The sequence below is a fragment of the Ictalurus punctatus genome, chromosome 14 (genome assembly GCF_001660625.3).
Source record: "Ictalurus punctatus breed USDA103 chromosome 14, Coco_2.0, whole genome shotgun sequence".
Taxonomy (NCBI): Eukaryota; Metazoa; Chordata; class Actinopteri; order Siluriformes; family Ictaluridae; genus Ictalurus; species Ictalurus punctatus.
In genome coordinates, this window is record NC_030429.2 from 19,829,290 (window position 1) to 19,973,468 (window position 144,179).

Consider the following 144,179-nt stretch of genomic DNA (forward strand, 5'->3'; position numbering starts at 1 on the left):
TATAGATATTTATTTTTAAAATTACAGACTCGACACAGTGTTTGTACCAATGCCAAGGGATGAATGACATTTTCTGCATTAAAGAAAACAGATAATATGCAATTACATGAACATTCCAGAGTAAATTCTAGACTGGGATACAGAAGTAGTTTAAGTAGCGAATTACTCTTTATCAGTCAAACGTTCGAGAGAACACGGCCTACTGCATGAAGGATTAAAAGCAAACACTCATTTGGAAGCATCTGTGCAACTTGTACATGAGAAGCACTGCTTCATGAGACTAGACTTCACAATTAAACTCAATTCACAGAAGAGCCTGGCAGAGTAAGTAATTAGTAAGCGTAGAGGTGTTCTTAATGAACAAAGCCACTCCACCCTTTCAAAAAGAGATGCCTCGTAGAAACACACTCTCTGATTAGCTTCAATTAAATGCAACAATACAAGATGCTCTTTTTTCATGCAAATGATTTCCTTTCCCTCGCAAACACAAATTCTATTTAGATGTGACACGGTTTTTGTGTCAGTCAAGAAGGTGTGTGAAGATCTAATAAGCTCGGGATGTTTACTTCATTTTCCCTCATCACTGTAGGGAAATGAAATCCTCTCATCTTGATCTGTCATGGGTATCCCATTGTTACAAAAAAGCATCATCAGTGAAATCAAATATTATCTTTTGAAAGCTGTGGTGGAATAAAAGTCTGACTGTTCTCAAGATTAACATATCTTACCCATCCTGGCCAAATTCCATTTTCCCATAACCACGTCTTTGCCCTTTTAAAATTTATTCTAGCACATAAATAGAGAGGTTGACAGCTTTGGTTTCTCGCTTTAGTAAATTTTGAATACATAAGCCTGCTAAAGTGCTGAAAGTGCTGGGTCGCTATGGTGTATGGGCTTAGCCAGCAAAATAATGCACAGCAATAGGCATATATAAAATTGAATTTGATTTAATGTGAGAGTAAAGCTTTTGGAAGAACCTGTTTTTTCCCATTTGAGTTTCTCAGGATTGGCACAAACCTGTGCAATGAATAAAGAGGAGCTGAGAAGAAGAGATTGCTTTGGGAGGGGAAAAGATGCGGAATGGGGGTTATCTCAAGTCACAATGCTTTCAGCATGGATGTGCACCAACACTGATCACAGACACAAGGCAATCAAGAACACCTCATCAAACATGGAGGGAAGCTAATCAGCAGGTACAGTGAGTGAGACACTTGCACAATTAGTATACTGAGTTGTACATTTAAACACTTAGAAAAAAAAAAGCATTTCACCATATTCATTTGGAAAATGTTAGTTAGGTTTTATTCAAGCCAGCAGCAACACAATACTAAAAGACAACCAACTCTGTCTTCTTGTAGACATTCGTGAGGTAGGGGACATGAATGACATAGACGGCTTTTCAACCATAGCAACCAAAGGCAAAGAAAGCGTATCCAATTCCCTTCATCCGCCCACCCACCCATTCTGGTTATAACTTTCTGTTGGTCTGGAGTTTCCACCATGGCAACTAAAAGTAATTAAATTCATAGCTTCTGACCTTACCAGCCAGATATCCTCCCACTCCCTGGCTTTAACACCCCCTTAATCCCAATATTGGAGCTTATCTCACAAATATGGTGATCGCTATGGCACGTGATAAAATCCTTTTCATATGAAGCTCTATGCAAAATTGTGGTTATTATGTTATTGAAAATAGGATGCTATCACACCAGAAGTCATGCTGCTAGCTGCAGGTTTCAGATACGTAAATCGCTGTCTTTTGAGTGCATATGGAGTTAACAAGAGCCTGCCTTTAATCTACAGCAAGGATCTGTTATTAAAACTAAGTGAGTCAATGCTAGGTGACCCTTAAAGCTCATCCAGTCATGACCCAGATGGAGTCACTTATATGATAGGTTAAAGGGCAAGGATTTGGGGGGGATTTGAACAAGGACCTTATAGATTCACACAGAATAATCGAAAATACGCTGTAGTTAACATTATTTTACAGCAAGGTCATGCAAAGAGGTTCGAAGCAGTCATAAAGTAAGACAGTGGGAATATGCAAAAAAGAAGAATATAATATATATATTTTTTATTTGTTAATAAAATCAGTGTACTCTATTGTATGGAGTAAAGAAATCATAGTCATGGCACGTGGCAAGGGGCAAGGTACAAGCAAGGTACATGCAGACAGGGTTATCACAGATATATTCAAATACATAGCTCAAATAAATCAGATGAACTAGAAACAATGAAGATAACTGTAACCCAAGAAACTATGATTTGGTACTGTACTAAACATTCAGAAAGATTTCGTAATGAAACACAGACACTGCAGGTTATAAATAGACTAAATTAATTAAGGGCTCAACACAGAACAGGTGCACACATTTGGGGAACAAACCAGTGACATGACAGGGGTGGAGACAGGACCAAAACCAAAACAAAGGCAAATGGCAAACCGAAACAAAAAATACATGGGGAAATAAACTCACACAATACTCAGCTCACTGGGAACGATGCCATGTGCTGAGAGGAAGAATTCATGACAGAAAGAACTTAAAACACTAAATGACTCCATTTTGTCTGGAGTGTATGCAAAATTGTACACCCTGTTGTATCATATCTAATGAAATTCAAATCGCCTCTGTGGCAATAAATATTTAGGTCTGTGTTTTATATCAGTGTTAATGTACTATGAGAATTCAAGAAATTATTTTGTTGGCAAACTAAGCACATACTTTGTGTTTAAAAATCCGGTCCTATAATCTCTTGGAGGACTAAGACTAGGCATTGATACATAGATCAGTGGGCTACACCTATTTGCAGTTTGAAACCAAAAGTGAACATTATTATGTTCTATTATTATCACTGCAACTCCAACTGAATACAAAATGTTCTTGCTCGACTATAGAAAACAGACACAGGCCAGAGAGATGTTTTCTTGACTATCTCTTAAAATAAATAACAATAGTGAAAGTTGGAGATAAATGTCTGGCAATTATGTTATATCTTACGTCAATCGTACACATTTCCAAAAAAAAAAAATTTTTTTAACAATGCTTAATGTTTGTACACTGTTATGCAGGATTTTAATGTCATGAATAATTTTAACTATGTACTAAAAAAATCTAAATTATGGTTGTGCCAGCCCATTTAGTGCCAACACATCTGTCCCAGTTGCTACCAAATGCCTCAATTAACTGGATCAGGATCCAGTTCAGAATTAGATTTGGACAGGAGATGTACGCTGTAGGAGATGAACTCTGTAGCTTTCCTGAAGCAGGATTGGGAGGCTCTGAGGTTACAACATGGGGGGAAAAGAAATGCATTATCAGTCCCAGCATAAACCAATGCATCATTCCATTACACAGTACATTTCCATATCCAAGCCCACACCTCCACTATTAGCAGTGTAGAGAAGGAAAAACACTATCATTGCAGCAAAAGCCAAATGAAATACAAATATGAACATATAATGTAACCTTCAGCCAGAGGAAGCCTATTAGAGTATCTCTTTCCTTCTCTCTCTGCATTCATTAACTCCTACCATTTACCGGCAAGACAGTGCAAGTCATTAAAAATGAATCCATCTCAATTAGGTGATGCATTAACAATATCCCCAATGAGGTATTTCGGAAGCTCCCTCTCTCTATCTGAGCCTCTGACACACAGAAAAACCTGGCATAGCAACCTAATGATGTGCTCATGCCACAGATGGCGAATGTGTAGGCTCTTAGCACTGATGGAATAATTAAAGAATAAAAACACAATGCCGTTCTCCCTCCCTGGCACTTTTAATTTCTTTTGTGTGTGTAAAATGCAGCAGTAAAGCCTCATCTATAAATAACTTCTGCAACACCACTGATGTCCAGGCTTTCTCAAAAGTATTTACGGGTGGCTTTCTAATTGCGAGGAAAATCGGAAGGGGGTATGTCCTGAGGCGAGAGTTGGGCCATACAGTCATGTTGGCAGGATCGTTGGTTGTTGCTGTAAAGCTCATTACTGCCCAGACTGTGCAGGGTCACCAGCCTGAGAGCGAGGCAAGCCATCTAATAGGGCAAAAACAGGCATACTGTCAGCATTGACTTCCCTTCTTCATAAGTGGGAATTTGTAATGGGTGTCAGAGAAAGAATGTGGCAGCTCATAGTAAACTAAAAAGTGGCCAGTACTTTGGTGAAACACCCTGTCTGCGATGCTGTAGGCATTGATTTTGATCTTGATTTGCCCCTGCATGTTTTCTGGTAGCCCTGTAAAAGCACTGTCTCTCTCTCCTGCTCAGTGTCTTCATGTCTGGCAGACCCATCAGTCACTGCTCACTATCATGTCTAAAAGGCTGACACTTCTCCTTTAGAGTTCTGGATTGATGTATGATGAGTATAACTGCCCGCCCCCCCCTTTTTTTTTTTTTTTTTAAAGTAATAGTGGAAACGCACCCACAGTGTTCTTTTAGCAATCAGGTCATGATCCCTGTTGATTCACTGCAACCGCATTGATGCCTTGACACTAATAAGAAATGGTACCAGGATATGATACTGTACTACGTATGAAAAATGAGGGCTTGGTAAAAGGGAAGGTTTCTCTTTTATGGGCTTTGTGATTGATTTGATTGCTTTGTTAACCTTGAAAAAGACAGATCCGTGGGCCCCTTGTGCTATGCTGAAATGCTATGGTTGCTCCAACTACTGAATGAGAATACACATCGACTTCAAAGAGAAAAAAGTCACTTTTTATTAGAGAACAGTGCATACTCAAAACACTGTTGAAAACTACATGGCCAGCTTTATGGTTTTTATGATTATATTAGTGATCTCTAAACAGGGATGGTGCATTTTTGCTGATGAGCTGTTGTAATCTGTATACAAATCCCTCTTGTGGAGATCACAGCACTGGTACATAGATCAGTGGGTTACACCCATTTGCAGTTCTGAAACCAAAACTGTACCACTGTGTATGAGCAATAACATTATGATGATCTATTATCACTGCATTTATATTTATCCAACAAAATACTGTTGTTTCTCTACTAAAGAGAATAGACATAGGCCAGAGAGAGGCATTTGTATTTTTCTAGGCTATCTATTAAAGAAAAGAAAAATACACTAGAGAAAGGAGTAAACAAAGGCCTTCTTGCTGTTGGGACATGAGCAGACACAAATGTCTGACTAAAGGCTGACTAAATCACTGATCTAATGATCTAATCTTAATCACCTCACTAAAACACATTTCCAAAATTTCCAGATCTCTGATCATCACTGCAATAATATTCATCCAAAAACACTGGAGGCATTACAACCACACTTTCTATTACCTGTTTTTTTTTTTGCTGACGTACTCAATATGTACCATACTTGAAAGGAAAATCCACCCTTGATGACATTAATTGTTTAATGTAACGTTATCTTTAATGGTGGGGACCCAGTGGTTTAGTGGTTAGCACGTTTGCCTCGGTTTCATCTCTACCTAAAGAGGGACGATGCAGCAATGCTTTAGTCCTTCAGTGTGTCCAGCTCTCTCACCACCTCGTCTGTACACTCTGGTTAAACAGACCAGTATCCAAAGCTTCAACTTTCATGCTAATACCTCCATCAACACCATCATGCTCGTTACCTCATGGATCACTAACTAGCCAAGCCAAAAAACATTTTGTCGTAACTCAGTGTAACCTCACTGTATAGCTGCATTGCACTGTGTAACTTTGAGTTCAATGGATGCCGTCTCCACTACATCTACACTGGAATTCTCATTAATATAACATTGAGCATTTCTGAAAAACGCTAATAAACGCTATTTCCTAATAAATGCTATTGTAACTGCATTAGCAATGTTTTCCCTATGATTTCAGCACAGTGACAACAGCTACCTTCTCACAAGAATAACGAAGAACAAATTAGTCCCAGAATCACTAGGAACGTCATAAAGATTTCACTGTAAACATAATCAATGTGTTTGTAGGTAGACTTTTCCTTTGTAATTGCTATACACTTTTTAAAAATCTGCTTAACTTATGCACAGGACCATGGATTTGTTGCACTGTTTTATTTTTCTTACCAGGTGTTACAATAATGTATAATGAAGACTTTTTAATAAAAATCCTGTGTGAGATTACAGATGGAGCACCATGGAAGCACAGAAACATCAACCCACAAGCTAAGAAATTAGTATGCACAAATAGAAGGATATATTTGACATTATATGGAAAAACTTGTCTTAGAGGCTATGTGAAAAGGGAATTATTTTCCTAACCAATCTTCTGAATTTCCATTATTAAAGGTTTTCATATGATGTTGTACTGAGTTGTACTGTGGAGGTAAATCTGATGTGTGATTTCTCTCTTCTTCTTTTTTTTTCTTTTTGGACAGGGTAGTGGTGAGACGATGGTGTTTGTGCATGTCATTTCCTCCCATATGCTAATGTAGTATGCTAATCAGTGCCTACAGAGCCTATAATTGGTGATGAGCCTCACTGCTGTGCCTCACTGTTAAGATGTGCATCAGCTTAACTGCATCTTCCTCTACCTATTTGAAGTCAAGAAAAAAAAGCCCAAGACATTTCTTCACAAATTAAGCCTTGTTGGTTTGACTGGATATCACATTATTTTGACAGCATTTCCTGCAGTTAGCCAGAACAAGTAGCCTCTCAGTGGCGATGTGCTCCATAATTAAAACTTAAAACCATCCTTCATAAAATGCATGGCCTCAACTGTTTAATCTTCAGCGCATCACTAAATGTCAGTGGAGAAAAAACTGGCCAGGGATCTATCAAACACAAGTGTAAAATGCTCAATAAAGTGTTATTCTGCCCATGAAATCTCTTAATTGCCCACAACATAGGTTTGACAATGTGTGGTTTATTCCCTACCTCAATATAATGATCGTGTCTTAAATAAAACAAGGCAACATTTAATAAAACAGACTGAGGATCTAACAGTAAAATACACCGAGCCATGAAGAAGCATAATAAATCCTTTTTTTTTCCTTCCACAAGATGGGTCTGTAGCATACATTATCATTTATTATTGCCTAAAACCTACTCACTATAACACCTACTGTTACATTAAGGCTTAAAGTGCACTTGATGCATTGCTAATTTAATTCTCGACCTTCGCTAAAACAATAAACATAAGGAACACTAATAAAATGCAAATACCTCTACTAAACTGGCTATAAGCTTGCATATTCATATTTCAATCTGCATCGCTTTGCATGTTTCCTATAGATGATCAGTACATGCCCATTCCCTTTATCTTACAGTACATTCTGCTCAGAGCAGAGGCTAATACAGAGCCCCACGAGCGCTGTGGTCTTTAAACGACTGTTAACCCGCATCTCACAGTGCAGACATAAGGCATAAAAATCCAGACATGTGCAGGCAAGAGAGTAAATCATAAGAGCCATCAATAAATAATTACATTCAAATGTCTCTTAATGACCAAACTTTGCTGACAGAGCTGGAGTTTATGGGCTCTGATTAGGGCTCGCACTGGACGCTTTTACAACATGCCGGTCATAAAGAGAGGCTTCTGGCTCACTAATGACACAATGGCTTAAAGATAAAAGCCCCCTCCGATGTGAAAAAGCACAATAACAGCACAACAGCTACTGCAGTGCAGTGTAATATTACAGCTGGTCCTCCATTAGATGGCTCTTATATGAACTAACACGTGCTGCTTATATCACAACAGAAGGGTGATGTGAGTGCTAAATTTTAGTAGTGTGAATAACGAAACAAACGTACAAACAGAAACCTATTAACATCCCAAACCTCCGCTTACCATCCAAAATGTATTGTAATTTTATTTATATAGTGCTTAGAACAATACACATGGTCGCAAAGTAGCTTTACAGACATCCGGATATGGATTTAGAGCCCTAATGAGAAAGCAAGAGGTGACTGTGTTGAAGAAAAAACTCCAGACTTATCCTCTTCTGGATGACACCAGACACTGAGATTATAAATCATTACACGTTTACAACAGTATACTATAAAGTCAATCAGTATTAAGTGTGATGAAAGGATGTTCAGTAAGACCATCGTCGTCATTAGTTATTAAAAATTCATGCTGTATATATTAGTCCCTATTTGAATGTTTTTTAGCTCATTTGTCTTTTCCAGAAAGGCAAGAAGGATGCAGGTGTTACAATGTGGTTTCAGCACTGTTTAATTATTCAGTATGGGCTTAACCTCAAAGTTATGGTGCTGTCGTAAGAGTTCTACAGACTGAGTGGTGGGTGTGTACTCAAAGCCACTGATCTTTATTTCAGACCCTTGAAACAGATTATGGCGATATACTGATTATGTACAGTACAGTACAGTCCAGTACATCATCTTATAGTGTGACACTATAAACAAAGTACCATGCAAACATACACAGATCAAATGTTTTTGATTAGGATGTGCTATAATACAGCATAAGTGACATCACATAGTGGTGGGACATACTGCAAGGAGCGGCATGAAATATGAAAAATTAAAGCACCAAATATCGTTCCTTTACATGTAGAGGATTGGGATGACAGCATGCAGAAGACAGAACTGTATCTGTTTCAGATATGCAGACATACAGACACAGAGACGCACATGCACGCACTCACACACTCCAGCATTCATCTGCCAGATGGCTACCTGTGGAGCGTCGTACTGTTCCTCCTGTCACCTGTCTCATAGTAGTCCCAGAGGTATTTCCCTCCCCCAAAAAACACATTTAAGCTCGCTCGCTCTCTCTCTCTCTCTGTCTCTCCCTCACACACACACACACACTTGCCAGTTTTGCACAGCCCACCCTTACTACTTTTTCTGTCACCCACAGAACATAAAGGACAACACTCTACCATGCAACACCTCCTCCTACCAGACCTCCTGTGCCTCAAATATGAATTATTTAAAGCCTCTGCTGAAAATAAGAACAAATGTACATTCACCTATTTGGGCCCAACTTCAAAAAAAACAGCAGGTTGTCATAAAGTGTTGTGACTGTTTCTGCAACCAGTAGAAACCCAGAAATGCTTAAAGCAACAGGAGAAGATAGAGGGGAAGCCAGCTGATTGACATTGAGGCTAGGAATAATACAGGAAAAGAGGGAAGATATAAAAAAAAATAATTGAAAAACAAAAGAAGAAAGCGTAGATCTTGCTTTGTATTTTCTCACCCACTCACTCCTCCATTGTTTAGCTTAAGGCCACTGATGAGAGCCGTTCTCTACTGGTACAGATCAGAAACATTCAGCACATGAACACTAAAAGATTAATGTTCTGATATTAAACTCAGAACACTGAGTTTAATATGTGTTTTAAAGACAGATAATTGCAGCTTGGTGCTACTAAATGGGTCAGTGTATATCTCAGGGAAAAGATATGCAATCATATGGTTCAAGATCCAATACGGACAATACTGTATACAGTCCTCTCCGAAACTATTGGAACGGCAAGTCCAATTCATTTATTTATGTTATACAACAAAGACATTTGGGTTTGAAATAAAAAGATGGATATGAGATGAGAGTTCTACTTTTGTTTCCTGGTATTTATATCTAGATGTGTTAAACAACATAAAGCATAGAACCTTTTGTATCGGACCACCTAGTTTATAGGCGAGAAAATGTATAGGAACAGATCAGTCTTCATGTAAATTAAAGTAAATAACACTTAATATTTGGTTGCATATCCTTTGCTTGCAATAACTGCATCAAACCTGCGATTCATTTACATCACCAAAATTGTTTTGTGATGCTTTTCCAGGGTTTCACCATAGCCTCTTTTAGTTGTTGTTTGTTTTGGGGGTTTCTCCCTTCAGTCTCCTCTTCAATAGGTGAAATGCTGCTCAACTGGGTTAAAGTCTGGTGATTCACTTGGCCAGTATAAAACCTTCCACTTTTCCCCCCGATAAAGTCCTTTGTTGAGTCGGCAGTGTGTTTTGGATCATTGTCTTGCTGCGTGATGAAGTTCCTCCTGATTATTTTCTATGCATTTCTCTTTAAATTGTCAGACAAAATGTTCCTCTAAACTTCTGAATTCATTCTGCTGCTACCATCATGAGTTGCATCATAAAGATTAGTGAGTCTGTTCCAGAAGCAGCAATGCAAGCCCAAGCCATGACACTACCTCCACCATGTTTCACAGATGAACTTATATGTTTTGGTTCATGAGCAGATCCTTTCTTTCGCCACACTTTGGCCTTTCCATCACTTTGGTAGAGGTTAATCTTGGTTCCAGAAATTTTGTGGCTCGTCTAATGTATTTCTTTGCGAATTCCAACTTGGCTTTCCGATTCTTACTGCGGATGAGTGGTTTGTCTGGGAACCCAAGATTTGCCTACTTACTGTTAGCCTACTTGCCTGGACTATCATCCTGCAAAGATCTCATTAGGAAAGGAGTCAAGTTAACATACAGTAATGTGCAGTAGAAACAGTAAGTCTTCCTAAAGATATCAAAAAACTTGCCAGCTAATGTAAGTGTGATTTCTGCCACAATGAATGTCAGGCTTTGATCAAGTTGTCAGATAGAGACATGTCAAAGTAAAAGATAATGTGAAAGCATTGCTTCAACACTTGGGAATGTAGTGTAAATAGCCATAAATTGGGCATTAAGTGCACACTCCATTGTGCTCCAGCTAAGCCTCTGACATGTTGGCATGAGCTACTCTAGCTCTGTTGAATGCAACATGAGGCATGAGACACATCATAGAGAAATCATGGAGAATTGTAATCAGATCATCAGCCTCTCGTCTGTGATGTGACTGAATCTTTAAATGTAGTTGTTTTCACTTTGAGATATGTGCAAAGGTTTTTTTCTACTAAACGTACATAGTAGAACATGTCAAATTTCATTATATGCAGGGGTTTTCCCAGGCCACCACACATACATATAATAGCAGTAAATATTAGTAAATATTAAATAGTAAATATTCCCGTGCACTGCTAAACACCGAAATGTACACATTAAATTACGGGTGTAATGATCCAAAAATTTGCAATGATGAATCTATTTAAAAAGGTAAGAAATTAAGTGAATCGATGCAACCATCATAAATCCATGATTATCAAGATAAAAGGACAAACAACTGGTGTGTATAAAATAATTCATATTTCTGAACTGATGGGTAAATAATTTCAAAGGCTAGAAAAATTACCAATACCCCAGATTAGAACCAAAGCTAGTCACATATCAGTCGAATGCTACATCGAATATGTATCATATCATGGCAGATTTAAGGTCAAATATCGACTCATTGCCTTATGAATCAAATTCGTATTGTAACGTATCATACAGTATATATATTATAGGACATTCAGTAGATTCATCGAATATCAATTTGTTGCCTTATGAATCAAAATTGTATTGTATTGTGTGAAAGCCTGGGGTTTACAACCCTAATGACGTATAGAATGTCGTGAGTACAAAACTAAAGTGGGATTTCATTTTTTCTCCCAGAGTTTCCTAAGTGCCAACAAATCCCCTCTGCATATGAATATAAATGTCTAAGGTGGGCAGAAATTGTCTGAGACAGCACCCATCCATCAAAAGAGCAACAGACTGGCCAGCTCACTCCTATTCCCTTCAGTCTCAGAGTCTGAACAGGTGGAGGACACTAACATAGCAGCAAATCATTTACCCCACACCACAGTCTTCTCACCAAACAAACCAGAGCGCTTCATAATGGAACCTGAAAAAAAAATCTGCTTGATGAAAAAGATTAATGTGTCCAGCTGTTCATACAATACTAAATATTAAAGAGACTCCCACAATTTGTGATAGTTTAATCTAGATAAGAACAAAAAAACTACCCAGAGAAAACAGACACCATACCAAATATACCAAAACAACATAGAAATTAAGATTCTCAAGGAAGTAACCCTGAGGACCAAATATTTATTCTCATTAAGAGAAGATTAATGTGCTAACTCTGTGGCTTGTAATTGTCAAAGCATTGCAGTGGAATAATAGCCATTCACCAACCTGTTAAAGATGGCAAACACTGTCACTGGACAAAGTGAAAGCATCGCTTCAACACTTGGCATAAATTGGGCATGAAGTGCACCCTTCATTTTGCTCCAGCTAAGACTCTGACATGTTGGCATGAGCTGCTCTAGCTCTGGGAAGGCATCCCTTCATAACTACAATCTTTCTGTAGCATTATACAATTCATCAGGTCTATTGTTAGCAGACAGGAAAGAAGCAGGCGTGTGTGTGTGTGTGTGTGTGTGTGTGTGTGTGTGTGTGTGTGTGTGTGTGTGTGTGTGTGTGTGTGTGTGTGTGTGTGTGTGTGTGTGTGCGCGCATGCATGTGTGTGACCAAGTATGAGAAGAAATAGGGAATTTAAATGAATCTTTTTGTATTATGATACCTAGGCTGTACTGTATGTGTTATTGGCAAACTCACCTTCCAATTGTTAACACCATCCTAATGTACAGTACATCATATATAGTACAGTAATCATATAAAGTGCAATCATTACTTGAATTTCTCAGCTTGGAGACTTTATGATCACTACAATAGTTATGTTTCTATCCACATTGTGAATTTAACAAACAAAAAAAATGGAATATTACATAAACATTTGCGAATAAAGCACAGTTTGCATCCCATGTGTTCAAGACGACAAAATCATCAGGGAAACTGGTGCAAAGTATCAATACTTTTCTGAGCCAATTGTCCAGGTCACATGAGTTTTTTTGATGCACATTGAGGAATTTATTGTGTTTCCATCATAGTTTATGTCCAAGTCTTCTTGTCACATAAAAACATTATCCGCCTCAATTGAGCGCAGAAGATTTTCATGTGTATTTTCTAGATTTTATTCTCACCTGGTGTTTCTAACTAGCGTTGCTTTATGCAATATCCCAAAATTCGCTTAAAAAACACCGATGGAAACATAACTACTGTCTACAGAAGGGGTGTCAAACTCCAATTCTGACCAGGCCACATCATTATTTTTAGGCAATAATATAAGACTATTCATTTTTAACATATTATCTATTCTATTGATTTGCATCATACCCTAAGGCTCTGAAAGTTGAATAGGGCAATTCTAGGACAAAAGACCTAACAGAAACTATTCAACATAACGCACTATTAGGTGAAAACATTTATTAAACTGATTAAATGATTACTTTTTAAACTATACATCTGTTTTCCAATTATTGAAATATAGAACTTTATGAAAAATGTTTAAGAAGAACTCGATTGTCACTGTTATGATCCACTGTCTCTCTCTTCTTTGCACCCCATAAGTCTTCTTTTTCATCACATTTGTAGGTCTCGACACTGGGTGATACTAGGATTGGAGTCAATTATTGAATCACATTAAAGGCCAACACCTGCCAAGTTTTTTTTAGACACTGGTCTGAATTGCATGAAGAGCAATCGATTCGCAGCGATTTTAACCAGCATTTCAGGCCTGTGAGATTTGAGCTGCAAGTTGGTGCAGGCGATCACTACACTATGGCTCTTGTGTGAATTCTAGATAGTGTAAAAAATGGCTGTTTCAGTATTATTTTTTGGCAAGCCTGGGCAGGTCAAATGAAACAAGGCAGCGGGGCAGGTTTGGTCAGCAGGCCTTTTTTGACACCTACTGTATGGTCTAGTGGAAATAACCCTGATGCTATTTGTGTGATTCTCTTTAATCTGTTTGAACAATTATAATTTGACTGGTTAAAGAGTCACTTTTTAAAGTGTATGCCTGTTGATGAATACCAATAACAAGTGGACCCCCTAATAGAATATACTCTTGAGCATGAGTTACAGTTTCACATTATACTTCTTTATACAGTACCACAGCACTGTTGAATTCTCCATTCTGATTACTCAGAAGGTGTTGATTAATTTCCTATAACAGTAGTTCTGACAGTAGTTCCAACTGCAAGGCAAATCATGCTTTTATAGTATTCATGTGCTCGTTCTCATACATTAATTGTTCCTATTGTCAGTCCTTCCAGGATGTTGCAATTTTGTGATTGCAGAAATTAATGCGAAATCAAGCAAAGTCCATAATATTCATTGGAGCTTGCAGTTTTTCAAAATTACCACAGATTTTTAGACAGATTTGGTCTTGTGGCATCATCATAACACACATTTAGCCAAAGCCCTCTTCAGTTCACATGTGTTGAACATGAATACAGCTAAACGGTCTCATTTACCAACAAACATCACTGCGAAAGACCATGCCAAACAATTTCATGCAATTGAAATTTTGCCAATTCGAGGAGTTTTCCGCAAAAAAAGCACAAATTTAGAAAAAAGCTGCAGCAAAATCAAGCATTTTTGGCCATAACAATCACAAAAACCTCTGCAAAATCCTGTACGGACTGTTTAGTAATAACTAACACAGGGACTTGCATGGTGGACTTGCATGGTGGATGCTCCACATAACCATAAATCAAAAAATAAATAAATAAATAAATAAATAAACAAATAAATAAAATTTTTAAATGATGATGTTATTTAACAAAAAAACCAAGTGAAGCATTTTGTAAGAAGTTTAAACATTTATGGAAGGAGTCTCCATTGTTAATGCTTTGAAAGTAAGTTTTCCACCAAGTGAGTTTTCAGAACAGAAGAGAAGTAGCTTTCTGGCTTCTCATTAAGCTCAAGCTGCATTTTTGTTTCCATATTAGCTATCAAGAGAGACTGTTTATAGCTGTTATAACATAAGTGATAACTGGAACTAAACTGTTTCACAGACGTTACACAGCATTAACTGTAATAATTAACAACAACAAAAAAAAAGAATGGTGTCACACCACCCTGTCATTGATCATGCCCTGTCTTGTTTTATTCCTTATATTTACAATCAAGATGCATGAGCTTACAGAGGATGGTACCACTTAAAAACCATGAAAATGGCTTTGGACTGCAATTGCTATGACAGCTTTAGGACTGCAATTGTCACGAAAAAATTTTGCACTCAAGTCCATGAGTGAACAAAACTTGAACATAACTTGAACAAAATAGACTTCATGTGGCAACTATAATGAATTTCCTGCTTTTTGTTTGTTTGTTTGTTTTACCACATAGTACACAGTGATTTATATTCTCACTATTTTGTGTCACCCAGAAGAGGATAGGTTCCCTTTTGAGTCTGGTTTCTCTCAAGGTTTGTTCCTCATGACTTCTCGGGGAGTTTTTACTTGCCATTGTCACCTCTGGCTTGCTCATTAGGGATAAATTTATTAATTAAAATTGTATATCCTGAATTTATATATTTATGTAAAGCTGCTTTGTGACACTCTTTATTAACAATATTAAAAGCGCTATACGAATAAAATTAAATTGAATTGAACATGAGGCTATCACACATATAGAAGCATGCTCTCACATTCACTGTTGCACAGTACAGAAATAACACAGTACAGGCACTACACCTTTGAGGATGTGCTTGGAGGAATATGCACGCTGTGATGTAGTGTGAAGAAAAACAACCACCTGCTACAGTGCCTCAGGATCTGTCAACATCCAATTAACACTTTTTTTCCCTTTTGTCTGGTATGCAAACCTGTTCCTGTATTTACTTAATGTTGAATATGTCTTCAGCTTCAAAATCACTGAGAAATTAAAAATTGCATTAATACTTTTAGGTTATTCCAGTGGGTTAACACGGAAGAAAAGACAATACGAGAAAGCTTGGTTGTGTACCTCCGAGTTTACAGTGTAGCTAAATACCTCCATCTGCTGTTACAGATCTAACAGCACACACTCCCACTATCCTCATTAACGAAAAAATACACTGATTTCTTAGCCTCCTTGTTATAATTATAAAGGGATATAATGCACCTTTATATAACACACACCCACACAAACCTATCAAAAGCATTACCACTCGGCAGAGAAAAGTATTTCATTTGCACATGGATATCAATGATTGACACATTATTTCCTTAAAAACACCATCACATTCAGACTACAGTGTGAAAACAGCACACTTGGAATTCAACGCTCGAGCAGAAATATTCATATGAAAAGGAGCTTGGGTTTTTTTTTCCTATGCAAAGTGCATACTCGCATTATAAATGTCTACATTTTTCAGTAATGCTTATGAGTTACAGTGCTCCTTTCCACACTGACTCATAATTCTTTCCAGTGCTGAAAAACCATATTGACTTAATACACTTTTGCTGACAGTGAAATTGAGAGAGTGTTGACCGTGAAGTTGGGATTTCCGTCTCCACCGGGTTGTTCGCCATCTCAATAAATCTTCACCGGAGTTAGGTATTAGCTATGCGCCATGTGCGTAAAATGATTAATGATGAAACTGAGACCAGCATTGCTAATGGTGTGTAAGTGCAGATGTAATGCATGTGTGGCTGCAAGAAGGTTTGTGTGTGATAACAAGCAGATTGCAATCAGCATACTCACTGTTAATTAGCTGCAGTTAATTAGCAAAACTAAAATATTCAGACCATTATGCATACCTCCTAAAATCGACAAGTTCTTCCTTCAGCAAACAGGCTTTTTCATAAGTAAGACCACTATCCTCAGTGTCAATTGGAACATCTGACTATAAAATGTTTTGACTCACATCTGTATGTAATTCACATAGGTCAAGTTGCAGGTCACACACATACTGTATGATCACACATTCTGTGAAATGATTAGTCCTATTGCACCTGCAAATAACCACACACACTTGGGACCTGTATAACTGGCTCTGTTTCTACACATTAACATTGTAGAAGTGTGAACCAGGCATGCACATCTGGAAGGATGTCAAGGTGCTCTTTTTTTTGTCTGAAACATTTTTGCTCTGCTAAGTGCATTTTAATGACACTATTCAATATGCAATCAGCAGAATGGAAGATAATCCTCTGGTTTAGTTCTGTTTGATCTGCAGAACATGGCTAAGCTGCAGGAGGAGACCACAATTTCCCCTAATATCCTTAAGCAGCTGCCATATCTAAACTGCTTATCCTAATCTTTAACATTTAAATTTGAACAAGGGATCTCTGTATGAGCTTGGGCAGGCTACAAAAGTAAGATGCACTTACCAAAACCATTAAAAATACTGGTCTGAAACACTGGACTGGTACCAAATCGGATTTGGTATGTTTTCAAATCTGATCCAGTGATGTTTCTGATGTTCCATACAACTTGGCAGAAGCTGAAGGCCTGCAACACCACTTTTAGATCTACAGAGTGTCCCAAAAGTCTCCATGCACAGGGGAAATGAACACATTTTAGCAAAATATCTTCCAAAATTCTTCATACTTAGTGTACGTTATATATATATTTTTCATATAGTTATATGTTCATTTAAGAATGCCTTTGACGAAAGAAGAACGTATTGAAATCATTCTCATGGCTGGATCAGGAAGCTGTTGCAAGGTTGCGATCACATCACACATGACACTGTGTCAAACTTATTAGCAGATTCAAAAACACTGGAAGTGTTGCGGACATAACGAGAAGTGGACATCCACGAACAGCCAGTGAAAAAAGCATAATCGACCCTAAGTCCCCTTTGAATGGAGGCTTTTGGAACACCCTTTAGTGATGCACAGGATTACAGATCATCTGGTCCGATGACCGCCAGTGACATATTGAGAAGACCCACACAAATCTGCTGGGCCCAATGGCAACTCAGCTGTATGCTCTGGGTTTGTGCTGAGAAGCTGGTTGAGCTCTTTACTGACAGTTTCAGCCCGTCACTGGTCCAGGCATTCAAGTCTATGTGCCTTATAACAATTTGTGCAGGTACAGAAACACAACCTCGATGATTTCAGTCCTGTTGCAGGCAGCCCAGTGGACCCCATTCTGTCTGCTTACCAAACAATGACAAACTGGCCCTCAGTATCAATCAGGACACTGAGAGAAGTCCATCTGCCCTATCATATTCTGCAACTGCTGGTGAAATCTGCCCAGTGTATCATCTGGACCCCAGATATTGAGTCTATAGAAAATGTGGTGCATTTATGCAATAAACTTCCCAACACACAGGACAAGTTTCCTGTTCTTTCACTGCAAAGACATATGAAGTGGCCCAAGTAACATTTTTCTCTCTATAAATTTGAAGAGAAATTAAGAGCATTATGAGAAACATCGCTCTGCATTTTTGGACTTTCCCTGAGGTCTTTTTTTTTTTTTTTTTTTTAACTAAAAGGGGCTCCTAAAACTAAAAGAACATATTTGCCCCACTTGAGCTTCATACCTGGATTTATAAGAATACAAGTAATTTTTATATCAGATTAGCACACAGCAACATCAGACTCATTGTCAAACAATATATTTTTGTTGATTTTCTAAGAGAAATAAAGTCTGCTCAGAACAACAGTAGACAATATGTTTCTGCAAATTGCTTTAGGAATTCAAGCCAACTGACAAAACTTAAGCCATACTGAATGAGTCAAATTTATACACTGAGTGATTAAGGTAAATGGGAAGCAGGTGTGTAATTAGAAGGCGGCTGTGTGGAGGGACTTGTGGAAGTGGGTGTGGCTGTTGGCAAGTGATTGTGTCTGTTCATGGCACACATTCATCCTTCCATACCACTTATCCTACACAGGGTCACGGAGGAGCTTGGAGCCGGGGCATAAGATCGCATGCACATTCAAACACTTCAGACACTGGAAATGCCAGTCAGCCTACAACTCTTTAAAGTCTGTAGACTGGGAGAGGAAACTGTAGTACCTGGAGGAAACCTGAAGCAGGGGGAGAACATGCAAACACACAGGGCGGAGTCCCAAACTCCATGGGTGCAAAGCAAGTGTGCTAACCACTAAGCTACTGTGCCCAGCTCATGACACAGAATCACATTCAAATGTACACTATATCTGATCCCCCTGTTCAATCATAAGATACCCCTTATCCCACATAGACTCGTAGGGAGCGTGGACACTATCCCAGGGAACTTGGGGCACAAGGTGGGGGACTTCCTAGTTGGGATGCCAACCCATCACATGGCACAATTACACACACACTCACACACCCATTCACACATTATAGACAATTTAGAGATGCTAATCAGCCTCCAATGCATGATTTTGGACTCTGGAGAAAAACCAGAGTACCCAGAGGAAACCCTGAAACATGGGGGAACATGCAAACTCTGCTCACACCGGGCAGAGGTGGAAATTTTGTGTTGTGTAACAACTTCAATTGTGCTGGTTAAGCTGTTTTATTACTTCACAAGTTAAACCTACACCTAGGGTTAGAGTTATGGTTAGATTCCCAATCTTGAAGTGTTGTGTAACAATTTAGCTTGTGCTGGCAACAAAACAAGTTCAAATCTCATATCACTGTTTGTATGCTCTTGAAGAGTTGTTTCAATCTTCTCTGATCAAAGAACTTAACTTACAACTAGTAAGTTGTTGTTTTTTAAAGCAGAATTAGAATTATTGCTTTGATAAATTGATAAGATATGAGATATGCACGTCAATCATTTGTGTTTGTCAGAGCAGAAAATCTGTTTGCAACCTGATGGAAAAAGAATGTTACACCCATCATTTGACAAAAATGTGGCTGCAGAAATATGCAGCCTGGTTTATCAGCAATCACTTTTTTCATCCATGCTTCAGAAACCAAATGATCCTGCCCGAGATCAAGGGTCATACATCTTATTTTATTTCTGTCAATGCACACTCTTCTCCTGTCATGTATTGTGTTAGGAGCTGAAAACAAGGTGTCTGTGCTCTTTCTAGAGATTAAGACTGTACTGTGTGATCCTGCAGCTCTTAGAAACCTTTTCCATGCTGAAGGCCAGAACACAAGGCAAGACCGAGCAATGCTACAAATGGCATCTGCACTGGGAAATAAAGTTTGTGTGATCTGTATCGTTTTTAAAGGATTTGTTTGTGTACACCCTTAGAGAAGTGGAATATACTGGAAAATACTAGGCTATGCAATATATTTGTGTAACTCTAGTAAAGTGGTGATTGAATGTTTGTGAACCCTTTAGAATTTTCTATATATTTGCATAAATATATTTATATATACTGGGGTGAGTGAGTGAGCGCTGTGTTTCACTTAAACAGGCTGATGTTAATGTTCATGAGTCCACCATCAGGAGAACATGGAACAGCAATGGGGTGCATGGCAGGCTTGCAAGGAGAAAACCACTGCTCTCCAAAAAGATCACTGCTGCCCATCTGCAGTTTTCTAAATATCACGTGGACAAGCCAGAAGTCTGGTGAAAAAATGTTTTGTGGACAGATGAGACCAAAATAGAACTTTTTGGTTTACATGAGACGCACTATGTTTGGAGAAAGGAAACCCTGCATTCTAGTATAAGAACCTTATCCCGTCTGTGAAATATGGTGGTGGTAGTATCATGGTCTCGGCCTGTTTTGCTGAATCTGGCCCAGACGAATTGTAATCACTGATGGGACAATGAATTCTGAATTATACCAGCAAAATCTACAGGAAAATGTCAAGACATCTGTCTGTGTGCTGAATCTCAAGAGAAAGTGGGTCATGCAATAAGACAATGATCCTAAGCACACAAGTCATTCTACCCAAAATGGTTAAAGAAAATTACAGTTAAAGTTTTTTAATGACCAAGTCAAAGTCCTGACCTTAATCCAAGAGAAATGTTGTGGAAGGACCTGAAGCAATCGGTTCATGTGAGGAAACCCCTCAACATCCCAGAGTTGAAGCTGTTCTGTACTGAGGAGCGGGATAAAATTCCTCCAAGACGATGTGCAGGACTGATCAACAGTTACCGGAAACGTTTAGTTGCAGTTATTGCTGCACAAGGGGTCACACCAGATACTGAAAGCAAGGGTTCTCATACTTTTACCACTCACACATATGTAATATTCATTTCATCAATAAATAAATGACCAAGTATAATATTTTTTTCATTAGTCTCATTGTAAGCTCTTTATCTACTTTTAGGACTCCTTTTAGGAAAATTGTTTTAGGTCAATGAAAAACTCATACCAATCTCTAGTTAAAAATAGTGGGCCTAGGTTTCTTGTGACAGTTATCTTACATTAGCCAATTTCTTCAGATGAGTATATAGGCATTTATTTTATTTTGGATTATTTCTGGTCATTGATTCCTGTGAGGCACTCTATAGACAGGTTTTGTCAATATTACAGCGACAGTAGAACATGAAGAAGTGGAAAAAAAAAACCCACCAACATTAGCCATCACAACAATATTACAAAATGGATAAACTTATTAAAATATATATATTTAATAACACTTATTATTAAATCTTAAAACTTTTACTGTCGAGAGTTCAATGAGACACTATGTTCAATGAGAATCATGTCCGGTTTGTCTTTATAAACTTTAATTGAGAAGAATGGCTTCAATGAAGCAGATAATGACTCACGAGTTACATTTCATCTACACAACCTGTCATTCAGCCTGAACACACGTTTTATTGACTGACAGAGGCAGATCAGAAGAAGCTGAGTTACATGAGTCACCTTCATCGCAAATGAGTATGGCGTTCTAATGCAACTGGAATAAACTATTCATTTCCAGACCATGCATCTGAGAGTGTACCATAGCACTCCAAATAATTGTTGATTGCAATAATTAAGTTAAAGGCTTTCATGCATTTGGCTTCTTTTTTTTTCTTTTTCTTTTTTACATTGATGATGCTGTTGCCTGAAGTAAACAGGGAAAGAGAAAGCACTTTGTGGTGGTCTCTGAATATTACAAAAATGATGAAGCAAAGGCTAAAATGCACACAGACAGTCCATCTGAGAGGTCAACATCCAATATACGTTCCACATAAAAGAAAAAACAAGAAATTACATTAAATTAGCTTGGGACATTAAAAAAAAAAAACTGAAGATATTCTGTTCTCATAGAAGTACAAAGGGTCTATTTATCATAATGTGATGATTTTCTTCTCAGAAAATATTGTCAGATGGAATTACTTTGAATGTGTCAAAATGGAAATGTATTTTTTTAGTTAAAGGTAACAAATTTTAAACACATTAATAACTGGACAGGTCGGTGTATCTCTAATGGGTTATATGTGAAAAGACAATAGGTTACAAAAGCATTTAGCAATAAATTTTTTGCTCGTCCAATACGATCACCATCTACAGAGTCAATGGGTGATTTGACTCATATGACACAAACAAAACAGTTGAAATGATTCAGCAACAACCCTCATCAGAAATTGTTCATTTCAGAGTGGAATGCTTTTTCTTTTCTTTTCTTTTTTAAAAATGTTTCAGGGCTCGAATTTTAATAGCATTAACATTAGCATTTCTAGCCAGTTTCTCCTTGTTCCAGGCCCTACAACTGTTACTTGGAACATGACACAATGTTAAAAGAAACCTGTGTTAAAAAAAAAAAAAAAAGTTTTTATTTAATTAATTCATTTGTTTTTGTTTTTGATGAACCGTTTCAAAATGACCGAGAATTCCAAGATACAGTCAAAACAAAAAGTTGTCCTAATGCTGCAGAGCCGTTTAGCACTAATGGAGTGACAGAGTTTCATAAATTATGAGTGACGATTAGAGATAATTTTTCCGAATCAACACCCTTATCCAGAGGTGCTGTAAGATTTTGGCCCATGACGTGCCACAGTGGATTTTCATGCCACAGTTCACTCACAAGCACATGTACACACACTCAAACATAATCATCTGGTTTAGGTTTAAAACCATGGTTTGGACATTTATCCTACACATACAGTTCACATACAAGCACAATTACTCCTCAGTACAGGATTTCAGCAATATTTACATTTTTTTTTTAAACCCTCGATGATCCTCGTTCAGTCCACAGAGGCTATAAGCGCACATCTCTCTTACTTCTCGATGTTCCTTTTCTTTTATTTAAGGGCTTCGAAACCATATATTTAAAGTAAAATAATCTTTCTATTAATGATATGTTAATATGACCAAAGAAATCTTGAAATATATTAAGAAATCGATAGCTTATAAATTATTGCATATACATATACTAGCTTGAAATAAAATTGCTATATTTTCTATTCTGCGTAACTTTCTTTAGTTTGTATTGAGTCGGAGTAGCAGAGGAGTTTGCTTTGACTGTATCCATCAAGGAAAGCATTAGCTCAGAAATGGAAAAAAAAAAGAGAGCTCCACTGATTTGCAAACTAATCTAACTATCGGACACTCGTACGCCGATCACTCATCAAATGTCAGTTGCGGGTACAGAGCACACTGCAGAAACCAAATTATGAATTCAGTTGAGAGGATTGTTGGTGCTACAGAATGAGCAACCGATTCAATTCAAATTAAAGCTGAAACAGCCTTTTGATGTTTGTGCTGTAAATTGTGAAATACAGATGTCACTCTACCCACAAGCAGCCACGAGCAGGGTAAGAGATATTATTATAAGGCATACTGAGAGAACAAGAGAGAACTCCTTTGACGCTGCTTCATGGTTAAGTCGATACTGAATAAGACAATCCGTTACATCCTCGTCCTTTCTATATTTCTGTATTGTCTTTTCTTCCAAAATAGCTCAGTCCAGGTTGGGAATATTCATTGTTGAGCATAGGAATTTGTAGAATAAGAGTCCTGTAAGGCGTCATCCAGTGAGAGTCCTCTTCACTGTGGGGAGTGAAGGCAGAGGAGTGACAGCGCTACATTCAGAGAGTCAGGCTGAGCAATGCCACCAGCAGCAGGACACAGAGACTCAGGGATGGAACTGACAAGGCCCCTCCAGCTACACACACACACACACACACACACACACACACACACAAGTTATAAGACAGAAATGGAAATATAGCACCATTAAAACCAGATTATAGGATATACACTATATGGCCAAAAGTATACTATTGTTGACACCTTACTGTTGCAACAAGGCTGGAAGCACACAATACCTTAGGATGTCTTTGTATGATGTAGCATTACAATTTCCCTTCACTAGAACTAAGAGGCTCAAACATGTTCCAGCATGACAATGCCCCTATGCACAAAGCGAACTCCATGAAGACATGGTTTGTCAAGGTTAGTGTGGAAAAACTCGAGTGTCCTGCACAGAGCTGTGACCTCAACCCCACTGAACACCTTTGGGATGAACTGGAACTCTGACTGCACCCCAGGCCTCCTCACCCGACATCACTCAAACTCTTGTGGCTGAATGAGCACAAATCCCCACAGCTATACTTCAAAATCTAGTGGAAAGCCTTCCAAGAAGAGTGCAACAGCAGAGGGGGGACTAAATCTAGAATGGGATCATCAAGCACATAGGGGCATAATGGTCAGGTGTCCACAAACTTTCGGCCATACAGCGTATGCTGCATTTATGACTAAGTGGAAACTGGGAAGTTTTCAACCTCAGAGTAGCAAAGATAAATTTGAATGGCCCTCAGAAAGCAGGAAATTTCCATAAGTTGTCACAATGTTATGTTATTTCAACATTGCAGCTCCTATGAAGTTTTTTTTTTCATGTTATAATCAATATATACGTGTTGACAGTTAAATAATTTAAATGTCAATCCAGTTTGTGCAGGATTTTTAATCACTTTGTACACTTTTATATCATATTGTGCTATTTACTGTGAAAAGTCATAGCCTACATCCTAAATCCACTCCTAAAATAAAGTATTAACCAAAAAATCCTCTTGAACATTATACTTTTTTTAAACCTATTTGCCAAACAGGTGCAATTGTATTGTTAGTTCATTTTTTCCAACCTCAAAGAGGTAAGGCTCCATACACACTATAAAGGAGGCAGTCCGGAGTTCAAAGTCAGAAAGGTTCCCATTTGTTATGCATAAAAACACAGCATAATGACCTGTAGTCAATCAAGGCTTATCTTCTTTAAAGAACACAGTGTTATTATACAAACTGCAGCACTTGACAGTACAGTTTAACTTAGCTTTGTGAGAATACATCTACTGTACATTCAGCAATTAGGGTTCTGTGTGCAATATTGTAAGGGGAGAAAACTGCCTTCAAGGTGAGGGACATCCATCATTACAGGGTACTGCCCCCCACACCCCTCAGCTTAGTAGCAGCTGTTCATACCCACCAGGTGCCTGACACTGATAAATTTCTTCACTCAAACTGCAGGAAGGATACGATCCAACTTGAAATGATCACATGAGAGAAAGCATGAGAAAAGGCCTGTAAATATTGACTTACCCGGTCTAACGCTGAGCTGGTCTACAACCCCAATTCCGAAGTATGGAAAATGCAAAAAAACAAACAAAAAGAGTCATTTGAAAATTCTATTCACCCTGTACTGTATTGAAAACACATTATTTGATGTTTTACTTTGTGAATTTAATTTATTTTTGAAAATATACACTCATTTCAAATCTTATGACTGCAACACACTCCAAAAAAGTTGGGACAGTCGAACGTTTTCCACTGTGTAACGTCACCTTTTCTTTTAATAACACTTATTAAGCGTTTGGACACTGAGTGAAGACACCAGTTGGTTAAGTTTAGCAAGTGGAATTTTCCCCCATTCATCCATTATGCATTTCTTCAGCTGCACAACTGTACGGGGCTTTCATTGCTTCATAATGTGCCACACATTCTCAATGGGAGACAGGTCAGGACTGTAGATAGGCCATGCTAGCATCCGCACTCTCTGATTACGCAACCATGCGCTTGTAATCCGGGCAGAATGTGGCTTGGTGTTGTCCTGCTTTGGATGGCAGCATGTGTTACTCTAAAATGTGTACATATCTTTCTGCATTAATGATGCTCTCACAGATGTGCAAGTTACCCATGCCATGAGCACTGACACACTCCCATACCATGAGAGATGCTGGCTTTTGGACCTGACACTGAGAATAGCTTGGATGGTTCTTTTCCTCTTTGGCCCGGAGAACATGACAGCTGTTTTGTCCAAAAACTATTTGAAATGTCGACTCGTCGGACCACAAAACACAAGTCCACTGTGCTACTGTCCATCTCAGAGGAGACTGAGCCCAGAGAAGTGGGCGGTGCTTCTGGACAGTGTTGATGTATGGCTTCTGTCTTGCATAGTAAAGCCTTAACTTGCATCTGTGGATGCAGCGGTGAATGGTGTTGACTAAGTAATGTTTATCAAAGTATTCCCGAGCCCATGTCAGGATCTCCATTACAGAATCATGAAGGTTTTTAAGACAGTGACGTCTGAAGGATCGGAGATCGCGTGATTTCAGCCTTGCCCTTTACGCACCAAGATTTGGCCGGATTCCTTGAATCTTTTAATTATATTGTGCACTGTAGAAGGTGAAATTTCCAAATCATACCGAATTGTCTTTGGGGAATGTCGTTCTCAAAGTGTTGGATTATTCACTGGCATATCTGTTGGCAGATTGGCGAGCCTCGACCCATTCTTACTCTTGAAGGACTAGTTCTTTTTTGGAGGCTCCTTATATACTATGATTAGACGATTGCCTCACCTGTTTCACATCACCTTCTTATTTCAACTTGTCACATCACTGTTAGTCTTAAATTGCCCCTGTCCCACCTTTTTTAAAACGTGTTGCATGCATCAATTTCAAAATAAACATTTACCTTCAAAATAACTATGCAGTTGATTAAGTAAAACATCAAATACCTTGTCGTTATACTTTTATTGTTTAAATACAAGTCAAAGTACATTTACAAATCACTCCTCTTTGTTTTTATTAGCATTTTCCATACTGACCCAACTTTTTCAGTATTGAGGTTGTAATATAGGGTATTTTGTAAATCATGCAATTTGACGTTGACTTTGATTTTCGTTACCACTATCAACAAAACTTGCACTGCATAAACAAATGTGAGTGAACATGTTCTAGGACTGAATAATATTAAGATAAGACCAGGCAGGCGAAGACCTTGCACACAGAGTACATGTGACACATTACTGCAGGTATATTCAGACCGAAAGCTTACCTGAGATGCGCACTCGAGCCAAAGCGCCATCACCTCCCTTGCTTTGTGCCCTCACCTCCACCAGGTAATCTCCATCTTTGTGAATGGGCAGGTCTATGGACTGCTTACTTGTAGTGTACAGTGTCCCAGTGCTGTGACCCTCCTGTCTATACAGAACCTTCGAGCAACAACAGATAATATATTCATTCAGGTACAACATTAGACCATGTGACATTCAGACACATTTTGCTTTCAAGACAATGTCAGTTATGGGACACATTTATGAAACACATCTGGGACAGAAACTAGAGTTCTAAACAAAAATACCCACATTTATTTATAGAAACATGAAATCATTAGACTAGACCCAGCCAAATGGTCTATACCTTATAGCTCTCCACAGCAGACTCATTGGCTAAAGCCTCCACATGCTGCCAGGCGATATTGACTACGGTTCCACTGGAATTCACCCTTGTGCCGATTATTTTTGGTGGCCGACTTGGAGCTGAAAAGGAGAGCCAAAGTCAAATGTACCACATGCCACATGATTGGCTGATTAGATAACTGCATGAATGATTAGGTGTACAATTGTTCCTAATAAAGTGCCCAGTGAGGGTATATTTGTGTCTGTTTAGAACACATTACATGTTCAGTTCAAATTGTGCATTTCCCTATTGTTATCTGAGACTAACAAGTGTGCTAAACGTGTTTTCTTAATTAAGCTATAGATCTGTATGATTTGCACCATCAGAGATCTTATTCAAAGAGAAGAATTTGTACTTTTGTGTTATGAAGGTAGCATGAAGTTTTACAGAGTATCCTTGTACCCTCAAATGATTGCCTATGGTAATTTGCCCATGTGAAGCAAGTATGGTGGACAGAGACTAGCTAAAAACATGGGAGTATTTCTATAATGTATCAGTCTGAGCACTGTAACAAAGATTTGGTTGCGCTTAAATATAAGCATGATCCTTACGTGCTTTCTTTGTGTGGATCTCATATCTCTGGCTCGCCGGTCCATAACCTGCACCATTGAACGCACGCACTTCTATAACATAATGGGAGTTAGGCTTCATGTTGTCCAGGCGTGTCTGGTTCTCTCTGCTGGAGATGCGATGTGCTGACGCCTCGTTCTCCACAGACTTCCTCCAGTACCTCACCTGTCACAGAGCAAACTGGCCACATTATTCCACCACCCATTAAACAAAGGGTTATTATTTAACAAGTACACAACTGAAGCTGCATGAAGGGCAAATCATCACTCACTGTACATTTACTGTGCCTGCAGCATTATCAGACTAACCTGATAGCCCTCAACTGTCTGCTGCGTGAGTGTTTGCCACCACACAATGGCCTCCGTCGCTGACAGGGTTCTGGCCTCTACAATGATGGGAGCCTCTGAGGGTGCTGAGAATATACAGCATGTTAGACAGACACATTAATCAAAATAAGAACATCCACACACTGGAGTCTGGAGGATAAACTGAAAACTTTTGGCCCACTCATCCAGAAAGCACAGCTGAGCTGCTGTAGAAATAAGTGAATTATTTGCAACTATTGCAACTGCAAGCCTTGTGTTTCTGCATTCCATGTACATGTGGTCCAAAAGTCTAGTGGAAATGTTCAATTTTGCATTATTTTCAAATTTAGTGCATTTTTTTCATTACAAATTATATTATCAGGAACAATTTTGGTGAAAAGTAAATATAAATAGAATATATCTTATACTAAATTAGATAAAAATATATGTTAGAAATATTTACATGAACTTCAGAATTTCTTAGTATTTCTGCTTTTTGCTTTAGCGTGCAGTCAAGTATGTTAGACGCCACATGTATGTGTAAAACCTCCTGACCCGTGCTAGATCAATCCCATCAATGAGTCATCTCAATGCAGGCTTTAATGGATAAAAAGGATCAAATCTGACATTTTGTGCAAAGGAACAGACCTAGAAGTAGTGCAAAATTCTGACTACTGGAAAAGATATTGAACATTTTCTTTCTTGGTTTTCATTTATTCAACCTTCTAAAAAAAAAAATTCTGTTTATTTTATTGCGGTTTATTAAATGAAAAATGAAAATCCCAGATTTACAGTGTGGTCTCAGATTTTGAACCCCGCTGTATATATTTGATGTGTCCACTTCTCCTCCAAAATATAGGAAAGAATTCTGGATATGTTTTAATTGGTGATCAAATATTTAAGGTTTTTGTGTTACAGTGTCTAGAATTTTAACTAATGCAATGAGCAGTTTATGTCTGTACATAGGAAGACACTTTAGGAAGTAAAATGAGATGAGATCTGCATGCCTTTATATAAAAACATTCAAGCCTTGTATTTCTATATTGGCTTCACTGCAACTTCTTGTCCAGGCTTACAACTATGAAAGTTTGAAAACTACACCCATAGTACAACCCCTTAGTACATAGTACTAATAATGGGACAGTATGGAAAATGCTAATAAAAACAAAGAGAAGTGATTTTGTAAGTGTACTTTGGCTTGTATTTAAACAAAAAAAACGTATAAAGACAAGGTATTTGATGTTTTACCTAATCAACTGCATAGTTTTTTGAAGATAAACGTTTTTGTTGAAATTGATGCATGCAACACGTTCCAAATAAGTTGGGACAGGGGCGATTTAAGACTAATAGTGATGTGACAAGTTGAAATAAGAAGGTGATGTGAAATAGGTGAGGCAACCGTCTAATCACAGTATATAAGGAGCCTCCAAAAAAGGACTAGTCCTTCAAGAGCAAGCATGGATCATGGCTCTGCAGTCTGCCAACAGATGCGTCAGCGAATAATCCAACACTTTGAGAACGACATTCCCCAAATACAATTCGGTATGATTTGGGGCATTTCACCTTCTACAGTGCACAATATAATTAAAAGATTCAAGGAATCCGGCCAAATCTTGGTGCATAAACGGCAAGGCTGGAAACCACTTCTGAATGCGAGTGATCTCCGATCCCTCGAACGTCACTGTCTTAAAAACCTCATGAGTATGTAATGGAGGTCCTGATATGGGCTCAGGAATACTTTGGTAAACATTTGTCAATAAACACCATTCGCCGTTGCATCCACAGATGCAAGTTTACTTGAATATGTTGATATATGGCAGAAGCCATATATCAACACTGTCCAGAAGCGCCGCCGACTTCTCTGGACTCGGTCTCCTCTGAGATGGACAGTAGCACAGTGGAATCGTGTTTTGTGGTCCGACAAGTCAACATTTCAAATAGTTTTTGGACAAAACAGTCGTCGTGTTCTCCGGGCAAAAGAGGAAAAGGACCATCCAAGCTGTTCTCAGTGTCCGGTCTAAAAGCCAGCGTTCAATACAACACAGCAAAAATAAACATTGCCTGAATATGTGCCTCAAGTTTTTATTTCCAATTTATTAAAACATTCAACATTATAAAGGGACAATAATTGAAATTATATAATGACACAATGTAGTTTTCCTGACCATTCAGGGAAATGCTGCCTGAATGCAGCAGAGATGTTGCTACATGTGTTGCTTTGTGTTGTCAAAGCAGATGTATGCACTTATTTGGCACACTGTAACGTTTTGGTCCATCACTTGTTGGCTGTTAATATCGTACCGTGTTGGCGTGTTGGTGTATCAGGAAGTCAAAGTGCTCCCATACACAAGACCTTCCAATTACATCAGGAATCTTCCAGTTCTGTCATGTTGCTGACTGTAGCCATTGCTGTTTTTCCTGAGTTAACATGATAGTACACTAGCCAATTATCTAACAGCAAGCTCAGGAGAAGTGCTTTTGTGAAACCCATGTAGCCTGTCCTGATAAAAAGGAAGCTACTCTTTCAGAGGTCGGAGTGTGGGCTTGATTACATCAAAATTTTTTATATATATATATATATATATATATATATAATATACACTCATCACACTAAATGTCCATCAGTGGTGGAATGAACTTCCAACCTCAATCCCTACTGCAGAATCTGTCACTATCTTCAAAAAACAGCTAAAGACCCACGTCTTCTGTGAACACGTAACAAACCCCTAAAATGCCAACCCCGCATTATCTAAAGGAAAAAAAAAAAGGAAAAAAAACCTGACTCTGACTTACTCTGTACGCTTACATCTCTACTCTGCGCACTTTGCTGCTCTAGAACTCAAATAAAGATCTTGTATAGTAGCGCTCCTTGTATTGTTTTCCACTTGATCTATCGCTTTGCTTGTATTTCCTCATTTGTAAGTTGCTTTGGATAAAAGCGTACGCTAAATGAATAAATGTAAGTGGTATTTTATGGCAAATACCCTACTTAATTATGCAGTCTGTTGAATATATTGTTCAGTACCCAGATGTATCAAATCGAGAGCGTCCTTTCAAACAAAGCAATATGATACACTGTATTGTTACATCCTTAATACATATGGAGCGCTGAGAATTATCAAACAAGATCATTTGATTTTGTCCTTTGTTGTAAGAGCGATTGTCTAACACTATTGGGGGCTTCTGATTTCACACAGCAGTATATACAGACATACATACATACAAACATACATACATACATACATACATTTTCTGTACCGCTTATCCTACACATGTTCACAGGGAGCGTTGAGCCTATCCCAGGGGACTGTGGGCACAAGGCAGGGGACACCTTGGACGGAGTTCCAACCCATCGTAGGGCACAATCTCACACACACACACACACACATTCACACACTACGGACAATTTAGAGATGCCAATCAGCCTACACTGCATGTCTTTGGATTGGGGGAGGAAACCAGAGTACCCGAAGGAAACCTGAAGGAAACCCCCGAAGCACGGGAAGAACATGCAAACATGCACACAGGCGGAGGTGCGAGGCAAAGGTTCTAACCACTAAGCCACCATGCCCCCCGCAGCGTATATATATATTGAGAGGTAAATAAAAACTGCCTCTGATACTCACCATCTTGAGCAGAGTATACAACTGCAGTGAGACTGTAGGGTCCCTCTCCTGCACTGTTGAAGGCCTTTACTTTCACATCAAACTTTGTGGCAGGGGGAGTAGAGGGGTCTTTGTGGATGTAGTGATTGGCACGAGGGTCAGCTATGGTCACTCTATGCCACTGAGTGTCATTATGAGGCTTAAATGCGATAATGTAGCCAAAGTTCTTGCCATAGTAGTATTGTGGCTGAACAGGCTGAGGACAGAACAAAAATCACACACTCAGGACTTCTTTTGCATAAAAATGTCATACATGACTACAGAAGTAATTAAAAACTTATTTCAAATTTCCACTAGTGAAACATATGCGATGATAGACATTCACAGAACAAAAAAAATACAAACCAAAAAAAAATACAAAACAAAATCAAAACAAAAAAACAATCAATACCGTCCATGTGATGGTGAGCTCTCTACTTGTTCCCCCACCTCCTCCTACATCTGAGGGTGCCACCACAGGAGCTAAAATAAGAGAGGAATGTGAGATCTTGCACTCTACAATCACACATAAACAGTGACAAACCACATGGTCAAGTTTGTATTTCAGCCAATGTTGAATTAATAATATCTTCTACAGCAATGTTATCAAGGACAGCACTTTACATCTAATACAAGTTTATATAAAATAAAATGAGACTCAATAATATCCCCAGAATTCCTCTAAACTAAAGTCACTGGCTGAGGTAAATTCAGAGTTGACAAATTCAAATTTGTCTCACCAATAATTTAGCCTATTTAAATAACTTAAGTAAGTAAACAATGATGAAATCCACAGACATACCTGCTTCCTTTGTGATGGTTTTGCTTGAAGGCTCACTCGGTTCTCCTGTACCCAGAGTGTTCGTAGCGATGACCCGAAACTCATATTCAGTCCAAGGATGCAGATCAACTACCATGGCCATCTCTGCATTTCCTTCTACATTGCGAGGAGCTGGAAAAAAAAAAAAACACAAATGCATCACAGTCACTGGTCACTTCATGCTATTTACACATTATACACTATATACAATTAATAATCAAAACTATTAACCAGAAGTTAATTAAAATCATTTTTAATGAACACGACCTTTGCATTTAGGTTTAGCCATGTCCTCTCTCCAAGTCTAAAGAATTTCAAACACTGCTGTCTACTTGCACTAAGCCAAACATAAGAAGGGGAACGGTATGAAAAATTGATTGGAGAAAAATATCACTGTTCTTAGTCTATCACTGTACTGTAATGTAAAGGATATGGCACTAAAATACACTATATGGCCAAAGGTTTGTGGACACTTGACCAATCACATCCATATGTGAACATCCCATTTAACAAGTTATAATCACTGTTATAATAACTTACATTCTTCTGGGAAGGGTTTCCACTAGATTTTGGAGCATGGCTGTGGGGATTTGTGCTCATTCAACCACAAGAGCATTAGTGAGGTCAGACACTGATGTTGGGTGAGGAAGTCTGGGATGCAAGCATGCGTTCCAATTCATCCCAAAGGTTTTCAGTGGGTTTGAGGTCAGGGCTCTGTGCAGGACACTCAAGTTCTTCCACTGCAACCTTGGCAAACCATGTCTTTATGGAGCTTGCTTTGTGTACAGGTGGATTGTAACGCTGGAACAGGTTTGGGTCTCTTAGTTCCAATGAAGGGAAATTGTAATGCTACAGCATACAGTGACATCTTATACAAATGTCGCAAAACTTTTGGCTATATACTATAGTGTATGTAAGGAATAGAGTGCCTTGCAAAAGTATTCACCCCCCTTGGCATTTTTACTATTTTGTTGCATTACAATCTGCTATTTAAATGGATTTTTATTTGGATTTCTTGTAATGGACACACACACGAAATAGATCAAATTGGTGAAGTGAAATGAAAAAAAATTCCATGAGCTGTAAGCCGTAATCAAGATTAAAACAAAAAAAGGCTTGAACTATGTCACTTTATGTGTAATGAATCAAGAAGATATGAAAGTTCCACTTTTTGAATTCAGTTACAGGAAAAAAATAACTTTTCCATGATATTCAAATTTTTTGAGATGCACTTGTATATTTAACAAAGATTTATCATTTTTTTGGCTAAACCTGTGTTGCATTTACAATTGTTTTATATCCATGAGAGTACAGTATTTTTGTGAATTTTTAACAAAATATCAAAAGGTTAAACAATAAAGACAACTTTTCACAGCCTTCTTTGCTCATATTTACCAAGGCTGCCAATATTAGTGGAGCACAGTATATTATTATTGTATACCACACTATACCACTAATATTTAAGTTTTCTTCTCATGGTTTAATATCATACTTATATATTGTCACAGCTATAATTAAATATGGATCACAAAAGCAGGAATTAAGAGGAATTGAACCGGCTGCTCACTAACATTTTTTTTAAAGGATTTGTAAATGTCAGTACATGTGTTGGAGTACTCACAGGTTACAGCATCTTTCCATTCCTCCTCAGTTCTGGTCTCTCTGTATTGGATGGTGTATTTGGATATGGGGCTGAGATTATCTGTGCCATGACTCCAGAAAAGCTTCACAGACTTTGCCAAAACCTCCTCCACACGCACTCCTCCTGGAGCTCCCGGAGGCCCTGACAATGAAGTAACAGAAACTGCTCAGCACAATAAAGTTACAACTTTATTTCCGTATATCAAAAGCTTTTGGTGTAAGTATATCCTATTACATGGGATACCTCACCTTAAAGTTAATATAGTCAAAACTGTGGAGGGAGTGGAAATATCTAACTCTCAATGGTGCCTCTAACTTTTAAGTGCAAAATGTTAAAAAATGAGAGGCTGGAAACCTAAAATACATTATTCATTACATATGTACAGTACATCAGCTTTTCCGACTCAACGGCAGTTAAAATTCTGTAAATAAAATGGAACATTTTTGTCAACCATTTTTCAATTTCTTTGACACAATTTCACCCAAGTCAAAAAACTGAATAAATCCATCCATCCATCCATCCATCCATCCATCTTCTACTGCTTACTCCTTCTTCAGGTTCACGGGGAACCTGGAGCCTATTCCAGGAAGCATCGGGCACAAGGCAGGGTACACCCTGGACAGGGTGCCAGTCCATCGCAGGGCACAATCACATACACACTCACACACCCAAACTGAATAAATCATACAGTGGAAAAGTCTGTTAATGCTAGCTCTGGAACTCTCAGGGCAGAATGTGATATAGTTACTCATGAAAAACATACAGGATTTCAGCATTGAAAGAACAACAAAAGCAGCACTTAAGATCATTAAACGTTCTAAGGCCTAATTAATAGAGTCAACATTTAACGTACAATTTATCCTTTATTCTTGCCTGTGAAAAAGCACAGAAGTGCATTTATTCCTCTCAGTTAGAAATCAAATGAAATGTATAAGTAATAAACAAGTATATTAATACCGTAAAAGCAATATCTTTTATCCATGTGCGCTGCTTCATGATTATTAGCTGTATATTATAGCATTTTTTTTCATGCATCAAAGAATATTTAGCATACTGCTAAGAAATCTCACAAAACAACAGTATGAGTCATAGGTTTATAAATGCAAATGAAAAGCTGGGATGCGTTCGTTAATCCCCGTTGAACTGTTGACCCAGTAAAAACAAATCGTGCAGTTTCATCCATCATCCTAATCGATAAAAGATTTCAACAGAGCATTGTCTAAACCACACACCAAATGAGCACACACTGTACTAAGGTAAGCATCCGACCTGAGTATTATCACATTGTAAAAGAGATTAAACCTGAGAGAGGAAGTGGATGACCAAACAAACTCAAAAAACCGACTCGTCTTTCCAAAAGCTGCCACTGCCTTTAGTGGAGCTAATCTTGCAAATAGCTCTAACCTCAAGACATTATGGTCACTGGCACACTAGTTTGTCTTATTAGCAATCGTTAATGTCTGAGGAAAGTTACTGCCTGGCAAGATCAAACGTCTGCATAACTGCTTTATAACCACGAGAGAATACAGAGAAGAGAAGAACTGCCTCAGACTCCATCATTCGTCGCTTGTTCAGTGCCAAAAACAATGTAGACACCCTTAATAATTTGCCATGGCGTGTTTTTTTTTGTGTGATTTTGTTGCAGCCAAAAATGCTTGGTTTTGCTGCGTTTTTTTCAAAATTTGCTTTGCAACTTTTTTTTTTTTTTTGCAGAGAACCACTTGAATTGGTGAAATTCCAATTGCAAAACTGTTTTTGAGCTCTACTCATATTCGACACACGTGAATCGAAGAGGACTTTGGCTGAATGTGCGTTGTGTCTTGGCCCAAATCTGCGGAAACTTGCAAGCACCTCCGAATATTGCAGGGTTTGCTTGATTTTGCGTTCATTTCCGTGAGCGCAAAATCTGGAAATCCTGCAGGGACTGCCATGTCACACAACAGAAGCCAAACACACCTTTGCAAACTGTTGCTCATGCTGTGTCACACTCTGAGGAAAGTGCTATCTGCAGCCTTCCACATACATGAGCTCACAGATGCCCACGTTTGACTAATGTCATTGTGAGTGACAGTGAAGAGAGAGTAACGCCATTCCTCCCAAAGAGACAACATAGCCAAATTTGCTGGCTTGGCTCTTTGGATTCAAACTTGTGATTTCTTAAATGCACCTGATACAGCGACTGGCTGTAATTCTGACTCATTGCACCTGGCCAGAGTCAAAACAAGAGACGTGTGTGTGTGTGTGTGTGTGTGTGTGTGTGTGTTTACAGCTGTAGTATTGGGTTTCCAGGCTTACAGATCTGTCCAAGTCAAACTAGCACACCCTGCTTATACTGCTTTTATTTACACCTCATTATTCACCTCGTCTTACAGCACTGCAGCCTGCCCCTGAACCCAGACAGGAACATTCCTCTGGCTTCACTGCATCCCACGGCAGACACATTGTCAGCAGAGTAGTTTAAAATTGAACACTACTTTCTGCTGTAACTTTTCTTTTAATTCCAGGGTATAAAGCAAATTAGTCTATTAACACCAGTGTACTGCTGCTAGACCTTTACACTTCTGTCTACAAGGAAGGCATGCATCATGTCTCTTCTCTTTCCTGGCACCTAGGTGGTGGAACAGACTTCCTCTAGCTGTCCAAACAGCTAAGTCACTGGCTGTCTTCAAACAGAGATTAAAGATCTTTTTTTTCATACTATACTAACCTCCCGAACAAGGTTTTTACATTGAGGGTACGTTTAGTCCCTGACCTAGTGAACTAGCATGAGGATGTGTTTTTTTATAGAGAGGACAAAGCAGTTCTGTAAATCACTCTGGATAAGGGCATCTTCTAAATGCCGTAAATGTTAATGTCTAATCTCTAAATGCAAAGCATAATATTGTATTCACGCTGCAGTATAGCAGCTTGCCTTTATGCCGTATCTAAAATCATGCAAGAGACTTGGTACTTGAATATATTTAAGCAAGTCATGGCTTTCGTCTCATTCTGCCTCCAAGTTCTGAAGTTTTCTGTTGCAGCCAAAACTGCACAGGATAATAAAGCCCTTGTTACTTTCCCACTCAAGGCAGAGAGTGTATGTAAGTGTGTGTGTTTGTGTGTGTGAGTGTGTGTGAGAGAGAGAGAGAAATGTTTGTAGTACCTCTCACTACCAGGTCAGCAGAGACGGTGACGTTGTCCACAGGTGTCTGGGCCATGCAGGTGTACAGGCCTGCATGCTTCAGCTGAGTTTTCTTAATTAACAGCTCACAGCTAGACATACCTGCCTGACTATCCTACACACACACACACACACACACACACACACACACACACACACACACACACACACACACACACATACATAAAATATTTCACCACATTACATCAGATATATGTACAACCCCAATTCCGAAAAAGTTGGGACAGTATGGAGAATGCAAAAAAAACAAACAAGAAAGAGTCATTTGAAAATTCTATTCACCCTGTATTATATTGAAAACACATTATTCACAAATTATTTGATGTTTTACTTTGTGAATTTGAATTATTTTTGAAAATATACACTCTTTTCAAATCTGATGACTGCAACACACTCCAAAAAAAGTTGGAACAGTCGACTGTTTTCTACTGTGCAACGTCACCTTTTCACCAAAAGACGCTGGCTTTTGGACCTGATGCTGATAACAGCTTGGTTGGTCCTTTTCCTCTTTGGCCCGGAGAAGACGACGGCTGTTTTGTCCAAAAACTATTTGAAACGTCGACTCTTCGGACCACAAAACATGATTCCACTGTGCTACTGTCCATCTCAGAGGAGACCGAGTCCAGAGAAGTGGGCGGTGCTTCTGGACAGTGTTGATGTATGGCTTCTGCTTTGCATAGTAAAGTAAACTTGCATCTGTGGATGCAGCGGCGATTGGTGTTTATTGACAAAGGTTTACCAAAGTATTCCCGAGCCCATGTCAGGATATCCATTACAGACTCCTGACTGTTTTTAAGACAGTGATGTCTGAAGGATCGGAGATTACTCGCATTCAGAAGTGGTTTTTGGCCTTGCCCTTTACGCACCGAGATTTGACCGGATTCCTTGAATCTTTTAATTATATTGTGCTCTGTAGAAGGTGAAATGCCCAAATCTTACCAATTTGTCTTTGGGGAATGTTGTTCTCAAAGTGTTGGATTATTTTGCTGGCGTATCTGTTGGCAGATTGGCGAGCCTCGACCCATCCTTGCTCTTGAAGGACTAGGCCTTTTTTGGAGGCTCCTTATATACTATGATTAGACGATTGTCTAACCTGTTTCATATCACCTTCTTATTTCAACTCATCACATCACTATTAGTCTTAAATTGCCCCTGTCCCAACTGTTTTGGAACAAGTTGCATGCATCAATTTCAGAATAAACGTTAACCATCAAAAAAAAATTATGCAGTTGATTAGGTAAGACATCAAATACCTTGTCTTTATACATTTATTGTTTAAATACAAGTCAAAGTACATTTACAAATCACTCCTCTTTGTTTTTATTAGCATTTTCCATACTGTCCCAACTTTTTCCGAACTGGGGTTGTAATATGTATGTGACAAATAAAGAACCTTGAACCTTGAACACTCACATTTATCTTACTATCCTTCTGAGCACCTTCCACTGGGATAATTATTAATGCAGCTTATTAATACTATACCTACACATCATTCTAACTCTAACCATAACCTCAATAACCAAAAAGACAAAAAAGCCAAATGCCTCCATATCACCCCCACACAGAGATACACACCAATGTGTACCAATTTATATGTGGCAAGAAACTGGTTTGTTGTCAGCAGTGGAATGCTAGTTGCACCACCCACTGATCAATGTTACTATGGCAACCAGTAGTAGGAACGCTTACTGGTGACTTCATAGTACAGCAACTGGCAACTGGCAGCGATAAAATCGCTGTACGTGTGAACAGACCTTAAGAGTCCAGTCTAAGGTTAGAAATCACTACTCAAACACAGTAATGCCTCTCAGAAGCCTGGGGTACCTATTTATAAACTGAACTACCATTTTCATTAATAACAGTCCAAGTCAGTGTGATTTTATGACCTTGAGAACACACAATACAGAACTGAACCATCCGTTGTGAAAAATAATAAGCAATGTGCCCCTGCTGGACAATTTACAAAAAAAATGAGACTAAGAAAAGGACAAAAAGACACTCAGATGATTTAAAGCTTGGTGCAGCTCAAACATAAATACCTAAAACACATCAAACACTGCTGATCCTGGGATTAATCTGTTGGGTGTGTGCTCTTACAATGGTGTACTGGTAGTACTCTTCCTCCTTGTCAATGGCATGGCCGTTAAGTGACCAGATGAAGGTGATGTCAAGGCTCGAGTCATGTGACGCCGCACACTGCATCCTAGCGTTTTCGCCCACGCTCACATCAGCGTTAGAGGGAGCCAGCGTGATCTTAGTGGCATCTAAAAAAGCACAACAAGAGGAATTGATTTACATTTCCGGCAACTTAGTAGAGAAAGCATATAATTACAGGAAAAAAGGAATTCATGTTTACAATCCTCATATAATATAATTCTCATGTTATTCTAAAATTTAAATATAACCAAAGAAGCAACAAGGCCAATCAACAGCTGATATTTCTGCTTTCTGTATTAAGTCATTTCGACCGGCAGAGGGCAGAGCAGAGTTACAGATCAAGCATCGTCTTGGGTGTTAACCAAGCAGCGTGGTTCTCTACACTTCATTTCAAATCCCCTCCAACACCCTCGGACTACTGTGTTCATCACTGCATTAATGATTTTGATATCTCTAATGTACCAGCTCCAGTAAGCAACGCATTATGCAACACTACATTTCCATGACTAATACGGCTTTGAATTTCAACCTCTTACCTGTGACTGAGAGAGATCCAGTGCTGTTGGCTTTGCCTCGGTCGTTCTCAGCAAAGCATGTGTACTTCCCTTCATCTGACTTGGTAACGTTTCGGATCTCCAGACTCCCGTCCTCCCAAATGAAAATCCTGCCAACATTAACATCGATTTTCAGGTCCTCTTCATTCACTTTACAGTGGGTTAAATACGCTAGCAAATACACAACTCAAGAATTATTGGAAATTTTGAGCTGAATGTATGGGGATGTTTAATAGTTTTATTTCAAGTGATGCAAAACACTGGTTTCAATTTGTATACCTACAAATAATAATAGAAATAACATTTGGTGAAGCCTCTACTGGAGAAAAACCAGCACTTCCTGTAATGACTAACAAGGTTAGAGACTCCTCTATGCCAAACATTTAAAGTTGCTTGTCTGGACTGTCTTCTTCGATTTAGCTTAAAGGTTTTTAATGGGGCTCAAATCCGCAGTCTGACATGGCAATTATTTTTCGTGTCAATATGGATGCATGTTTAGAGTTATTATCTTGTTGGCAGATCCATCTACGGAAGTCCTAACATCCTGGTAGAGACTAGCAGGTTCTGAACTAAAATATCCTGTTCCCAATCTAAATATTTAGCAATTTTTGTGTAATATTATTTAGTGGTGCCAATAATTTTATTTTTGAGAGAACCCTAACCACCATGATTTTATTTCTGAAATCTTCCCCCGTCTGTGATTGGTCTAAATATCACATGGTTGTTTCTGTCAATGCACAGAGCATCAGTTTGAGTTTTAGGTCTGATGTTTGCCCAGTTGTTTGTGGTCATGGAAGAAGCACCACAAATGTTTGAGGGAAAAATGCAAATCTGTCACCTCATTCTCTGTCTCTTATCAGAGTTTTGCAGGATTCTCTCTTCTGTGTTTGTGCTCCATTCGGCACTGGCACTAGGGATGACATTTTGCGATGCAAAAATGTGACGATGTGCATCGTGGAAATGTGCGATTCACATTGTGGAGCTCGCCATAAATTATGCATACAATGCAATTGCACTGTTTGAACACCAGAGGTCCCAGTCTGTGCATCCCACAGAGCTAAAATATATAGAGCTCACGCTGGTCACATGATCGAATTCTTTTGTGGAGAGCTTGCACAATGACCGATTATCATCTGCACTTGTGAAGTGACCAATAGCTCAGGATCACAATGAACAGCATGCAATAAACACTATATGGTTACACAACAGTATAATCATTACAAAAAGAACTCTCCATTAGCTTTCAAATGACACCAGCTGCAATCTAAAGTGCCCGAGAAAGACATACTTATTCCTCAATAAAAATTTTGTTCAAAATATTCTGAGAACCACATCATGAAGCCAGTACTATGGATGGAATCAAATCGTGACTGGAGTGTATCGTTAAACCCGTAAATGACATTGCTGTTTTCTTGTTTATTTGTTCATTTTGACAGGGTTGCTACGCCTGCTTTAAAAAGAAGCCCCAAACAATGCTAATATTTCAAATATGCACCTTCCAAACATCATATGCTGTTTTAAAAAATGTCAATGTTTAAAAGAGATGTCATGCAGTACATTTTAACAAGGCAGAACTAACAATAGTTTCCTGCAGCAGCAGTTCAAAAGTAATCCGCCCAAGTAACACTGCGATGTTGTGAAGTCTGTTCAGTTGAGCAATCTCAAAGCCATTCTGTGCTCCCTAAAGAGTTCTTTTCAGCATAATTACTGGAAGTTTTCTTTTTCATTTAGTTCTTTCATTGTTTGAAATATACCACCAGCTTCAGTTTTGAAAATGATCCGCTCACAAGACGGTGTTCAACTGAACTTTTCCACAATCTCCATAATTGTCTGATCGAATCTTCTAGGGAGACGAATAGCTCGGTTTCACTAATCCTATGTGAAGGGGCTTATCTCCTACCTGCTGGAATTGGACAGCAGCTCTGTGCCTTTGCTCCAGGAAAACGTGGGTCTGGGTGCTGCTTTTGGTTTGCACTCAATCACAATACGGCCATTCTTTGCTGCAAGCAGTCTCTGCTTAACCGGGTTGAACTCAAATGAAGGAGCGCCCTCTGACAACACAAAACATCAACACTGGGTCACAGAGTTTACAGTACACATGGAGACAAGCTTCTTCAAGGACAAACTTATTATATCTAACTATATGCCAGATGCTAATCCTCTTTTACTGAACATGTGCAAGCTATCAGCAAAGATGAACAACTTACATCACATTAATAAGGAAGGAAGTACTGTGACTTGCATAAGTATTCACCCCTTTTGAATTTTCCCACATTTTGTAGTGTTACAACCTTGGTTGCTTCTCTGACTAAATCCCTCTTTACCTGCTCACTGACTATTGGTGGATGCCTTTCTATTGGCAGAGTCGAAGTTGTGCCATAATCTTTTCATTTTTAATAATGGATTTAATGGTGCTCTGATGGATGTTCAATTTTGGGGATTTTTTTTTAAATAATCAAACCCTGACTGATACTTTTCCAGAACTTTTTTCCTGGATTTGTTTTGATAGCTCCTTGGTCTTCATGGTGCTGTTTGCTTAGGTATGCTCTCTAAAAACCTCAGGGTACTTCCAGGAACAGCTGTATTTATATTGAGATCATGTGACTCCATTAAATGTCAAATGGCACCTGTTTGCACCAGAAGTGATTTAGGGGTTTCACACCACTTGGGGGTGACTATTTATGTTATCTTACCAAAGACTCGCAATTCAGCGTTGGCGTGGATCACTCCATGGCGGTTCTCAGCAATGCACTGATACATCCCTGAGTCATCAGATGTCAGGTCTGTGAAGCGCAACTCATGCATGTCATGCTGTTGAAGTAAATGCACAATAATTATTTACTTAATAATTATTTACTTAAGTGAACCCTTGTGAATGAGGGCATTATTTGTAAGTCGTCACTGAAAGTTTTATTGATAGTGAAGCTGATTTGCATGCAGAGTGTGTTCGGAGGGTAGCTCCTGCTGTCTTATGCCCCCTGCATACACTCTCAGGCTTCTGGAGCAGAACTGACTGTTGCCATGGCTATTTGTGCAACAGTGTCAGCACCCATTTAGCATTGAGATAGGGCCTAGAGTTGCCTCATTGACTCTGTGCCCTAATTTACAGAGCTGGGTATGCTTAAAACCTGAACTGCACTAAAACATTTCCCTGGCAGACATCAATTAACAGAGAGCTTATGATGTGTTTGTGCACATTCGTCATGGTTAGCAAGTTCTACGGCTTCCAAACACACTCAGCGAATGAATGTTGTGGAAAGTTGGAGTGTATTAGGTCTAGGTGTTGGACTTGATGGACAACCAAGGAAAATCCACTCAAAGCCTTTACACTAATGATCTGAGGATGAAGAGAGGTTTAAGGGCCATACCATTTGGCCATCTTTCAAGAAGTACACATGAGGTTTGGGTTTTCCACTGGCTATGCAGGACATGGTATAGTCACTGCCGATGTTCCTCTCACTGCTGCTGATTTGCTCCACCCATTCCGGAGCAGCTGAAGGAGAAAAATCGGATCAGCATATATCAGCAGATATAGCCAGGGTGATTGGAATAAAATACCAAATATGGCATTTATGACATTAAGCGGTGTGACACTTCTGAGGTTTAGACTATTATATTGTAGTAAAACATACACCAATCAGCCATAACATTAAAAACTGATAGGTGATGTGAATAACATTGATTATTATCATTACAATGGCACCAGTCAAGGGGTGGGACATATTAGGCAGCAAGTGAACAGTCAGTTCTTAAATTTGATGTGTTGGAAGAAGGAAAAATGGGCAAGCTACAGGATCTCAGTGGCTGGGCCAAATTGTGATGGCTAGCAGACTGGGTCAGAGAATCTACAAAATGGCAGGTAGGTCAGAACCTGTTAAATGTCTGTCTTTAAAGCAAAAAGGGGGCATACATAATCCATTCTGAAATTCATGTTCTAAGATATTTCTTTTCTCTCAAGCTATTGCTGATAATATCATTTGCAATGAAAACCTTTAGTGAAAAACAGTGCCGAACAGAAGCATTTTCACTAGTGGTCTCAGACTTTTGGACCCAACTGTATGCAATATTTGTTTTAAAATACTAGGTTTTTAAAAGAGACAGGCTGATATTTAACTGGGACAGGGAGATATTTAAATGGCTCATATAAATGGCTCAAATATATATCCTTAGCACTGATGTGTCTTCACCTCCTGTGTTTAAAATGCCTCCCATAGAAGTAAGCAGACGTCCACCCGAATTTAGTCCCTACACCGTTTAGAGAATGCCCCTGAAGGGAAGTGTAACTTCCAGGTTAAGTTTTTTTTACTTTAGATGAAGTTTTGAGAGTAAGAGTTGCTGAACACAGAAGTGCAATAACAAATCATGATTACAGGAATGCAGTAGCAGTATGTTTTACAGAAGCACACGATAATGTAGCGTATTTGAGTTCTTTATATTGAATAATTACCCTCAAATAGTACAGGGGGCGATATCGAGAGAAATTTTTTCTAAAGAAGAATAAACACTTTTAGCAGTGGTTTAAATGAAGAATTTGATTATTTAGCTCTTGATAGGATAGAAGTAGATGTCTATTAAAGCTATTTGAGTATTTTCAAGCATCTCATTATGCTTGATGTTTTGAGTGATTAACATTCTATAGGTTATATGTATAGGTGATTGAACTCCTTGATGTAAGACATAAAGAAGATCCATAGTTATCTGTGACACTAAAACTCAGTGTTTCAGCATAAATGAGATTATTGTTCTTATGATTTTTCTTATTCAAGTTTTTTATTTTTATTTTTTATACTGTTGCCCAGCACCTGTTTACTTAGATGCATATGCAATTACTGCTCTTTTTTTCATATGGGTAGAATTACCATAAACCCATCTCTACTTTAAATACGAGCCAAGTCTATCTTTTTCTTCCTAGCGTTATTCCCATGCTATGGCAGGTTCCGTTTCAGCGGATCATTGGTCCGCACATATTTGATTTGGCACAGGTTTTACGCCGGATGCCCTTCCTGATGCAACCCTCCCACTTTAGACCTAAGTCTATAATTTTCACAAATAATTATGTGCTGAAATGTTGCAATCTCTAATGCGAGTCCGGAGAGCCTTCCCTTCACAACAGTCCTACCTTCCACATAGAGGTTTGCTTTGTGCCAGTCTTTGCCTTTAGAGTTGAGTGCCTCACACTCGTATACTCCCTCATCCTCATACTGCACGTTAAAGAGGCGCAGAAGTCCACCTGCCATGCTGATCTCATGATGGACAGGCAGCGCTCCGTCCACCTTCCTCCATTTGATCTGAGGAATGGGACTGGGCCAAACAGTTACACACATTGCTTTCAACAAGAGAAATACGGAGAAAAAAAAAAGAGAACATCTCATCCAAGATTGATGTTGGAAAAGAAAAAGCAGTATCAACTCCACTTAAACGTGAATAACTTGACTTTCCTACATGTCATGCTCCGAAACTCACGTAGCATCATAAAGTAAACGCACTCACTTTCCTAATGCGAAACACTCCAGGGTGATGTTCTGGCCGACAAGAGCATACGTGTCTGGAAACTGCACTTTTATATCGGCTGCGTATTTCCGAATAGAACCTGTTGGAAGACAGTAACAGTATTTTTAGAGGCCATTTCCTGCATCAGCTTCTGGCACCAAATGCATTTTACTCATTATACTGAAATGCATGGCACACTCTGTGGTTTTGTACCAGTCTAAATAGCAATTTTGGTTCAGGGCATATCAACTCAAAATATTTGCCTGTGAGATGGCAGCTGAGGCATGCTGTGCAAACACGCATGAATACGCGTGTTCAAAAATGGCTGTAAATGTGGGGCAAGATGGAGCCTAAGGCTTATGTCGTTCTACTGTAATGGAGTCACAGGTGAGGTAATGCACAAAGGAATAGGAGACTGTGTGTAGAGAAATTAAAGATTAACTGCTCTGAACTGGGTCCTATAGCAATTTTATCTGTCCAACATCCAACTTCTAGACTATAATAAACACTATAATTTGCACAAGCACAATAATAGTATATATAATGAAACAGGAAGGTATATATGATGGTTGCTTTTTTTCCTCCTGAGTGTATGGTGCTAAACTAATCTGAAATGACGTCAGGCTACGCCAACAAAAACCTCGCAGACTGTTTTTAGGCTAAATGTTTCTGCTTACTCATGCAAGCCCTGTGTCAGAACACAAATAGGGAATAATTGATGGACCCACAAAAAAAAAGACCTCCAGGGAACAGAAACAACTGCCTCCAAATGTCTTGCCTTGATTCTTCTCCTTCCAGCTTTATACAAACAGACACACAAAAGACTCTTGACTGCTTAAGCTGTTGTTCCTGCCTCAGTGGCAAAAGCATAATCAATCACCATTTCCATCCAGTCTGTGCTGCCTTGACAAAGTAGCACTGCAATGACAGCTTAGTGATTTAAATAGGCCATAGCCACACTGTCACACTCTTTTAAATAATGCAACTAAATCATATGCCACGTCGTTTTAAAACCGGGTGCTTCTGAAATGAAAGTTTTAGACAGACAGAACTGGTCATAGTGATGATGAATATGAATTTGCGTTGTCATATTTGTTGTTTGTTTTTTTGTTTTTGTTTTTTTTTTGCTGTTGACATTCTTGACAATAAGAAACATTTGAATATTTATCTCAATGAGTTAGATCAGTGACTATGTAAGCCCAGGATTTACATACAGTGATACATATTTCCTGACTATGTATCACTGCCTTGCTTAAAGTCCCCATGAAATCAAAAGTTTATGGCTTTTAGTATGAATATCTTAGCCATAAGGTTCTCTTTAAGCTAGTGTGCTCCAAAACACTGACAAAATTGGCATTTAGAAGATATAGGTATTCAAAATGTACAAGCTCTCTCTACCACCCATATGGATCAACAATTTTGATGACATCATTCTGCACTTCAGATTTTCTGTCCAATCAAATGCTCTCTAGAATCTGAAGAGTCCCACCCCCAAATGTTGTACGTTTCCTGCATGTAACGTAAGTAAAACGGTATTGGCTATTTTAAAAGGGGGAGGAGACACATGACATGAACCACCATGACTTCCTGTTGCAGTGGAAATTAACATCAACACGTCGAATAATGCTACACGTTTCAAGGCACTTCACAGGGACTCTAAGTCGTGAAACTTTTGTTTCAACCTGGCACTGAAATTGACCTAATTGGGATTTTTTAGCATTTGATATACAAAACATTTAGAGGTGCAAAATATTTCTATTGTGGCACAAAGCAGAAATAAGTATTCACCCCCCTGGGTCGAATTTGTTGAACTGCCTTTGGCTGTAATTACAGCTGCATGTTTTCTACTATACAGTATGTCGCTCTCAGCTTTCTTTCCTGATATTTTTGCACACTCATCTTGGCAAAATTACTTAAACTCAGATTGGATGGAGACTTTAGGTGAACTGCAATTTCCTAGTCTTGACACAGATTCTCAGTCAGATTGATGTCTGAGCTTCGACTGATAAATTCAGGTTCTTGGTTTTGACCCAATCAAGTCTAGCTTTGGCAGTATGATTAGGGTTGTTTTCCTGATAGAATGCAAACCTCCTTTTCCGTTTCATGTTTTCCAGAACTTTGTTCCGGACTTGTTTTGATAGCTGCTTGGGTTTCATGATGCTTTATGCTTAGGTATGTTCTCTAACAAATGTTATTACCTTCGAGGAACAGGTGTATTCATACTGAGATCATGTGACACTAAAGTGCACACAGGACAATTACATTCTATTATGTGACTTCATTTGGCAGCTGGTTGCCCTAGAACTAATTAAAAGGTTTCACAGCAATAATGGTGAATATTTATGCAATCAATCGAGCAGCTGAATTACCTCTTAAGAATAATTAATATTATTAGGCTTATTAGTAAGCCCAGCATTCATCTGATCACCCCCAATGTCTGTGTACACCTTTAAGCGAGCCCACATTCTATCACACAAATATGTCGCTCACAAATACCAATAATTTAACTAACCCACAAGCAGCACAGAAAGGAATGCAAATACAACTCTCAGGCCTTGCTTTATCAGCTCTCTCAAATGCATATTATAATGGACTCTCTAAGGTATAATGTCTAAATTATCTACATTCTCTCAAACACTAACCTCATTCTTAAAGTGTCATTCACAAGAAAAGCATATGCAAGAGAAACTAACATACAAAACGTCACACACATGTCAAAACAAAGTCAGTGCTCTTCTGAACACACATCGCACTGTCTAATTACAGGCCAGTTCTTTTCTATAAACACAGTGCTCACAGTAAATAGGAATTTGCAGCCCATCATTTACGCAATCTGTGTTAAAGTCAATGTGTGCACTCTGATATGACCACAATGTCATAGACCCCGCTTCCATAATGATAGCTGAGCTTAAGGACTTGCAAAATGTTTTAGCAATTGCATTTTTAAACAAAACTGTGATTAATTAAATAGTGCAGATGCTATAGTTATAGCAATGTGTAATATCCAGTAAGCACAAAAAGACTATTTCATTGTACTTGGCCAATCAAACACAATTATGAACTGTGATTCTGAACGTTGTGAGGCTTTAACTCACTGTGTAGAAAATTGTCAGCTATTGAGAATAAATTTAATTGTGTATTTAGTTACTTTATTATTATTATTAGTAGTAGTAGTGTTATCAGAATCATTTTATTTGCCATATACGTTGACATGTATTAGGAACTGTTTTTGATGTTTGGTCATCACATAATATTATGAGTTCCAGATTTTACCACTGCTTAAAGTCAAAGTTCAAGGAGGGTGAACACTTATGTGAGACATTGTAACATTTGAAATTCAAAGTAAAAATGTAATAAAGGCATACGCTCAGTCTGTGGGACTAAAGGGATAAACTTGCTGAAGACACTCTTAGCGATAGATAAGCTGGAGACGAAGCAGGAGTAGTTCCCGCTGTCAGAAGCCTCTACTTTAGCAATATACAGATTTCCTGTGGTCTGAGAGACGAAGCGTCTCTTATCCAGCGGGATGAAGATGGGAAATTCATTGAGCATCCAGCGGAAGGTAAGATCATCTAAACGGACAAGAAAACACTGTTAAAGATGCCAGGAATCATTAACATTATGAATTATGTATATTTGTGAGTAGAATATAAGGAAGATATTATAAATAAGGTATTGAATTAACCTGGGGAATGCGGAGGAGGAGCACATAACAGCACCACTCCCTGACCTTCCTTCACACGCACGGCTTCTCTTTCCTCTGTGGAAAACATATCTAAATCTAGGAGTAAGCAGAATGAAATTCGTTTAGGCCGCTTCACAAACATTGTCATTATGGCTCTTCTCAACTGGCACGGTGACCTTTATTTAAAAAAAAACTCACTTTCAATAAACAAAAGGACTAAAAAAGCAATTTCACATAATATGCATCATCACTGGAACCTTTGAGTCAGCACAACCCACAGAAGCATTAAAAAAATGTTGACACCAAAAATGAATTCCCAGCTCTCCTCAGCTGAGGTCGTCTAGGTGTAAAAGGCATAAGCTTGGGTTTTTGGAAATGCTACCGAAGTGTTTATGTAAAGCTGAATAAAAGACAAAAAGTCCAAGGTGGATTTAGCAGAACAAAAGCAGCATTACATAATGGCGTGTCTTGGCGCCATCACTATCACTCACATCCAAACTGGAGAGATGCCTCTTGACTGATGACGGTGCCGAACTCGTTTGTGGCCAGGCAGGAGTAATTCCCAGCATGACTGGTCTTATCAGGTCTGCTGATGACCAGATTTCCCCCCATCAGGCTGTAGTCTGTGTTACCCTCCTCCAGGTTCTCAATGTCCAAGCCATTCAGCCTCCACCTGCAAACAGGAAGAAGAAGATGGTAAAAAGGGTATGCATGCTGTCATTCCACATGGAGCTGATAAATAAATAAGACATTATATTGAAATCAAACACAATACATTGGCAATTTCTACTAGATTTGTATTAGTCTATCCATAGATGTGCTATGCTGAGGCTTTTTGTACAAATATTTATTTATATCTATCCATCTGTTTTGGCTGCCAACCCTGTGGGTGCTCTTGAAGTGATGCCAGCTCAACAGGAAATGAGCTAAAGATGCTCAATCTCCTTCAGCAAATGGCCTCTGAATTTTAGGGCAGGTCAAGATGGAATGAATGTAACTGAGAGGAGATGAAGGGGAAAATTGAATTAGGGAGGATGGGTGCTGAGAGGGACAGGGGTACAGCAGTGGTTTAATATGAGGTGCAGTAAGGGTCAAGCCCCTGATGGAAATTAAGTGTGTAAGAAGATAGTCTACATTGGTGGGTCAAAGGCTAGGTGGTGAAGAGCCATGAGACCAGCTGAGTGAAATGGATGAGGAAGATCACACAGGCATGATTAATGATCTCACACCTAGGTAATGATGTGCCATGTGAAAACTGTAGTAGTACTTTGTGAATCCTACTGCAACCGAGCAGAAATTTAAATGAGCACTAAGTGATGCATGCTCTGCTACGAATAAGAGTGAAACTCAGCATGAATGGTTAGAAGCATATGTTACTCGTATGTGGCAGGTGGGCTGGCTCGTGCTCGGCAACTCATGATTATCTTGTCCTCTTGAGACTCCTCAGGGTAGATGGTGTCAAAGGGCTGCTCCTCAAACACAGGTCCATAGCCTGAGGAATCGTCTGAGGGAAACACACATACGCACGCAGACACACAATCAAATAATGATCAATTTGTGTAAAAAGTGGGAAAACTTTAAAACCTTGTCTCAAACCTGTTGGAGACATTAAGACTTCCTCTAAAACGAGGCTTATCCGGTATTCAGAGTACCACAGTTGCACACAGAACTAGCATTTACATAAGTAGACAAACATGTAGTCAGGTAACAAACTAAAAACAATTCAATTCTGATCATCTCACACCACAAATTTCTTTTCTAGTAATCCCAAAAAGTTTTACATTAGTATTCAGTGAATGTCTATAGATTGTGTATTGTGTTACATATAATAACACTGAATTCACAGTAAACAATGGCACATCTTCAATATGCATTTATTAATTATGGGAAATATTTGAAACCGTTACAGCTTGTCTTGTCTCAGTGTCTAATTGCTAACCTAAACTGATATATACATTTACATGCTTTGGGCCGTTCAATGAAGAGTACTGAACTGCTAGAGGTAGCACACATGACACAGCTTGTTAAATAGTATAAAATTTATCCAAAACACACTGATATGTAGGCCTGTCACGATAACTACTTTTGTTGGAGGATGTGTTGTCCCAGAAATACTTGCAATAAACAATATTATTGTCATTTTAAGACCATTTCATGCCACTGATATAATGATAATACAATAGCATAATATTGCAAGTACATCCTTTCAAAGAGCAATGAACGTTTACTGCTTAAGAATATTCAGTTATTAGAATTGGAATGTTAAAAAATAGTTTTTGTCTTCTGTAACACAGAGTAAAGCTTTCAATGTTTCGTGCCATCATTCATGTTCGCTACTGTACTACAAAGTTCATTAGTAATCTAGACAGCTAGCGTCGTTTCAAAAAACTACTGTTTGAAACACTCACTTCAATCAACCTGCTGATTGTACTAGCACCATGCCAGGCTAATTAGCCTCAGCAAGTCATTAGGGAGGCAAACATCAAACGCTAGTCTACACCCAGTCAGACACAAATAAGATGAATAACTAATGAGCCAAAAGGGGCTCCTGCAAATCCTTATATCCAGACAGTGTGTGGATCTGTCTTAAGGTGTGTGTGCACACTCAGAATGCTTTCACTGTCATTAACCTTTAGTGTTTTACACACACACAAAAAGAGCAGACATATAGTACGTCTGTGCATCACAAAAAGGTGTCAACTCTAAATCTCTGTTCTATGTGAAATCATTTATCATTTATATATAATGAAATAATGTTAAGATGAGGAGAAATTATCCTCAAATGGGCATTCAGAACTGACAGGTGGCACAATAGCAAAAAATCAGTCTAATCCTTCAACTGAGAGCAAGTCTGCAAAATGGTGCGTCAGTTGAAGCAGCAGAACTGAAATGAAGTGCAGTGAGGAGATCTTGTTTCATAGAGAGAAATAATAATGATTTGAGAGAGAAAAAAAGAGACAGATGGCAGGGAGTTGTGTTCAACAGGGCACAGAGAGCAGAGAGTATGAATAGCAGGCAATTTCTGTTCTCCTCCGTCTCTCTCTTATTTTTATATTACTGTGATTCGGATTGATATACTGTATGCAATGTTCTCGGCTTGTATTTAAAATGTTTATTTAAAAAAAGAAACCAAAACAACCCATTTCAGTAAGTTTTAAATGCAGATCTGGCCTTCACTGGTGCACTGCCAAGCAAAGGCCCCTCTCTGTTATCTAAAAGTGTGTCATCTGTTTTTGACTGACTCAATCGAGAGGCACGCAGCCAACTCAACACACAAAAACATAACACACAAAAAGCGCAGGCATTAAGAGTGCTGTTGAAATGTAAATCAACAACATCATATTCCTTAAGTCGACTTCAACTTAAGGTTTCACGGCTTTTGGTCTGCATAATGAAACATACTGTATATTTGGGTTATTTATAGAGTGTTGAATTTGGTGGGATTTTCGTATAAAGGCACTTACCGTACATCTGCAGTGTGTGATTCTGACTGAAGTAAGATCTAATTATCTAAAAAGAAACAGCTAAAGGTGATTAAAGTAATCATTGATATGCTCACTTTTCACTTTCAGAATGATGATGTACAGTGATGCTTGATTGACAGCACCTGACTCTAATCTCACCTTCAAATTAAACTGCTAATCCTAGAGGTTCACATACTTTTGCCACTCACAGATATGTAATATTGGATCCTTTTCCTCAATAAATAAGTGACCAAGTATAATATTTTTGTCTCATTTGTTTAATTGGGTTTGCTTTATCATCTTTTAGGAGATTTGTGTAAAAATCTAATGATGTTTATGATGAATATATATATATATATATATATATATATATATATATATATATATATATATATATATATATATATTCTAGGCTTTCCTGGTTTTAATCTTCTATTAGCAATATTGCTACTTTTTGCCCACTAAGTGTTGTGTACACAGAAAATTCTGTAGTTGTGCTCAGAGGTGGGTGACATGACCAAAATATCATATCACCATACTTGAGGGCATCTCTACAATACACGATGTGCATCACAATATAAATTTAGCTAACAAACCGTCAGCAAAACAGTAGTAAAATAAACAAAAAGAAATTTTAACTGACTTTGACGATACTTTTCTCTTATAAAGATTATTCTTTTTTTAATTAATGGCATTCAGTACCTTCATTTGTAATTATTAAAAACATTTTAAACAATACATCACCATACCAGTGATATCTCAGAAAAGTGTATCGCGTAATCAATTAAGATATTGATATGATATTGATATATCACACAGCCCTAGTTTTTTTTAAGTATTGGTTATCACATTCAGACCAATTGTTATTTTTATAGTAATTGATTATAGAGCCTGTGACAGTCACAGAGACCATTTTCGCCTTCAGAACAGCTACTTTATTAATGTCTGGCAAAGTGTAAAGAAGTAGGAGTGGGGCATAATAAATATTTCCTCACCATCAGAGGTCATAATCACCTGACCTAATAAGCCATTCACTGGTTATTTCTTGGTTTTACAGGATGTAAGCAGCTCGTGTTGGCTTAACCAGTCTGAACAGTGGTTCAGTGGGTAGCTTTGCTGCCTCACAAATCCTGGGACCCAGGTTTGAGCCTAAGCTTGGATTACTATATGTTTGGAGTCTCTGTGTCTCTGTTCTCCCCATGTCCATCTGCGTTTCTTTCAGGTTCCTTGGCTTCTTCCCACCTCCCAAAAACATGGACGGATTTATGGCTGTTTTCTTAGTCGTTGTTTATTTTAGATTACTCTTTTGGAGTAATCTTTGGCTATGTTTACTGATTCAGATTGTGTTTTGACCTTTTTAGAATGAAACCTCACTCCTCTGAATCCTCACTCCTCTTCTAAGTCACCATACCAACTCATCTTCTTAGTCCAGTATGTTACTCATAACATCAAAGCTTCTTCTTCTTCTTCTACTACTACTACTGCTACTACTACTACTGTATATTCACACATCACACAAGGTACTGTATATTCCACCACTGGATGGCTCAGTAAAGGTAAAGGTTTTATAAGCTCTGATCTGCCAGTATATGCTTAGATCAACCAGCCTGTATTGTGTTTTCCATTTGATAAAGCAGATACATGACAGCATTACCGTTTACTGAAAGATCGTTAATGTGAAAAATGTGAAATGTCATGTGAAAAAATAAGTACACCCCATGGAAATAGTTTTTTTGTTGCAGTTGTTTTTTGTTTTTTTTTAAACATATTTGGACAAGCAAACATGGATGCTTATGAATCTGGCAAGGGATTTAAAAAGTTCTCCAAATTTGAAAAACATCATTCCGCTGTAAGGTAAATCATCTACAAATGGCTCAGATTTCAAACGACTGCCAATTTGTCCAGGACTGGCATTCCCAGTAAATTCAACCTAAGAGCAGACCATCTGATGCAAAAACAAGTCTCCAAGAACACCAAAATTTCCCAAAGATTGCACTAATTTGACCTGCATGGGAGGCATGCCAGAAAAAAAGCCTTTGCTGTCTAAAAAGTACATTAGAGCAAGACTCCAGTTTGCCAATGAATATACTGTATAGGCAAAGACCAGGCCTTTTGGAATAATGTGCTCTGGACAGACAAATCAAAGATAGAGCTGTTTGGTCACATTAACAGCAGACATGTTTGGTGTTGACTAAAGACAGCTTTTCAGGAGAAGCACGGTGGTGGAAATGTTATGGTTTGGGGTTGCTTTGCTGCCTCAGGGACTGGACAGTTTGCATTCATTGATTCAATTATGAATTCTGCATCTTATCAAAGAGTGCTTGAAAATAATATGGGGCCATCTGGCTGAAAGTAGAAGTTGAACCGAAAGTGGACCTTTCAACAGGATAATGATCCTAATCACATTAGCAAATCCACCAAGGAATGACTCAAAAAGAAGAAATGGAGGGTTATGGAATGGCCTAGTCAAAGCCTGGATTTGAATCCTATTGAAATGTTGTGGGGGGATTTGAAACGGGCAGTACATGCAAGAAAACCCTCAAACATCTTGCAACTGAAAGAATATTGCATGGAAGAGTGGTCTAAAATTCCAGCAAGCCGATGTCAGAGACTGGTGGACAATTATGTAAAACACCTACAAGAAGTTATTTCTGCTAAAGGGGGCAATACTAACTTCTGAGGCTAAGGGTGTACTTACTTTTTCCACAGAAGAATATCACATCTATTGGTATTTCTGTTGAATAAATGATTGAAAAATTATTTTTCCTTGTGCTTTTGTTCAAGTGTATCAACTTTATTAATAGACACTGTTTCAAAGTCCATCAAATGTTTGCTTGTCCAAATATGTAAAAAAAAAAAAATTTAAAGCCAACAATTTCCATGGGGTATACTTATTTTTTCACATGACTGTATGTGCCACAGTTGAACTACATTATGTGTTACATCATTACAGTGTATATAGCAAAATGATTCCTCTGTGTGTAAAACATATTTGCTGTTAATATGGGCAGGACATTAGGCAGCCTGTCCAGGATTTTGATTGCAGAAATTAATGCAAAATCAAGGAAATGCCACAATATTCGGAGGAGCTTGCAATTGTTCAAAATTACTGCAGATTTGAGCCAAGGCTTGTCATGTGATGTCAGTACATTCTGACATTCTGCCAAATTCACAGGCGTCGAACATGAGTACAGCTAAAAGGTCTCATTTACCAAAAAACAATCACTGTGAAAGACCGCAAAACAATTTTGTGCAATTGCGGTTATGCCAATTCATGTAGTTTTCCGTAATAAAAGCATAAAGTGGCACCAAAATCAAGCATTTTTTGATGCAACAATCACAAAAAAAAAAAAATCTCAGCGAAATATCCTGTACAAACTGATTAGGATATGCAAACAAGACCCTTTAACATGCTTTACAGTTAAAGTCTTATCATTATTACTAGCATTTTATTTTTGAGAAATTTCAGACTCAGTTTGAACTCGTGGTGATTGCAGCAATAAAACATGGTTCTGCATATGAATAGTCCATGTTGAATGAGGCAATTCACTAAGTAACTCAGTTCTCTATTAAATAACAGGCAAATAATGGGCCTGTGTGAATATGAGCATAGTACAGCCTTCAACAATCATCCAGTGACTGACAGTCCCTGGTTGTCAGCCGTGAAAAAGGATTCACTTATCAAGTTGTAATTGCCAGGAACACCAGTAACCACTTGGGATTAGGCAATGAGAATCCAGTAAATGGATATATAAACAAACCTATTGTTTTTGCACAGCTAGTGAAAGCCAGCAAGATCTAATAAATGTCCCACAATCTGGTTTAAATCCTGTGAGCCAATCCAATGCGAACTCCTTTTCTGGAACCATTAGGTTAAGACTTATTTATGGCAGGCTCTCTCAGAGCCAAGCCACACATGACTAAATCACAATGACAAAAGGCATGATTGTAACAAGAAGAGCACAATATACAGTATATCACAATATAATATAGTATAATACAAATCACTGTAATATGAAAAAAAATTTACAAAACGGTGTACAAAACTCCTGTGTAACTGGCTATTAAATAAATTATACACTTATTTTAATTAGATAGAAATTATACAGTTTGTACAGTTTGTTCTATTGCAGATAGGTATATATATGAGGGGGGGACCCCAAAAATTCCATTAATCCCCTTCACTTGTCCCAGCGTTTCTCCCATTTCCTGTAGTCACGTTTTGTCATCATGTCTAGAACCTCCTGAGTATGTTTTCTGGATTTCTTCCATGGTGGCAAGACTCTTCAGTCTCATTTTTAAGTTCGGGAATGAAAAGAAGTTGCCACATTCGCCACATTTGAAGACCGGGATTTTTTGGGCCCACCCTCTTATACACAAATGGTTTTTTATTTCCCTTTACTCTGATTGGACTATTTAAATCTTACACTGCATGTAAATGTAGTTATTAATACTTAAAACAGATAATGAACCATATTAATAAAGAAAAAAATATATATTTACTAAAATATCTATTTACATACTATCATTTTGCACATTCAAAATGAAACCCCACTGTAATTAATGCAACTGTAATTCGCTTAGATTTGCTAAAGCCATAATATGAAAACAACTCTCAGACAAACTCTTCCAAACTTTATCATGCTGACCCTAGATCTAGATCTATAAGTCTTTCTTCACCTAATTTCCCATTCTTAATACACTATGACACTTTTACACAAAATAATCAAGGCGCAGTTGTGTGGCAAATATCTCACAGAATCAATCCTGTTACTTGACATAGAGCAAACATGAAAAAAATGCAAGTAATACCAAGACCGTAAGAAGGCAGCTATCACACTTGTTCCTCAGGCTTGAAGAGTGTATATATAGCACAAAAGGGATCAAAAGCGAAATGTCTGGCTGTCAAAGAACATGCGACCCTGTCAAGGCTTAGATGGAAAAATAGAGGGGTGTGCGTTTGCATGTGTGTTGGTATGATTGGCGGACAATCCAAGGAAAATGGGAAGTAGGGCTGCAACAAATATTCAATGCATCTTAAATAATACAATGCTGAAAAAAATGTCACATTTCAGACTTCAGACTAATTTAATGTGACAGTAACAATTAATGCCAGGTACAATTTGAATAAACATCCTGTACTGCTCCAGTTTGTTAACTAGTATTGCTGCGAGGCTAAAATTGAATGCCAGTAACTAACAGTGTGCTCAGTTTCTGGAGCGGTAGGAAACCCAGCCTACAGCGTTGTTTACGCAGATTGGTGGTTTTGGTACAAATTTGAGCCTCATTTTTCACTTATCCCCATGTTCTATCGTAGATCTTTTATCATTCATACCACAGAGATACCAATAACATGCAAAGTATTCACTGAGACAGAATATATGAAAATCATGTGAATTAAAACCCTAGCTGGAATTTAGTATGTACTTTGACAATCATCTAACACATTATTATCTACTGTCTAATTCCCCTGCTGGTTTTATTAAATCAGTAGTTTTGAGCTTTTCTTATCCTTATAGAATATTCAAATATTCAGGCCTTTATTCTGCTGAATATTCCATTATTGCAGCCCTTAAATCATTTGCCTCCATATTACAATCTTTTCTGAACTAATGAAACCTGGACAAATAACAAGCATCATTCTTGCCTCTGCCTCCTGCTAGATTGGCCTTGGATCGTTAAAACCTTAAATTCCTTTTATATCCGCATCCCCAAATCAGCAAATTGAAGGTTCAAGGTATGCAGAAGTAATACGTTTCAGACACTCGTAGTCTCATATTCATTGTTCATGCTGTTTGATTGTCTTTGCCTTGTGCATTGGGACTGCATCAACTCATACTCTGCTCATGTAAACACAGGATGGTTGGTGGCAATCAGTGACAAACAACTCAGACAGGGGATATCAGACACAGTAAACAGCCACTGAAACACAATATTAATCATACTCACCAAAGATGCCAGCTGCGTCACCATATGCAGCTGGAAGAGGAAAAAAAAAGTGCTAATTTCATATAATATAAAGCTTTTGGAATTTGAGGCTCAAAATCACACTGTAAACATTTGATGTACTCAATGAGAATTGTAAGACTATGATAACCACTTATTTTTACTGTTTTCAATCTGGAAACAGGTTCAGTAATAAGCTATATGACCTGCTTTTTGGCATAACAATAGATACTCTTAAATGTATTTATTTGGCTGATAGGTTTATCCAAAGTGACTTACAATTAAGCTGATCAGTTGAGGCTTACGGGTGTTACAGTATGTCCCTGGATGCATTTTTGGCTTTCTGTGTGAGTGTGTCTCTCTCTGTCCCTTCCTCTCTCTAATATCTGTTTAGGATTTGCAGATCAGGAACAAATCACTTAGTAGAACATAAAAGGTTGATGGCTGGGAACAATGTTGGCCTCGTTTGATCGAAGCATATCATTCCTGTTAACAGCTGACGTGAGTTTTTTGTATTTCCAAGCTTTATGCTAGTTTTTGGCATAAGTAGCCTAGGTGTGGCATAATCTCTCTCATGTGTTAGCTAGCCAAATGTGAACTCGTGTATGCAGAAGATGGCAGATAGCGCTTTCCTCAGAGTGCTGCCCTGTGATGCGCTGCCCAGCATGAGAATCATTTTCAAAAGATGCGGATGGCTGGCTTCACGTGCCTCGGAGGGAGCATGTGTTATCCTTACCCCATAACCCTAGCTACCATATGACAGTTGAAGAGCTGGCTGGTGGAAGGGAATTGGCAGGTGACTAAAATGCCCCAAAAAAGAAAAATTAACCAATTCCCTTTGCTCATTTTGATGTTAGACATTATCTTTGATAAAAACAACTCAGGATATCAAAGTCATACAAAGACAGCGATGCCGTCCTTGTTATTTTAGACTCTGAGAGCAGCTGACAGTAGGTAATACGTTGCAGCTGTATCTCATGAACCCAGGAGATGCCCTCTGCTTGGCATTCTCTCTGATGCTCTGGCTTTGGCCCAGTGAGCCCAGCCTTCTTCTGGCCGGATATGAAATTGCTGCTCCTAATCAGTTGGATCGTCCCTTGATGGACTAATGTGAGGAGACAGCCACATTCTAATCTCAATGCAATTAACCAGAGTTAGTAGTCTAGGAGCCCACTGCTGTCACGAATATAGAGAGACAATTAGGAAAGGAGCAAGGAATGGGAGCTAGAGGGAAGGGGAAAAGAAGAACAAACAACACTGTGAGGAATACTCACGACTGGAGGAGAGTGCGAGGGACAGAGCGAGCAGGAGAGGCGTGAGATGACACATGGTTCTGGGGTGAAGGCGCTCCAAGACAAGGGCTTACTGTTGTGACATTAGAAGAGTTCCTAAAAGCAAAGAGATAAACATATTAATGTGAGCAAGAAGCAAACTAGAGATATACTGGAGACTAATGTTAAATTCTGAACTAATGCGCCATGCAAGAGTTTCTTGCTCGAAGCATTAAGAGCACAATACTTGTAATGACTAGAACTTTGCAATGAAATGAATCTTATTCTTATGACAAAATGTTTTTATATTCATTTGCTCTAGTTACAACCAGCAGGCAATTTAATACATAAGCAGGAAACAAGACTTTCCTACATAAACAAGATTTGCACAGACCACCTCCAGCAAAACAAGAAATTTTTAGAAATCAAAACTGACATTTTGACATGTAGGTGAGTGGCCTGCTGAGGCAATAGTCTCAGATTTTTTGGCAACACATGCTATGGGGAATGTATGGGGAAACAAATGCTCCTGAATCACACACCAAGACTGACACGCTCAGTAGGCATGGGGGCGAAACATATATTTTAAAATAGTAAAGCAAGTGAGTCAGAAAACAACCGAAGCCACAGACATTGTTTTAATGGTTAGCCATTTTACTGTGTGAATATACTGTATAAATGTACATAACCATCAATCAACTGCATAATACTAAAGAGGATACATTTTTGGTAACAAACACTGTGTTTGAACACAAGGTTGCTCAGACTGTAAGTGCACTTGGTACCAAAGAACCTTGGGCCAAGGAGGGTTCTCCTGATTGAGAGGCATAGGATAGCCAGAAGGGTTGTGACAAAAGCAGTTGCAGAAGCGAAAGCTTAGACATGGGTAGAGTTTAGACAGGCCATTGAAAAATAACTTTCAAGTGGCCTCAAAGATCTTCTGGCAAACCATTCAATGCCTCAGTAGAGGGAGGGAGGTGAGACCCTGTACAATATTGCTGAGCAATTCAGGGAGCACTTTGAGAAACTCCTTAACCCAATGGACATGTCTGTCCTTTGCGAAGCCAGTGCCGTAAATCTCTGGTGTTTTGGAGTCTATCTCTGTGGCTGAGATTACTATTGTGCTTAAAAACCTTCATGGTGGCTACAGAGGGGGACAAATTTGAACAGAGATGTCAAATGCACTGGACACGGTTGGGGTGGTGTGGCTAGCATGACTCTTCAGTATGGCTTGGAGATCTTGGGCAGGGCCTTTGGACTGACAAGCCGGAATGGTGGTCCCTATTATTTTTTTTATTTTTTTTTTTCAAAAAGAGCACCAGAGGGTGTATTCCAATTATAATGGAATCACCTCAGCATCGCAGTGAAAGTCTATGCCAGGGTTATGGGGAGGAGACCACATCCTGTAGTCGAACCTAGGATTCAGGAGTAACTATGCAGGTTCCACCCAGGCAGTGGAACAGTGGACTCTATCACAGCCTTGTGAGGGGACATGGAAAAACACTTATCCAGTCTACACATTCTTGGCAGATATACAGAATATACATTTGATGTGGGAGGTTCTACACTAAGAGCTGCATCCACATTCTTAGTGTTAAGTCAAAACCGGAAGTGACTCTGTGTCTTGTCTCCACTCCTGTTCATGATTTTCATGGATGAGCTATTAAGATGCAGCCAAGTTTTGAGAAGTGTCCATCTGCAAATAACAGGCATGTTACCTCTACACCCCCATAATGATCTCTTGGCACAAAGTAGACATCCAACACTCGAACATTTTGCTGCTGACTCTGAAGCAGCTGGGATGAAAAACATCACTTCCAAGTCCAATTTCATAGTTCTCTCCCAGAAAAGGTTGGGATGCTCCTTTCAGTTGAGGGAAAAGACCTTACTCCCTAGTGGAAAAGTATTTTGCGATCTTGCACATGAGCGAAGTTACAGTCCCCAGCAGTGTTACAGTCATTGTACTGGTCTGTGGTGGTGAATCAGACAAAGCTCTCAGTTTACCAGTCAATCTATGTTCCTATCCTCACATATGGTCACAGGCAAGTGGGAAGTGACTGAAAGAATAAGGTCACTAGTATTATCATCAAAGAACTTAACATCAACGAAAGTACTATAATCATGGTATATTCCTCTGTGCTATGAAGTACACTTAAATGGACATTTCTTTTGGAAGCTGGATAGTCATGAGACCCATTTAACAAGATTAGAAGCATTTGTGTACAGCTGTTGGACTGAGAAATCCATGTGTCATGGCATTACACATACACACACACGTAATGGCTTAGCTTTGCAGCTGGACCAAGACACACAGTGGGGATTTCATCTGCACACTAATGGTTTCCTAGCAACACCCCTCAAAAGGAGCAGTTGTATTTGCTAGGCCTCTTTCGGTGACAATGAATTAGTCTATACAAATTTACATCTTTCAGCCCACTGACACTACGATCCACAGGGAGCTATGGTCATCTGTTCAACGGTTTTAATAAAGCAAACAATACACCAGCATGCAGTCATGAAACTGTGACAATGACATACACACATTCCTGCCTTACACTTGCATATGGACACATGATAGAAGTGCATTAAGATTCAAATCTCTCTGATTATCCCAGAGCATCATCTGTATTCATGGCTTTCCTTTACTAAAGATTGACAGATGTATTTTGCTTAAACAGCAGTATTCCTAGGAAAAAAAGCAGTTATCAGATTTAAGTACCAGTGTGTAGCCTTGTCACAATGAGTAGTTATGGACCATTTGGCCTATCTCTGAGCCACAGAGGCAAAAAATGGCCTTTATCACATTTTATGAGCACACTCAGTAACCCTATCACCGGCAAGCTTATAGCCAATCGTCCCCAACAGATCATTTTACATTCTTATATTTAATGGCATTTGGCAGACACCCTTATCTAGAGCTGCTTACATTTATCTCATTTTTATACAACTGAGCAATTTAGGGTTAAGGGCCCAACAGTGGTAGCTTGGCAGTGCTGGAGCTTGAACTCCTGACCTTCTGATCATTAACCCAGAGCCTTTAACCCGTGAGCCACCACTGCCCATTTCAATATCATTTAATATTACATCAGAGCAAATGGATTGCTTCACTCTCACATTATGTCCAATCAGCATCATTTTACAGATAAACATAATGAAGTAACAATAAGTTAATAAAATTAGTCGCTCAATCTGATACTACTTTTATATAAAATTTACTCCTTGCTTTAATAACACCTGGGGGGTCCACCCAGAGAACCTCCACTTACCACCCCACAGTTAAAGTCACTGAGATCACATTTTCTCCCCATTCTGATGTTTAATGTGAACCTTGACCTGTAACTGCATGACTTTATAGAATGTACTGTCACTGGCTGGAGCAGCGAAACGAAAAGACCTTTGAAGTTCTAAAGAAATATATAAGGAGTAAAAGTTTGTTTTTTATTGGAAATGGAGTATTCAATTTCAAAAATACTCAAAATAACTTATTATTGTACAGTATAGAAATGTAAATCCCTACAAATTATTAATCAAGCATTGATCAGAAGCAAAACAAAGCAGCGATAGTCAATACAGACACACACATGATTTTCCAGATTATCTATTTAGAGGAGCCTCCATTATGTTGAGGAGGATGTGGTGGATGTACTGCTGTGCTGTTTCTTCGTCTAAATAAATCGATTTCCATAGAGTTGAGGAAGGCTAGCATCCCAACAGAGCCACTAAATGATTCCATTACAGAAGAGTGCCTGGCCCTCTTATATCCGACTCTATTAGAGTGAAGACAGCGCAGAGGGAACACAACACCTGCAATACAAAAATGCTAACTCAATACTGCTGCACTCAACAAGCCTTCACAAACAGAAATGTAAGGCCAAACCAACCAAGTAACAGCAATCACTCTGAAACCTTGAGCTTTTTGCTGTATTGTGAGATTACGATATAGAAGTGCTATTTTATGATTTGAGGGCTTGTTGACATTTTGACACACTTTACAGAATTGAAACAAACTCTGGCCATAATATATATATATATATATATATATATATATATATATATATATATATATATATATATATATATATATATATATTTTTTTTTTTATAATAAACTGAGGTTTATTTTCATGACCTCAGTGCATTAGTACGTTAATTTTAGCACTGACTCGACTCTTATTGTGCTACGACTACACAATAAACCAATTTCAGTTCAACCAGCAATGCTGTTTTAACTGCAAGATATGCAGGTGGGAGTAACTGAATCATTGCTTTAAAAAAATGCTGGGAGCTAATTATTGAGTGGGTGAAAAGCTGAGGTGCTCAGGACCTCAATATTCAATTCCAAAGCTTGCAGCCAAGGTCCTGGAGAAAGCCATAAATCTGCCACGACAATGACTGCCATCACTGTCCATAAATAAGACACACTTTAAATGACAGCATGGGCCAGCAGACCACGTCACTATCAGTACGGCCATAAATAAAGCCACGCATTCATGAAGTGTCCATCTAGACAGGAGAGCTAAACACTATTTTCAATGGGGACTGACAGTGCTGCATGTCATAGTGATGTTCATTATTCATTCTGCAAGGGCCTCTAGACAAGACAATAGCAACAGGGTGATGGATGCCATGATCTCAACATCAACATACATTTGGCATTTATCTAAACCATTTAAGAGGTTATGGCTCACATGTAATGCATACTGACAATAAAATAGATAGATAGATAGATAGATAGATAGATAGATAGATAGATAGATAGATAGATAGATAGATCAAATGCAAGCATTAATCAAAACAGGCAAATAACAAAGGCATCATCACAGGCACAATGCTGGAGCAAGACTTTGCAAAAGTAGCACTGTAATTATCCTTTATATCTGGCAAACTAAAAAAATGCAAGGAAAGTTCTCATTCGTCTAAAATTGAGGTTATATTGGATTGGATTAGTTTATCATTATATGTTTTTACAGTCACAAATTTTGAGTAAAAGCTGAGATAAATCTCAGAGCCATAACTTTCATCTCTTTAAACAGAAAATAAAATGTGAACTAACAAAACTGTGACAGTGTGCAGATTTAGTCCCCTTCCTTATATTTCCTAGCAGAATGTGGAATAGTCTGATACTAAAGCTGTTTACTGAACTGTAAAGATAATTGTGTGTGTGTGTGTGTGTGTGTGTGTGTGTGTGTGTGTGTGTATGTGTGTGTGTGTGTGTGTGAGAGAGAGAGAGAGAGAGAGAGAGAGAGAGAGAGAGAGAGAGAGACTCTCTTGGTAAAATTAACAGCAAAAGCCCTTCCCCCTGGTTTTTATATGTTAGATGCCCAACCCCCTTGCTACCAACATGGAAGATCTATTTTAATAACATTTACCTCAACCAAATCTACAAAGAACATTCTAGCTGTTTAACTAACCTGTATCTGACAAAATCATGATTTGTATATCATCACATATTGTACATTATATTGTAAATTCATTCATTTTCAGTAAACGCTTTATCCTGGTCAGGGTCATGGTAGATTCAGAGCCTGTCCCAGGAAAACAGGAGAATTCACCCTGGATCAGATGCCAGTCCATCGCAGGACACCATGCACACACAGACTGACACACAAGTGTAGTCAATCCACCTACCTGCATGTTTTTGGGAGGTGGGAGGAAAACTGAGGACTCATGGAGAACATGTGAAACTTCACACAGAGCTCAAAAACAAACCAGGGACCCTGAATCTGTGTAGAGGCAGAGCTACATGCTGCCACTGCGCTGCCCGATTGTGGTACAATATGTAAAATTATACATCCTTGTACATTTTACCACAAGGGTAAAACCAATCTCCAGTCCATCAATAGCACGAATTATTCTCATAGAATTTGTATTATGCAAAAAAAAAAAAAAAAAAAAAAAAAAAAAACATACAGATATAGGGAATAGGGGAAGCTCAGAGCTCTTACACCTCCTAGAAATGAGTAAGATGCCAGCTGTCCTAAATCCTCTATCTCCATTGTGTCTTGCACAAACGGTGCAGGATGGAAATACAACCCAAGCTAAGAAGAGAAGAGATGAAGTCCTTAGAGAGAAAGACACTTACAGTAATGCTAATCATCTTTGTAAGCAGCAACTGTCTTGGTAGAGAGGTAATTTCTAATCTCCTGACCTATAGCTCACGTCCAGTTTTTTCTCTTTCACAACATTATTCCGTTCAATCTAGTAATCACATCGGTAGTGAACCAGGCCATGAGGGACTGCACCTAAAGTGTTAGCATAGCTTTAGCAATCAGTCTGATGAAGCTTACACATCATCGCTCTGGCACAATTGTAATGCTCCAGTCCCCAAATGCAGTAAATCAGCCAAGCCATATTTTTGCTCTCCAAAGTTTTCTTCTTTATTTTTGTCCATAAGCTAGGAGGCTACTGTTGCTAATAAGCAAGTAGAACTTATGGATATCAGTTTTTCATCATGCGAACTACCATTTGCCACCGTATACTTGTCTCAAATAACTCCTGTCTAAGAAATATTGCTTGCTTATTAACATTAACCCCTGTATCCTGGTGAGAGCCTATACCAGGAACACTGGACACAAGGCAAGAACACATTCACACAGACAACTCTAGCACACAAAGAGAACGCTAGCATGGTTCAATCACAGTGTCAGAAACCACATCATAAAATCTGCTTGAGATTAAGTAATATTATAAACCAGACAAATGTTTGGATTCCTGTCCAAGAAGGGTTTTCTCTGGGGGTTTTTTTCTTCTATTTTCTATTATTTTAGACTAGTAATGATGACGCTAAGACTATGAAATGCATATGCAATAAGTTAAATTATTTAAATTAAAAACTTAATTAGAAACTATATAGTGCTTCACCAGGAGGCTTTACTTCAACCGCTTTTCCGAAATTTTAAACGAAACGTAATTGCATGAATGGGTTAATAGGTAGTTTTTACTTAAAATTGCTTTCCCAAACAGCGTCCAAAATCATGGACAATCAGTTTACAATGTAAATCGCCTCCAATTCACTTGAGAGCATTATTGTAAATTAATATAAACCTCTGTAGCTCTCTAGACTATTTGACATTCTCAATCTCAAACTTTCTACATAATTTCTTTTTTTAAATCAAATGAAAAAAATGTATGGGTTTTTTTTTTTTTTTTTTTTTGCCAGTTTCTTGAACTAGTGTTTTACTGTTTTGGTTTTTTTTTTTTTACCTGCTTTATATGAAATAAAAACCATGTGCGTAATTAAAAAAAAATAAAAAATCTATGTTTGTAGGTCTAAAACTAAGTTTAATCATACAGTGATCTGTTAGAGGTGCTACAGAAACTATAGAGTTTGACTCCAGATTAGGTCTATATTCAGACTCTATGAGCAAGGAAGTTCCCACACTCGGCCTCAGGTGAGGTTTTTGTTCCTTTCCTTTTTGAGAATTGTCCGTCATTAATTATATTAGTTTAAGGGACTTAATAAAATGAACTGCTGTCGTTTTATACACCTGTTGGGACAGAATTCCCGCTACTATCATTATGACATCATAACAGTGGTAAACTATTTTGTGTGTGTGTGTAAACTAAACCAGTTGTAAATTTTGGAGTTGTACTTGTACAAACAAAGCAAATGTCGTATCTTTATCCATTGTGTTACACACATCTGGTTTTGATTTATGCACAAATGTTAAGTCTTTTTATTGCAGAGTTTTACCTCTTTGAGTCTTGCAATAGTCCCAAACTGTAAATTCTGTATGTTCAGAAATGATATTTTCTAAACTTTTTGTCTTCAGCATTACATATTTTAGACCTGAATGTTAAACATTTTTGGTCATTGGAAGATTAAAAAAAAATTCTTTTTGAATATTTCAGCCCTGCTCATGGACAATCCATTCACATTTTAAATATTTTATATTTAGATGTTTAGACAGAATCAAAATTCAAACATCATGCAACTTTAAGTAAAAAAAAAAAAAAAAGAAGAAAATCTAAAGTATCTGGATATGCATATAAATAATTTATGCATGAAAGTGTTAAAGTACATTTTACTCAGAAATACATTTTTACAAAGTCATAAACTTCTTTTTTTTTGGAAATTATATATTAAAGAAACCGTGCAAATTGGGTATGTTGTTATGCTGATATGCCTGTTATGGAGAGTTATGGTGTTGGCGCTCCTATTGCTTTCATGTCTTGAACTTCACTTTACAGTTGCATCTCACTGAACTTTGTTACTGCTGCTTAACATCTCATTTCATTTCATGCTTTTATTGGTCTTAAATGTCATCTAATTTTTTTGATTCAGTACATCTACATCTGCTAAATTTGTGTTTCTCTTTCATTTTCAGAGGACATAACTGAGTTACTCAGAGAGACAGAGAGACAGAGAGAGAGGCCAATGCCCTGAGATAAAATGAGGATGCCAGGTGAAAACAAATAGTGCCAGACATTGATTAGGATTATTGGATTTGAGTGGGTGTAATCATGTTCTGTTCACTGACTATAATATAACACTGCATTGTCTCCCTGCTCATTACAATCTCTCTTACTGAAGCAATTCAGGTGCGCAGGGAAATACGTTTTAATTTAATGAAACTGCTTACTTTTGGCTCCTGAGGATAATGTTTGCTAGCATATATATGACACGCATCTAATATAATCATTAAATAAAAAATAACAGTTTTATATGCCTTGACGTGTTCATTCAGACATATTAAGTGCACGGTGAACATGGAGTGGTGTTGAGATTTCAAGCAATAGATTGCAGGTTGAACCTCTTGTCAGAAAAGGCCTATTAAATCTCCAAAATGCTGAGAGTGAAATAAACTAGTGTAGAGTCCTCTGATTAAGCCAAATTCTTCAGCTAGAATAATTTGCCTTTTTTGTTAAGCTGGTAATATGGGATACAGCGAAACATTCACTGCCATGCATTGTTATTGAGGCTACTTCACTCGAGCATTTCCTGTAAATGACACTGGGACAGGATGTTCTCTTGAAATGACACACATGAACAGAAAAGCAAACCTTTTATGAACGAATGGCTTAATTAAACATTAAGGCTCTATCGCTCAACATTAGTCAATATAATTTACTTTAAAATGGTAAGTCTTCTCGTTAAATGAAATAAATTGAACATAATTGCAATAATATTCTCCGCTTATTGGATTTGGGCTTTTAAGAACATTAATTATTCCACCGACCAGTCACCGTAAGAATCCTCAGCAAGGACAAAATAACATGATTTTATTTACCTAAATGCTGCTTTCCATTAAGAATGATGAAGCTCTGTCTGGTACCAAAGCTATTAGTATTTTGACTTTGAGTCTGCATGAGAGGAGAAGTGGAAGAGTTTAACCCTAGGCTGCCTCATAAGGCTCTTCTGTTGATATAGAGCAAACAAAACAGCCCTTCAACATTTAATTAACTGCAAAGTCTGAGGCAAAGACAGGACTGTTTAATCGGATTAGAAGCCCTAGAGAAAATCTGTGTTTCACCAAAGTGAAGAAATTATACAACTTTTAAAATTAAAATGAGAGTTTACAAAAAAAAACATGCCTTCAAGTACACACTTAAAGAACTAATGACTAATATATAACTAAATAAATGTTCGACAGACCATTACATACACGAGGAAATGCACAATAGCTGTAATAAACATTTACTATAGCATTATCTGAAGCAGACATTTGATGTTTGAGGGAATACATGTGTTGTTCAGTTCAGTGGAACAGAAGGCTAATCATGTAAATATAAACCACAGCATTGGGGGGAAAAAAATCCTGCTAGTCTCTTGATAGCAGTGTCAAAATTCTAACTCCCATTTTAGACTATATCTGCTTTACACATGCATGCAGAGCCATTAGAAGGAGGTCGCAGTGAGATGCTGAATAGTAATGCTCTGCACTCTGACATCTATTGTATTCACATATGTCTCATATGTCACATATTGTATTCACTGTATGTTGTTCAGATGAGTAGCTTTATTTGAATAAGGATAAGATAAGATAAGATAAGATAAACTTTATTGATCCCACACTGGGGAAATTCCCACGTTACAGCAGCTCAATTACACAAAAAAACAGATAGGAAAGAATACACATTAAATAGGAATGATGTAACCGAATATGAAATCATTATTTGGACTGAACACTTAATGTTCCCTGTACTGATCCAAAATACAGCTAGTAGCCTCAGTCTGATGTTCTATGAAGCAGTAAGAATAAGCAAATATTGAGTTGTTGAATGTCTTCACTGTGCTTTTGTTTTCAGTTGGTCCACATTTCCAAGATCGGTGGTTAGCTAAACAAACCCTGTGCAAAGCAAAATCAAAGGATGTGGATGTGAAATGAACTGGGTATCACTTTTCAAGTATCGTACTCATCCACTGACATGAACAGGGTTAAAGCGATTAGGAGCAGGGACTTCTGTTGGCTTAGCTCACCCATCAGCATCTTTAGCTGATCACACTAATTCTAAGTGAGGTGTTAAGTCACACCTCACCATGCAGGCCATGCAGCCAGCTGTAAACATACACATACACAGAGAGAGAGAGAGAGAGAGAGAGAGAGAGAGAGAGAGAGAGAGAGAGAGAGAGAGAGAGATAAATGTGGCAGTTTTGTTTAAACGTGTTAAAGCCCACTAGATACCAGTGCTATGAAATCAAAACATCAAAGCATTAAAAGAAACTGGAAACTTTAAGGCCATTTTAAATAATAAAAGATATTCAAGTTAAAGATATCATGTAGTGTTGTTATCAGTGTGTTCAAAAAGCCCACTACATGCCACTGCTACAAAATCAAAACATCAAAATTTTTTGATGCCAAATTGATTCAAAATCAAGATATCATGTTGTTTTGTGATAAAACACATCATTTTTGGTGTTACAGATTGATGTTCCTCTTGCCATGCTCATAGAAAACTACTAGGCCTAATACCAACCCCAACTCCACCTGCTATACAGCCTAATGAGCTGCTATTTGCTGTTTTCCCTCAGACACCGTAAACCAACATGCATGATTAATACAGTGCAGAGAAACCACAATGCTCTGCTGATCACAACCACAGCCTATTGATCCTGACATTCCAGGAGTAGAGATATCTTGTTCATACAGGCAAATTCAGCTCACAGTCAGCACCAACTTGAGACAATACAGCTCTGCAGTGATGTGTGAATTTACCGTATTTTCACTGCAACAGCATACAGCGAGGTTCAATAGCTTGGAGTTAGCTCTCATGGAAGTAAACCACCTGAATGTCAGCAATATCCCCCAAGTATCTGGTCATCAGTTCTGGGCCATCAATTCTCTGCGGTTATATGATTCATTACAAGGATCTTGAAAGGATTGTAAATCATCTCCTCTGACCCTGAATGGAGACCTGGTGTTCTAGTTGAGGGTGGATTCGGAGCAGGGTATTGAAGCTGAGGTTAAACCATAGGTAAAAATAAGCGTCTAGATCAGGGCTGCCAGCCTTTATAACAGCACCACAGCTCACAACATTTGTGACAGGTTAGTGTATGTACAGTGAAGAAGAGCCACATGGAGGCAGGGTCAGCATCAGAAAGGGCTTTAGTGGACCAATTTTCAAATATCATTAAATATAATTACGTCTATTGACCTTTAGTTTTGGTTTCTTTTTTGGGGAACGATGGCTGTATTTGTGTGTGTCGCTCTGAATTTAAAACATGTTACACTGACAGTGATAATATGGTTAATTATGATTTGTTGCATGGAGATTATGAATGAGATGGTGGCCCTGACATTGTTGCATCAGTGCATTATGATTCACAGTATACAGCCAGCATGTGTGAAAGAATCACAGCATGGATCAAGATCAAGATGCACTGATATGTGTTCGCATGGGTGTGTTGGTTGTGTGATTCTCAGTATACTGAAGCTCTTCTTAACTGATACATTTGTTGAATGACAATCTTTGTCCCATCCCCACCCCCACCTCCTGTGGGAAGGCTAATGTCCTCACTGCTGCACTGCTGCCGCCCAGTCTCGTAGTGGAAGGAGGGGGGTGGGATGGTGGGGTAAAGGATGAAGAACTAAAACACTGACCGCACCATGTTTCTTTCATATGTACATATTCTAATTTCTTCTTGTTGCATTCGATTAAAACCTGACCTGCAAACCATCACATACCAGATAAATCTCTTTGCTCTTGTGCTATGGCCCATATTCTTTCCAATATGAGGTTTTACACTGCTTGTTAGCGATTGCTTCCTTCTGCTCCAATGATTTTGAATTATAACTGCCTCTGATAAAGAGGCTTTAGATGTAGGTCACTACTTATCAGACTGACGAATGTGTGTCAAAGTCTGCAGCGTGCTTTAACAGAGCAGGAAACCTCTAGGAGTGAAGTGATTTCTTTAACTCGTTATACAGGTACATTGAACTATAGACTATATACATTCACCGAACACTGAAAGAGGAACACCTGTACACCTGCTCATTTATGCAATTATCTAATCAGCCAATCACGTGGCAGCAGTTCAATGCATAAATTCATGGGGATACGGTCCAGAAAATTCGGATTATGTTCACGTCGACCATCAGAATGAGGGAAAAATTTGATCTTAGTGATTTTGACTATGGCATGATTGCTGGTGTCAGACAGGCTGGCTTGTGTATAACTGCTGATTTCCTGGGATTTCCGCACACAACAGTCTCTAGAGTTTACTCAGAATGGTGCAATAAAGAAAAAAAAACATCTAGTGAGTGGAAGTTCTGAGGACGGAAAAACACCTTGTTCATGAGATAGGTCAACAGAGAATGGTCAGACTGGGTCGAGTTGAAAGAAAGGCTACAGTAACTCAGATAGCCACTCTCTACAATTGTGGTGAGCAGTAAACTATCTCAGAACGCGCAACAGGTCAAACCTTGAGATGAATGGGCTACGAGAGCAGAGGACCACGTCGGGTTCCACTTCTGTCAAACAAGAACGGAAAGCTGAGACTGCAGTCGGCATAGGCTCACCAAAACTGGACACTCGAAGACTGAAAAAAAAAGGCATAAATCCATGTATACAACCTTGTGTCAACAGTCCAGGCTGGTGGAGGTGGTGAAATGGTGTGGGGAATGTCTTCTTGGCACACTTTTGTCCCATTGATACCAATCAATCATTGCTTTAATGCCACAGCCTATTTGAGTATTGTTGCTGACCATGTGCAGCCCTTCAGAAATTTGGTGCCTTCTTCCAGTGGATTCCAATGCTAACAATGGACTACAATGGATAACAATGGAGTCCAGGTAAATGCATAAAGAATTAAATCATATATACATATATCATATACATCTGTATACGTTAGTTTTTGTCTATACCCATTTTAGGTACCATCATAACTGCATAATTTCACATTGTCACCCCAAGTATATTTTACCCTAGCAGAGTATTATCATAGAAAACAAGTTTGAGGAAGCACTGACAGCCTACTGGGACTCATCAGGACAAGGTCTGGCTGCAGTCAGGACTCTCCAGTAGTATGTGGGTGTAAATCCATTATCAAACCCCAGACGTTAATTGTCAAGACCTGTACAGCTGTTACTATGGCAACTTTTCAAGAGGGTTGTCACCACAGTCTATTGTGTGGTGGCAGGAGAGATAGAGAATTAAAAATGTCCCAAAGGAACTCTTTCTTCAATTTGTATGTAGTGCATTCAGTGGTAGATTAAGATGTTCAGGACACCCTAGGCTACAGTTTAAGTATGCTTCCCAATACAAACACATCCAAACCCTCTTTTCACCCAACTCGTGTTATCGCTGTTCTTTTAGGAGGCTTGCTTTTCATTTGTGTCGTGCTACTGTACTTCCTTTCAGACATTCATTGTTGGTCATCATTGCACATCTAGGTAAGATTTTCAACCCAGATCAGCGGCTAAATTTGATTTATAATCATGATGTCATGACTGTGCAACCTGTAGGTGCAAGTGTTTGCATGGTAGTGATATTCGTGTATAACCAGAAAAGGGACACATGTGCCGTTTACTGTCCCACTGTCTCATGTTACATTTTGATCAAGCAGTATGCAATTACAGCCAACTTTAGCTGTCCCCATCTGCCATGCATCACTGACACAGCTGTACATTTGTGCATTAGTTATCTTAATAAAAATGAAGCTATGTTGTGACCAATAGTCACTAAATTAATTTAGTGAAACTTAAACTATGAATTCTAGCCCACAATGAAATCATTAATTGTTTGTCTAATACTTAATTGAGTTTAAGTACAATTAAAATTTTCTGAACAATCAGGTTTTATGATCATAGTGGGGGGCGTTATCCTACAACCTCAGCTGTATTACATGTAATTTGCCCCTCCAATCTGATTAAGTATCATAAAGGTCATAATGTTTGCTTATGATAGTGATTGTTTTTAAGTTTGTAAATGCATCTATAGCAGAAAAATACTTACTAAAGATCTTATCTTGGTTAATTTAGCTATTTCTGTCCAATTGTACAATTAGCCTACGTTCAGTATGACTGAATGTAGTATGAGTGGTTCCAGAAATCAAAATTCAATCAGTGTATGTGCAGTGGTGCTTGAATGTTTATGAACCCTTTAGAATGTTCTATATATCTGCAAAAATATGACCTAAAACTTTACAAGATTTTCATACAAGTCCTAAAAGTAGACAAAGAGAACCCAATTAAACAAATGATCCAATATTACATATGTGTGAGTGGTAAAAGTATGTGAAGCTTTGCTTTCAGTATCTGGTGTGAACCCCTAGTGCAGCAATAACTGCAACTAAACGTTTCCGGTAACTGTTGATCAGTCCTGCACATCGGCTTGGAGGAATTTTAACCCATTCCTCAGTACAGAACAGCTTCAACTCTGGGATGTTGGTGGGTTTCCTCACATGCACTGCTTGCTTCAGGTTCTTCCACAACATTTCTGTTAGATTAAGGTCAGGACTTTGACTTGGCCATTCCAAAGCATTAACTTCATTACTTTTTAACCATTTTTTGGTAGAACAATTTGTGTGCTTAGGGCCATTGTCTTGCTGCATGACCTACTTTCTTGAGATTCAGTTCATGATCCCTAACCCTTTAGAATTCACTGGTATAATTCAGAATTCAATGTTCCATCAATGATGGCACCACCATGTTTCACAGATGGGATAAGGTTCTTGTGCTGTAATTCAGTGTTTTATTTTTTCCCCAAACAGAACACTTCTCATTTAAACCAAAAATTCTATTTTGGTCTCATCTATCCACAAAACATTTTTCCAATAGACTTCTGACTTGTCCACATGATTAACAAACTGCAGACAGGCAGCAATGCTCTTTTTGGAGAACAGTGGCTTTCTCCTTGCAACCCTGCTGTGCACATCATTGTTGTTCCATGTTCTCCTGATGGTGGACTCATGAACATTAACATCAGCCAATGTGAGAGAGGCCTTTAGTTGCTTACAAGTTACCCTGGGTTCCTTTGTGACCTCATGGACTATTACACGTCTTGCTCGTCTTTGTTGGTAGACCACTCCTGGGGAGGGTAACAATGGTCTTAAATTTCCTCCATTGGTACACAATTTGTCTGACTGTGGATTGGTGGAGTCTAAACTCTTTAGAGATGGTTTTGTAACCTTTTTCCAGCCTGATGAGCATTAACAACTCTTTTTCTGAGGTCCTCAGAAATCTCCTTTGTTTGTGCCATGATACACTTCCACAAACATATGCTGTGAAGATCAGAGTTTGATAGAACCTTGTTCTTTAAATAAAACAGGGAGCTCACTCACACCTGATTGTCATCCCACTGATTGAAAACACCTGACTCTAATTTCACCGTGAAATTAAACTGCTAATCCTAGAGGTTCACATACTTTTGCCACTCACAGATATGTAATATTGTACATTTTCCTCAACACATAAATGGCCAAGTATAATATTTTTGTCTCTTTTGTTTAAGTGGGTTCTCTTTTGGGACTTGTGTGAAAATCTGATGATGTTTTAGGTCATATTTATGCACCAGTGTATATTTATATTTACATCAAGTGTATTATGCAAAATGTATAACCTCTGTAACAAAGCAAACTGTGTGAAATAGTTTGAAAATTTTAGCAAGGCAGACAATCTCTCCACTGACTTGTACTGGTTTACAACCAATTCTGTCCTCTTTCATTAATAAGGCAGGACGTATATGGACGGATCACAGTGGCTCACAACAGAGGCTAATGTTCAATCTTCTGTTTTCCTATATCTAATAATCAATGTTAGGGCTGCAACTAACTTATTTTCATAATCGATTAGTTAGTCAATTAATATATATATATATATATATATAAAAAAATTATTTTGATTAATCAATTGATTAAAATGGTACTGGATTTCCAGTATCATTTTTTTCCTTTATTTAAAATAAAATCTACAAACTAAGTGTTACAAATATAAACTTAAGACACACAACTGTTTGTCCAAGCTGTCCCTGTAAATTAAGTATATGCTGTTATTTCCGATATTGTATTGTGTTTTAGACCTCTAATTTAAGCAGGGAGGCAGAGCAACATCCTCTACGGACCAGGAACACAGAGCGACGCCCTCTGCAGAGTAGGAAGTGGAGCCTGGTGGAGGAATGATGTGCGAGGCGGAGCAGAGAGATGGAGAGACACTCATGGCGAGGGTGTGATCTGTGGTGGCATTCTCCGCAGTACAGCAAGGCAGCAGAATGCCCCCAGTGGAGCAAGTAGGCAGAGCATCATCTGAAGTGAGGTAGGGTGGGTGGGTAATGACTCCAGCCAGGTCGGCACCCCCCAACCCTAAAATTCCCTGAGGAGGAGCAGAACAGCTGGTCCAGGATGGCCTTGATCCAGTACAACTGCCTCTGGTTCACCCAGATTTGCTCACCCTAGGCCCATATACACTGAAGCATTTCTGCTGCATCCATATTTGGTCTAGCTTTCTAACAGGGAATTTGTAGAGGAGGCGAATGCAAGTTCAGATTTAAATTTGAATAAGAAACAAACGATAGAGGCAGTGCAAATTACACACCAAAACATGAACTGTGGCTTCAAGGCAAAACAACATACAAGGACTAGGAAGCACAACCTGACAACAAACAACAACGCAGCAAATACACAATGCGTGCTGTGCAAGATGTGAGGTAAATACAAGTGCTCATTAAACCTAAACGTGAATCAGGTGCAAACAATCATGTGACGTGATCCGGTGAGGTGCAGTGGTTGATGGGAATCGTAGTCCTGCGTATACATGGCAGTTGACCTGCCCTTTCTGTCTTAACATCAATAGTGATAATAGGAGATTTCACAATATTGATTGTAACTATAAATGTTTAAACATTAATAATTGTAATTGTTAAACTTATTGTTGATTTAAATGTAAATAACACTTTATTTGGATAGTCCATTTCGTACATTCTACAAATCATTTGTAGGTTGTCAAGGAACAGCACTATTAACCGCTTCTTAACAACATGTCAACAGACAAACCATATCAAACCATGTCTTCATGGTGCTCTCTTTGTGCACAGGGGCATTGTCATGCTGGAACAGGTTTGGGCCTCTTAGTTCCACTGAAGGGAAATTGTAATGCTACAGCATTCAAAGACATCATATACAATTTTATGCTTCCAACTTTGTGGCAGCATTTTAGGGAAGACCCAGAAATGGGTGTGATGGTCAGGTGTCCACATACTTTTGTCAATATAGTGTTCTTTTTTTCTTTATGGCCTACAAGTGTATAGTTATGGAGCATTTACTGTACTTCTGAGGGTTGATGATGGATTTAGTCCCGACAGCAGCCAGATTAGTAATGCTTACCTGAGTATTTAACAGTGCAATTTTGTGATCTGTTAGTGATCCTATAATCAGATGGTTGTATTCATCAAACACACCTATGTGTATAAACAAACTAAGTCTTCTGCATGTATAACCACACTCTAGTGATCTCAGACACACAGGGTAAAGAAACTTGACAAATAGCAAACATGGCCACAGCACCTCAGTCTGCAGGTTACAAGGTTGTGCCCTGAAGCATCACTATTTTCATGGATTATAAATCAGCCAAATTCTAGTATCCCTGCAGCCCAGAAAATTAAAATATGTACCCGTGGCACTAAATAATGTAGATGTTTCTATGACAGTCCTGAAACTATACTGAAATCAATATAAATAATATAAAGTTCTCTTAAAATTGTGCACCTTGAAAATAGTTATATAGTGTATATAACCAAACACACATAAATGCATGTGCATAGAATTTTTCATATGTGACATTTTCCACTGCATTATTTAATACAGACTTTCAGATGTCTGTCTTGCAGTGTATACCACAATTGTTTCTGGGAACCGCAGAGGTGCCACTTATCACCCACAATCTCCCGATGGTCCACTGAATGTCTCTTGTGTTTTGTTGCTGAGTGTTTGTCAACTGCAGACATCTCCTCAGTTCTAAATAGAGTAGTGCCTTTTGAAAAGGCACTCAGAGGTATACAGTGGAAATATACTGCCTAAATCCCGAATAATAGGGAGCTTCTCGTTTGTCAGGCGCGGTCGTGACTGGTACTGGCCTCTGAGAAGTAGCACAGAGCTGGCTTTGTGGTAAGCTACTGTACCTCTGGATGAGATCCAGTGCAAAAATAGTCAATCATTCTTCCCGGAGTCTGACCTTCTGTGGCCTAGATATAAATCCACTAATGATCCTCTTCACCTCAGCATGTTAGAAGATAATAATCTATCTGTAATTGAGTCAGAAACAGAATGTGTACTATTAAAAAATACAGCTGGAAATCATGGGATGGAGTTAGGACTACAATTCTGACACAAAATGGGCCTCCAATGACACAGCTATCATCTGCCAGTGGATTCCTGTTGTACAGCTTCAGCTTCCATGGGAATTGTGACATGACACATGGTGTACTGTCTGCTTTTGGAACGGTGATCTGAGGGCAGGCTGTGAAACAGCAGGTCCCACGTCTCACCTGTGTACTGACGGTACAGAAAGCTTTCAATGAGAGATTTGTGAAAACTACAGTAGCACAGACCGAATGCAAGAACATTGAGGATGCGGTTGAGAATGCTGAGAATGTTTCAACGTCGCATATATAATTGCTCACATTCATTAGCACGTACTGTAGTTCCAGCTCACTTGCAGGTCAGTATGACACTGCACTCTATCTAGCAACCGATGCTGAGGGTGGCTATAAGATGAGCAAGCAGAAATCGCTGAACACCCAGAAAAAGATGGTGTCATCACAGCAGGGATTATTTATATCAAAACAGAATGGAAAAACAATCTCTTTCAGGCATGGAAGACTCTGATTTAGCCTGTGATTGTGCACATTTGGGCCATATGCCACTCTAATAGATGTATGGGTTGTTTACCTACATCTAATTAATCACACTCTCCACTCCCCATTAATGATTTTCCATCAAAACAGAAAACTAGAAAGAAAGAAAAAAGGCATTTTTCAATGTTCAGGGAAGTTTCTATGTAAATAGAAGAGGTTGTGGGCAAATTGAAATTCTGAACAAAAAGTTTCTTGTCGTTTGATTGACAGCCATTAGTAAACTGGAAAAGCTCCCTAAGCTGGTATATATGTCCATAAGCATACCAACATGTTTCCTCACTGTGACACTAATATATCCAAATTAAAATCATTAAAAAAAAAAACATATTAAGCCAAATAAAAGTTTATTTTATATTTAGCTAAGCAGAAATGGTCGATTAAAATACAGGCTTTGTACTATCTGTTGTTCTACTATCTGATAAACGTTCAGTTTCCCAGACCAGTGGAGTTATTGTTTCATACTCAGTGCATTCAAATCATTATCTATGTCAACAGAGGATGTTTGATGAGCCCTTGTGAAAGTGCTGAAAATAATGGAACACTGGACGCTGTATTGATCTGCTACTTCCTTTTAAAATCCTCACTTTAATTCTTGTTATAAAACACTCTGCCATAACAGCAGCATCTCCTGCATCTCAAGAACACACCCATATTCACAGACCTGGCGAGCATAGTTATGAGTATGACTGAGCATTTTGTTCTAAAGGTGGATATAAAAGCACAGGCTTAAAAGCTATAATGTACCGTGTACATCACCAAAAACGAGTGAGGAGGAGGAGGCCTCTTCCAGATTTACTGGAAAATAAACCCACTCAACAACCCACTCAGTGTAGCATAGGTAAAGGGCTTCATCCTACACTGGGTTTTAATTATAATAACGCTAAAAGTGATCAAGTCTGAGGCAAAAAAAAAAGATGCTAACAAAAATGAAAGAAATCTTCAATTAAGATCGGCCAGGTCTGTGAATACTCTTGAACAAAACCAATTTGAATATACCCCAGCTTCAACTGCAATTTCCATCAGTAATTTATTGAACTAGATTGGCTAAGTAATGTAGTTGGTCCCATTCACCTCATCTTGAAGTTGATTATTTTCCTGGAACAGCACGTCCTGAAGTCCACAGCATCTCGCCAATGATTAAAACTGTTAATTTATTAATCAAAGATGTTGCTCTTTTTATCCATTTATAGTTAGTTACATATAATAACTATACTATAGATATAGTGTCCACACAAGCCTTTCAATTTTTCGCACTCTTGAAAGTAATGAGAGAGGGGGGAAAAAAACGCAGCTTGTCATGTTATTGAGAAACCCCTCTGCCCTTCACAAGACTTGTCTGTGGAGGAAAACATAAAGTTACAGCTTTACCGCTGGCTGTTACAAACTGCTGACACTGGAGACTCCATCCATCCGTCTACTATACCACTTCAGGGTCATGGGGAAACCTGGAGCCTATCCCAGGGAGCATCGGGCACAAGGCAGGGTACACCCTGGACAGGGTGCCAATCCATCACAGGGCACAATCACATACACATTCACACACCCATTCATACACTACGGACACTTTGGACATGCCAATCAGCCTACCATGGACTAAGGGAGGAGCTAAATAAACATCTCCTCACGGAGAACCTCACCACACGTTTACATGGCGTGTCTGCCATACAAGTCTCTTTGTAAGTTGTTAATACTGGCTGCCCCAAAAGTCTCCATACACAGGGGAAATGAACACTTTTTAGCAAAATGTCTTACAAAATTCTTCATACTTAGTTTACAGTATAAAATTTTTTCAGATAGCCTTTGAGAACGCCTTTGACGAAAGAAGAACGTATTGAAATCATTCTCATGGCTGGATCGGGAAACTTTCGCAAGGTTGCGATGGACTTGAACAGGAAACATGGCGAGCACATCACCGACGACACTGCTGCCAAACTTATTAACAAATTCAAAAAGACTGGAAGTGTTGCGGACCGACCGAGAAGAAGTGGACGTCCACCAACATCCGCTGGCGAAGGCACAAGCGATGTGGTGCTGGAATACATAGTCCCTTGTGTATGGAGACTTTTGGGACACCCTGGATAGAAATACTAAGTTATTAAAATGAGTGCATTCATTTAAACCTGTGTAGCCGAGCTACTGTCAAAGACACACAGTACACACTGTTATAGAAAATGTATCAACACCTTCTGACCAATCAGATTTGAAAATTCAACAGCGCTGGGTCAATGTTCATGTTATACAAGACTATTGATTAGTATTGACTTTCCACAAAATGCAAGGAAGGAGACCAATAGCCTGAAACACACCTGACAGGCATGAATTGAATGTCTTTCTTCTTTTAAGCATCTTAAAAGGAACATCATCTCTCTCTCCTTCTCCTTATAATAGCCTCGGCTTTTATAACCCCAGGCTTTCTCCTCATGAGGCGAAAAGCGGTCATACAAGCGGAACAATTTCCTTTGCATGGGTTTTCCCCAAAAATCAAAAACCTGTCCAAAGTTCTTAAATTCCAGATTTATTTCACCATAACCAACTCTCTCTCTCTCTGTGTGTGTGTGTCTGTCCAATTGTGTGGGATGCTTTTAAATATAACGTTTCAGTCACGGTGTAGTGTACCATGCACTCTCCCAGCCTGATCCCTCCTGCGCTCTGTTGAAGCTGTGTGTGAGAGATAAGGCTTTCTGTGCTTACTGTCTCCCTCACACCCACTGCCCTCGTCCTCTTATACAGCCATTACAGACCCTACATAAATATTCCAGCATGTGAAATAGTCCTCTTCTCCTAGTCTCCTCCTACTGCAAGCAGAAAGCAGTTCAATTTTCTGACCTTCTCCAATGCAACAATCAGTAGCCAATCCATTGTGGATGAACTGCTCGGAAGTGCAGGAATTTGGTACAGTTGGTTTCTGGATATTGATGATGTAATACTGGCAGGTCTTCTAAAAATAGCTTACTTGTCTGTATGCATTTTGGGTTGTTTTTTTTATTTGTTTGGTTTTTGTTTTTTTTAACATTTTGTGCTAAACACACTGCAAAAAATGGCATATTTACAAATTAAAATATCTTAAACGTGGTCAGATTTATTTAGTATTCCCTATTATAAAATTACCATAAACTAAATACATCATTATAAAACACATTTCTACACATTTTTACTAATTTCTAGATGTTTTTTTTTTTTTTTTTTTTTTTTTGTCTGTTGGTGGATCATTTTGCTTCTATCTCGAAATAAATGCATAAAATGGGAAACTTTTTTAGACTGTTTCAAGCCTGAAATAGATAAAATTCTAGCAATAGGTTTAAAAATCTTATATTTGGTTAAAAAATAATAACAAAAACCGATCCTGCTTTTGGATTCACATTGTAACATGATATCATTTTGCTAAGTGCAGCATGCTAAATTAAAATCGGACGTTACTTCATAGCAGATTTTTTTTTTCTTTTCCATGTGAAATGGTTTTTATTGAATTTACAGAAAATCTTTTTACCTAAATTTGAATTTTAATTCAGGAAAACATTGCTAACTAGAGTAATTAGTCTTTTTCTCAAGCTGAAAAATTTTTGGCCTCTGTGAAATCCTGGATGGACTGACAAGTACATTTTCTATAATTATACATTGTTACACGATTAGGAATGGCAGAAAAGAAACAGAAAAGACAATTAAGTCATCACAATTGTTTGTTTGACTAAAAAGCAGCTAAAAAACAGTTAACATTAATAAAGTCACAGATTTGCTCTAGCATTTGGTAAAGTCAGAAGTGGATGCGCTTTAGTGAGGTCACGCTTTCATCGTTAATCGTTCATACAGTAGTTGCAACAGGCATTATTTAACATAGCACACAATGCGCACACACACACACACACACACACACACACACACACACACACACACAAACACACTTCGCAGTCACATTCTGCCCTAAACACTAAAAAAAAAAAGCAACAATGAATTGAAATGTGATTCTCTGTTCATTTCAAATAGTCACCGTTATCATTTTAGCCCCCAGAGTGCTATCCTTTTTTAAGAAATATAGGACAGCTTTCAGAAAGATTCCCTGCTCCAGGAACTATTTTTGTTAACTTCAGTTCATGAGAACAGTTGAAGTCGAAAAGAAAAAAAAAAATCAATGCTGTGCTTTTGTATGGTATGATTTTAAAAATCCTTCTTTGCACATTTACCATAGCTGTGCAAATCAGCGTGATAAATGAAGCCGAAATGAATGAGCAGAATTCAAAATGCATTTCCATGCACATTGCAGCTGATTACCTTCATCAATCTCTCTGAAAACGAGGGACAGGCACCAGACCAAATACAACACAGCCTGTATAACTAGACATATAATTCCATGGTCTAACTTGTTCTATAGGTTCAACAACACAGAACCTATTTTCTGACCTGATGAATGAGTTAGTTGAGCATTTGTGTAGGAGGTAATATACAGGTTTCTTAGCATCCTTTATCCTCCCTGATTCAGTATTCAGCAGTGTGCAGAGAAAGTGTGGAGCAGCCTGCTGTGGAACAGCAAAGCGACCTGTTTCTTCGGCATGCTCACCACGAATGCTAATGTTCCCACACCAATACAGCGCTCAAAAGCAAATTCTGTCCGGACTGAAGCCAAGAACACAGAAACAGCCAGCTGAGGACCAAACTGAAAACTCCAAAAACACACACACACACACGCGCGAAAACACATTAACGGGATGGACAAATCAGTAGCCCGGGCATACCGTTCAAGCACATTTTGTGCCCAGAAGATTTGTTTTGTATTCGCATTTTTCAAGTAGGTTCAACAATCAGAAAGAAAAAAAATGTTTTACTGACTTTGCAAAACAAAAATTTTCATTTGGTAAGTATGATTAAACTTGATGTGCTTGACAGTCTTCACTTGATGATAATTATAACATACGCATCCTGATCCTGCCACCTGCTGCACAGCATTCCGGTCAATTTGCAATCTGACAGTACAGCGATTTCTACTAGGCAGATTAATTAGACTGCACAGATGACAGACGTTTTTTTTTTTCAGAATGAGGAACACACAGGTATGCGAAAATGAAATCAAAATGAAGCATAATTAAGCTTGTGACTCTCTTGCTTACTAAACTCTGTAACATCGTGGTTAAACATATAAAAAGAAAAAGAAGATGCTAGGCAGACCTGAATAATCTATTTTAGGTTCAATGCGAGGACAGCACACGACATCGTGAGCCTAGTTCACACTGCATCGACAGACGCCGCCCAGATACACCAACAGACACGTTTGTCAGGTACAACATGGGACTGGGCAGCACATGGAAACTTCGACTTGCCCAGTGGGCTATATAATACATTTATTATTTGTCCACTCTTGCATTTGGGTCACTTTGTCCAAACCTCAGCACACAAACAACATCTGGTCGTTCTGAAAACGTGTGATTGTTTCTAGTAATGTCATACATCCATCAGACTAAGTTTCCAGGAGCTGCAGCAACTCCAAAAAAAAAAAAACCAAATAAATACATTAATAGCAATCAGGACTCGGGCATCAAGACCGTTATTAAAAATGACATGAATAAACAGAAGTCGGACGTGGGAGAGACAGAGTGATGAAGCGTTCTTGTTAGGGGAAGAGGAGCATGCCCATTGAAAATCAAATAACACAATGCCTGAGAAAATGCAGCACAGAAATTATCCACTTACAGCACAGCCGTGGATATATAAGGCTCTGAGGGAATTATGGAGGTGAATACATGCACCAATTGTGAAAACAACACCAGAAAATGAGGATGAATTGAATAAGGCTGAGTTTATGTGGATGGGATGGGATCCCTGAGTGCTTGGCTAGCGCTGCATTCCTCCCGTTTTCACCAGTAATGGGATTTCTAGGCTTAAATGTGCTTCCATTCAGCACCGGAGCTACTGGTTAGAGAAAACTATTGATCTATAATTTTAGCCATGCAAGACCAGTAAGCGGAGAGCAGTATGCCCTAAATGTATAATGAGGTCTTTCTAAGAGAAATATGATGCCTAGAATTTCTTGGTGGACTTGGAAAAGCTTTACCCATATTATTACAAGGATTATATTATTACTAGGGCTGCAGTATTTCAGTATAATATTGCAGTATAATTTCATATCACTATTAGCGTGACCAAAACTATCAAGGTTGTCAGTATTATCACGGTACTGTTAAAATGTGCTGAAAATATACAAAAAGTACTGATACACACACTGAAATCATTTAGACAGGTTTTATATTTGACTATAACGTGATGGATGGTTGTCACTAGGCTTGCTGTGATAGTCAGTGTTCCCGGTTCAGTTAGAGGACACGGTGGAAGGCAGTGATGGCGCTCGGGAGAATTTCCAACCTTCCAAGAGGACCAAATCTGAAGTGTGGTCATATTTTGGATTTTCTAAAAATGCTGAAGGAAACTTAAAAGAAGATGGTAACCCTGTCTGCAGAGCTTGCCAGAAGAAAGTTGCCGTGAAAGAGGGCTTTGGCGCTTTTCCCTCTTTTCCCCCTCGCTTTTAAATCGCTTAGGAATGCCTGTGCGCCGTGCGCACTTCACTTACGCTTCTGACTTAGTGGCAGTTTGGGGGGCAATTGCTTGAACGGTAGGCTCATTATTATTCTTAATGAAAAACACAACAACAACAAAACAGTACAATGGCAAACTCGCTTATATTAAACCAAATCTTTAGCCATCGTCTTGTCAGTCAGCTCGCCGCACTCTTCCTGTCAGTCGGCTCGCCTCACTCTTCCTGTCAGTCGGCTCGCCTCACTCTTCCTGTCAGTCGGCTCACCTTCACTCTTCCTGTCAGTCGGCTCGCCTCACTCTTCCTGTCAGTTGACTCGCCTCACGCTCATACTGAATTGGGCAGGCGCGTTCAGTTTTTAATTGACTGCGCCTGTGTCAGACTCATGCTGGGTGTGTGTGGATAGCATTTACCATGAGTTTTACAAATCAAGATAATCGCTTGGGTTTATACACAGTGACGTCACAGACCCGACTAATCAACAATGAAATTCGTTGTCCATTATTTTAATTATCAATTATTAGTTGTTGCAGCCCTAATTATTCCTCTATAAAGCAGCACTTATAATAGGTTAAAGTCAGGAAAAAGTAACCTAAGCAGGGCTAACATCAATTCACCTAACCCGGGTCCAATATAATTATTATGACATAGTTTATTAGTGTGTATCATGGAAACATAATATATTAGGCAGCATTGTGTTTGTCACTAAAGACTTTATAAACTGCAGAGGCAGTGTCTGCCATTTTGTTGTCCAGTACAATAAACAGTAACATAAATAAAACAAATTAAAATAAATTAATGAGTGACTGATTTGTTGCTTAAAGAAAAAAACAGGAAGAATTTACAAGCTATCTCTGAATATCTGAATGTTATCTCTGAATACCTGAGTCATGTCCTCATGTAATAAATAATGCACTTTTTCTAAATAGTTTTTATTTTCCAGTGTGGGACTCAGTGTGCAGACTGCAGTAATGTGATGTACAACATAGAATAGTGTAGCTATATTAGTAAAGTGGAGTGAAGTTTACTAATTCATCATAAACAGTGGCAGATCTCAAAGGGAAAAAAGCAGCATTACTTATTGATCCTTACATGCAGGTCCTTTAACAGTGTCTCATAATAAAAATAGTGTTCAACTTAAACTATGAGGATGGTTAGACCAACCGAGAAGCGGACATCCACGAACATCCACTTAAGAAGGCACAAGCGACATGGTGCTGGCAAACATAGTCCCCTGTGTATGGAGACTTTTGGGACACCCCGTTCCAAATCTTACTACCTGTTGCACTACACTCAGGAGAGATGATCTGGTTGATAGATTAATTAGCATGGACAGAGACTACAAATTTCTCAGTTAAAGCCCGTAGGCATTTGTCCACATTTTGTAGCTAACAACTAACCAACACTCTTTTTGCTCTTTTACAGCTTTTCAAATGGAAGGAAGTGGGACTCTTGTCTTCCCAGATGGCAAGGACTCCAAATCTTACATCTGTCCAATGTTTTAATGATTTCAATAAATGTCACCAGAATTTCATGCAATTGTTTGTTTATTTCGTGAGCACTTTAGTAGAATTTTAGCATACAAACGGAATAGCATTTTAGGATAATTGTGTTGGATAACTGTGAAAATCTGTTGTCTTTAACTAGACACGCAAGTGTATTCAAAATTGAGACATCATGTGATATTTTTCACACATCTGTTTGGTAAAAATAGTGTAGAAACAACGACTCAGTTTGATGCAAAGCATCATAACTACACAGGGTCACTTTGCAGTTAAACACTGAGAGAAAATAAAGCTGCTAAAGACGCACTAACGTTCTGTCCAGAGCACAAACATGATATGCTACATTAAAAACTTTGCTGGAAGATGATTGATGATGATTACTATCATCAAAATTCAATTTTCAATTTGTTTCCCTTAGTCTCTAATTATGCACATTTACATTATTACACTGCATTAGCTACTGCTTTTTAGCCTAGGCAATTAAAACAGAGGAATGGGCAGCACACTGGAGCTTCCGATTGCTGGGCTATAAGAATGAAATGATCATTTGTCTACCCTGCAATGCATTATATATGGTCTATATGAGCTAAATTCTGTTCTGAGACCTGATAGAAGAGGATTAGCTTCATCTAAAGAAAGCTATTTAACTGTAAAGAGAAAGGCGAACCTGAATACACTAATATAATACATTTATGTCAATAGTCTAATTGTAGTTATACAATAAACAAACCTGATGACACTAAAAGTGAAAGATCTGGAGGGCAAATCATTTGTAATGACTTCTAAATCAGTCACCTGTTTCCCTTAAGACTTCCAGTGAATCATTTGCGCTAAAAATACTAAAATCACTTCCAGCAGCAAAGATGAGCTTTCCGGCATTTTCAATACCAGAGCTCAGATTACTCTGTTAGGTGGCTGCAAAAGAGCACTTGCTCAGGAATCATGACCACAGGCCAAATATAGCCTGAACACCTGAACAGTCACATCATATTAGTCTTAAGGGCTGAAATGTAAAGGCAAACTTAATATAAGGCATAAGTAAAGTTTATTTCAGTAAACAAATTAGCTTAAGAGTCCTATTCTTAAGTGCATTATCCTTAACAGGACTACAGTAATCTGATTGTTACCGTGCCCAAATAACCACAAAGGATGACCCATGTGTCTAAAGAGGACCAGTACTTTTATCAAAGAGGAACATCACAGGGATAACAATCACCTAGACGGTGCCCAGACACTCCAGCGCAAATATATTTGATAATTAAAAATTCTTAGCATAATTGTTTCTTCAGTCTTGATCTTATTTATTACAAATATGCATTGCAAATCCTTCATTTTGAATAAGAGCAGGTTTTCTCTTCTCTCTAAATGGAATATGAGCTTTTCAGCAGATGCGCTAAATGAGATATTTATGAGTTAAGCATCCGTGAAGCGCTCCTCCTCAGCAGGAAGATACAAATGGTGTTAAATTATAACCTAGAGAGCTTGATAAATTACATATTCCTGAGAGAGAGAAAGGAGGGGGATAGAAAATGTTTTGGAAAAAAGAGCAATCCAAGACGGGTCATTTAAAAATAATAATAATTAAAGGGGAAAAAAAAAAAGCTTTTGTCTTCTTTCATTCTGAATCAGGTGAAGTGTTTTGAACTATAACATGATATGGTCGCAGTAAAAGGGACAGCTGCACTGTGCTCGGGGTTGGGTGGAGAGAAGAGAAAAGACACAGTGGTCGCTTTATAACATTAGTCTCAGGCGCTCAGAGGGACGGAGCAGAATCAGACTGAAAGGCATGACAGCGTGGGAACAACGTGTTGTAACTGTATATGGATAAAGCATGAAAGATGACCAGAACACTCAATCTTATACATTTATTCCAAGACACCAATACTTATATCCGAGGAACCATATCCTGAATATCCAGAATGCACACACACACACACACACACACTTTCTCATAAGCACTTCAGCTCAGGCTACATGTCACAAATCCCCTCTTACCCTCTCTTACCCTATCTCCAAAGCAAACATAAATGTCAATGAAGAGTAAGCATTTCTTTCAGAACCATTTCATTAGAGTATTGATCACAGATACTGAATCTGCCTAATCAATGGAGGCCATCGAGACATCAGGTTCACACATTTAGTGTTTAGGTGTTTACAAGGAACAGACAGCCACTCGAGCTGTCACTATTGAGCAGACAGAGACAGTAAATGAGCGCTTGCTGAGAGGATTTGGTAGCACTGCGATCTATGTAAGAAATTTCCAGGTTCTGATTTTTGACCATGAAAACCTCCAAAATGACACAGTGAATTTACTATTAAACGGAATTTGCTTCCTGTGGCTAGCATTTGGTGAGTTAGTAGTCATAATCATGTTTGAAGCCTGTGGCTTAAATTAGCATGAACAAGTATGCGCCAAACATTAGTGGATTGGATGGAAAAATAAGTCAAATCCAATCCAACACCAATCGTAAGAGCATGTTTTGCATTTTAGTCGTTGGGCTGATGCTTTTACCCAAAGAAATTTACTGTACAATTCAACTCACAACCTCCCAATCACGATGACACGATGCCTTAACCACTTCAGATACGTATCGGCCCCAATAATGATACTAAGTAGAGGTCGACCGCGGTACTCACCATGTGGTCTGTTTGGGGTCTAATGCCCCAGTATACTGACGGGGATACTATACTGTAAAACCAGCACCGTCTTTCAGATGAGACCTTAAACCGAGGTCCTGACGCTCTGTCGTCTTTAAAAAGACACTTCTCGTAAAGAGTAGGGATACAACCCTGGTGTCCTGGCGAAATTCCCCCATTGGCCCTTCTCAAAAAAATAATGGTACATATAAAAGTATCTGGCTTAATAATTTATGCATGAAGGTTTAAGGTCTGTCACTATCAAGGCATCTTTACAATTCAAATAAACATAAACTGGAATACATACTGTACATAAACAGGAATATGGTCCTTTGATGGTCACACAACATTATTCCAAGCAGAGATACACTGCAGCACTAGGGATCTGGAAAACCACTGAGAATGCTAATGGACCAGAAAAAAATCTTATATATTTCAGCTTTGACCATTAGTAACACCAGCTAGAACAGCTCCTCAATTTTTTTCGGGTATGTCAGGTGTAATTCAGTTTTCTGTGATATGATGAGAACGCTCATAATGATTGAGATTGCACTGATAACACTAACGCTAAAGCATATGGCAGTAAGAATGTGACAATCTCCCTTATAAACGTAAGGGTTATAAACCCTTATATAATACGGTTATAAACGTAATAGAACTTGTCCTATGATAAATATGACTGATAATATGCACACAAACCGGTCATATACTGAACTTAAACTTGACTGTACTATTGAAATTTCTTGTTAGAAATTGCCTGAAATAGACTGATCATCCATCCATTTTCCATACCGCTTATCCTATACAGGGTCACGGCGAGCCTATCTCTATCCCAGGGAGCTGTCCAAGGTAGGGCACAATCTCACACACATTCACATTCTGGTTGGAAACACCAACCAGCCTAGGACGCATGTCTTTGAATTGGGGGAGGAAACCAGAGTACCTGGAAGAAACTCCCGAAGAATAGGAAGAACATGCAAACTCCACGCACAGAGGATGGAGACAGGATTCGAACCTCCATCCCCAGAGGTGCGAGGCAAAGGTGCTAACCACTAAGCCACCGTGCCATAGACTGATCATTTAATATGAAATGATCAGTGACACAGTGACACGCTTAACTCAGCAAGAAAACAAAAACATGCAGCTGATGATACAAAATGAAATGATCTTCACAGTCAAAGTGATGGAGTACTGACCTTTTTGAACAAAAGGGTCATGTTGACCATTAAATTATAGATGACAGCAGTGGGCAAGGACTCACTCCTGGTTACATTTACTTATTACAAAAGCACGACAGGTTGCAAATAATGTGATAATTAAGCTACACAGTATGACATTAAGGCTTAACATGCAATATGCACAGATGGAAATGCTAACAACATCAGGGTCATATTTACAGGGGTCTAGCTGGTAGGGTCCGATGTGTTCTTCTCCCATATGAGTTTCATAATAAAAGCAGAGGCGTAAACCCCTTCCAATAAACAGTCATAATTAGTGCTTTCTTCTCATGCCTTTTGCATTTACTAAAGATCATGTGGACAAGCCAGAAGTCTATTGGAAAAATATTTTGTGGATAGATCAGAGCAAAATAGAACTTTTTGGTTTAATTCAATTCAATTCAATTCAATTTTATTTGTATAGCGCTTTTTACAATAGACATTGTCTCAAAGCAGCTTTACAGAAATATCAACACAGTATACAGATATTAAAGGTGTGAATTTATCCCAACTGAGCAAGCCACTGAGTGGCGACGGTGGCAAGGAAAAACTCCCTAAGATGTTTTAAGAGGAAGAAACCTTGAGAGGAACCCGACTCAGAAGGGAACCCATCCTCATCTGGGTAACAACAGATATTGTGAAAAAGTTCATTATGGATTTATATGAAGTCTGTATGGCGTTAAGAGCAGCCGTAGTCCCAGCAGTCTGGAATTAAAGAAGATTTGAGCTCCATCCAGGTTTAAATGAGAAGCGTTATGTTTGGAGAAAGGAAAACACTGCATTTCAGCATAAGAACCTTATCTCATCTGTGAAACATGATGGTGGTAGTATCATGGTTTGGGCCTGTTTTGCTGCATCTGGGCCAGGACGACTTGCCCTCATTAATGGAGCATTGAATTCCGTTTCATAATAAAAAGCAGAGGCATCAACCCCTTCCAATTAACAGTCATAATAAGTGCTTTCTTCTCATGTCTTTGGACAGCCGGGCCTGGACGGCTTGCCATCCTTAATGGAGCATTGAATTCTGAATTATACCAGCAAATTCTTACAGAAAATATCAGAACATCTGTCCATGAACTGAATCTCAAGAGAAAGCAGGTCATGCAGCAAGACAACAACCCTAAGCATAAACACACAAGTCATTCTGCCAAAGAATGTTTATAGAAGAATAATGTTAATGTTTCAAAGCCCGAAGTCCTGACGTTAATCCAATAGAAATGTTGTGGAAGGACCTGAAGCAAGCAGTTCATGTGAGGAAACCCACCCAGAGTTGAAGCTGTTGTGTACTGAGGAACGGGGTAAAATTCCTCCAAGACGATGTGCAGGACTGATCAACAGTTACCGGAAACGTTTAGTTGCAGTTATTGCTGCACAAGGGGGTCACACTGGATACTGAATGCAAAGGTTCACATACTTTTACCACTCACACATATGTAATATTGGATCATTTTCCTCAGTGAATAAATGACCAAGTATAATATTTTTTCTTATTATCTAGTTTTAGCACCACTGTAAGTCATTTCACAGCATTATTTAAAGGAAAAGTGCATTCTGGAATATATAAAATATGTTTATATTAAAAGATATTTATATTAAAAGATGTGCTGTGTTTAGTGATTCTGGTGCTAATGTGTGCTGTATTTTAACTATTCCTGTGAGTTAGCGGTGTGTGCCGTGCTGATGTCATAAGGAGACATCGCCAGTGCAGTTCAATAGGAAACAGGAGATAAAAGTAATAACAATCACTCACAAAAGCAGAAGAGCTCAATCAACATTTTCCCATGAAAATCAATACCATAAAACGAATGAGAAATCCAATGTAAATGTAGCAGGGACAGCAAATGTTGCACTCCATCAGGTCAGAGACTTGGCTTGACAAGTCAGTGATTTACGAGATGTCGAGTGCAATGGCATTGACCACAGTGTTAGCATGAAAGTTGGACCTCTGGAACCCTTTGTGTGAGGTGGAGTGTACAGATGAGGACGTGAGAGAGCCAGCCAGACTAAAAGACTAAAGCGCTGCTGCATGCTCTTTAGGTACAGATGAATTGCCGCTTGCCCAACTATCAGCAGGTCGTCAGATGGCACTGTGGGTAATATCGGAAAATTTTAAGCAAAGTGAAATGTCAATGAAGGAAGTTTAAGCTCAAAAAGATGACGACAATGTTAATCATGAAGTCGTTCAGGCTGGATTATTTTCCCTCTCCAACAAGGTACGATGTAACGTCCATAATGAAGCCACAGGTTTAACAAGGAAACTAGGAGGGTTATAGCCTCCGAACCCCACTGAACCATTTTAATATTTCAGTCAAGTACGCTCCGAGCATGCACGAAGAAAACCAGAGCCCTGTGTTATTGTTATTGTTATTGTGATCGAATCATTTTCTTACATGTCATACTGTATGTAGGATGTGTGCTGTGCACTGACGTCTGTGTGTGACGTATCATGTCCGTGAACAGAGCTGTGCAGATATGTGTACACATGGACCTGGACTGAGACTCCTCCTTTAAGATATGGCATTTCACCAAAGGTGACATGTAGTCCATCTTAAAAGCATAGGCATTCAACCTTGTGATTTTAGTCTATAATGGTGGATTTTATTGTTTTTTGTTTTTTTTTTTACAGTAATGAATGATCCTTTATTAGTGCTGTTGTTATTGTTGTTTATAAAGGAATCATTTTGTGTTGCTTCAATTTGCTTCAACAAAATCAACAGGCTAAATGGTCAGCGGTCCATAATATTTAATTGCATGCCAGCACAGGTGCAAAAGAAAGTGTGTTTAAAAAAAGCAAACAGCCCACACACACACATATGAGGTTGCTCAACAGAGATGCCGACATGCAGCCTACATATCTGCGTTGTAACCTGTTCTAACGACGCAAACCCTACAAGCGTTACGCATAAACCGCATACGGAATCACGACTGACCTCTGACATAAATGCCTACAGAAGCAAAACACGGCTACAAACGAAAACAGCCCCGTATTTGGTCTGCATTGCGGTACATTACCGGCTACATTCCCGCTCACACACACACACACACACATCATACCGCTTCTCTGGAGCGCGCACAATATCCGCGTCGTGCCATGAAACAGCAATGTGCAGAGCATCCTTACCTGTGACAGCCGTCTGCGCGTCCCCGTAACCTTCACGAGCCGCACCTGAAACCGTGCAGCTCCACAGCGCCGAACGGACGCGCGCGTATTCGCACACGCACACGCACGGCCCCATCCCGCAGAGCGCGTGGTGTCTCAGGCGCGCTCTGATTGGAGGAGACGGATGGCATTAGGGGGCGCTAAAGTTTCGGGTTGCATGCACAGAGAGCAGCTGGAATGGAGAAGCTCAGTCAGCTGTTACACCATGACCATCCACAGTCTGTTATTTTGAACTAAACCTCGCGCATGCATGCCTCAACATCTGTACAACATCTTCCGTTCGGCTGTTCTTTGAAGAAGTTGCTCTGCTATGCATGAGCATGCAAGGATCAATGCGTTCAAAAAGAACCAAACCTTACTCCAAAGATAGATAGACAGATAGATAGATAGATAGACAGATAGATAGATAGATAGATAGATAGAGATATATAGTTTCCATTTTATCAGATAAATCTACTATATAGGCCATGTTTGTTGCTCTATATTTTTTTTCAGCCCTTTTCATAGCCTACCATTTCCTTCAGAGGGATAGGACCACCACAAGACCACCACTGAACATATTATTTGAGCTTTGTACCATTCTGAAAACAAGTAAATCAGGTGAAGTGGTGGTGCAGAGGTTTTTTTTTTACACACCTCACTGCCACTGCTGAGCTGAGAAAAGTCCATCAGCAAAAAAAGATACACTCTCAAAAAAAAAAAAAAAAAAAGGTTAATTAACTATATGTCCTTCCGTGTCACTGGGGTGGTACCATCCAGGGTGAATGTTTAGGTGCATTAGGTGCACATACACCAATAACATTAACACCACCTGTCTAATATTGTGTAGGTCCCCCGTGTGCTGCCAAAACAGCTCTGAAACGTCAAGTCATGATGGGCTCCACAGGACCTCTGAAGGTGTGCTGTGGTATCTGCCACCAAGACGTTCGCAGCGGATCCTTTAAGTCCTGCAGGTTGTGAGGTGGGACCTCCATGGATCAGACTTGTTTATCCAGCACATCCCACAGATACTCGATCGGATTGAGAGCTGGGGAATTTGGAGGCCAAGTCAACATCTTTGTCATGTTCCTCAAACCATTCCTGAACATTTTTTGTTGCTGCCTAATGTACCCCACCGCTTGACATGTGCCACTGTACCGAGATCATAAATACTATTTACTTTACCTGTCAGTGGTTTTAATGTTATGACTGATCGGTGTAGTGTACCTTTAAGATATTACTCTATACGCTACTTAAAGGTACATGAGTGGTCCTTATGGTTTAATATTGAAACTTAATTCAGTTTAAAAGCATACTCTTTTCATATTACCATCCATCCATCCATCCATCTTCTATACCGCTTAATCCTTTTCAGGGTCCTAAACCTGGAGCCTATCCCAGGAGCATCGGGCACAAGGCGGGGTTCATATTACCATGTAAAAGATATACACTGATATACACACACCCACATGAATGTAGATACACATGAAGGTTGGGTACAAGCTGTACCCAATAAGCTTCCCACTGAGTGTAAGTGTACACTATATGGTCAAAAGTATTTGGACACCTGACCATCACACCTATATGGGGTTCTTCTTCGAACTTTTGCCACAAAGTTGAAAGCACACAATTGTATAGGGGGTCTGTGTATGCTGTAGCATTACAATTTCCCTTCAGTGGAACTAAGGGGCTGAGACAAAACCTGACTAAATCTGGAATGGGATATTCAAAAGGCACATATGGGTGTGATGGCCAGGTGTCTACAAAATGTTTTGGCCATATAGTGTATGTCTTCAACAATCTATATGGATTTCAATTTGGTTTATTAAATGATTCAAATACAGTAGGTTGTAAAACAGGGCTAAAATTTCAGTTAATGATTTACAACCAAAAGGTACCAAATGGTTTCTATTTGCTTTTGACTGTATTTTAATATCAAACGATTTTTCTGTTAATGTACTTAGCTGATTTAGTTTCTTTGTTGAATTCAATTTCCAAGGTTCGATCTTAAGCTTGGGTTACTGTCTCTGTGGAATTTTACATATTCTCCCTACGTCCATGTAGGTACCCTCGTCCTTTCCCACTGTCCAAAAAACATGCTGGTAGGTGAATCGGCTACAATAAATTCCCCCTACATGGAACAAATACATCCAGGATGTATTCCTGCCTTGTGCCCAGTGACAGGTTCCAGGCCCACCCTGGCCAGGACAAAGATGTATGTGAATGAAGATGAAGATACATTCATGATCATTGTCCCCATGTGACCTTCATTTGTAAGCGTTATAGTTTAAAATTCCAACGTAATATTAGAAGTTAGTTATACACTGACTGCAGGACCTCCTGAAACCTGCTCCTGCCAGAGGAATAATTACTGTACTTCTGTAACTAGAACACTAATGCTGCAGTTTATTTCGATGGGATGTGGCTTTCAGATTTGTCTGTGGATTTTAAAGCACTTAAACTAATAAAAAATACCACAGTTTAATATTTGTCCATTTGTTACATTAATAAAGGATTTCTTTTGAGGTTAGAAATGGGGGAAGGGAGACAGAAAAGGATAAAGACTATGATCCTTAGTTTTGTCCTCACATATCAGGGGGGCCTCCATCAAGGGAGAACCCCTCCCTATATTCACACATATACCACCTCCTTCTCGTCCCCCTCTTTGTCCCCAAATCCCAGAGGGGACATGATTTGGGAGCAGTAATCCCATCCCTGTCATCGCAGGCTGAGGGGTGGTGGTGGAGGAGTGGGGGATGGAAAGATGGAGAGATGGAAAGGGCAAAGAAGCATGGCAGACATTAGCGTCAGATCAATAGAATAAAGTGCTCACGCTGTGGATCGCACACCTACAGGTGCAGACCCTCAGAGGAAGGATTGAGGAAGTATAAGAGAGGATGAATACATTACCTCGTTCCTGTCCTCGTCTATGTGCCAGAAACACATTTCCCAGCTCCAGCACAATAGCAATAAATATACAGACTGTCTGTCTATCAGCCCAGTGATTAGTGACAGTGGGTCAGCTAGCATTTCAGCTCAGTGTGTGGGACAGCTTTTACTCTATTGTAGCAAAATTCTAATTCATCAGAACACACAGACTTTATAACAGACCAAAATAGCGGTCTATTTCAGCAGATGTGGCCACTACCATTCGTCTTCCATATGGAAATGTCAGTGAGCAATCATAAACAATTATGAGATTCATCTTTCACAGCCACCCAAGTGAAAGGCCAGATTTGCATAAGGATACAAAAGGAAAGACCCCCACATCTGACACCCAGACTGTATACGCTCTCTTTTCAATACATATCCTGAAAATAGGACTAACATCACTATGATATATTAGTTTTTAAAAAGACCAAATATCCTGTTCATTTACAATGTGTAAATTTGAACCATCATGCTTGAATATAATAGAGTGCTTTCATTTCTGGCTTCGTCAGATTTTGAATTTGGCTAGTTTCATATTAAATAAACACATATGTGCATGTTGCATACCCATTTTTAAGAGTGAACACAACCGCAGGAGAGAAGAAATGGGTAATTAAGCTTGTGTCTAGGCTTTGGGTTTGAGGAGTGGTGGAGTGATGTTGGCATGGCGACAATAACCACCAATCAACACTGGTACAATGTGATTTTAAAACCCTGTCTATTCATTCATTCAAAAACAAACCAAAAAAAAAAAACAACTAACTGTTTGTGAGGCAGATACGTTCCTGCTTGAAAAGGGAACATACTTGGCTTTGCAGTTAGAATGTAAAGTGATTGGCTGGCATAAGTGCTGACCTCTGATTTGATGTTGCTAAGACACAGTGATGTGAGCAGAAGCCCCGTGGTAGAAATACAGTGGAGATAGAGCTGTACTGTTCTACTGCAATTGCATTTCAAATAAGATTAGCAAGTGCATTTGGCTATGCTGATGAATGGAAATTGGATTGCTATAAGCTTAATTAAACACAATGAGGCAATTATTTTAATGAAGTGGCAACAACACAGCCTTCCGAGAATTTCCATACTTAACATGTGAAGTGTAACATTCACTAAAATGCTAATGTTGAAGAATATGAATTAACACTATAGTGAGTTATAGTGGCGTATATTTAACACTGTGTGATCATGGCAGATTTAGAGCAATAAATTTTATATCTTGGTGGACAATCAGTTGGATAAATTATTTAGTTGGAAAATATTTTGAGGGCAAAAAAGTCGACAAGGAAGTTAAGAATAAAAGCCTGTCCAAGGACACACATTAAATCCCAATGCTTATGTTCTCACCCCTACACTAGATGGCATTAGAGCAAATGGCTCCAGAGAATCCTAGTCAGATGCTTCATCATATCCAGGTCTTTATTACCAAAGCCTTAGTATTTATTACTACAATCTTAGTTATAATTAATCGATTGTTAGTTGTAATGTATGTAGCTACTACCTGGAGATTAGCAGATGCAATATGAAAATAAATTTCATTCAGAATAGTTAAAGAACTGACAGCTGAGTTTGCTCAAGGCAGAATTTCCTGATAAACACTGCATAAAATAAAACCAAAATGCCCCCCCCCCCCCATGATATGAGATGTATACACTCTGTAAATAATCACTTAATGAATCAATAAATAGCTCTATATTTAAAAATGTATCAACCAGAGTGCTTTACTCTGTGCTGTTTTCTCTGCCCACATTTCATTGCTATTGAACATCAGTTTGCAACAAGCAAGTTTAATCCCTCATCCTTTCCATAGCTTTCTGCTTAAAAGCTTACGCTATCTATGATCCGATTCCAACTAACTGTATTTTGAAATCCAAGATCCATATATTAATCTATGATCCATTTATTCATGTTTAGGAACAGAAGGCATAGACCTCATGCCAAGCAGTTAAAGAGAGTCCAAGAGCCACCCACCAGACGTCTGTGCTTCCTGACACAGTCGCTCTGTAAACACATGACAGATGGCCCAAGGCTTGCTCTCTCAGCTTCAATTATCGCAAAGAAATGTAACAATAACAGAAATAAACATCTCTTCAAGGTTCACCAGCCACATACTTGGCCTTTGTTGTTGACCTAATCTCATTATTGCGATGAACGTGTACACTTGCCATGCATGTGTTATTATGTGACCGCAGTGAAGTTGTGGATTTTGTTTCTTCAGCTCAGATTTTAACAGCAGGGGAAAGTGGAACGATCATCACACACACACAGACTCTTTCTGTGGAGGAGGTCAGTTTCACCTCTGACACAATTACTTCAGAAAAATACATCTATACAGCATTGCAATGAGTGTCTCATGGGAACACTACGTAATCACAGATGTCTCAGATTACTGTAAATAATCTAATTTCACTGGACACAATTCAACATGATTCTTAAAACTCTTTAACAACGCTCGTGCAGAAATCACATCTGCCGCACGTATAGAACAAAATGAAGACCCGGTGACGAAAAAGGTAATATAGTAATATTTATTCATTCATTACATGTATTTAGAGTTGTTGAAATTTCATTTATGAACTCTGAATTGGAGACACTTAAATAAAAGAAATGTCACATTGTTAGTAAAGTTCTGAATCTAACATGTTTATGATTTTTAGATAAAAAAAAAAAGTGCACTTCTAGTATGCAGAGAAATCAGAGATGCAGATGATTGTGATGAATAGTGACTATTACATAATGAAAAAAAAAAAAAACAATTTCAGTAATATGATGAATCACCACTTGCATAAATTACATTTGTGCTTGGAATGTGCAGTGCGATTCCGTTCACTGGATTGAAAGCTTTTACTTCTGAATAGTAAGTAAGAATACACACCCCACTTTGTGTTAAAATGTACAGTGATCACAGCAAAAGAGGAAGATAATGCTATATATATACAGTACACAACACACTCGACAAGCCTTCATGCCCCAGATTTCAGTAGTGCGTCAGTGACTTGATTTCTACTCGAGTTCCATGAAGCCAAACATCGTATTATTTACAAATTCAACAATATATCTACATAAAAACATACACATATGAAACTAAAACTTGATGCAAGTTATCTGAAACCAAAAGTCGTGAAAATCCGTCCAACTGGAGAGGGTCTTAACGCTGAACAATGGACAAGTGAAATTTTACAAAGTAATATGAATGCATTGTTTTTACACACAATACAAACACACATGCACACGCCCACCCTGACACCCACACCCACACGCACAAGCACAAACACTGAGTGCTACACAACAAACCAGTGTTGAAATGAAACTGAATGAGGCAAAGAGCAAATCCTACAGTGTTCATCGTGTTGCTCAGATTATACTGGAGAGAACTTTACAAACATCATTTCCAATTCATATAAACATCTTCTTGTTCCTTCTCTATACCCAAATGCCTGCCCAGTACCATGCATTAGTCCTGTAAATTGACCCGCAGGCTCGTTTCTGAATAAAGGCACTACGCTGTAAAGGCCACCCAGCACCTATTATTACATCCATATACAGTTTGTGTTATGAAAAGACACATGCATGGAACTGCTCCAATTTCACCAACAGAGGAAACCACATATTAAGCAGTTTTGGGTCTCTATGGTTTTAGTTGCCATGGGAACCACACGGGTTCGCATGCAGGTCAAGGTAATGACAGCGGGATCTCGTATGGTTGAGATGCAGCATGAATGTCTCAGGCGTGACAAGATAAAAAAAATAAAAATAGAACAAAAAAACAAACCAAAAATCAAAGGTGGCATAGTGTTGGGACAATGGCACCTGTGGAATATATCTGAGTGTTTTATTTTAAATATCTGGTCTACTCTAGAATCTTTCAGATCAGGTTTCTGCACACATTCCATCTATTATACAGGATAAAGTCTTTTTTTTCTTTCTACAGCTATTTACACACACGTTCAGTCTTGCGAAACAAAGACATGGAATTATAATAAGTATACATTTTGATCAAATATCTTGTAGCAGTGCCCATTGGTTTATTTTATCTGTACAATTCTCATATAATACTCAATACATAATCAAGGCATACCCATTATTTCAAAGAAGCACCACATAATCCTCATAAATTAGCTACTTCTTTCATATACTGTAGGTCTCTTTAGTTGCAACCAAATGTTATGAGTAATAGTAGCATATTATGCATGCAGCACTGACATACTGAGTTTTAGAAGTAACCAGAAGGTCACTTAATGTTAGATTAAAAAAAAGTAACTGTATAACTGAAATCAGTCTTAATAATGAATGCAAACAGTGATGAAGTTGTAACATTGCCACATCTGTATTCCACTCATCACGCCAGGTTAAGAGGATCCTGTGCGAGTCACCCTGCTCGACATGTATCTCTCCAGACAAAATTAACACTTAATGTACTCCCTAATTTATTTTTTCCTTTCACTTTATGTAAACAGGCAACTAATTGGAGCTGTAATCATGCTGAACATCTGCATTCAAGAAGTCCTACTTTCCCCTGTGCTTAAACAAAAGAGTTCATGGCGTTTACAGGTGAGGGGGCCTCTGAGCTCTCGTGACCCTGCACGGTGTCCCTTTCTGTCTTTCCACTATACTGGCCAATAAAAGAGCCGTCCTCGTTGAACTGTACATCTCCACCTTCCCCGTAGTCAACTAAACTGTCGTCACTTTCGTCTCGCTTTACGGTGCCACTGGACGGCGTGCGGCTCCCTTTTAACGGTTTATGGTCCTCATTGTCACTAGGAGAAAATAACATGCAGGTGTTACAGGTGGAATAATGAGAGATGTCACACAGACATTAGCTTGGCTCTTCATGACAAAAGATGGAACACTGATGTAAACAACATGCTGGGTATAATCAAATACAAGACATTCCACACATAGTGTCATCCATCGTAGGACAAACTGGGGGAATTGTTCCATTAGCGTTACACAAATATTCATCTGTTGACTGTACGTTCTGATACATGCATTCAATTTTCAATGTATTTCACTCATATCGTGCTAAGCATAAGATTTCAACACACACAGCGTTTGATTCAATGCAAAACTGAATGTTACAGAACAACAGGTACAAATACTGTATGTCACTCAAAAATAAATAAATAAATAAATTCTCAGTAGCCAGTACATGAAATTAAGACTACTGTAATATCCTACAATGTCACTGAATTTAATGACTTGAGTCTTTAATAATTTAGTAAAATGGACACCTGATACCACAGACTAGTCCATGATTAATTATTTCAAACTGCATTACCAATAGCATGTTTTTTCAGTATGACTAAAATGGTAGCTAACTGTTTGCACTCAGTAATAATTACAGAGCGTGCTGGGAAGAATAACACTAATGTAATAATACTAATCTCAACAAATAATGCATTACACTATCCACAGCCATTGTAACCATTCACTAACCATAGACCATAAAAACAATGATGTGATCAGTGAAGTAAATATCCAACAGCCCAAGGGAAAAACAATAAATAAATAAATAAATAAATAAATAAATAAATAAATAAATGTGTTGGAAAATAAAATGTCAGATCAATTCCTTTGACGTAAAATAAACGTGATGATAATTAATGTCATTTATTAGACGTACAGTTCATTTCAACCCTTTGCCATAAGAAAGCGGAAGAATGCTATCATAAACATGAAACAGTCATAACAATAGCACCGTTCTAGTGAGCAGGTATGGAAGTAGTGAAAGTGAGACATTTGATGTCTGAACTCAGCTACCGGCAGTGTAGCGTATGATAGCATTTAGTTTCATGGCTAGGGAACGTCAGTAAAATGTAATCCTAAAATGGCACAGAAGGGATGTATCAGCTCTGCACATGGAAATCACACACTTCCATCTCTTACCTTCCCCCACACTTACTTCCAACCGACAAACATAGATCGAATAAGGAACAGTGCTAAAAAAAAAATTTAAAAAAAAAAGGATAGGCTTACTGAATACTGTGAGCTAACATTAACTCTGTGATGTGATGTCTCTATACCACTGAATTCATTGTAATGTTAGACAGAGCAGGAGCTTGGGGAGGGCTCAGGGATGATCGAGTGTATCTGCCACTAAATCGTTTTGCCATCATGGTGTAATCTTGATCTAGGGGAAATTAGCAAGCGACAGTGTAACCACAAACAGCATGAGAATCCTAACACTAGAAATACTGGGAAGAGCTCTTCACTGTGTCTCGTTAAGAAACACCTCACATCGTTATTAGTCCAAGATCAACAGGCTGACATGATGGATGCAAGTGTAAACAACAACAAAACCTCTCATTAGCAAAAATCTATGGCTTTCTATTTTGTGCATGCTATATACTGCCATATACTGACGATTTGTCATGTCACTTCATTAAAATATGCATCTACTGTAAATGCAATTTTATGTACAGCCATGCATAAAGTAAAATATATATAATTATTTAATAGAAGGATTATATGTGTATATATTTAAGCATTTTAGGTATAAAATAAATGCAGTGTTAAAAAAAAAAATAAATGAAGTACAAAAGAAAGTTAGTATACTGTATAAAGTAAAGTGCTTGAATCTTATAGCTTATATGTGTGTGACTTAATGAGCAGCTACAGATTAGAAAGAGCGTTATTAAGATAGCTAGCATCACATGAAAATTGCTTCCAGTACTAATACGCATCAAATATCATAAGATATCAATATTTCATATTAAGAATGTGTTTGCATAATTATTCAGCTAACTGATTTGAATGAATTCAAACGTCAGAGGCAAATAAAGCTTTGACTAAAACAAACAACAACAACAAAAAAAACAGCAAGAGAGGAAGAGAAACATGTTCTGACAATATCCTGCTTCTACACAGATGAAGTGAAGGTTTAAAAAAAAAATAAAAATAATCAAATGAGAGTACCTGATCTAATGTCCTGAATACTGAGTGTTACGCCATCATATACAGTTGGTGGAAAACTATCACCACAGATATAGCATGAGATAATATAGCCAACCTGCCCAGAAAAAAAACCAGCTCGACAGCTGTGCTTTAACTCCACAGATGAAGCCTTTCTGCTAGTTGTAGTCCCGTGTCCTGCGTAGGTGAAGCAGGTGTAAAAGTTCATGTTGTAGGGAAACGACTTTCTCCAGAGGGCTGTGAAGATATAGGAATAAGGAAAAGACTCCCCAGAGGCCTGCTCATTGTTCTCTCACCTGTACTCTCCAAAAATAATATCATCATCCTTCATTGGCTGGACCTCGGGGTCAGTGTGTGCATCCTCCTTCTCTTTCACTAGCAAAACAAGCACAATTTTAGTACACTCTTACAGGTAGGAATATAGGCAGTAAAGTGGTTTCTGGCTGGTGACATGACTTTCTCACCTGGGTACTTGCCCCCTTTGTTCCTCCTGATAAAGCAGGCAATAAGGAGAACCAGAATAAGCAGGGCAATGGCACACATGAGGCCAATAAACCAGCCCTGGGTAGCGATGTCCACCTGCCTACTGGCCATAGCTGGGAATGGGAAAATAAGGAGGAACAATTAGACACAAAAGATGATATGCAGTCCTCATAACACATACATATGGAATTTGCAGATCCTCTAATGCCATCAAATGGTTGTGGGGAAAACAAAAGCAAAACACTGGGGAGATGAAGAGCGAATGCATTTCATACAAAAGCAATTGCAATCAAAATAATTACTGTGATGCTCACTGATTAGAAAACATGGTTTTCTTTTTATACCAAAGGAATTTCAACAGGTATACAAAAAGCAACAACGAATGATGTCTGACACAAAGGTCAGTAATATGTTCAGTGCATTATAATGATGTAGACAGCAAATCATGCAGGGGAATAAACAGCTCATTTTATGGCCTTGAAGATTTCTACTGAATGGGCTGGAAACAACTGACCATGCTACAGAACACAGACACACCACATGAATCATGAATGGGAGGCAGGATGGTAAAACCCATGCAGGTCTGCAACCAACCAACTACATTTTCAATTAAGACATGGGGTTAAGGCCAAACAGGGGCCTCACCTGGTACCGTAACCACCAGCTCCTCAGAACGGTGGACTGTTTGGTCGGTGTGGCTTTGAGCCACCACACGCACTTTGTATGCCAGCCCTTCCTTTAAACCTTTAAGCACATGGGACTGTGATCCATTTACCATCTCTTTTTGCCAGTCTTCATTGCCTGAGGGGGTTCCAGTGAGAGGGACAGATCAAATCCACACTCTCTGGTGTTGCAAATAACTACATTCTACATCCGTCATGCAGGGGGTAAGTTTACTACAATCTCTAAATCTGTCTATCTGTCTTACAGTAAATCTATATTATGTGTATTGTACATGGCGTATTTTATTAAACTCAATGAAATATCAATGGCAATGGTTGGATATTAGTAAGGAGTGGATTTGTCTTATAGGAAGTTAAGCAATTAATCAATTGTGATATTATTCTATAATGTAAAATGAAAATGAATTTAGAATGCTGGATTAATCTGTTTCTCCATATCATACATATGTCAGGTTGTTACAATGCCTAAGTTCCAGAATTAAGTAAATGAAAATATTTGTACTTTTTTCCTACATCTTTTTTTTTTTTTTACTTTTTTTGTCAATTTTATTTTTCAATAACATAATAAATTATGTCAGTGATTAAAAATTCTGACTACTGGATAAAATTCAATTATGTCATTTGAGAAAATATTACAATAAAATATTAAAACATTACATCTTTCTCTGATTTATTTCTCTCTGTATAGCTATTTTATTAGACTAGAATAGAACCAAACAGAATAGAATAATGCCGAGCAGAATAGAATAGAATAAAGCAGAATAGAATAGAACAAAATTGAAGAGAATAGATCAGAATAGAAGACAACAGAGCAGAATAGAACAGAGCAAAGGAGAATAGAATACAGCAGAAGAGAAATGAATAGAATATCACAGAGGAGAAGAAAGAATAGAGTAGAATAGAATAAAGCAGGATATAATAGAATACAGCAGAAGAGAACTGAATAGAATAGAATAAATCAGGATAGAATAGAGCTGAAGAGAATAGAAGAATAGATTAGAAAAGAATAGTGAATAGAATAGAATAGTGCGGAAGAGAAAAGAACAGAATAGAATTGAATAGAACTTCTATTATTCTGCTCAGGAATCCCTGCCCACCTAGTTTCTGATTCTACAGCATTAAGGTCAGAAACATGTCTTACTGTTCTCTACAATATATTCAACATAAACGTGTTTTTCTGGTCCCCAGTACTCCCAACTGATTAGCGCTCCATCCTCGCCCACAGACGAGCTAACGTTCCCAAACACTGGAGGCGCAGGATGAGCTAGGCACAAAGGAGAGAAGAAAAGAGTGAGGTACCTCGGCAGGGACTGTATGCAGGAACCTCTACATTACTGTTATAATTCAGTCACTTAAAGCCTGCACACAGAGCCACTGGACTCAACGTGATAAGCATTGACTTGGAGCTGTACGCTCAACAGAGGTTTTACGTGAACCTACAAAACTGGAAGAAATTTCTAATGTTGATGTAGCTCAAAAATTTACAAAATTAAATGTTTTGCAACAGAATTTAGTAAGAAAAGTCATGTTAAGGGTCGGATGCCCCAGGGCGTTAGCATCAAGCTTGAGCTTGGATAATCAAAAGTTAATGTTAGACATGTTAGCAGCTAGAGGTGCCTCTAAATCAGATGTACCCTTGTGAAGAGGGGGGCGTAGAGACTGGGAGGTTGGGGAGACTGGTTGGGGAGAAGCTGGAATCCCTAGAAGAAATGTGAAAATTTGAAAACACCACAAAGACACACAGACACTCACACACACACACACATACATACAGACACAGGAAAACACATACACACACATACACAGAGAGAAAGACATAGAGCAAACAGTTCACAGTCAGAGCAGAGGTAGGATAAGGTCAGGTACCACATGCATGCCCAATAAGCTGGCAAGACTAAGCATTTAGCAGGGTAGGAGGGAGAGGAGATCATTTGTAAGGAAGTTGGAAGGAAATAAAGTTGTTCATTTCCCAACTAAACAGGAGATATAAAATAGAGAGATATGGTACAATGAGGACATGTACATACTCCGAGAAAATAACAAACACTAGCTCTCTGAAAAGTTCAATGTATATAACAGCTACAACTGAGGCAGGTATCTGCTTTAAAACCTTATCACAGATACACACATGATACTACCACCACTATCACATTTCCAAAGATCTGAATACTGTGCAACTGAAATAAAATGTAATTGTGGCCAGGATAGACAAGAATACAGCTGGCATTACTCTCATTGGGATGAAAGGATGGCTGTGTTCCTTCCTCACCAGGAATTTTAGAAGTGTACTATCCAGTTAGGGCATCTGTTGGCTGATTAGACACAACCAGTTAGCATTCCCCTTCAGATTCACACACTGAGGGGATGTTCTACAGTAGCTGTCAAAATTGATTCCCAGGGCAGACAGTGGGAGAAAATATCCATCAATTCATCCAGAGGGTCACGGGGAGTGTGGAGCCTATGCCAGGGGACCTGGGGCACAAGGCAGGGGACACTTGATGGGATGCGAACCCATTGCAGGGCACAATCGCACACAATCACATACCATGGACAATTTAGAGATGCCAATAAGCCGACAATGCATATCTATGGACCGGGGGAGGAAACCGGAGTACCTGGAGGAAACCCCCTGAAGCACAGGGAGAACATGCAAACTGCCAGAGGTGGGACTCGAACCCCCAACCCTGGAGGGATTTGTGTGCAGGGAAACATTCAGGGAAGGATAACGTTCAGGTAACCAATGTGAACAAGATTGCATTGGTGTTTCTTTATGCCTTACTCAAGTATGGTATTGCTTGTCTCTGACTAAACATGCAAAAGTGATACAATATATTCAGTATTTATACTAAAGGCCTTCAAGTACCAAATTAAATTCAAAACAGACAACTGTAAAGTATTCGCAGTCGTGATACATTCCTTATTTGTGTCTGAACTGAAGGATTTATTTCCAAATCACATGCAACAGACCAATGAAAAAATGCTATATCATGCAATAGTAGATGGAACTTACCTGCATCCATTATTGTTTCAAACTCCTCGGTAATGCTTGGGCCTGATCCTATGAGTGTTTTGGCACTGAAATAAAACTTGTAGCGTGTGCTGTACTTGAGGTCGGGCAGACTGATGCTAGTCTCATTGGCTGGCAGAGTTAGTTCCTTCAATTGGCCAAGCTCATTGGTGTTATTGACTAGAGACGTGGAATGGGATTGTTGGGGAAGGGAAAGGAGTGTGAGGTCACATTAGGTTCAAAACACAAATACATTGTATATATGCATGACATTCCACTAGACCATATTTTAAAAAAATATATTATGTAGAAGGATGTGGCTACAGATACAACCAAATGTCTTACAACTGAAACCATTTCCTGATTAGTCAGTATATTAAGATCTACATAAGCTTCACATACAAGGTTCTCCTGATCCACTGTGATATTGTGAATTTAGAACTGGGATTAATTACTTGGACACTCACCTGACTGATATTTAAGGGTGTAACCTATGAGACGTCCATTTCGTTCATGGGGCGGTCCCCACTCCAGAGTCAGGGAATCTAGATTACTTCTAGTGACCTTGAGGAATGCTGGTCTACCAGGAACTGGGACAGAAAATGCATGCAGGCTCAAGGAATACATCTAAACAAATGGTAATACATAAATTCCCAGAAGTTAAACTGTCATTCAGTCTATACCGTTTATTCTACAGCTTAATCCACCCAATACTCACAAGCAAGATATCCTAAAAATATGCGATTTGTGAGTTCGTAAAACACCAGTGCATTTTTTTTCCAAAGTTCAACTTTTCAGAAAATGTTGTTGTTTTTTAAAAAAATCTCTTAACCAATCAGTTTGCAAGTTGAGGAGAAGGTGAGAAAACATGAAGGACAAAGTGCTGGCGTTGATCTTGTTAAGTCAACAAATATAAGGAGACTGAATCAAAAATGTTTCACTGCCAATATTCAAACATTGATATACAAGTTCAAAACATCAAATACCTTGTCTTTATACGCTTTTTGTTTAAATACATGTCAAAGTACAATTACAAATCACTCCTCTTTGTTTTTATTAGCATTTTCCATACTGTCCCAACTTTTTCGGAATTGGGGTTGTATAACAAAAAAATTAAAACGTATCTATTTTTGGGATGTTCATGAGTAAGTGACGTCCAACTTTAACTGTGGCTGCATACACTTCTCTTGAAGTCGTACCTTCTCTTGATTTTCTGCCTCCAAAACCACAGTGAATGCAAACAACCTCCATATTGCTCATGAAATATAAAACAATCTTTATATTTAATATTTACTACTGACAATAATAAAACGAATCTCCATACCAAGCCTAGCTATTTAGTTAGCTGCTGTGAGGTAGGACTGTGTTGTTATGGTTACAGTGTACGCATCATGTGGAATGTTTTTTTTTCCCAGCACAAAAGATGCTCCGACCAGCACTTTTTATAGAAAAAAATATATATAACGGTGAAAGCACGCTTAAAATGTCCAGAATGTGATTGATAATGGTTTATCAGGTTTAACAGACAAGAAGTCTTATTCCCACTGCTTTTAACACAAATTTAATGCAAAGTCTTTTGATAATTAACTTCATTTTTGACAGTGAAGAACTGCTCCAAAAAAATCACTCGTTTGTTTGTAAGGTTTCCATTTAATCAGTTCACTTATCTTAGCACACCATCAACAAATCATCTGAATCTCATTTCAAAAATATATGATCCTAAGGCTTACCTCCCTCAGGAGTTTCAAACTGATTGTTGGCACTGGCAGGCCCCTCTCCCCGGCCGTTAAAAACTTTGATGTTGAGTGTGTAGGTGCTGTAGGGCTGCAGGCCGGGAAGCTTGCCATGGCTCCTGTTCCCAATGAAGGTCAGTGTTTGCTGCTCCATGTGGTGAGAGTGAAAATGGGTATTGTGCTTGTGCAGGCTTCTCTCTTTCCAATAATACACCTGAGGTGAAAAGTGAACCATTGGTTTACACACTCTGCGTAGCAGTAGAGCATCCCTACTGTAGGTGTTAAATAGTTTTCGGCACAGCTGTGACCACATCGGCTCAAACTGAACATCATGACATTGATGACCGTGATAAAAACATATGCCCGGTAAAGAATTTTCAGACTGTTTTGATACAACTAACAATCCCTACAAACTAACATCCCTATTTATGAAAGCATCGGTTCATGAGGGTCTCTCTCAGTATTGGTTCTGTCAAGAGTGTAGATCATAGTGGTGTCTAGACTACAGTGTGGTTATGAACGCTAGCCAGTCTCAAGGGAACAGCTTCAGACTAATAATTCCACATAATGAGGCAATCCTATTTATGTCACCCAGCAAAGAGAATATAAAATGGGAGCAGTGCGTACAGTACACAGGCTCCAAGCTAGAATGATGAAAGGAGGATGCATATAAAAGAAACACTGGGATTTGACCATGCATCAGTATTTCTATTTCTACACAGAGCTTTATGAATAAATTCTACAAATTCTTGGAGGACATTGGGTAGGTTGCATTGTTTCTTATTAGCTGTCTGTACAACCGCACATACATATATAAAATAAGCAGAGCTTTCTAGAAAAAAAAATTATTCGTAGTTAAAACACAAGGGAATAAAAATTAATTCTATCTCGGTAATAATAAATGTATTATCAATCAATAGCAACACATACCCTGTAGCCTTGCAGTCTTCCACGCACTAATGTTGGTGGTACCGGATCCCAGTGGACTTCCGCCAGAGTGCTGTTCTGCACCTGAACACGCACATTTTCCGGAGCTGCCACTGGCACTGTGTGATAAAGAAAATATATATTGCTTATATGATAAAAAGAGCAAAATGTCATCATGCCAGCAAAGATTTATCATAGTTCTAACCTACTGCACACCAGCAAGCAACAAGTCACTGACTGCACAACTGTTGTCACTTAAGCATGCGCAGTTCAGTGTTTTCTTTTTTCAGTTTTTTTTTTTTTTTAGATTAGCAAAGCAAGGTATTGTCTATATACTCTCACCAGATGCACCACCAATTTGTGACACTTCCTTTCAAGGTTTGTATTACTTTGTAATGTCTCTATACACATTTAATGAGGTCGTATTTGGTAATATATGATGAAACCATGGCTTTCTTAAATTTTGTTGTTCATCAAATAATTAATTAATCGAAAGTAGGAACTAAACTTGTGAGTGGGGAAACGTAGTCATTTTTAACCACATGCTCTATAGGTCCAAGGAATCATTTGAGCCAATCATTTGGAAAAAAAAATCTCAGGTTAAATGGCACTTTGTCATCGTTGCTGTTGCTAAAATCGTGGCTCTGTGTCGCACACGTACACCAAAAAACCAATGGTTGCCTGTCACTTTGCTAGTGTGAATGTAGGGCTACTGTTTCCTTTAAACTGAATGCAAATAATAGTTTGTAATACACAATCTGTACAATATAATCTGTATTAAACAAATGTCTGTCTCATGTAGGGAAATAAAAAATTACTAACAGTCCTCTCCTGAGTAACCAATGACGACATCTGGGTTTGGTCCATGGCCATAGTCATTTAATGCTTGAACTTTCACCTCGAAAGGCATGAAGGTGGGTGTCTCAGATACCACATACTGAGAAACGTTGCTCACGGTGTAAGAGGACCAATTTTCTAAATCCTTCAGTCTCCACATGACTTTGTACTGCAAGCCAGGACCATTTGACTGAAGACCCACCAGTGGCTTTAAAAGAAGGTTTAGCATTAATCAATAGGTTTGCATATAACAGAATTTGACATTTGACAATTCACATATACGACATTAACTGCTTCAGTTTCATACATATTCACAATTATCAACATATTTTAAAACATCATCTTAATTTCTATAGCTATATATGTGTGATTTAGTATTACCTTCCATGATATGACTAAATTATTATGATCTGTGCCCATGGCTTTCACTTCACTGGGATTCTCATCAGGAGCTGAAAGAGACAGACAATTACATTTGAAACACATGACATTGAAGCCGGCACACATTTATCAGTATATTTAAATAAATAAAAAAATGAGTTACCTGCAGGGTTTGTTTTGTACTGGCTGGAAGGCTGGCTTGGCTGGCTATAGCCAACATCATTGAGAGCCATGACTCTGAATCTGTAGTGCACATATGGGGACAATTTGAGATGAGCTGTGGTCTTAGTGCCAGGAACCTCAGTCATGTTATGCCAGGTGCCACTGTCATGAAGAGCATCTTCATACTGAATGAGGAACTCTGGAAAAAGAAAAGACAACATACTTTTAATAAAACAAACCAAGAACAACAGATTTGGCCCTTTACATACAGTATTTTCAGATACTCTGGCGCACAACAAACAAACCACGTATAGACTATCAACAGCCGGCCGATCAAGTGATTCTCAATGATGTCATCAGTTTATTTTATTATTTAGTAGATGATCTATAGATTATGAGCACTTTCTCACTTGTGATTTCATTTAATGATAGTAATAATGTTCAAATATATGTATTGCAGTCTGGGAAACCCTGTTGGATATCTCTGTGTTTGAATTCTGGCAAGACAAAGAGTCAATTTTGACCAAAATAAGGTTTTTCTGTCTATAAGAAATCATGAATATATGTCCCCCCCAATGACTAGCTAAGCATACTGTAGTTGTCTCACACAGTGAACGTCATGGTTTGATCAAGTAGTTGGCTAGGTACGAGCTGTAGTGCAGAGGTTGTCAAAGTGTTCACAGTCAGTGGCCTCTTTAAAGAAAAAAAAACAACAACCCACAGATCCCCTTAGTACAAATTTATTTTTACATACAAACTGTTAAAAGAATTCTACACTTTTAACTGTGTAAAGTAATACTTTGGCTATGATTAAATATAGTCACATAAGCATAATAACTTTGAAAGATTGGCTATTTCCACCATTGTAACAAGATTAGGAAATTGTTGACCCCCTGGCCATTTTTCATGGAGCCCTGGGATCCCCAGACCCCACTTTGAAAACCATGGCTGCAGTGAAACAGACATAAACCTAATTAATTCAGTTTGTAATCAAATCAGTTTGTAATCAAATCAGCTGTTAAAATGCTTGTGATACGCCTGTGTTGTACTCTGAATTGAATCTGTAAATAAAATTTTCTCCCTTTTCACTATTGGGATGTGACCAGACTTAAAAATTCTACACATTTCATTACACATTTCATTACTGAAACCTGTAGTGTTCAAAATTTATATATATATATATATATATATATATATATATATATATATATATATATATATATATATATATATATATATATGTATGTATATGTGTGTGTGTATGTATGTATGTATGTATGTATGTATGTATGTATTAGAAAAAGTACAATTTTCAAGCTGTGTTTATAGAAGTAATTGTCTGTAGGCACATTGTTGAGCATTAATTAATAGTATGGCTCATTACAATCTATAAATTCATGGTTGGATATTTGTAGCGTTTCTAAAGCAGACTACTCAAATAAGATGTTTCTCGTTTTTTCATACATAGTTATACCCCAAGTATCAACAGTGTTATCTCAATAAGTGCACTACCTAATATGACATCATCAAGACTACAAAAGTGCCCCGTGAAGGCTCCAATCGAACGAGAGCTAAAAATTATAAGTAGGAATCTATTCCCTGAGGTTAGAACTTTAAACGCAAGACCATTTTTAATAAGTAGCTGAAATCAACAAGAAATGACGCATACTCTTGATAGGACTGTTGTGCTCGTCTCCAGGGATCCAGGTGAGCTGGACGCTCCTTGCACCTGGATCTGTTAACTCCAGATCTGTAGGAGAATCTGGTTGTTCTGCAGATGGACAAAGAACAGGGCTTAAATATAGCAACTGATGAAGACAGCACTTCTGGCCAAGTCTGTAATGCGAAGTACAGGCAAAATGCAACAACAACAAACAGTTTAAAAAACACAAATATGTATTTATGTACAATACTTGATTTTCTAAGTGCTGTAAAATGCAGAACACATGCAAAATAAGTCATGCATGAGTCAAAACATCTAAAAATGCACAACTTACACATTCTGCAAGCAACAATTTGACTTTATATTAAGTGTCTGTAATATCTGTACAGTTACACTTAAACTACACAGGCAGCTACAAAATAATACTGATGATTCATTGCTACTGATGGATTACAGTGGTGTATTTATATACAAACACCTGTACTAACTTACTAACTAACTCATTTTGGCTTCTCTATGTACACAAATGAACCTTTTATAAGCTTTTATATAATTCTTGTATTATGTTTGTGTTGTACCATTCTACCCCAAAAGAATCAGATTAAAATCAACACCAACTTTGATCGAATTTGACAGTTTCTGTATAATAACTGCATAGCGGACAGTGTTTTCTGTGAAGTTAGGTAGTATGTAATATAATCACAATAAAAAAGGACACGTTATTGGAAAATGAGCAGCTCATGTAAATGTTACACCAGAGAAACACTGTCACATATTTATTTATAAAAGATGTGCTAATCTAAGCTAATGTGTAAAACTGAATACATCTTCAGTAGTTACATTAAGCTTGCCTGTATAGTTTCTGTATAGCTGCACAGTTATTAGGGACACAATATAAAGTGGCACCATCACAAAAACATCAATGTTTCATGGGATTAATGGGGATGTTTCACTTTAAAAGAAACTTCCTGGGTGAAATGAATAAGCTTACACACACAAATATGCCTTTTATAAATTGCCTTTTCATAATATCACAGGAGGGGTTTCTTCCATTAAATATACTATAAATATACAATAATGCCATGTACAATCAGAACTACACTGATGTAGATATATACTATTCATATATCTGACAGACAAACCAGAAATATAATAAACAGATAAAACAGAGGTGTTTAAATTAGAGATGCACGATACTAAATTTCTCAGCCGATATCGGCCGATACTGATGGTTTGTTGGTTCTGTCTTTTATGCCATCTTTTAGATGAATAATATTTAACTCCACAATTCTGAAGGAAATGCAAATAAAAACGTTATTCTCTCCATTTCAACAAGTTGTTTCACAGTAACTGGTCTCATAAACAGAAAACACATTACTCTAATTAACATTAACACATGAACTCAATTCTGAAGATTAAAGTAAGATTTCTTAACATATTGAATGTTATTAATTCATATTAACATTGACTGAACTCTAAAAAAAAACCTCCTGTTAGTCTCACATTCACTCTCCACTAAGAAAAGCATTTCTACTCCATCATTGAACATCAAACTGGTAATGTATAGGCCTAATATAAACTTTTTTTTGATGATATTAACTCATATTAACATTAACTAGATATGAAACATACTACTCTACAAATATTTTTCTGTGCAATATATATATACTTTTTTGTCAACTCATCTTCATTTAAATCTTTCAATCATGTACTGGCCCTTTAATTCAGCTCGAGTGACACAGCAAAAAGAATTTGACTTGATGCTGAAACTCCGGCTTCACTGCTGCAACGTCCGGTGTAAACGCACTCATTCGTTAACATGCAGTGCAGAGCTAACAAGCTGCAGTTTTTTCGTCATTGTCACCCAATTCAAAGTAATTCCACACAAGAGACATCATCTTTACACACAGCACGAATTCAAAGTGTTTTCCCACCCTCTTTTGACTGACAGGATATAATCAGCCCTGATCATCGGATGTTTTTAAAAAAAAATTGCCTTTATCGGCCGATACCGATTATTGGCCGATACATCGGTGCATCTCTAGTTTAAATATATTACACAAGAAATAAAAGTAACTATGAACATATAATTCAAGCATGGCTATAATAAATCTACAAACACAACCATCAAGGCAATGAAAATAAAGCATGAAATAAAGCACAATGTGCTTGACTGCACCCTCCACACACACACATACACCAACCAAGGGCAGTATGGGATGTGACATAAAGGGTGTGTGGCTGATTTTACCGTAAACAACCGCTGGTGTAGGGGTAGGCTCTGAGATCGGCAGAGTAGGAGTGAGTTAGGAGTTTGCGGTTAGTATCAGTACACAAAAGAATTTCAGGTATTTCTTTAGAATAGTAAAGCACATATGATCTCAGGTGATGCTGCAGTGATCCTTAGCAAGAATCTCGAATAAGTAGCTCATTAATAGTGAACAGTCCTTTTTGCATTGTCTTATGCTTTTTTAAGGAACACAAGCTCTATAACCCTTTTCTACACAAGGGAGAAGATAACATATCCTTACCTACAACAGTGAGTTCGGCGCTGGCTTGGTCTTGGTCTAAAGTGGTATTCATGATGCAGGTGTATGTCCCTTCATCACTCTCTGTCACTTTGAGGATGGTAAGGGTGTCTGAGCCTATGACAAATCTAAAAGCAATTACAGCAAAATGTCACACATCCCAAGTGAGCTAGCAGGACAAAATACCATGGATTTATTTTGACCCACCAGTTAACCCAGTCCCAAGAGGCACACTGTAATGATCCATAATATGGTATATTTAAAAACTAATAAATAGCGAGCCAGAGCAAATGGGTTCTCATTAATATAAAGCCTCAGAGGCATTTTTCTAAATACTCTGAACTAGTAACAAAAGGATCAAGACTGATATCACTACTTCTCTATATGCTAAAAGAGAGAACCATGGGATGCTTGCATTACTGTAAATACAATACATAAAAAAAAATAAGTCACGTGCATGCTCACTACACATACATATGCATTCAGAAAGACCAAGGCGTCTGCTATAAAAAAGACAAAAGCAATAGTAATAACAATAGGGTGCGCTTTTATAGGAAAGTAATCAACAACATGGTGATGTGATGGAGCCCGATGCAAAGGAGGGTTACTTTTGCCGCTCTCAAGTCTGTTACAAATCGCTGACACTGGAGACTCCTTCCTGAGGAAACTTCACCATATTAACCATTCCACAATGTCAGAGCTGTTTGTTTACAGAAGATAAATCAACACCTCTGACCAATCAGACTCAAGAATATACAATGCTGTGGTACAGTGCAGGATTACACCAATATTCATCATGAAACAAATGAACATATGTAAAAATAAACACCTCTCATCATCAGGAAGCTCTCCATTGTCTTTGAGCCAGGTCATGGTGGGAATGAGGGACGGGTCATGCTTCACTTTACACTCAAACACCACATTTTGGTTCCTTTGGACTTCTTTGTAATCAGGCTGCTTCAGGATCCACGTGGGCTCTGAGAAACACAAACAGAGAAACATATTGGCAAAGACAAGATTTACAGTAATTTGGGACAGCGTTTAATCCTTAAAGAACCTGCTAATTATTCAGTTATTCATCTTAAATCCAATTATTGACTAGTTACTATGATTCATTTTATTTATTTATTTATTTAACATTTTGTGAAATGAATAGGAAAGGAAAATAGTTATAAGATTGAGGAATGTAAGGCTATGATTAAAAAAAAAAATCCAAAAGAGCCTAAAGGACTGTGTGCTCAGCATTCTTTTACATTCTGTATATGGATGCTTATGAGTAAAATCACTCACAAAATCGAAATGTCCACAGAGGTGTTGATTCAAGCTTAACAGCGAGAAATAATCGAGCATATGTCTTTACAAATATTTATGTATATTTTAATATACATAATCTCTTATCCTAACGACTGGGTTACACCTGCTAGCTCTCAGCAACAGAACAGGTGCCAAAGTGTCTGCAGGCAGAAGACAGTGGAGAAAGTTCTTCAAGCTTAATGGATGTGTAACATACCAGTTTCCTGTTTTGCTCTTTGGAAAAGCACTTAACATCATTTACCTTCATTAGGAAAATGGACAACATGCAAGCTAAGGGCCAAACCTTTTGGCCTAATGCCTAATAAGAGGTTAGAGGGCATTAAACCTTTACATGGATACTGGCATCAAACAAGACAGCAAGGTTTCCATTTCTCACAAACTCAATTATTGCTTGATAAAATTCTATAATACTCACCTTTGACCTCCAGGTAAACGTGATTCTCAGCGATGCCGAGAGAGTTTGTGGCAACACAGGTGTATTTGCCAATGTTTAGTGCCTGTGCTACCGGGATCTCAAGAGTTCCATTATTGTGGAACATATATGGGTCTCCTGATAATTCACTGGAACGGCTGTCCTTAAACCTGTAGAGAGAAAGATCCACAACGCCGTCAATTTGCAACAAGGCTACCCACTTGTCTTTAGCATACAGTATATGTTTCCTTGTCCATGACATAGTAATATTTTAATAAAGCAAGTTAGAGCCTTGCATGGCAGATCTGCTACCATTGGTGTGTGAGTGTGTGTGTGAATGGGTGACTGAGATACAGTGTACAGCATTTTGAATAAAAGCGCTATATAAGTGCAGACCATATTCTGTGTGAGAATATGAAGAGTCCCTGAATTATCACAAGCAGAGTTTGAACATAAGAGGCAACCATTATCTATCTCGAAGACCTATTTAGCTAAGACTATAAATGGAAAAAGACTTTACAAATGTATTAGTACTATTATTAGCAAAGAAAATGTTCTAATATAGTGTCACAGATGCTCCATTAAAACAGGGAAGAACACATTCATGAGTTCCTCTAAATATGCCAACTGTTCTGGCTCTAATTATGTAGCTGTGGCAAAGTTGGCAAAGTTGCCATTGATGTTGTGTGTTTGACACAGTGTGGCTGAGTTCTCACAGCACACTTAAGTTAGATAATTAACTTTTCAAAGTAGAGAAACATCAGATCTGGGTGATAAAAGAACGTCTTCGCAGTCTGTTTAACACACTGTCCATGAGGGTTGTAAATGCAGAGCCATAGCAGGGCTGTTAATGAGCACACACACAGATGCAAACACATACTTGTTCACACACAGACGTAAAAACAGATGCGCAAACACATAGACACACACATACCATGCTACTCTGGGAATAGGAGAGCCAAAGGATGCGCAGTCCAGAAGAGCAGGCTTGTTCATGATGACCTGGTAGACTTTATTATTTGGAGTGAGCACTCTCGGAGGCTCGGCTGAAACAACAAGAACAAATTATATATTAAATATTGTTGAATATGTTTACAAGTTACATTAGCAGACTGAGAATTAGCATTAGCAGGTGAGAACATTAAATGGTTTAACACACACTGTAAAAACTAACAGCTATCTCAAATTTCACAATGTTGTTGAATTGAATCAATTTTGCCAAATTTTTTTAGTGCCATTTTACTCAAATCAACCTTGTGAGTCATGCCAGTCAAAGTTTTTCGCATATCCCAGCTTGTTAGGAAGCAGGGGTCAGAGTGCAGGTCAGTCATAATACAGCACCACTGGAGCAGAGAGGGTTGAGGCCCTTGCTCAAGTGGCAGCTTGGCATTGCTGGGGCTTGAACCGCCAACCTTCTAGAAAGATCTTGATAGAGGTAATCTGTCTTTCCCTTATGTCCCCAAACTGAAAGTCCTCTGAGACTGACTCCTCCCTAATACAGTAGACTAGAACGGTATTTGGTTTATAGCATCATTTGAGATATATCTTTCCTAAAACAATGCTCATTGTTCAGTGTCGTCAAAACAAATGTCGTCATGTTTATCTTTCAAGGATGACTATAACTTATCCCACTGTTGAACCTTAGTCTTAAATTGTTCATTCTTAATCCTTCTCAGCAGAAACCAGATGTGACAGCAATGCACTCAATGTTCTCGAATGGCTCCTTGTTCTACATTTTACAAGACCTGTTTTATAAATTAGTGTGTAGTTATGTTGTAGTTTTAGCCAAGCTTAATGGATAGGTTTGCTTTTTTTCCTGTCCTAGCCTCATTAAAATGTTGAACATTTTAAGATGCACTGTATGTATACATCTGATCAACTTTAAAACGAGGTATACAACTATATTATGTTTTGAGACACCTGACTGATCAAATGGAGAAAATGTGGTGAAAGGTTTACATTGGGTGCTTAATTTCCTTCAAAGTGCATAACCTGATGACACAACTTGCTTCCTGCACTGAAAAAAGGGAATAATTGGACAGGCTGATAAAAGAGAACATATTATGTATACTTTACATAAAAATATGAAGTCTCTCATCAAAAAGTGATTTCTGTCACATTTTTTACATAATGAAGGTTAGGACGGATGCAAGTGCAGATAAAGAGTTTATTTAGAGAGAGAGACAGGCAGACGAATCCAAAACAGTAGACAATAGCGAGGTCAAGAACCAGGCAATGGGTCAGGCATTGGCAAACAGGTATAAACTGGGCAAGGCTAGAATCAGAACAAGAAACGAGAAACAAAGTGAAAGAACATGAAACTAAATGAGGAACAGGGAACTAACACTTGGTATGGTGATAAACACTCAATACTTCGCAAAACCATTGTGTTCAAGCAGTCTCTTTATACAGTGGTTGTGAGTGCTGTGAATTGGATGCAGGTGTGCCTGAGTAGAATGAATGTGAGTGTTCTGGGAATTGTAGACCATGGCAGCCATGTTTGTAGGCCACAGTGCAGGATGGGAAATGTAGTCACTGGTTTGCTGTGATATAACAGATTTCATTGCTTATGCTGAATGTTATTTAAACAACTTTCTAATTACTCGTTTGAATTATGTATAGTGAGTGTGATCAATTTACGAAATATTAACATGATCCAACTGCGCTGTAAGATCTTGCAAGAACGCCGGCGCTGATGGGAAGAAATAACTGTCACATTAAATTAAGCTGATTAAAACATGTTTGGCATGATATCATGATAGGGTTTTGAAAATACATGATAAAATCATGTTGGATGTAGGAAAACAAACTGTGTTAATGAAACTCAGTTCATTCCCATGAAACTGATCTATGCATTTGATTGAAGTAAATTCAATGAACTTTTTATTTTCAGTGTGCGATGAGAAATTGAGTGTGGGTGAATGGCTGAGTTAGAAAGGCAGAAGACATTAAAGGAACCAAAGTGAATAGTTTCACTATACATACATTATATATATATATATGTATATGTATGTATAGTGAAACACATATATATATATATATATATATATATATATATATATATATATATATGTGTATGTGTGTGTATATATATGTATATGTATGTATGTGTGTGTGTGTGTGTGTGTGTGTTTCTTAAGAGAATTTTGATTCTGCTACTTTACTAAAGAAGAAAAGCATTAGATAAAACCCACTCCGCAGGAAGGGAGGGAGCATATTTGCTCTGATACTTATACATTGAGACTTCATCAGACAGAACATAAAAACTATTTACCAATAATGGTCCTTTTGTGGCAGCAGACTTAATTAATGGTGCACCACAGTGTAGTATATTGTTGGGAAACCCTTCATCACCACCTTATAATCCTGTTGTTTTTCAGGATGTCTTTTTTGTCTATACTATGCAGGATTCAGACAGTGGTGAGGCCTGGGCACAGATATCTGTTGGGGTGCTGACTGTAATTACTGTAGACACGCTTCAGTGCTCTCCAACCCTGCTCCACCTTGAACCAGTCTCATGGCGATCACTGTCAAGGGAGGTACTGTAATAGTCTCTTCAGAGCCTACGACAAGCACTTTGTCTCCTTGTTAGGTTGTCATATTCTTTGCACTTGGAGTATCCCAAGCCCATGAAAAACACCTTATTCATAACGTCTTGCTTTTCTTGGGACTAAACAGGCTTTCACCAAAACTGCAAACACTAAAAAAAAAATGCCCTGTTTAGAATTTTGCTACCGTTGAGTACTTGGTCTTATCATTTGTGCAGCACGGCCCATTTAGCACTCCATCCTTTTAGCAAAAGTAAAACCAAAGAAGTTTAAAAATTCCAACTGACACAATGCAATTATGTCCAGCTTTTGAAAAGTACCTACATTTTGTAAAGATATTGTCATGTCAAAGCAAACTAGTGACTCTTTTTCCCAGAATGCACCACGAACTACAAACATGGCCGATGACTACAACTCCCGATGGAACACACAGACACCTTCTCCTGAGGACTAATCACACACACCTGTTCCCAGTCACACTGACAATCACCACTACTTAAGAGACTGCTCATGAACAAGGTCCTTGTGAAGTAATACGTTCAGTTGCCATGGTCTCTGTTTATTACCAAGCCGTTCCATTGTTTTGTCTATTCTGGTTTTGATTTTGCTTTGCCTTTGACCTTAACTGCTCTAGCCTGTTTGCTTGCTTGCCTGACCACTGCCTGTCTTTGTTTCTGTCTTTAGCCTTGCCTTCTGGATATTATAATCTTCATTAAAGCTCTTATCTGCACTTGTATCTGTCCTAAACCTCAGTACATGACAAATATTGGAACTTATTGTCATTCCAATATATATTTTTTGTACGTTGTTTCCATATAACTATGCATTTCCTGTTATCTCATACAATTTTTTTTTTTTTAAAACTAGCTAAATAATAAGGCTTGGACAAGAAATGTTAAATTGAAAACATAGTGTTGGTTGCCTTTATTTAAACCTTCCCAATTGGATGGCATTTGAAATGATGCAAAAAAAATAGTAAGGGGAAAATAAATTCTTCAAAACTATTTCACGTTTTTGATTCTTGCTTTAGGCTACGACAAATATAAATGTTTCTTTTTGGACTATGAAACCTGATTTCCAGTGATACATGTATGAATGTTTGAAGCCATGATTTAGACTTTAAGGCAATCGTTTTGCATGGTTTTATGAAGTAAATCTCATGTGCTGTGAGTAAATGTACAGTTAATGTTTCTTTAGTTAGACCAACTTAAAGAAATGTATTGTTTGGAATACACTGGAGGTTAACTTTACACAAAATGATTAAGTTACTTGGCATAGTGATTCTGAGTTGTCTATACTGAACCTACAGTACATCTAAATTATATAATTAAGTAAATTCTAAGACTTTGTTTGACTTACATAAACCCAAGAGAAAGTGTAGTGCACTTGGGCAATGTTACTCCTAACAACATGCAATTCCTTTTAATTGAAGTCAACTTGGAATTTACTTAGAATTTTTTTTGACTTGCATGCTTTTTTGAAGTAAAGTCAAGTGATTAGATTTCACAGTGCAGAAGTGGTGATGATAATACTATAGCGATACGGCAAGAGTAACATCACAATTATATAATATTTACATAATTGTGTTTCATTCAACGAATAATTCCAATGAATGAAATTATTTAAAACAGATGTATTACCCAGTACGTTGACGAAGGCATTGGCAAGCAGATACCCATATTCATTAGAGACATTACACTGGTACACAGCGCTAGAGCCAGTCTGAACCTCAGTGAAAATAATAGAATCATCCCCCAGCTTCCGGCTTGGGTCTGCAGGAGAATCTAAGATAAAAACCAAACACATATACAAAGCATAAAAATTGTTTCGACAGAAATTGATTTCATGAACAGAAATCACTCTTAAAGTGCAAACATCTGAAGAGCTACTGTATAAGGGTTAGAGTTATAGATTCCTGCCCCTTCTAATTACTTCCTATTAGCTTTTGACAGTTAAAGGTCTCACACATAGGGCCACATTCAGAGCCGAGTTATGTTTGCCTAGTGAAGATTTAATACATATCACTATTCAGACCTCAGACAATAAATCCGGTGCTGTGAAAAAGTATTTGAGTTCTTGTTTTTGTATATATCTTGTAACAAATAGTTTTAGATCTTCAAAAAATTACAACATAAAACAAAGGCAACCTGAGTAAGCACACAATACAGTTTTTATTTATTTATTTATTTATTTATTTTACTGAACCAAAAAAAGTTATCCAACACCTATCACCAATGTGAAAAACTAATTGCCCCTTAAATTAAAAATCTGGTTGTGCCACCTTTAGCAGCAATAACTGCAACCAAACGCTTCCTATAACTGGAGATAAGTCTTTCACTTACTTCTAAGACTAGGATTTACTCCTATGCTTTGGATCATTGTCTTGCTGCATAATGCAGCTGCACTTGAGTTTCAACTTATGGACTGAAGACCGGACATTCTCCTTTAGGAATTTCTGGTAGAGAGCACAATTCATGATTCTGACACCACCCCAAGGCATTAACTACACACAGGTAATTTGCATAATCTGAACAGCGCATTCTGAAAATGGACTTAAGCAGCTGTGTAATCTGTCTCTGAATAACTTTCCCCTCATAGATACTGAGGTAACCTTTGACTCTGAATATGGCCCATAATGAATATCACAGTAAGCATGTGTAATAAGAAAAGAAGCTGACTCTCAATGGGTACTCCGTTCATGAACCAGGCGATGGTGGGTTTGGGGTTTCCTCTTGCTCGGCAGGTTAACTCTCCGTTCTCCTTCGGAGCCAAGACCAGATTGCGTGGTGAACTGATCCAGTATGGAGCAGCTGGATCCCAACAAACAGGAACAAAACAGAAACCGGATTAAGAATATTTTCACATGTATTCCCACTATTCTTACGTATTTGTAGTCATTCCTACATGAGAGACCTAACATGAGATTTACAAGTATGCACAAACAACACAACTGATTCATAGCGCTCAGAATCTAGAGGTCTACATTATGCAAACGTTTTCCATCTGACAGCATTTGTTTCCGGTATACAATACAGTACATACAAGCTCTTAATGCTGTCAGTGCTCGGAACCTTTTCTCCTGTACTGCACTTTTCACGAGACAATCGAATGAAGTTTCTCAATATTCAATGTTGTTTACTGACAGAACATCGGTTCCCCAGATAATAAAGTCCTGCATTGCATTTAAAAAAAATCAATAAGAGGAAATGTAGAGGAGAGCAAATGTCGAGAGAAGTGATTGAGCCTGTTATCCATCTCACTTTTCACAGTTACTTGGATAGTGTGGAGGGCAGAGCCCAGGTGGTTCTGTGCAGTGCAGCGGTAATCCCCAGCATCTGCCTCAGTGACCTCCACGATCTTGAGTGTTTTCTGAAAGTTTAAGAACTCGGTTCTTGTAGTGGGGAGCTCACCGCTCACCTTGCTCCAAGAGATCTCTGGAGTAGGGCTGGAGAAAAAAGTGAGAGAGAGAGAGAGAGAGAGAGAGAGAGAGAGAGCTTATACCAGGCCATTGCTCTGACTTAACTCACCGTTGAAGTAAAAACAGATCATGATACAAAACAAAAAAGTAAAAGTAAGAGTTGGCTTACAGTCCTGCGGCAATGCACTCGAGCTCCAGAACCTGTCCTCTAAGGACCATCTTTTGGCTAGTAGAACCACTCGGAACCAAAAATGAAGGCTCTATCTCCTCTACTGCATCATCTGAAGTGAGAATACTCACAGTAAGAAGTCTGATTGAGCAGACAAACACCTTCACTTGTGATAAATAATCGTTTTAACATTAATACAGTTTAACAACAGTCCTGAGCTGTGCACCACATTTCAACTGCGTTTTTACTCACTAATTCAACTCTGATCACCATATAGCTTTCAAAACTAAAAAAAAAATGAACTTGCTTTACCTTCAGTCAGGCCTGTAGCCATGGGTATATAAAATCAGACATTAACCAGTGACACGAGAATCAAATAGCTGCTAGAACCTTATTCTAAAACCTTCAGTGAATGAGGCCCGGAGTGAATACGAGGCAACAGCATCAATGAGAAATGAGCAAACTGCGGGTGAGTCTCAGAATCACTTGAATGAGGTGGATAGAGGGATTATTGGATGGTTTGTCTACAATATCCATCTGAAAATCTACAAGCATGTGATGACAGCAGATTATGACTCGTTATCCTGAACTAGATACTAACGAGTCAGCATGAACGTGGTTAAAAATCTAGAAGAACTTCTAAGGAGGTCATGATGACAGGAAATTTATCAAGCCAATTTCTCATTTTTCACTATTATATGCAGTAAGCATTTCAAATAACAACAATCATTTTAAAATAAGAATTAAAAAATTGTGTTGTGTGTATTAGCTAAAGAAGCCTGGAAAGCAAGAGGAAATGTCACCATGCAAAGTTGTTATTTTGATTGGATCAAGTAATAGATCATACAGGAATATGGAAATAGTCATATTAAGAAACAAGTAAAAAACAAGAACATTTGAGTATGTAAGAACCCATGTTTGCTTTGGAGAGGTGAGGAAAGGCTGATTGAACTTTTGTGTTAGTGAGTGATTTGTGGTTGGTGAAACGAAGAGAGGGGTTAAGCTCTAGGGGTTGGTTAAAGTACAGAGGGGCAATCAATAGGGGGCGGTATCACTCACCACCAAACACATCAGTCTCATTCAAATAAGCTGCCATTGTCTCATTGATAGCATCCACTGTAACACAACAGAAATTCAAATGCATGTAAATCATAATTTAAAAAAAAAAAAAAAAAAAAAAAACTAAACAAAAAAATTAACAAAATAAAATTTTAAAAAGTGGCTGAATAACAAAAAAAAGGTCTGTGGCCATAAAATGAAATCTGTGGATGAAAAAACAAAACAAAAAAAACAAGGAAAAACATGATTAATGAAATGCTTAAATAGTTGTGCTGTCTGTGACATTTCACAAAAACATGCCCCACGTGTACTCTTTGTCCCTCAGAAAGACGGGACAGTACGTTACCGTGATGAATGGTGGTTTGGAGGCTTTAGTGGAACCTTCTCAAACAAAAAACTATGTGACTCCAGACAAGGCCTCCCATTCAGAGAGGGTGGCATCGCAATTGTGGTTATCGTAATCATAAACTACTGCAGGAAACTACCCCCAGTTTTTCTCCTACAGATGTACGCAGCACTCATAAGGGACTCACTGTTGAGGACACGGACGCTGATGGGCTGCTTTTGCTGAATGGTCTGTGTGTGGGGGAAGCGTGCGTAACAAATGTAGTCACTTCTGGAATCTTCCAGAATCACGTTGGAGAAATAGAGGTCACCGTTCAGGCCCTGAGAGACACGGTTGCTCTGTGGAAGCCTCTGGAAATCTGGGGATGACAAAAGACAGAGACAGAGAGAGAGAGAGAGAGAGAGAGAGAGTGTTACAAGCAGAGAGAGACAGGTGAGGCTATTAAAGACTGCAAATAGGGCCAGGATGACAGCTACATGCTTGAGCAGGTACAGAGAGCACTATGGAGTAAAGAAGGAGAAAAAATAAAGATGAACAGCTCACTGCCTCAACCTTACTACTAAAGTGTGTGTAGCAATAAAACATGACAGCTTCATAAAAATCTGAAATTCCTAATAGGACCTATAGAGTGAAGTAGGATATAGTAAGTGCAGCTCTCTTCTGTTCAGGGTAACTCCAGAAAATAGACACACTGCTGCGCTATTGTTATACAACATCACACAAGCCTGACCCTCTTATTTCTATGTTGTTTCATAATTTTAACCCCTTATCCTCAACAAGAATAGTCTACAAATCTTTTTTTCTCTCCATTTTTACAATGGAAACTGGATATTTAAAACAAATCAGATTAAAGAACATTCTATGATCAATATGTGATCTGGTTAAATGAGTAATGTGCCTAAGGCACATTATACAATAACCTTATACAATTTTTTGTAAGATTGCTATTTATTTATTTATTTATTTATTTATTTTCAAATCAATTTTTCTTTCAATTTGGTCAATTCTCACCAGCGAACTAGATCTTCTCTATCACATGACAGCAACAGTACCAAACAGGGCAGGTGAAGGCTAGCATGTGACGCCACCATATCATCACTGGGCAACTGAATACACACAAAGGGATCTGCCCTCTTCTTCATACATGAGCTCACAGTGCCCATGACTGTCTAGTGTTGCTCTGATTGAAAGGGGAGAGAGTAAAGCCTTCCCTCCCACCTAGACAGCACGGCCAATTTTGCTATCCTGGACTCCCGACCACAGATATCTGTGGCATCATCTGGATTCGAAGTCATGATCTCCCGATGATACAGCGAAAGTTTTTCAATCTTCACCACTCAGAAAGCCAAGGGTTTTAATTTTATATTACAGAATATGTTCCATTCCCCATTGCAAAACCAGATCATCACAGAAAAATATATTAATTACATTCGCCTTAATGATTGCAGCCTGTTTCTGAGAAGCAATGTTTGGACTGATCACAGAGCGCGTGATCCTCAGATCTGTGTGTATAAGGGAGGATTGGTGTTTTGAGATGCAGTGAAGGCTAAAGAAAAAGGCTTACTGTTGTCCATCCAGAAGACGATAGGAGGAGGGAGTCCTGCAGGAGGTCTGCACTGCAGCACTAGAGACCTGCCTTCCAGGATGACGATCGGTTTGATTCTCTCCTTGGACCACAGAGGCGATCCTACACAACACAACACACGACTCATGAGATTAAAGGTCTTTTAGACTTTTTTTTTACACAGTGGTCCACCATGCAAAATAGACACTGAGTTACTTCTGGAGTGATGAAGGAAAGAGCGAATAGGAACGAAGCTGACTTGAAGATCAAATTTCAACATGAGGAGAATATGATGGGAATATTGAGGAAACTTTGCATGCTCTGTGTTTAAATTTATATACCTTCCATAATAAGTGCTTTGATGATGGCAGACATGACTTTTTTTTCACATGGATAACAAAAAGAAAGTTTCATTTGAATAAAATTATACATTCAAAAGCAGGAAATGAGTTGAAAGGACAAGCCAAAAGTGCAGCGAGATTATGAAGAAATAATTCAAACGTACTCGATTGGCGGATGACGATGTTGTTTGAGAGAGCTGTCCCATGCTCGTTGCGTGCAGTGCACTGGTAGACACCCTCATAATCCTCTGCCCTCTCCACTCCACTGATGTCAATCACCAGAGTCCCTGAATGAGGCTTCATAGTCACTTTAGAGTCCTTGTCAACATCAAAATGGATGCCGTTCTTGGTCCAAGAGAAGCTGTGTAAATACAGTGAACATTTCAGTCATAGAAAAGTAACAATGCGCTGTTTTATGCACTGCCTTTATGTGTCTGGTCTGTTTAATATAACCACACAGTTATGAGTCATCATCATAACACACCACAAAAAATAACTGATTTCATAAAGCCCATTGGTTCTTAACTATGTAGATGACACACCATGTATGTATCCAATATACTGTAAACTATATAGCCAAAATTATGTGGACACCTGACCATCACACTCATATGTGGGTCCTCACTAAACTGTTGCCACAAAGTTGGAAGCACACGTCTTTGTATATTGTTGCATTACAATTTCTCTTCACTGGAACTAATAGGTCCAAACCTGTTCCTTGGTTTGCCAGGGCTAGAGTGGAAGAACTCGAGTGGTCTGCACAGAGCCGTGTCCTCAACCCCACTGAACACCTTTGGATGAACTGGAACGCCGACTGCACCCCAGACCTCCTCACCTGACATCAGTGCCTGACCTCACTAATGCTCGTGACTGAATGGGCTCAAATCCCCACAGCCACGCTCCAAATTCTAGTAGAAAGTCTTCCCAGAAGCGTGGAGGTTATTATAAAAGGAGGAAATAAACCTGGAATAATATGCTCAACAAGCACATATGAGCATGATGGTCAGGTGTCCCAATACTTTTGGCAATTAATGTACATATAATCATCAGAGTATTTTATTGCACACTGACCGTTTAGCACAACCAGACTAACCAACCGTTTATCTCATTAAGACAAAGCAAAAGGATTAAATATTGCTAATATACGCTGGCTGACAAATTTCTGGCTCAAAGTTGATCCTCAGAAGTAATGAATCTGGGCTATTTGTGAAATTTAAAGATAGCAAACCAAGGACTATTCATAACCACTGTTGGGTAAGTTACTCAAAAAAGTAATCCACCACAGATTACTAATTACTACTTTGAAATTGCAATTTGATTATATTACTGATTACTGCATGTAAAAAGTAATCAGATTACTAAATACTTTACTTTCAAGTTGCTTTCAAAACCTGACTAACCTACAAAAATACACTACAAAAAAAGCTGGATTTATCATAAAACTTGCCTCAGGTGTTGGTACCGTTTGTAGGACTACCAGACCGATAAAATATAGAACTTTTCTAACTAGGCTAGTTAGATATACAGTAACCCTTTATACCCAACTCTGTTCATAAAATAATTACGCTCTATCCTTTAGTTAACTGCCACTTGCTTATCTTCATGCCACACGTCCATTTTGTCGTACTGCCGTATATTCTTTAATGACTGCTCTAAGAACTTTTTTAATGGCCGAGATAAAAATGCTTTATCGATTCGAGTGTTTACAATTCAAGTAGAGTTAATAACAAATTAAAGTCAAGTATGTATAACTACCCACAACATAATCCTCTCACCTTGGATGAGGTTTTCCTTTAGCTTCACAGTGGATGACAATGTTTTCCCGTGGATCGACAATGTAATCTTTAGGAGACTGGTGGGTTATGGTTGGAGGCTGCGGCACTAAGGTCACACATAAAATGAATAAATTAGGACGGCCGTTACTTACTCTGTCCTTTTACCAATACACCGCAATGAAACAAGCACTCGCCTTCAAACCCTACATTACACACCCACAAGCAAACTGGAACACAAAATGTCATGCATTCACAGTTTTCTATGTCTATATAGGCAAAACAAAAGCAAGCAAATGAATAATATTGGATCACAGCACGCAGGGCTAGCATGCAACAACTAAAAGTCCTATAAACACTACAAACATGTATGTGTATATATACATATATATTTTTTTAAATTATGTATTCAGAAGTGAACTTCATGCTGAATGAAAAGCATAAGCGCAAATCTTGCTTGCACTGAATTGTCTCAATTGCATCCTTAATTACAGTATCTCCCAAAATTAATTAATAAGAATTCAATTTAAAAAGTTAAGCTAGAAATCAACACAAAATGCAACACAAAAGCAAACAGAAATTCCAACATCAAAACAAATTCATGACTTACATCCTTCCAGAACTTTAGCTTTATTTCCCAACAGGAGAGAGAAAAATAATGACAAGTATAAAAGAAGATCACATATTAGTGTAGTTTTAAAGAGCTGGGAATTGTAGCTAGCTAAGTATTTCCATTACATAAGCATTCTTAGTAGAAATACTGTATGTCTAGTCCCTGATTTGGATCTGGGTGCATTAACTGATGGTCATAATTGAATGTAACAACTTTATGTTGTCTGTTAGCTAGTATCCCATTCACTACAGGATATTAGCAATCATGCTGTAGATATTGTAAATGTACACAATAATCACAGGGTTTTAATGAATCCCACTGGACTTTATTACAAGGGTCTGCTTCACAACCAGATGGGGGTGAAGGCAGCTTCGTTTTAAATGCTGATATTTAGAATTATAAAAATGAGCTAATCCTAATTAACATTAGAAGAACTGCCAAACAAAAATATAAAGCTAAATTGGGTCTACAAAATTAAATAAAATGTAAAAAAAAAAAAAAAAAAAAAAAGAATAGTAAAAAAATGATAAAGGAAAAGTTTTTTTTAAATTAATGGGGGTGTAACGATTCAGTTTGATTTGATTCACGATACTGGATTCCCAACTTCAATGATTTTTGATTCAATTCAATTCTCAGAATATTTCGTACAATGACTGAAAAGAATCCTGTTTTATTTCTGAATCATCAACAATGCAAAACGATGTGCATTTTTGTCTGTATAAAACTAAATAAATCAAAAACAGCTATGAAAATATGTTTAATATTGTAAACAAAATTTACCACAGGTTCACCATATCTTAAAAATTAATTCATAAATGTATAAGTTCTCCCACAACTTTTGACTAAATAAACAAAGTGTTGGCTCATTGGCAGAAATAGAGCTCCAAATTTTTGCAGCCTCTGGTGTTGTTTGAAAGCTACTGAAAAGCTAGATTTTAACCGTTAAAACATGGTTGTGTAACCGTAACATAACGCGTCCGTTGCGGACCGGCTGAGAAGGGTCCGCTGTCATTATACAGTATGAGAGTGGCCTCTAGAGACAAAATAAAAACCATCGCTGACAAATTCTGTTGTTATTTAAAGTGTTTTTTGGATGTCTATATTTCTTTTTGTTATTTGGACTGTTACATTTTGCCTCAGTTTGCATGTATATCTTTTATTTACTTTAATATTTATTAATATATATATACATATATATATTCATATTTTTATATTTATTTCATTTATAAAGTACATTTAATTTTTTTTATTTTAAAAAGTACTACATTGTCATGATACACTGAGAACTGTTTATTTTTGTAATAAAGTTCAGCAATGTTTTACTTTGAGTGTTGTATTTTTATTCAGTATCAATTTCAAAAACTATCGGTTGATTATTCAGTTATCGCCAGGTACTTCCCAACCTAGTTATCGATATCAGTAAAGTCCACTATCGGTCGACCTTTAATCGTGATGCTTTGTGTCATGATGTATTGTTACGCCCCTACTCCATATTAGATTAATATTTGTGCCTGAAGTGTACGAAGGATCTTTTGGGACACTGCAGTGAACGTGTATATATGTATGTGTACTCACGGTCGAGAGGGACCTCCAGTGCTGTGAGCACATGACCCAGAAAGAGCACCAGCAGCACTATGCGACAGTCTCTCGACCTGTCCATCATAAGCATGGCAGACCACTTTCAGGGCCACAGTTTCCACAAGAACATCCACCACTGTAACAAGAAAGAAAATGGAAGAATGTTACCTATACTGTATATGTTAGGAAGTAAAAAGGAGTCAGTATTGAATACAGGAAGTAAAAAAGAGACATATGAAGCTGTATGGGGTGGAGGGAGAGAGACCAAAGAATGGACTGAAGAAAAAATGTGCCACAGTAAAAAGAAGCAAAGAGACAGACATTATGCATCAACTTGTACATAAATATTATAGATTTTTATAAAGAAGTAAAAAATGAGACCTCTATAACAAATCCATTACTACACCCATAACCTCACTGCACAAGCTCAATTACTTCAGACATACAGTACGGCAATGCCATTATCCCCTTTATCGATCATCGCTAAAACCTGTGTAGCTACAAAAAAAAACATACATTTAACTGCTACTGTGGATGTATGAACTGTTACAGAGCCATTCTAATATTGCATCTAATGTAAACACAACACTGTTCAAATGCCTTGGGTACATTTAAACCAGCAAACAATTTGTATGACCAGCCTTCTCCTAGAAAACAGCAACAGCATCATTCTTTCGTGTACACTGTCAAACAACTAGGCCATTATTTCAAGCATCATGGGGAACTTGCACAGGTGCTGAGCTCAGCTCTTAGAAAGCAATCAGGCTTTCATCTGAAAATTGGTCTATTAATTAATATGGTACTTGAGCAACATACAAATTATTCTGGAAATCTAAAATTTGGTCAAAATCCATATTTTTCCTTGCATGCATGTAATCATGTACATTAAAATGGCCTGTACACTGCAACCGCCCAGAACGAGAACTTACCTAATATTTACATAGCTCTGCTGCTTGTGTACTCTGGTAACCAACCAAAAGTTCAGGCTTTCAATCAATCTGTAATTTGACAGTACGTACACAGCAACAGCAGAGGAACTGTCCAGTTGGTAGGTCTTTTCAAATTACATTCGAAGCTTTCCCATGGGTTGTCATTGCACAACAAATATTGAACTGTTAAACTTTAAAACAGATGTGTAGTGTAGTTAGTATGTAAGTACTTTTCCATTACAAACTGGAGACATTTCTGTTAATTAGCTTTCTGCTATTCCGCTGCTCCAAGTGTTGGGCAAAAGAGCACAGAAGAGCAAAAAAAAAAAACAGCGTATTTAATAATTTTCTATTCAAATAACATTCATTTTATTTGTAAAGTGTTAGACTTGACACTTTGATGGAGGCCTGTTTATTCTTTTTGGGTCAAAACCTTCATCTTTTTTTTTTTTTTTATCCCAAAGTGTCATGTTTGACATTACAGATGTTTGGCATCCCTAATAAATCTTGTTAACTAAAGTTAATTATATACTTGGCTAACGTTAGCTAAGTCAAACATACATTGCTCGATTTTATTTCAAACTCAAAACATTCTTCTTCATTTACCTTTGCAGAAATCGAGCGAGACTGTACAAGTCGAGAGAATGTGAGACTGGGACTGGAGCTGTCAGGTTGTCTTGGTTAATACAAAACACTTACATGGATCATTCCAGATTTGTGTATCTATAGGCCCATCTCCTGTTTTACTGGGGAGAAGAAGACTACTGTATTGGTGTATTTTTGAGTGATAACACATACTAGGTTACTCTGAGCTCCTAGGCAAAATGTGTAAAGGAATTCAAATCTGGTAACATAATATAATCGGCATAAACACCACTGTTTATCACGGCAATGAGGTATCATGTAGGGATGATAAAATCGTTATATTGGACAAGCCTACTGCACACAGTCATGCAATGGGGTATTGGAGATGGATGCAAGTGCGGTTAAGAGCCTTATTAGAAGAGAGGAAGACAAATCCAAATTGTAAGGCAAATACATAGTCAAAAACAGGCAAATGGTCAGGCAAATGGAGAACAGGATGAACTAGACAAAACAAGAATCAGAAACCATGGAACGAGAAACACAATGATCAAAATCTTTCCGTACGGGTCTGGCGGAAAACACAGGAACACACAATACTTTGCAAGGGGTTTGAATACTAAACGTGATCAAGGGTAAACCTCTGACACACACCATTAGACACAGTTGCAAAATATAAAAGACCAAAATAAGCTATGCGATAGGTCTTCATGTCTGAAACAAACTTTCCTAAGAATCGAACTGAATACCCTCAAAGTCATTTCAGCAGGGTGGAACTGAAAAAAGCCATCACTAATGTAAACATAAAATCCTGCAATCACTTGTGCCTCGTTACCATGGATTCCAAACCCCATTCTCCTGCTAGAAAAACTTTGCTCTTCAAAGTCAAACAGAGGGTAGAATGCAGCTGCCAATCACGTATCTGCCTCTAAAGGGTCTTCATTGTTGCCAGGCAGTCCAAATGTCCCATTATGCCATTAACCAAGAGAAGGCAAGCAACTTCAGACTAACTCATCTGACACTGCATATTCACAATGTCTGAGGGATTCAATGTGTGCAAATGTCAAAACAAGATGAGAGCGAATTATGGAGAGATGAGAAGAGTCAGTGTAGCTTGTAACGGGGAAATAAGTTTACAGCACTCATGGCTGCATTAGCTACTTTCCAGTCTCCAGTTATTCATTTAGCTTGACAGTAAGTGCACCTTCCAGTTAATGTTAAGAATCTGATGTAGAAGTCCGAGCTACCTTTCTACAAAAGTCTCCTAAATTCTAAGAGCGATATAATAAAAGGATTAATAATACAGCCGTTAAAGAGTCCTGCACTGTCATTATATCGGACTGGCTCCACAGTTGTGATGATTACGGCCGTATTGTCTCCGCTACACTGACAAGGAGATCCTAGTCTGTATCAGAGGTGGCATTGGCCCTGCCAGCTGGATGTACACAGCACTAACAGGCTCACTGCGCTCCTCGAGGTGAATTTCATTCTCCCAATTTGTCAGCTTACAAATGTTCAGTGACACATTCATTACACAGAGAAGCACAAAGTCACAGAATGAACTCTTCACACATTTCAGGAAACAATTATGCTGCAGCAGAATAGGCCCTTCTGCTAAAACAGCATCGACACGTCATACTGAGCGATCAAGCCTAAACAGTAGAGAAGCTAATTCGATTTGTATTATGCTAATATGAAGCCATCTGCATAAAACTACATGACTGTTTCTAGCAGATGTGCTGGCTGAAGCCCTTCTGTTCTCCTTGCACCACTAAAATATCAGAGCCATCTTCACCACACGCCATAACCACAAAGTGTAATGGCACAAATGAATCTGTTCATGCTCTGTGATTCTACTGTATCGTGTGCTATAATAGCAAGTCTTAATATGCTGCGTCTGGTAGGACAAGAGACAGGACACCCGGCCTGCTCGTCTCCTGTTCGCTTATCACTGCAGGGCATTGTATATTTGCAGGAGCAGGTCTCGGTTCATGGTGTCCTCTGGGACTTTATGTATTTGTTTGCCGATGGCTAATTTAGCATTAGCACTAAAAGCAAACCGGACTGTAGCTGGAGGCATGGAGTCCCTGTGTGGAAATTTCATTCGCTTCAGGCGCTGAATAAAAGACGAGCGTTAACAACCGGACAGTTGTTTTTTTTTTTACACTGGGAGAAATCACAAGCACAAATTCACAGCTGAGTCAAGCATATAAAAAAAAAAAAAATGAAAGAATTGTTATTGCCTTTCATATCCTAAAGGAAACAAGTGCAAGAATTCAATATTTATATAACAGATCTTAACATAATCCCCAACTGAACACAAATGAACCAGTTCAAAAGTTTACACACCCTTGATTCTTGATCCTGTGTGTCGATACCTGAATGATCAGCAACTTTGTTTATGTTTTGTGATGGTTGTTCATGAGTCCCTTGTTTGTCCTGAGCAGTTAAACTGCCCACTGTTCTTCAGAAAAATCCTCCAGGTCCTGCACATTCTTTAGCTTTCCAGAATCTTCTGCAATGGTAGCTATATGATGTTCAGATATATCTTTTCACACTGAGGACAACTAAGGGACTTGTACACAACTATTACAAAAGGTGCAAACATTCATTGATGCTCAAGAAGGCAACACGATACATTAAGAACCAGGGGGGTGTAAACTTTTGAGCAGTATGATTGGTGTAAATATTGTCTTCTGAGAAACATGTATATACCTTATGTAGTTTTAAACAAAATGATGACAATTTACACCAATCACCCTGTTCAAAGGTTTACTATATATATATATATATATATATATATATATGTATATAATATATAATATACTGTCTACTGTGAGAGTCTACCACTGTCTGTATCCAAGAACTGAAAGTGAAAATCGAGGTGTAAAAGAAAGAGAAGTAATGTCAGAATGTGTGAATGAATTTGCAAGTGCGTGTGTCTTTTACACACTGCATCAAAATAATGCATAATATCAAAAACGATTTCAACACAAAACTCCTAACATATAATCATCTGTCCTTGAAAATGAATCACTGAATTATCAGACCAGCAAGATAACAGAAACATGTTCAGATTCAACAAAATAAAATCCAATATTTCATGATAGAAATGAGTATGTGCACTGAGCGATGTACAGGCAAGAGCTGCAGTCAGCCTATGTGGCACTTCTCCCATCTAATTCCCATCAGAGTCCTTTGGCAAGCCAGTGATAAATCATTTTGATCAGACTTGTCATATACGTCCGATGGAAAAAGTCAGATGAGGAGATTGATTACTTTGTGCCTCATATCACATGCTTCACCTTGCTTATTGTGTATAGAGAAACAGGAGAGTTTAGCGTTCGATAAAAAACGTGCATTCTATTTACTTCAATGTAAAATGCTGTTCTGCTCATGAAATAATTAACCCATTGTCATTTCCCCACATTGGCTCTGTGGCTGGCCTCTGTGCATCCGATCACTATTTAAATGAATGCACATGTCAGGGACATATGGCTCTCCACATTCACTGAAGCAGAGAGTCATTAGGGCACAGTCTTCCAGTCCCGAAATCAGCAGGAAGCCATGTTCAATCAGAAGTGCAATCAAAAACACTGTCTCACACACACACACAGACACATAGAATCATCCTGACTCTCATTACCAGTGTCATACTGACATCATACTGCTGTGAGCATAACGTTCTTTATATTCACCCTATAAGAATTCAGGCTGATTTGACAGCTCAAAGATGGCCTCCTATCAATCCTAGAGGAATGTGTTTATATAGATTGCTATTTGGGTCAAATGTGTTACCACAAAAATCTAAGGAAATCAGATACTTTCTTAGTACTTGAGCTCAGTTTGCAATTTGATAAAAAAAAATCCTTTACAATGATGCCAAAGCCATCCACTGGCAGGAGTCTCGAGAGTAAATCTGTCCATGCTCTCTGAGTGGGAGGGATGACATTACTCCATTCATAGTTAACTAGCTGGCTAGATGTGTACTAACATCACCTACTGTAAAATACATCGCAGTTGTAAAGTAGCAGCAAAAACTAATGGGTTGTGCTGGATCCAGAGCCTATCCCTGGAACACTGGACTTAGGGTGGGAATACACCCTGGATGGGACACCAGTTGATCACTATAGTCTGTTACTGTCTCTAAAGTTGGTAAGTAAATTTAGCATTCCAAAACAAACCATTCTCTAATTTTGGTGTGGGAAAAAATATCCTCTTTTCATCCATCATTTCCCCGAGGTTGCACTGCATTACCAGGGTGGAGAAGAGATGATGTGGCATTGACACAGCAGAAGGTCACCCAATGTTTCCAGTTTGCACATTCATGCATTTTCATTCCTTCTATCTTCAAAGCACTGAATTAAAAAGGAGAGAACAGATCATTTTGCCTGCTAATTGCTCTGTGTGTTTGCCTATAGATTAGTTACTATCTACCGATGGTGAATACATCACTTTGTTGGTGGCATATAGTGTGAGTAATCAGACATTGAGGTATACTGCCAAAAGTATATGGACACCTGAGCATCACACCTATATGTTGTTCTTCCCCAAGCTGTTGCCACAAATTTGGAATCACATGATCGTACAGGATGTCCTTGTTTGCTGTAACATTACAATTTCCCTTCACTGGAACTAAGAGGTTCAAACATGTTCCAGCATGACAATACACCTGTGCATAAAGCAAACATCCATAAAGACATGGTTTGCCAAGGTTGGATTGGAAGAACGCGAGTGTCCTGCACAGAGCCCTGAAATCAACCCCACTGAACACCTTTGGGATGAACTGAAATGCAGACTGCACCCCAGACCTCCTGACCTGACATGCCTGGCCTCACTATTGTTCTTGTGGCTGAATGAGCACAAATCCCCACAGCCACACTCCAAAATCTAGTGGAAAGCCTTCCCAGAAGAGTGGAGGTTTTTAAAACAGCATTGTTTTTGGTTTTGGAATGGGTACATATGGTGTGATGGTCATGTGTCTACATACTTTTGGCCGTATAGTGTATTTTGGTCTTTTGACCTTAGTAGGTTGTACTATATCCAATCAAAATGCTTTATTCTAAAGTAAAAAATGCAGACAAATGGATAACCTCTTTATTCGAAATGTCCCAGAAATTAAACAGTAAAACAGCACTCACACCTTTCCCGACCGGATAAAACGTTACGTTTTCTGAAAAATGCTATGCATGTATCTGATCACAATACATGAATTGCATGTAAAGTTTCCTAAATGTAATATTTATTAATGACGGCAGCATATTATTTAATAATTACAGTGGCACTGCAGTGTTCAGGATAGTGAGGACGAATACGGTTACTGAAATTATGGTCCTTTGCTATATCACATTGCAAAACTTTTATTATTACAGAATAAATTACTTATTACATAATGTAATGATATTTAATGTAACTCGTTACTGTGTGTCATCAGTATAGAAAGTTTCTTTTTGGTTAGGATTTTTATTGGATTTTTTAATGACCTGTGTTGCATCTTTCCATTTATACACAGTAAACATTTTCTTTTTTCTTTTCTTCTGTCTATTTTCAAGAACTGTGGACATTTTATGTGTCCAATTGCAAATATCCACTATACCAGACACAGTATTTTATATAGTTTCCTTCAGAAAAAATATTGAATTCTTGTCTTTTTTTTTTATCAAAACACTGTATTCCCTGTACTGAGGAGCATGACCTGCATGTCTTAAATTATTTAAAATCTTTCAAGCATAAGACTCTTTTTAAATTATTTAACATCTTCATGGTGAATCAAGCGTGTCAGTATTTTTTAATTTATTTTTTATTTTTTTTGAAGATTATAGCTGGCTGTTTGAAGGTTCTATTAGTACAATCTTCTCTGCTACTTCTCTTATCTATAAAGACGGCTACACAAAAGCATTCCATCAAACGCAGGCTGTGGGTACGTCCTTCATAAGCCTCTCATTAGATTTTATAATTGCAGAGGGGGTATGCAAATTAGCGAGATGGTTAACATATGAATCGAGGTCCTGTAGTTCATGGAATGCAATTGGATAAAAACAAGCTGGTCTCCTTTTCAAAAATGCAACAACAATAAAACTCCATCTTATACAAATTAACAACGATGAGTGTTCGGTGTTGTTTATGGTGTTGTTTTCTCGGCAGCTTTTTAACTCAGTAAAGGTCACATGGGTTTAGCAAAAACATGATTCATCATCAGAGCTTACGTAATTTACACGAAACAGCGTTTATGATTCAGCGTGATTTCTTTTGGTACCAACAGAATATGATCTGTGGTTGTATTAGCTTAAAGAAATGCTTATAAAACAGCAACAACCCTCAAAAACTATGAAAGTTTAAAAAAAAAAGACTTTTTACAATTTTACAAATACAGATTTTTATAAATGCTTTCTCACTGCGTGTTTTCATTACTCTACTCAGACTCATTGGTATTCCCCAAACTCCCTCCCTGCGCTCTTCACAACACCTCTCAGATTGCAGATTGCTGTGTGTTAAAATCTTAATCGCTGGAACTGCATTAACAAAGAGCCTTGTTAGCATGCAAAACAAAGCAGTAAATCTGCATCAGGCCTGTGTGTCTATGCTGCCTAATCAGATAAATCACACCGATACAAAACACATTGTTTATCATACTCACATCAGGATGTAAGATTTACATTAGATTCCCACATAGCCCAATCAAATGCGCTGACATACCAATATTCCCCCGCTGAGGAAGCCATAAAGCGAAGCTAGGGACTGCACAGAGCTACTTATAATGTAAACAAACACTATATATATATATATATATATATATATATATATATATATATATATATATAATATATATCCCTTCAGTGTTCAAACACAAGCTGATTGTAGTTTGCTACACTACAGTGGGCAGGTAGAAACACTACCACCGCTGTGTCCCCTGACCTTCAAAGCAGGACTTCAAATACAGGATTAAGGTTTCTAAATCATTTTAGAAGTCATTAAAATGAGATCAAGGACAGGCAGGGAGTCGCGAGAGAACTTCAGCGCTGAAATTGACCTTAGAGAGTCTTGTTCACTTTGTTTTTTTTGTTGTTGTTTTTTGACAATGGGACCACAGTGTGCTCAAATAATCAGTAAGCCAGTGTTACACACAAACACACGTCTGTGAGTGAACAGGAGGGAGTAAGTGTAAGCATATTCAAGTGGAGATCATAGGGCTCTGCATTTGCATATGTAAATAATTGGATTAGAAACAGAGCAATAGTGTTGGCATCGAGTTTAGACTTTAGCCAGAACCCCCAAAACACTAATAATGCTTTCAGTGAATTCAGGTCAATGCACATGGAACAAGAAAATCAATCAATCAGTCAATCAATCAATCGGTCTGTCTGTCTATGCAAACAACCCCCCCCCCCCCTTTTTACTTTAATAATACATTCAATTTGGACAATGAATGCAAATTTCAGTGCAATGATAAATATTATAATCACTCTTTAATTGTTGGGTCTTTTGACCTATTTGGTCAAGCAAACATTTGATCCTCTTTGAAACAGTGCCTATTAATATGTCAATATATCATCATGTCATAATGCAATTTGATAGAGTGTTGACACACTATCAAATGACACCTAAAATTGACATTTTGAAGCCATTTTCACAATTTAAATAAACAAAAAAACAGATCAGTCCCATGGAAAAAGTAAGCAGACCTTCCCCCTCTGAGTGTGTTACGCTGTTCTGTCACGCAGAATGAGCATCAGTTCATAAATATGCAAGTCGCTGTGTCTTGGAGGAAGCACATGTTGGCCTTCACGCTCCCGAGTTGGAAGGTGTCATTTCATTTGATAGGGTTGACTAGTAAGTGGGGAATTGGTAGGTGACCAAACTAGGGAGAAATAAACACTTCTAGGTTACAGCAGTACAATTATTAAATATGATGAACATGCAACTATGGAACATCTAACTTCCACGTCTCTAAAATGAGCAGATGAATAATTGGAAAATGTTAGAACTAGTTCTAGTTTAGGCTGCACTCGAAATGTCAACATGGAGAGCGTCGCGAATCTTAGTCGGAACAGAGAATGTTGTCGTAAGCACACAGTGAAATCATTCTAAAAAGAGGGAAGATGGGAATTCAGACCGAAAAATTTAATCGATTGAAATCAATGTAAATAAACATAGATCTAATGTTTGTAATGAACAATGTGGCTAATTGCGTTTCCCAAAAATGGAGAATCTGCAGGCCGAAAGCACTGGCAATGTTGTCAGTCAGCAGATCCTAAAGATCATGAGAAAAAGGCCCATTGATGTAATAGATTACAATGAAGATACAGAGAAATATTTGAACACACACACACACACACACACACACACACACACACACTTAATAAACTACCTACATGTCCATTAAGTGTGTGTGTTCAGAGATTTCTCTGTATCTTCATTGCAATCTGTTACATTTATGTTCATTCAACTTCCTTCACTGTCTTACCTTTCGCTTTTAAAAGATCATCCAACTGAATTTAAACACAACTATTATTAGTCATTCCGGCACATGTAGGATAATGACTGTGATGCTAATGTTTCAGTTAATGTGTGTGTGTGTGTGTGTGTGTGTGTGTGTGTGCGCGTGTGTGTGTGTGTGGGGGGGGTTCGTCATACAGTGAATCTCTGCTAAAATCAGTGACCTCAGGCCTTTTAGAGAAGCCTATTCACCGCACTGTGTCATTCCAGCACAATCCGTAATCAATAGGCCTTTTTTCTCATGAGCTTAAGGATCTGCTGACTAACAGCATTTCCAGTGCTTTCGGCCTGCCGATGCTCCATTGTCGGGAAATGCAATTACCCGTCTATTCTCACTTTTCAACATATCACAGACCAAAGGGGTTGGATGAGTGATAACTCAGTTCTAGGGGGGTGTAAATAATCATGGGTCTGAAAAAATAAATTATGATGTACGTCAACAATGTCTTATATGAAAAATACGCGATTCAATCTACCACCTGTTGAGTTTTCCATACATGTATATCATTAAGGTGGTGCATATGTTAGTCAGTCATACAGGAGCTTCTGCACCTGCTCACTTAAACAAGTCCGCTTAGCAATCTGCATCCCATAAGTACAGGTGACCATGGCAACAAAAAAAAACAAAAAACAAACAAACAAAAAAACCAGAGAGAATGCAAATGAAAAGTGCCTGTCTGGTGCTGTCTTAGTCACTAAGATGAAATTACATTTAGGAGAATGAGGATGTACTTTAACTGAGTTTTTCACCATGCAGTCAATTCTTCTGTATCTCAAAAGGCTACACTTTTTTCAGGACTCATTCCCACCTGCTCCTTTGAAAGGTCGCGCTGGAGGTGGTCTGCATCCCTTGCTCCCACTTAACAGTCAAACAGTATATTCCTAGTGCCAGGAAATACAATCAAATGGAGTGCAGACCTCGGAAACCCCTCTATTGTGAGCGAGGGCTCTCCGCCACACAGGGTAAAGCTATATCTAACCGTGGAAGGCGGCGTTCACTCATTAGCTTCTCCCCATTTCAACCCTGTCTCTATTGTGCCTGACTTGCACAAACCAGACTCCCTGATGAAGAGGAGAAGAAAAGACTGTGAGAACTGCATGAGCGAGAGTAAGAGTGAGAGAGAAATCCATTATAGTAAGTGGGAGTATGAAAGGATGTTTCGAGTTTAATGTCTTTAAATGAAAACAAATGTGTGTAACAATGCCTACAGTACGTAATATCGTGACTGTCGTAGAAGGAAAGACTGAAAACTGCAAACACACATCGTACACGTCATCAATCTCACTGTGTGCATGGAGTGTCACTGTGTTTCGCATGAAATAATCCAATACCCAGCATAAGAATCAGTAAAGGTCATGGCACAGGGCAAGTCTAGCCACTCCTAAATCTCATTCAATTCCTGCAGGTGAATACCAATCCATTTCCCTTCACTGCTTTCAAAAAAGCCTGGCCATTCGGTTTTACAACGCAAGCCTACAATAGCTCTTTCAAACTGTGAGAAAATTAAATCAGTGCTTTCTGTAGCCCACAAGTGTGAGGGGGAATCAGCTGACCTCCCAGTGGCAACACCTAATCAAACATATAGGATTAGCAATGCAATTAATGGAAAATCTTTTCC

General features: G+C 38.4%; 2 protein-coding genes across 16 annotated transcripts in view; both read right to left on the bottom strand.

Annotated features, from left to right (window-relative positions):
• Nucleotides 1-21,191: 21,191 nt before the first annotated feature.
• cntn1a (contactin 1a) lies at nt 21,192-94,266 on the bottom strand. 3 transcript variants are annotated; one of them, XM_053685915.1, is made up of 25 exons: nt 94,158-94,266; nt 59,878-59,991; nt 58,607-58,636; nt 50,571-50,697; nt 49,685-49,866; nt 49,194-49,289; nt 48,874-49,080; nt 45,509-45,608; nt 45,138-45,319; nt 43,387-43,511; nt 42,712-42,829; nt 41,919-42,069; nt 40,001-40,128; nt 39,405-39,571; nt 37,269-37,401; nt 34,106-34,267; nt 32,467-32,616; nt 32,077-32,147; nt 31,647-31,881; nt 28,024-28,127; nt 27,697-27,880; nt 27,107-27,225; nt 26,742-26,898; nt 25,008-25,028; nt 21,192-23,577 (listed from the first exon to the last, which is right to left on the bottom strand). In XM_053685915.1, exons 2-25 carry the CDS (start codon nt 59,930-59,932, stop codon nt 23,501-23,503), a joined length of 3,081 nt encoding a protein of 1,026 aa, XP_053541890.1. In that variant the 5' UTR covers nt 59,933-59,991; nt 94,158-94,266; the 3' UTR covers nt 21,192-23,500. The 3 variants fall into 3 exon arrangements, with proteins under 3 accessions (XP_053541890.1, XP_053541892.1, XP_053541891.1); XM_053685917.1 differs by lacking the exon at nt 58,607-58,636; XM_053685916.1 differs by lacking the exon at nt 25,008-25,028.
• A 5,351-nt stretch (nt 94,267-99,617) lies between these two features.
• The window catches only part of nrcama (neuronal cell adhesion molecule a), an 85,220-nt gene continuing 40,658 nt past the window's right edge, over nt 99,618-144,179 (bottom strand). For 2 of the 13 annotated variants that reach the window (XM_017486020.3, XM_017486019.3), the window contains exons 3-32: nt 132,551-132,689; nt 130,973-130,990; nt 130,366-130,471; nt 128,755-128,951; nt 128,250-128,372; nt 126,873-127,043; nt 126,340-126,396; nt 125,281-125,392; nt 124,954-125,138; nt 124,372-124,503; nt 123,334-123,477; nt 119,080-119,191; nt 118,149-118,315; nt 117,249-117,396; nt 116,423-116,547; nt 116,143-116,172; nt 113,898-113,999; nt 112,230-112,427; nt 112,067-112,137; nt 111,671-111,893; nt 110,852-110,967; nt 109,919-110,135; nt 108,656-108,778; nt 108,192-108,368; nt 106,816-106,881; nt 106,323-106,445; nt 105,144-105,299; nt 104,480-104,611; nt 104,312-104,390; nt 99,618-101,860 (exon numbers count right to left, since the gene is read on the bottom strand). In XM_017486020.3, coding sequence (XP_017341509.2) covers nt 101,626-101,860; nt 104,312-104,390; nt 104,480-104,611; nt 105,144-105,299; nt 106,323-106,445; nt 106,816-106,881; nt 108,192-108,368; nt 108,656-108,778; nt 109,919-110,135; nt 110,852-110,967; nt 111,671-111,893; nt 112,067-112,137; nt 112,230-112,427; nt 113,898-113,999; nt 116,143-116,172; nt 116,423-116,547; nt 117,249-117,396; nt 118,149-118,315; nt 119,080-119,191; nt 123,334-123,477; nt 124,372-124,503; nt 124,954-125,138; nt 125,281-125,392; nt 126,340-126,396; nt 126,873-127,043; nt 128,250-128,372; nt 128,755-128,951; nt 130,366-130,471; nt 130,973-130,990; nt 132,551-132,644 — 3,939 coding nt within the window. In that variant the 5' untranslated portion in view covers nt 132,645-132,689 and the 3' untranslated portion in view covers nt 99,618-101,625. The remainder of the gene's footprint in view (nt 101,861-104,311; nt 104,391-104,479; nt 104,612-105,143; nt 105,300-106,322; nt 106,446-106,815; nt 106,882-108,191; nt 108,369-108,655; nt 108,779-109,918; nt 110,136-110,851; nt 110,968-111,670; nt 111,894-112,066; nt 112,138-112,229; nt 112,428-113,897; nt 114,000-116,142; nt 116,173-116,422; nt 116,548-117,248; nt 117,397-118,148; nt 118,316-119,079; nt 119,192-123,333; nt 123,478-124,371; nt 124,504-124,953; nt 125,139-125,280; nt 125,393-126,339; nt 126,397-126,872; nt 127,044-128,249; nt 128,373-128,754; nt 128,952-130,365; nt 130,472-130,972; nt 130,991-132,550; nt 132,690-144,179) is intronic. The other 11 variants (XM_047159815.2, XM_047159818.2, XM_047159816.2 and 8 more) reach the window with 11 other exon arrangements.

Coding starts and splice junctions, on each gene's coding strand:
- cntn1a (XM_053685915.1), bottom strand. CDS start 59,932: ATGTGTCATCTCACGCCTCTCCTGCTCGCTCTGTCCCTCGCACTCTCC. Junction 50,698..58,606: donor TGACGCAGCTGGCATCTTTG/GTGAGTATGATT, acceptor TGTTTCCCTCAG/ACGATTCCTCAGGCTATGGA. Junction 37,402..39,404: donor AGTACTACCAGTACACCATT/GTAAGAGCACAC, acceptor GTGTGTGTGTAG/GATAGTCAGGCAGGTATGTC.